At 32.9% G+C, this 120273-nt stretch overlaps 2 protein-coding genes across 2 annotated transcripts in view; one reads left to right on the top strand and one right to left on the bottom strand.

The window, feature by feature from the left end:
* Positions 1-33253: 33253 nt before the first annotated feature.
* On the bottom strand, positions 33254-99988 carry LOC129216430 (TATA element modulatory factor-like). Its single transcript, XM_054850645.1, has 23 exons — positions 99850-99988; positions 92561-94192; positions 89858-89919; positions 87155-87258; positions 80345-80462; positions 78823-78878; positions 78665-78735; positions 77297-77393; positions 76128-76213; positions 75142-75203; positions 74860-74924; positions 74725-74776; positions 70866-71063; positions 65826-65880; positions 65619-65720; positions 62921-63113; positions 55809-55878; positions 53424-53516; positions 52599-52694; positions 48969-49118; positions 45457-45582; positions 34741-34851; positions 33254-33422 (listed from the first exon to the last, which is right to left on the bottom strand). The coding sequence occupies exons 1-23, from the start codon at positions 99986-99988 to the stop codon at positions 33396-33398; spliced, it is 3765 nt and encodes a 1254-aa protein (XP_054706620.1). The 3' UTR covers positions 33254-33395.
* A 13818-nt stretch (positions 99989-113806) lies between these two features.
* Positions 113807-120273, top strand: part of LOC129216429 (nuclear pore membrane glycoprotein 210-like) — a 191021-nt gene continuing 184554 nt past the window's right edge. Inside the window, exons 1-2 of the mRNA XM_054850644.1 lie at positions 113807-113994; positions 117621-117763. Of these exons, the coding sequence (XP_054706619.1) occupies positions 113807-113994; positions 117621-117763 (331 nt within the window). The remainder of the gene's footprint in view (positions 113995-117620; positions 117764-120273) is intronic.

The following is a 120273-nucleotide window of genomic DNA, read 5'->3' as shown; positions in this document are numbered from 1 at the left end:
TTGCTTTAAAAAAATGCATAAGAACTACAGGCTGCATCAAGGTTTTGAAACAGCAAATGGCGTTTTCGAAAACTTGATTTTTCGACCGTAAGTCTATTTTTTGTCGTTAGCCAGCCTGATAAATTTTAAAATGAGCGGGGAATAATATATAAGGTAAGATATTGAAAAGAAATGTTTTTATTTTTGAAAATTTTTGCAATTTGTTACCGCAGGCTGCTTGAACCGTTATTACTTAGATGGCAGCACGTGTTCATCATTTAACAGCACGATTAAAATACAAAATAAATTGAACTATTCTCTTTTTTAAGAGTAGCTTTTCGAATGTAGTAAAAATGTGATAAGCTATTTTTTTTTTGCAAAAAAAAAAAGAAAAAATAGGTATTTTACCCATCAAATTGAGGTAGTAATTTTTTTATTTGTACAAAGAGTCAAAAACTCATTAGAAGAATATATATTTCAATATACGATTTATTATTTTTTTTCTGAACAAAAAACAACTCTATTGTAGTCTGAAATCTTAAACCTGTTACTTATATTTTTACTTACATTATGCTTTAATTTTCTTACCAGAGCCAAAGCTTAAAAAAAAAAAAATTACAATTCAGAAGTACTTTAACACAAAACCACATCAATTTTTCATAACAGCAAAGCGCGTCTCCTACTCATTTATTCTATTCCCTCATATTTGTTATTCATTTAATTAAGTATTCATGTAATGTACGATATTTCTCTAATTTTTTGATGCAGATTATCCAGACGTGGGCCCGAACACGCATTCTCCTGGCTACGAGGAGAACGCTCTGCCTATCAAGCTACTCAGCTCTGTCGGTCATAGTGCAAGTTAAAGTTATAAGTTGAACCGAAAATCTCATTCTGGTTCTTTAAAACAGGTTTTTCGGCTCAAAAAACAATTTTTAGACCGTGGGTCTATTTTTCGTCAGTAGCCAGCACCATTAGCTTTAAAATAAAGTGTAAATCAAAGAAATCGATCAAGAATTGAGGAAAATCTGGCGTAGAAACCAAAAACAGGCTACAGAAATAATATATAAGGATATATATATATATATATATATATATATATATATATATATATATATTAGGGTGGTCCTTATTTTTGAAGTTGCAGACATTTTACGCGACGCCCCCTCAATTTGTTCCATTATACAAATAAATGATCCCTGCAAAATTTTAAGTCAATCCATGAATATTAACACGTGCCCCTAGGGCCCTTTTTTTTGAGTTTCGAAGAAAAAATTGCGGATTTTCTCATTTATATGTAAAAATAATTCTAACGTTTTATATTTTAAGTACTTTTGGACCTCAATAGGTGCTGCTACTTCCAGACCGACCATTCTCTCACCTTCATTCTGTAAAATTTAACATGTTACAGCGGGTACATGTACACCAATGGCCTTGGGTCAAGCGTACCGTTCTTCTGCGCTTGTTCGAACCAAGCAGCAGGGGAACGTTTCTTCCCACTAAGATGGACACAAGGGATTCTATAAGCCATTAATGAATGATCTTTGACAGCCACAAATTGCCTCCTCCAGGCTTTGGGGGTGTTGATTTACAAAATTCCCTGTGTATGTAATAGGTGTGGCAAATAGAGTCGCAAGGTTTCAATGCTATAAATATAAGTAATTGCAATAATATTTTAATTCGCTGTTCTTTAGTTATAAACATACCTAAATGCTTATACAATTTTTAATTTTTAAAATATAAATTTCGAAAAATCCTCGATTACTCCTAACATAAAAATATACTGTATTTTCCATAGCTAAAATATAAATTTTAAAAAAATATCCAGATCAGAACAATGTAGAAATCTGTACTTTAAATTATTTTTCTTCTACTTCAGTACATAATCTTTTATTATCATAAAATTCTTGCGATTCACAAGATTTAGAAACCGAAATGGATATCTATCCTAAACTGTTGAACTTTTGTTTTCTGCAGCTGGTCTACCTCAATGCAAAAAAGCTTGACAACTATTGATATCTGCTCGCCTTTCATCACTGTTAGACAAATGCCATATTAGGGATAAAGATGTTGTTCATTTATTTACAGCCTATCTAGATGCAATAAATTTGAATCCAAATGACCTAGTGATCAATGGTACATTCCTTAAGAGAACAAGAGAAAATCTTCGAGAGGTAAAATTAAATTTCATGAATTTAAATTTAGATTTTGTAGTTATTCACTGGGATACAAAGTTACATCCAGATGTAACTGGAAAAAGAACGCCAACAGGATTACCGTGATAGCTTCAGGTCCTAATATTGAACAGCTACACCAGATATCATAAGCAAGATCACCAGATCATATAAGATATCATAAGCAACTGCGATTCAGTTGCTTATGATATCTTATATGATAGCTCTTCATTACTAACTGTTCTAGCTGTAGTGTTTGATACAACGACTTGCAATACCAATGAATTGTGCATGCAATTTTTGAGAGCAAAAACTGAACGGCGATATATTACATTAGGACTGTCATCATCATGCACTTGAAATCGTACTGTAGAGTGTGTCCCTAAAGAAGTTCTTGCCTTTCTTAGTTCTAGATCAGATATTCAATTAGTTAAGCGCTTCAAAATTTTGCGGAAAGATCTTCATCATTCAGAACTTATAACATTTCAATCAAGCACTTAAATTCTAAAAGACGAAGTTGATAAGATATTATTTATTGTTCGTAAAAAAGCGGAGTTGAGAAAGGTTACAGATAATTCTCATAACTTGTAATAATACTTCCTGGTGAATTTCCTCCTACAGGGATATGTTTTCGGCAACCTGGAGCTTATCATTGAGCCACATAGGTGGCAAAAGGAATTTTTGTTTGAAAATTTTTATATTTAGGAAACAATTTAAATTGACCTTACATGAAAAGAAAGCTCTTCAATGCTGTTTTACAATTAAATGCTGTATGAAGATATGGTTTTTTGCAGCAACCCAATCGAGGCTCCTTTGAATAATATAATATGTCTGAAAAACTAGCAGCGTACAAAATGACGTCAAACATACAGCAGAAGCAGTGATTGGAAAATTTATAAATCACTTATGGTATTTAGGGGATAAACTAGTAGCTTTGTACGTATTGGATGAAGGAATTAACTTTGAAGATAGGAAAACACTAGTCAAAAAAATGCTTGTGATAAGGAAGACGTGTCTGATGACAGTTTAACAAATTTCAGATAACTGTAGATGATTTGGAATACTTTCTATGAAGAGGAAGATTTTTACCAAGAATCAATTACTAGTCAATAAAACTATTTGAGAAGCTACAAATACTAAAAATTTTTTTTCTATTTGATCCTGATTCACGGCAAAATGAAGGAAACTCTTTAAAGGGAAGAAAGATCGTTAAAATACTGAAAATTGTGGATGATACAACTGAAAGAGGAGCATAAAATATTAATCGAAGAATTTCGCAACTAATTTACCGGATATGAGTCACAAAAACTATTTATTTTACAAACCGTCCAAGACTATCGGAAAAAAATACATACTATCAAGATACATTGAGAAAAGCGTACGATTAAGGAAAGTTTCTAAAACATTACTTCATTCTTATTCAACGTAAAATCTTTAGATGATATAAAGTAATTATAAAGATTAATTTAGTGCTACCTCACTGTAAAAATATTTTGCAAACCTAGGAGAAACGAAGGACACATTGGAAAAAATCTTGTCTGAAAATCTTTTTTATCTGACAGGAGAGGAAGGTTCGGATGTTCTCCCTCGGAAATTTTTTTAAAATTTGTGGTCTTAAAAACGCAATTTTAGACTTTCTTTGCTGATATTGGCGGGGGGGGGGGGGGAGTACAGCGATCTCAGCGGAAATTTCTAGAGATTGAAGCCCAAAAACGCGATTATAGACCATATTTATTGACGTTAGGGTAAGTGATGGAACTCAGGGACTGTCCCGATCGATTTCTTTTTAATAGATCAAAATCAATTCCTCCTCCCTCTGCAAGTTTTCGAAATTGAAGTTTAAAAAATTCAGATGTAGACAATCTTTGAAAAATTTACGGAAAGAAGGTTTTGATGCTCTGTCCTGGAAAAATGTTCAAAATTTTTGGTCCTAAAAACGTAAGCAATATTTTATATTCAGGAGCTATTCCACTTAATTTTTTTTGTAAGTATGGTTTAAAAAACCAAATTGTGTTTGATATTGGAAAAAAGCGGTATAGGTACAATATTTTTTGAAATTCAAGTCTTAAAATCGCGATGTAAGACCATATTTTGTAATATTAGTAGGGCCAGTAATATTCAAATATTAAGGCTCCAAAAACGCACTTTTAAGCAATTTTCGATGTCGCTGAGTATTTGGGGGCTTCACCTGGAACTTTTGCGAAATCGAAGATCTGGAAACGAAACTTCAGATGTTCCATTAGTCTCATGTTAGTGAGAAATTGATAATAAAATTACCTGGAATGGTTTTGTTTCTTTTCTTTGTGTTACGTATGATTTTCGACACGCTATTTAACTAGTAACTACAAATATATATACACCTTAATGGCAGGGGGGTCCGCCCTAAATATTGGTCTGTGAAAGGAGTCCGCTGGCTATAAAGTTTAGAAAGCCCTGGTATAGAGCAAATAAGAAAAAAAACTCCATGTTACTAATTTTCAAAGCGGTTTTGCTATTTCAAGTAAAAATATAATTAATGATAATATAGTAAACGAACAGTGATAAATTCGTCCATATGAAAATTAAGTAAAAAAGTAGCTTAATATGTGCAAAATTGCTACATTTACTTACAATATTAATGATTTTTAGGAAGTAAAGGGGGACAAAAGGGTCAGCACATTAAACAATAAGGAGAGATTTTGACAGTATTTTTTTCTTGCTAAGTTTTTTAAAATGTCATCAAAATTCAGGTTTTCTATTGAAATTCTAATTTTACCAAAGATCGCCTATAAGGCGGTTTTAAGACTACAAACTCAAAAAATTTCCGTAAGTGGCCAAATGGGCCACGAATTTTTCTCTCTCTTCTAACATTAATTACCAAAGATCTTCCAAAACTGCCTTTTTAGAGCTACAATTTCGAACATTTCCGGGAAGAGCCTTCAAACCCCCTCTCTAACATAATCAGACACCAACTACTTTTGTAAAGTTTCAATTTTGAAAAATGAAAGGGGGGGGGGGGGGGTACAGCCCAACTTTTTCTTCTCATAGCCATTACCAAAGTTCGTCTAAAATGCATTTTTATGGCTGCAAAATAGAAAATGGAGAACCCCCCGAACTTTTTATTTCAGAGTGAATACTTAGATTTAGTAATGACTAATCAATCCATCTTAAACCATAAGCTGAATCCTCCTCCTCTTATCTCTCTTTCTGTATATTATACACATACACATATATTTAAAAAAAAAACGAATTTAAACGATTTTAATTCTTCCCATAATGGGAATTGAGCTCGATCGCATGCATGAGACAAGTAGTTTAACACAAAAATAACCTTTGCAGAATAACTCATACTTCAACTGATTTTTTTAAAATTCTCTTTTAAAGACCCCTCTTTCCCTGCACATGAACATTATTCAACTCAGGAATATTTTTGAAAATTTTCTTTTCTGTTAGGGGAGCCATATATTAAAATTTAAAAAGTTTTAAAAAATAGATAGCATTAACTAGTTAGCATACTTTATTATTTAGTTTAATCACAAGACTCCTTATTTGATGCAGTTTTGCAATTTCGCTCCCTTTTTTTTTACCTAGAGTTATGAAATGAGTCAAGAATGTTCTTATAATTTGGAGGCATCCAATATCCAATACCCCGTAACATTGGAAATGAACACCAGCCAAAGAAAAGAAGTTAAATAAATAGCATGTTGCATGTTCCAGTGGCTTACCCAGAAATTAATTTAAGAGGCTGAAGCTCTGTCAATCTACCCCTGCGTACGCCGCTGCATGCCCTACTGTGTAATAATTATAAACCGCAATAAATATTTTTTGCGAAGCGTTTTAGTGAACGGACCGTTTTTACAATACCAACAATAAAAATCGATCGCTAACAAATCTAAACAAAGCATTCTGTTTACAAGATAGTACAAAATAAATCATTGTAATAAATAATTATAATCCTGCGGAAGGCCCCTAAGCAATAAATTCAATAAAACTTGGAAATCTTCCGACATAGACAGGACGGGGCTTCGAAGCACTTATGGAAACAAAAACGGATGTTCTATGTGAGCTGACAGTTGAGTACTGTACATTGTACTACATCATTATCAGCTAAATCGGGGCAAACTTCAGGGTTGCTCCTGCCTGATGAGCAAAAAACAGATGCGGCTCATTTGCTTGTAAAAGATCTACGTTGTAATGTGAGTTACGTGGTGTGGTGTTCATTGGCGTCGTCAGCTGAAATTTATTGGGGGGGACCATTCTGACTCTGTCATTTTCAAGTTGCAATAAGAAAGATTCGTTTATATATATATATATATATATATATATATATATATATATATATATATATATATATATATATATATATATATATATATATATATATATATATATATATATATATATATATATATATATATATGGGACAAAAACTTGACATCAAATAGAAATGGGTTTACATTTAATACAATACTTTTAAACGGGTACATCTTGATTTACATATTACACAATAAGAAAAAAAATAATTACCAACAAATACATTTTTTCTAGACTGCACATGGGATACGAATATCCGTGTGCGTGTGTGATTTTTGTGATCAATTTCGTCCAAGATGTTTTTGTGAACGTAACATAAAGCAACATGATTCAACCTCTTTTGTGTCATAGTCGACCTTAGATACAATTTCAGTTTTCTCAGCGCACTGAAGCTTCTTTCAGCTTTACACGACGAAGGGCGGCACACCAAGAGTTACCGAGCCAAATTTTCAACATTTTGAAATAGAGACGTACCGAGTAGCACTTTGGCCGAGTAGCCGAGTACCGAGTACTCGGCCTTTCTCTACTTGGCTGAGTTGCCAAGTGTGTACCAATTATGTTTTAAGAAGAACCATCGACACACATGTGATGAATTTTGAACTTATTAGAATAGTAGTATAGACCTCCTTGTCCACAAAATAGTGTTTAAAATTAAATTCCTGCTGAAATTTAATTATGCATTATATAAACAATTTTGTTTGTGCCTAAAATTTTACAAAAAAATTGTTTTTAAAATTAAAAATAAATAAAAGGTATGATTAATCAAGTTGGAATTAAAACAAATTACAGTAAAATCCCTCTAATGCGGACACTAACAGGACAATTTTTTTTTTGTCTGCAATAGAGAGGTGTCCGCAGGACAGGGGTTTAAGAATGTTATTTGCATTGGAACTGGGGAATTAAAAATTGTCCGCATAAGAGGGGTGTCTGCCTTTGAGGGGTGTACGTTAGGAGGGTTTTCACTGTATACCAATCATAGTTCTAGTCCGCCAAATATAAATAATTTTTAAAAGCAGATAAAACAAATGTGCAGGAACACTGCAGACACGTGTTTCCGCCCCCCCCCCCATTACAAGGAACGTCTTTTTCAGTGCATAACATGTGAGCTAAAGAATGTTAAGACATTCGACAAAAAAATCCGAGTTTGTCTTTAAATCCACGAGCTCCCATTTTATGCATTGAAAAAGAATTCCTTGTAACGCCAAAACATGTGTCTGCAGTATTCCTGCACTGTACTTTTAACGTTGTTTTATTTCCTTTTATTTTTTAAGCAAAGATATTTTTATATTTTTTATAACTAATTTTTGGTTGAAGCAAAAATCCATTTTTAATATAAAAATTCCATATTTTCTATACTTACCTTTTTTGCATAATTTTTAATAAATAAGTTTTATTAACTTTGGAGACATTAAAATAAAGATTTATTTCATTGAAGCATTACAAACTTCATTATTCTCAAAATTTAAATTTGACTTATAAATTTTAATTGTAAATGATTGCAGAATATAATGCTTGCTCTTTTTTTATAAATTTTAGTATCTGTCTTGGACAATATACAATTTTTTGCAACTACTCGGTATTGGCCGAGTACCTGATCAGAATTTGGCCGAGTACTGAGTACTCGGCAAATTGGCCGAGTAGGCCGAGTACCGAGTAGTTACCGAATACTCGGTACGTCTCTATTTTGAAACAGTGGACAATTGAATTAACCGTTCTTAATGAATGAAATGATCAAAAACGAAATCCAGCTTTATTGAATCAGCCGCTTTATGGAATCAAAGCTGTTTAGAACAAAATGTGACTCATATAAACCGCGACAACAGTATAATTAAATTTTTATATTACATAGTGATAAACCCTGCAGCTCTAAGTTCTTTGCACAAGTTGGGTTCGAAGGAGTTTAATTTGATGTTTTTTAATTAAAAAATTAAAGTATATAATTCACTGTTATGACATTCACGAACTTACGAAAAACACAACTACAAAAATAAAATAAGACACAAATAATTAAGCTCTCATGATATCATATTTTAATAATGCAAAGTATTTTCTTAATTTTTTCAGGTTTTTTGTAACAAATGCACCAAAATTTTGCTTTTTTGTTGAATCCTTCATACACTCAATGCATATGAAACCAAAAATCAGCAAAAACCATACCCATGTAAATACATTAAATTCTGATTTCTCAAAGTCAGCAGGGAAAGTGCCCCTCCTGATTCTCTTTAAGTGACAGGCCTGCCTTGAGAGGCACACCCCACAGATTGAAAAGTACTGGCCTACACAGAGAACAAACAGCATTTGGTGTATAATTGAATTCTGATCAGCGGACGATGGGAAAGAGATAGAGAAATGAACTGCTTTTTTCTGACAAGTGACAATAAGTTTTAAAATGGGTATTTCAATAAAATGTGTTCAGTAAAGCTGGATTATTAATGGATAATTTTCTGTTAAGCATTAATAACTAAAAGAAGTATTATTTATTCCATTAAAATTTATAAAAGATGAAACATTTCAACAAAAAAAAAAAAGAGAAAGTTGAACGCATTAGCTTCCATAGGACTCATAATGTCAAAATATTGACTGTAAAGCATACCTGATTAGCAGACATTCAGGGGCTACTCGATAGGAGGTCACAGTGAACTTTCATAAACTTTCCTTTCCCAGAAAATTTTGTCTCACGAGTCTTCAAATTTCGAGTAGTTTTTTGTGAAATATTCCATTCAAAAGATATTCTCATTAGATATAGTGATGTGGGTAATTAGGAATTTCATTCAGAAAATCGAGAAGCAACCCCATCTGAATAGTATAAAATCGGGGAGCCCCTGCATGTATTACACTAAACAGAATGGTACTTACCTATCACAGTCTTTTGACTTTTTGAAGACGGTTCCGTGGATGTTGATGATGATTCAGTAGTTAAAAATTGCTCTGGTTCATTTGATGTAGAAAGGTTTGCTACATTTTCCCGTTTCAAGCCACCTCTCCATCGCCGTAATCGAATGTGTAAAAAAAAAGTATTTTTACCAAAATAGGAGCGCTCTTCAGGTCACAAACTCTCAAGGAGACCAAAAGACCACATGTTTCCCAATAGGGAAGCTCCTTTTATTTCTGTCTTTTTTTTTTTTTTTTTTTCTGATCATCTTGCGCTTCTTTTTTCGTTGGTCTATCGGAAGTGACATCACAGTATCCATCGTTATGCTGTTTTACGATTTGCTTTTGAAATTGCACGTTAATTTTTAGACTCCTCCTCTTTTTTTCCTGTAACGTAACACTTTTTTGGTCGAATTTCAGATGCCGCAAACACATTTGAGAAACCGCGCTTCGGTAAGGTACTTTGAAGCCACGCTGGTCTCTCATTTTGTTTGGGTAACATCGGTGTCGCTATAAATTGAATCCAATCGGAGAAACAGACACTGCAAAACTCGAAACAAGCGCCGAGAAATGAGATAAGAAAGAAAGGGGCAGAAACTCAGATCCCCGTCTGACTTCTGTTGACTTATTAGCACGTGAGTCGTAAAAAAGGGGGGGGGGGGGAGTTGTCCGTCTAGTGTCAGCATCTTAAAGTTGTCCCGTTGTTTCCCCCTAAATAGCAACAAATACGCTGGAATGACTTTCAAGCTGGGGAGGCCGGCGACACGGCTATGGGTGGTTCATATTGCACTCGGGAGAAGGTGTCCACTTTTCTAGCATTCTCCACTGAAGCTAGTGAGCGCAGAGAGCAGAGCAATGGTTTGTCATTGGAGTTCACTTTCCGACTTACCGTTCACTATACACATCCCCTATTTTTTTTTTTTTAGTTCATTTTTTTTTCGATGTTCATTTCGTTTTATTTGATATGAATTAAACATGGTAAATTATGTATTGTGCAACTGTTTAAAGTCTTCAAAGCAAAAATAATTTTCCCAAAATAATGAATTTCATCTTGACAATTATCGAGGGGGTCCGATTTTCAAATATTGAGGGGGTCCGGTCCTCAAATATTGGGGGGGGGGGGGGTCCGGACCCCTTGGACCCCCCCGGCCGCGACGCCCATGGGGTGTTCAGGGGAGTGAGATCCTCTGCCCCAGGGCCATCTCTTCTCGTCCCGTCTTTTCCTACAATGGTCATTAGGATAAGAAGTGGCAACGATCCCTTATGGGGAGTTAAAAGGAAATGAATTACGGGAAGTCTAAAAATAGCTTTTTTTCCCTTTCCGATCTTTTCTATTGCAAGCCAAGCTAATCCTTCATTTCTCAACTGACAAAAATAAATACAGTAAAATTTTCCGTAAGAATAAAGACGACGGCCGACCGGCGCATTTTGGAGTGGCGCACCAGGCATTTGCCCAAATGCCCGCATAGCCAGTCCGACCCTGCTGGTAAAAAGCTCTCTTCGAGCGACATGGTAAGAAAGAGAAAAGAAATAACGTGGTCACCTTAAGAACCATCAAAAGCTTTAAATGTGAGGTCGTGCTTCTAAAAGTTGCAATTTTGCATGCATTACTTCAGGTATACTAAAGAGTCAAAATAAAAAACATCTGCTAACGAATTCACGTAAGTTGTACTTAGTTTAGAAAATTCTTAAGAGGATTTTTTGTTACAATTTTACTATAAAATCAACTTTTTGAACTTTTACCTTTATGGCAAACATTAAAAATATATATATCTTTGTGACGACACATTGCAAAGAGAGTAAAACAGACAGGGGGGAAAAAAGCCAGAAAAGACCATATGAAGTGAAGAGTCAACGGGGGAGTTTTGATCGCCAGCGCCACAGATAATCAACGAAAACGATTCTGTAACAAGACTGATACATGATTGCAACTTACTGAATAAGTACGTTTCTAATCACGCAACGAATTAGTAACCGATAAGAGACTCGCCCATGCTACCAGAACGCAAAGAAATGTTTATCGGCATACCTAGAGTCCGGGACTCTAGGCATACCCGGTGGAACTGAAAACAAGTTTAATAAATTTACCACTGGCCAAGATCAACAAGAACACTTAGGATGTGTGTACAAGGTTTTTTTTTTTTTTTTAACTAAATTGCAACAATTTTACTTACTTACTGTACTGACCACTCTAGATTTAAACTCCTTCAGAAAAACTCCGGTACGTTTCATAAGAAAAAAATAGTCCATTTGCAAAGCGTCTTCAAGAGGTCAGCCCTATAATGCAGGACGAATGTTCATTGAGCCACCGTTTGAATATAGAAGCCTTGGATGGAACTCTAAAAGAACTAAAAGGTTAAGACAACGTTATGAGAGGTGTCATCGTCGCATTAGCCGGTAACTTCAATCAAACTATTCCAGTGCTTCCCTAGATGAGCGCTTGCAGATACTATATTTCAAGCCTGTTTAAAGTCATCTCCTTTTAGGAACTCTGTATCTTAAGAACACTTTTAAAAGCCCATATTTGTTCCATTAAAATTAAAGGCGGTTTTCCAATAACTTCGTTGCAAAACTTTAATTTGTTCTATGTATGCAATGAAAATGGACCCCCAAGTAAAATCAATACTATATACTAATATGATTTAAAGTATTATTCTTACTGGACCAGCAGCAGGTCAGTCAGCTCATATTCCTCGAATTCCCATGGTCCTTGCACATTTCTATTTCCAATATAAGTAATTGCCATTTTCAATGAAAATTTCTTCATCCATCACCATCATCAAAACTGAAGGTCAAACGTGCAGATGTACATTACGAGGTTATATTTAGGAAGATTATATTTTTCCCGGAGAAGAAAAGGTTGGTCTCTCTTGATTAGGAAGTAAAGTGAATCAATTTCTTTTAAAACCTCAAACAAACGGAACAAAAAAGGTTGTATACCATGATATTAAAAAAAAAAAAAAAAATCGCCATAATATTTATTTAAGACAAGTATTTTTTTCAATCCGAACAAGTTCGGGAGGGGCATCTAGTATTTTATAATTATTTAACAAAAAAAAATACTAAATTAATTTTAACGAAAGATGTATTTCATATCTGCACTTTTTTATGATTTTCTCAAATATTCTTCTAAATTTTGGCAGACAATCATTTTTAAAGAATCAAGTTTGTAAAACATGCAATAAAAAAGTTCCAGTTTTAAACTTTAATTTTTGCCAAAGAAGCATTCTACATAGAAGCAAAATAAAACAAATAATTGATTGAAAAAAGAAAAAGGCAAGCTTTTTCTCTTAAGAATTATCTATTTTCATTTTCTATATTTAACTTTCGAACAAAGAATACTTACTTAAAGATGTCAATTTTATTGTACTTTTTCTGTGAAATTTATGGTATTAGTTTTACAGGATTCTTTTCCTTTTGGAATTTTTTCATGCGGTGCAATGAAGAAAAACATCCCCAGGAATTCAACCTCTCCCCCAGCAAATATTGATGTAACTGTGCACAAAACGGACATATGACTTATTCTTTCAGAAGCCAATGTCTGCTGAGGAAGTAGCACTTTTATATTCCCAGATATTATTCAACCCATCTTTTGTTAACTTTAATCTGCATTAACTTTCACATAACTATTCAATAATTAATTTTTATTTTGATCTTTAAAAAATAATTGTATGCTAATGGTGAATGATTATCATTGTTTTTAATTAAAGGTGATTTATCAATTAAAATCAAGTTAATATGTTATATTAATTTTTAAACTTTGTTTTCTACTCTACTATATGACCAAAAGTATTGAGACACTTTCAAAAATTCTCATTTTTCAGGATTTCTCGAGAAAATAAAGACCAATGATGTCGTTTCCAAAATTTTAAAAGTATTTTTTTTCTGAAAGAACATGCTTAAAAACATAGGATCTGGCCATTTTTTAAATAATTTGTTTAAATTTAATATTTTTAAGAAATTACTTAAATCGGTTCGCTTTCATTGTTTACGTCTCCGTCCGATGACATCACAAATGATGAAATGCCATTCAGTGTTGCCATTCACGGAGCAGTACATTTCATTCGCATCTTTACTCCATGTATTTGCAACGATATGGTTAATAGCTAGCGTAGAGAGCAATTTTGATTCGCTTCTTGATTATAATAACGTGGAAACGTGGTAGAAAGATGCGCCAAAGAGCTTCATTTGTGACGTCATCAAGACCACGCCTTGTTTAAAAAATCGGACATTTAAAAAAATTATTAAAATATAACTGTTGGGAAAATGAAATGAAAGTATTTTCTGGGTCCATGTTATTATTATTATTTTTTTTTTGCTTATTCTATCAATTTCAGTGACAAAAAGTACTACATTTGACTGAAGGAAATAACCCCATTATTGCTTTGTAACTTTTGCCGCATAAAAAGTATGTTTTCGCTGTCATTTTCCGTTAAAAGTAATATCACCCGTGCATTAAGCGGACCAGCAACAAATTTAGGAAAACAAAAATGTTTTTTGATCATCGTTCATCGTAAATAGCTGAGAAGAAGCTGTAAATTTCAGAAATTAGTTTATCTTACTATGTGCAATTATTTTACGTACTTTCGAGAAAATATCGTCGGTATTCATGAAGATATAAGCATTTCTTTCAGAAATATGAATTTTATTTGAAGGTTTTTGGGTCATAACGTGTAAAATTTTCCTTCAAAGCTTACCAAACTTTCAAAAAACTTGACAGAATACAAGAGAAATATAATATTAAAAATTTTAATTAATATGTTGAAAATTCGATAAAATATGGATATTTAAAGCATTGAATGTTTCTCTGCGCATGCAAAGCTAGCAATTTATAACATTCGTAATCTAAACCTCAACTAGATTAAGATAAATAAATATCTTTGTGCTGAACAGTAAAGTAAGAAAAAACAACGTCATAAAAAGCACAAATTTTCAATTACAGCAGACACGTGTTTCGGGATTGCAGGGAACGTAACAGGGAACGAACGTTGAAAAAGGCGTTCCCTGTAACGCCGAAACACGTGTCTGATGTAATTGAAAATTTGTGCTTTTTATGACGTTGTTTTTTCTTACTTTACTCAACTAGATTCTCCAACTCATTAAAACATTCCAGTTCCATGTCTTAGAAATTCCGAAAGTTATCAGCGATATAATGAGCCGAATTTGAATAGATCTTGGATAGGCGACGCACAGACGGGTATTTGAGCTAAAAAGCTGGCCAAAAATCGAAATTGTCGACTTTCCTGGTTATTGTCGGTCCTGAGTACCAAAACAGGTAAATAAACATGGCAGTATGTGAAAGCGGGGTTTTTTTTTCATTGAAACTAACCATAAAAATTTACCAGCAATCGAAACTTAACACTTTTATGATTCAGTTGTCCTTTTTTGTTTGGGACCCCCCATTCAAGTTTTTCAACAAACCTTCATTGTTTTATTTTTCACGTTAAAAGTGATATAAGACGAAACATTTCTTATGGAAGATCTCCAGCAAGGTTTTTCCTCTATGATTCACTTATATTTTTTTTATTTATTTTAATGCCTTTTTTCAAGCCTCACAAAAACACATCCCCCTATTTTTTTTTTCTTGTAAGAGAATGTTTTTAAATATTCTGCTCTCATTTGTACTACCTCCAACTTTTCCTATAATACTGTCTATTTTAACAATCTGCTGCTAAAGCTTGCACAAAAAAAATAATAAAGCTATAAATAGAGCAGATTGCTAATTTCATAAATTTTTCGTTTTTTCGGTTATTTTTCGGTTCACAAGTTTCAGTTAGGTGCAAAAACTGAAAACAACTACAGGATATTATAAACTGGACTATGAAAGACATTTTGATGCTACTGACTGACTTCAAAGTCAGACGCAGAAATAAAACAGGGTGATATTTTTCAATTTCGATATTTTCAAGAGAAATCCATAATTTCAGCTTGTTCCGTTTCTATTTGCTTGAATTTTGCATCAAATAACCTCTATGTACTGCATTTTATAATATTGTGTAGTTGCTTTTGAATCGTACTCATGACTGAAGCCATGCAATCGCAAAAGCTCAAAATTAAGAAATTAATAATGTGCTCTATTTATAGCTTTATAATTTTTTCGGGCAAACTTTTGCTGCAGATTATCAAAGTAGTAAGGTACAGAAACTTTTTCTGTACCTTAAGTAGTCTCTCTTCTCTATACTGAAGTAAAACTTTACAGAAAGAAAGCTTATTTTATTTTTATTTTTTTAAATTCTAATATGTAAGTCAAGGGCGTATATAAGGGAGGGGCTGAGGGTGCCGGGGCCCCTCCAAAATCTGGAAAAAAAATCCAAAAATAAAGGTAGTTATTTTTGGTTTTAGTTGCTCACAAATAATTTCCAAACTTTCAACTACAAAAATAATAAGAAGAGGAATGAATAAATAAATATGATAGTGATAATAATCATCATAATACGTTAGATCAGAGATTTCCAAACTGGGTGCCGCAGGAAGAGGTGAGGGATACCGCGAAGTGCCCATAGTAACAATAATAAGAGTATAAAACTAGATTAGGATGCCGTGAGAAAATTTTAATTGTTCAAAGGATGTTTCGAACCCTGCGTTAGATGACACTAGACAACTGGCAATGGTGTTGTCAGGGGATCCGTACCCCTTACTCAAGAAAAGAACATGTCTTGGGGAAGCGAAGTTATTTTAGGAAAAAATCAGTTTGAAAAGAAGGGTCTTCAAAATGTTTCTTTCGTTGACTCGTGTCCCCTGCAAGAAATTTAAAATAAGTTTTAGCTGTTCGGTTAGAGTAATAATGGAAACTGATGTCCTAAAAACGCATTTATGTAGGCCTTTTCCGGATATCAATTTCAAAACATTTCTGGCGGAGGGTCCCCGCCCGAACCAATACCCTTTCACTAAGATTATTACCAAAAATAGTCTGAAATTGTGCCTTTAAACTTTCAATTTTGAAAAGTTTCGGAGGAAGATTTCTGAAATCGTTCCTTACGTCTAAACGTCTCCAAAGATGACCTGAAATTGCGTTTTACCTTTCAGGGAAAGATTCTCGAGCTCCTCCTTTCCTAAAATTGCCTTATGTTAGGAAAAAAAATCTCAATTGATTTTGAGAATAACCTTAAAAAAAAATGTTACTGGCTATTGATCAGGTAATTACGTCCAACTACCCCTATTTCTTTTCCCCTCCCCCGCCCCATTTTTCTTTTCTTTTTCCTAATGGTCTAATAAGAAAGTCTTCAAAATGCTACACTTCTCATTCCCCCTCCACCCACTAAAACTATTAAAGAGCTTCTCAAACCTCGTTTTTAGGACTTCAATATCGAAAAATTTTCTGGGGATAATTACCAAACGCCTTGCCTTCTGAAAGCATCGAAAATAGTTTGACTCTTTTGTGGAGCTTCAATTTTGAAAAACTGCCGAACTTAACGTTACCAAATATGGTCCACAGTCGCGCTTTTAAGACTTCAGCTACGAAAAAAATTTCGGACGAGGGTCCGACTGCTTCCGTATGAAGTCTAAAAAAGCAAAAAACTACAATTTCGAAAAATTTGAGGTGGAGAGCGTTTAAATCTCTCCACCCAATACAACTGAATATCTCTTTAAAAATTCGTTTTTTTTGGGCTTTAATTTTAAAATAGTTTTTGGGGAGAGCCCCAGAATCGCCCTGCCCTTAACATCATCGAAGTTAGTCTAAAACTGCTTTTTTAGAACTTCAATTTCGAAAAACTGGGCAGAGAGGCGATGGATTTCGCTCTTTTAAAAAAAAAAAAAAGCCATCGGGGAAACTTTTAGTCCCATTCCTTTTATTACACTAACTTCGACAAATATAGCCTATAATGGCGTTTTTAAGATTTATATTTCTAAAAAATTTCCGCAGAAGGTCTGCCGAATTTTCCCTCCCCGTAGCATCACCAGAGACCATCTAAAACCGCGTTCTTAGGACTACAATTCCAAAAGATTTCCGGGGCAGAACTCCCGAATCCCCTCACCCATCAGAAGCGAGAATATTTTCAGAGTGCCCTCCTAAATCTATTTTTTGGTTGCGCCAGACAGCATGAAGTCCTTGTCCCACCTCGAAAAATACGAGAAGATCAGGGTACTGTTGCTCTCCACTTCTCAAAAACTGACATTATATACAAAAAAAAGTAGGGGGAGGCAGGGGAGCTAATCTTGGTTGTATGAACCCCCTCCAAAATAAAAACATATATACGCCACTGATGTAAGTCACGCAATTCGATGTATGGAATAGGTGGTAAAAATTTTGTATTATTTAAAAGGTATTGAAATGGAGTTTCAAAAAATATAAAAATCAAAAAATTGAAATTTTAAAAGTATTAAGTGTACTGACTCCCCTTAATGTTGGGAAATGTCAGGTGCTACACTTAGGTCATGGAAATAAGCGTACGAGTTATCGTTTACAGGGCTCAGTCATTAGTCAGGCAGAAAATGTTATGGAACTTGGTATGTTAATAAATCAGGGCTTCAAGTTTAGTGAACAGTGCAGCATTGCAAGTAACAAAAGCCAACAAAATGCTTATGTTTATCAATAGATCTATTTCAAACAAATCTAAGAAGGTTCTTCTGCCTTTATATAGGAGTTTAGTAAGACCTCATTTGGAGTATGCTGTTCAGTTTTGGTCGCCTTATCTGAAGAAAGATACTTCTGTATTGGAAAAGGTTCAAAGAAGGGTAACTAGATTAGTAAGGGGACTTTCAGATTTAGATTATGCAGACTTAATATGTATAGCCTGGAATAAAAGAGAGTCAGTGGGGATATGATTCAGTTATTTAAATTTATCAAAATGAAAGAAGTTAATGGGTTAAATTTTTGCACGGAAAGCAGGACGAGGGGTCATTGTTTTTAATCTCAGGCTAAGTTGGAAATCAGGAAAAACTACTACTTTAGTAGGGTCGTGGGAACTTGGAACAGCTTACTGGAAGAGGCGGTAATGAGCAAGGGGGTGGATAGCTTTAAGAGAACTATTGATCTTCATTGAGGACTAACTAATTGACTAGAACCAGCCTAGCTGGGCCCAGAGCCTGTTGCTGGTCGTCACATTTATATTTGTATTGTATATTACTGTCGAAGGAAGTTTACGGTTAAAAAAAATGCTTTTTATAAAGGAAAAAAATAGTTTGCTTCTAATACGTCTGAAACTTAAAAATTTAGTTCTTTCTCTTGAAATGTGTTGATTTTATACGCGCAGCGAAACGTTCTGAAATTGCGAAAAAAAGTTTTGACTCACGTAACATTCCCTGGTTTTATTATTTTTTTTCCTTCAATGAAATAACTTCAGAGGTTAATTTTAAAAACCGCAAGTTACTAAACCAAATGAGTATTTATTACAGTATTGTGGTACGTTATAAAACTCAATACTGACGACCCACAGTTTGGCAAACGCAGATGTACAAAGAATAAGTCACCAAATTTTCACAACGGCAGGTTTTCGATGCATGTTTTAATCGTTAGTAATACATGCTAACTTTTTCCAAAGTTAATTAAAAAGAAAAAAAGGGGGTGGAGGTGGGGGAGGAAAAATAATGAATAGGGAAATAACATGCGAGTTTTGATTTTAACAAAGTTTTCGGTAAAAAAAAAGTGTGGGCATCTCGAAAGTTTCTTCTGTCTACATCAATATGTTATGAATTCTTGGATCCAACGCGCAGCGTTTCTTAAATTGTAGTCGGCGGAGCCTCAGGGCTCAACCGAGCTTTCTCCGGGGTTCCATGAAACTTTGTTTTCTTTTCACAATTTTCAAATTTATCACTTGAAAAATCGATAAAAGAAATGCCTTATCAAAATAAAAGTAAATTAACTTTTACTTTTGTATACTAATCTGAGCATTTAAGCAAGGACATGTCGAGGCTCTCACTCTTGGGGGGGGGGGGGGGGGGGATTTTCATACTTTCGGAAAAATTACCTAGTGATTTTTACTTTACATATGACATCTGCAAAGCAAAATAGTGCACATTTTCGGTGGAAGTGATCTTTACTAATAATAAAGCTGAAAGTCTGTCTGGATCTCTCTCTGTCAGGATCTCTGTGTCTGTGACACGCATAGCGCTTAGACTGTTCGGCCAATTTTCATGAAATTAAGCTCAGAATTAGCTTATAGCATGATTGTGAGCACCTCAAAGCAACTTTTCGAAAATTCAATTTTGTTCTTTTTCTATTCCAATTTTAAGAAAATTTTACCGAGCAAATTATAACAACGTGGACGAATAAATTACGAAATTACCATAACGTGGAACCGTAACATGGGCAAGCAAATAAATATAGCAAATTGGCGAGAAATTCAGGATCCATTATTTGTAAATATACAGGCGAACCGAATGACCTTTTAATTTTCTACTACGGGCAAAGCCGTGCGGGTACTACTAGTGTTAAATATTTCTCGCACGCCACCCGCGCGCGACAGCGCTTAGAAAAATAACGATCAAATCTGGTAAACGATGTGCGATTCTTCCTCCCTTTGATTAAAATAAAATAATAATAAAAAAAGTTTGCAACAATAATATTGTAACGGATCCGGTGCGACTTCCAACTTTCTTGAAAGGACGACACAGTTCTTGATAAAGAATACAGGAAATTTATTTACACTATGTGCAGGGAAGATCGTCAACAACTGCTAAATTAATCATCAGCAATTAAGCAAATATCACACAACACCGTAAACTCAACGGTTACACACGTATTTACTTCCAAATACGAAAAACAACACAGCGAAATGCCTCGCAATAAACAGAGCTAATACACTCTCAGTACAAATTCTCAATCGAAACTGAACTCTTTATCACGCGGGACGCTTTTATAAACATCGAAAAGATTCCACAACATTCGAATAATGCTTCTCGAAATGCGTAGAACGTTATCTTATTAAATTCACAAATTTTATCAATGAAAAAAAAGAAATAGGGGGATCGTATACTTCAGCCGAATGTATAGGGGCTGTATATTCATTACAGGAAACTATTTACAGGTTACGTTACTACAATAATTACTATTTACAGAATTTGTAACAATATTTTTACTTTCTTCTATATCTAATATATAGAAGAAAGTATTGGATTCGTGCAAATTTTCGAATTTCGAAGGATTCGAACGTTTTGAGGTGTACTGAGTCCATTTCGACTATTTTTGGAAATGTCTCTGTGTGTGTGTGTGTGTGTGTGTGTGTGTATGTGTGTCTTGTCTGTGTGTGACCAGTTTTTTGTGGCCGCTCTACAGCAAAAACTACCGCATGAAATCGAACGAAATTTGGTACACATATGTGCCGCTATGTGAATTTGTGCCCATTGGTTTTTGGTGCGAATTCCTCCAAGGGGGGTGGAGCAATGGGACGTTTTTGAGTTGCGCGTGCTTGCTATTCCTCAAGAAGTAACTGGCGGAATCAAACAAAATTTTGTCCATATGTTGCCATTAGCAGGAACAGGCGCTGATTCAATTTTGGTGTCAATAACTCAAACGGGGCTTGAGCTATAGAACGTTTTTTGTCGTCAATTGTGACTGCTGTATCTCAAGAAATAATGAACGGAATGAAAGAAAAATTTATCGGCGAGTAGCCCTTAGTGGGTATAAGAGCTGATTTTATTTTGGTGTCAACAGCTAAAAAGGGGGTAGCGCAATCGCCCGTTCTTTTTTTCCATTGTGAGTGCCCTATCTCAAGAAGTAATGCTACGTTCTGGTTGAAATTTGGAATATATGTGAATCCATATGTAAACAGGCTTTGGTTCAATTTTGACGCCAGTCGCTCCAAAAGGTTTTGATTTTTTTTTTGAATAAAAATAGCTTTATTAATGCAACAATAAGAAAGATAAATCGTAATAGATTGTCGTCTGCGTATTTCTCGTGATTTTAATTGTATGGAAATGATCGGAAATATTATCTCAATGATTTAAAATGTTTAACTGTTGCCATCTTATGTTTGCTAACAAATAATATATTTGTAATTAATTCAAGCTAAGCTTTTAGAAATAACTTTCAATTTTCGCTCTTTGCTTTGCTTTTGCAATAATTCAGACATTGGGATGGTCGTCAAGTTTTTGCATGTGTAATTTTGTTTTTGTTGGGAATATTGCTTCCTCATCAAGCATGGAGAGGGATCAGAAATATATATATATATATATATATATATATATATATATATAGAAGAAAGTTTCGTGATGTCCACAACATACTAGTTTAAACTAGAATCGAGGGAAACCTAACCTGGAAATGCTGCCAGGTTAGGTTTAGCCCAAACTATAGGTAATAAGGATACATTTAATAGTACAATTGACATGATTCCCAAATTTTTAAGAAAGGCTAAAAATATAGAAGAAATGAATAAATTTGAGAAACTTGCATTGCCTTCATGTTCATTACCAGAGCATTTAGAATTCCCTGATTTTTGCCTTTTATTGCCACCATAAATATATCCAATCAATATTATTTCCTTAAATCTAAAGAAAGCCAAGATAAATATTGATTAAAAAAAACATTAATTTTCATTGGCAATCGGCTTCAACTAATACGGATTCAACTGGATTGACATTTGTAACGGATTCGGTGCGACTTCCAATTTTCTTGAAAGGACGACACAGTTCTTGATTAAACACGCAGGAAATTTATTTACACTATATACAGGAAAGATCGTCAACAACTGCTAAATTAATCATCAGCAATTAAGCAAATATCACACAACACCGTAAACTCAACGGTTACACACGTATTTACTTCCAAATACGAAAAACAACACAGCGAAATGATTCGCAATAAAGAGTGCTAATACACTCTCAGTACAAATTTTCAATCGAAACTGACTTTTATCATGCGGGACGCTTTTTATAAACACCGAAAAGAGAGCTCTCAAATATTCCACAAGATTCCAAATGCTTCTCGAAAATAGTAGACCGTTATTTTATTTCTTCTTTTTATTCATTCTCGAATCTTATCAATGAAAAATAGTGGGACCATATACTTCAACCGAATGTAAAAGGGCTGTATATTCATTACGGGAAACTATTTACAGGTTACGTTACTACAATAATTACTATTTACAGAATTTGTAACATTGCCCCCTTCCTAAGGACTGCACCAAACTTCTATCACAAGTTCACAAATACACACATTAAATAATGACCAATAATGCATAGGAAACACAATAATAACAAGAAATATTACTAAACGTTAAAAGCAAAAAAAATTATCTACAACTTTTATGTTATCAACCATGGTTGTTTACGTAATACTCATGAACTATGGTCATCGTATGGGGCTAACCGATCATAATGTACAACCCTAGGTTTTGCATTAGGTGATTTTTGGATCCTCACTACGCCGTCATTCAGTCGGTTAAGGACTTTATAGGGTCCATCCCAATGCGACTGCAATTTGGGTGAAAGACCTTTCCGTCGGATGGGGTTCCATAACCAAACCTTGTCCCCTTCGTTGAATTCATGTCCAGTAGACCTTGTGTCATATCGGGTCTTCATCTTCTCCGCCGCGATGTTGATTCGCTCTCGCGCGAAGTTATGAACGTCTTCCAACCGGGCCTGGAGATCCTGGATGTACTCCTCAAGCGATGAAGGCGCATCCGGAGGACGACCAAAGACGATATCACAAGGTAGCCGAAGCTCTCATCCGAAGAGCATCTGAGATGGGGCATATCCGGTAGTATCGTGGACAGCACTGCGGTAGGCCAGCAGGAACAAAGGTAGCTTCTTGTCCCAATCCTGTTGATTTCTGGAGACCATAAGCGAGAGATTATTTAGGATTGTGCGGTTAAATCTTTCCACCATGCCATCCGATTGTGGGTGTAGTGGTGTTGTCCTAGTTTTCTCAATTCCGAGCATTTGACATAGGCCCTTAAACACAGCAGAGATGAAATTCCTCCCTTGATCGGAATGAATCTGCAAAGGTGTTCCATATCTCGAGATCCAATGTTGGACTAGAGTCTCTGCTACGGTGGTAGCTTCTTGATCTGGAATGGGATACGCTTCGGGCCATTTGGTGGAATAGTCGATGGAAACAAGAATGTATTTGTTCCCATCAGCAGTTCTTGGTAGAGGACCCAGGATGTCGATCCCAATTCGTTCGAAAGGAGCTCCAATGTTGTACAGATGTAGCTTCCCTCTGCTTCTTTTCTTCGGTCCTTTACGAGCAGCACAGGCGTCACAAGAATAGCACCACTTCTCCACGTCATCTTTCGCCTTGCTCCAGAAGAAGCGCTCCCGAACTTTATTGAAGGTTTTCAAGACACCAAAAATGTCCTCCAGTCGCACTACTATGTATTTCTTTCAGAACATCTGAAATCCTTGATGGGGGAAGTAGTAACTGCCACCTAGATGTTTTGCCGTCATCAGATTCCCATTTTCGGTACAGTACGCTGTTCCGTAAATGGAGTGAGTTCCATAAAGCCCAGTATCTTTTTGTTGCAGGACTAAAGATGGAAACGTCCTGCCAGCTAGGTCGCCGACTGTCACTTTCCATGAACTCTAAAATTGGTTTTATGTCGAGGTCTTCAAGTTGATCTTTTCGAACCTGATCGTCACTCCATGGATCAGGTTCTGATGATGTTGAAGTCACTGTCACCTGATAGGCAGTAGGGCTAGTGTTCCATACTGTTTCTCGATTCGGGAACAATAGTGGCAGTTCTCAGGACAGGGTCTCCTTGATAAAGCGTCTGCATTAACGTGAGACAACCCTTTTCGGTGCTTGATCTCCATGTCATATTCCTGGAGTCGCTGTATCCACCTGGCTCTCTGGCCTTCCGGATTCTTGAAGTTCAAAAGCCAAGTTAACAAGGCATGATCTGTCCGAAGCAGAAACTTCCGGCCGTAGAGGTAATGATGGAAGTGTTCTACAGCTTTCACTATGGCCAGTAACTCCTTTCTGGTGACGCAGTAATTTCGTTCCGACTTTGATAAGCATTTGCTCCAGTAAGCGATGACATGTTCATAGCCGTCAATTTCTTGGGATAAAACAGCTCCGATGCCCTCGTGGCTCGCATCAGTGTCGAGGATGAAGGATTTTCCAGACTGAGGATATGAGAGAATAGGCGTTGATGTTAAAGCCTCCTTCAGTCGTAGAAATGCATCTTCGCATTCTTTGGACCATTCAAACTTTTGCTTGCTCTCCGTCAGCTTATGCAAAGGTCGTGCAATGTTGGAAAAACCCTTTACAAACTTCCTGTAGTACGTGCAGAGCCCCAGGAAACTTCACAGCTGATGGATGTTTTCGGGACGACTCCAACTCTAGACCGCAGATACCTTTTCTGGATCGGTTTGTACACCCTCAGAAGAGATGATGTGACCAAGGTAGTTCACTTCCCGGCGGAACAAATTACATTTGGACGGACTTAACTTCAGATTGGCTTCCTTAAGCTTTTGCAGCACTTTCCTAAGATTAGCCAGATGTTCATCGAAGCTGCGTCCCACGATGATGATATCGTCTAAGTAGACCAGACAGGATTCGTAGGAAAGTCCTCTTAACACTGTCTCCATAAGACGCTCGAACGTAGCTGGTGCATTGCAGAGGCCGAAGGGCATCACTTTAAACTGCCACAAGCCTTGTCCAGTTGTAAACGCTGTCTTCTCTCGGTCATCAGGGTGTATCTCAACCTGCCAGTAGCCGCTCTTCAAGTCCAGGGTCGAAAACAACTTGTGTCCGGAAAGAGTGTCCAAGGTGTCGTCTATCCGTGGAAGAGGGTAACTGCCTTTCTTGGTGATTTCATTCAGCCGTCGGTAATCGACACAAAATCTGGTGGAGCCATCTTTTTTTCGGATCAAGACGATGGGAGAGGTTCAAGGACTGGATGAAGGTTCGATTACATCATTCTCCTTCATCTCTTTCAGGAGGATTTCAACCTCTTCCTTCTTGGCGAACGGTAGTCGTCTTGGATGCTGTTTAATAGGGGGTGTTCTCCAGTGTAGATCCTATGCTGCGTTAAGTTCGTCCGGCCCACATCCTCCGATGTAGATGAAAACAGATGCTTGAAGTCATCCACCAATTGTTCCGCAGCAGTTCTTTGATCTTTCGATAAGGGTGCACTCCCAATTAACTTCGATGTCAAGGACTCAGAAGACACAGTCTCGGGGGAATTGATTCTTCTAATGATGCAGTTTACTGGAGTACAAGTTGCCAACACTTCACCTTTCCGGATATTCCTTGGCCTTTCACTCACGTTGGCGACTCTCACAGAAATTACATCCTTAGAAAGATCCACAAGCGTAGATGCTACCAGTACTCCTTTTAGGTTATTGCTTAGGTTAGGGTTTTCAATGAGTCCAAATCGAAAACTATTGCTTTCTTCAATGGAGTCAGGTATTAATGATTCTGACCTTGAGGGAATCGATAAATCTGTTTCGGCTATTATTTGATGAGCGGATTTTACATCATTTTCTGCGTTGAAGATGGGTATGTCTTCTCTCATCGATTGCAGTTCATTAGTCTTGAAATCCAGGGTGAAGTCACATTTCTTTAAAAAGTCCAATCCGAGAATGAAGGGGTCCGTGATATCAGCAACGAATGCCGTATGATGGTAGGTGGCATTCCCAAACACTATTCCCAAGTCCACTTTGCCTTCAATCTCGATTTTGTCACCTGTCACAGTCTGGAGACTTACGCGTGGCGATGTCCACAACAGTTTCAATCCAAATTCACGAGCCACATCTGACCTAATGATTGTCACATTGGCTCCAGTGTCGACAATCAGTTTGCAGGGATTCCCATTTACATGTGCGTAAATGAAAAGTTCATTACTCTGCCACTAATAGAAGAGGAAATCTGCAGAGCTCTGGTGGTGGTGATTTCTTTCCTTCGCGTAGCTTGGCGTGCCGGACAACTCCTTCGCAGGTGCCCTTCACTACCGCATTTCCAGCACTTTTGCTCTTGTTTCTTTTGGGCTGTTATGCTGCTCAGATGTCTTGCCAAGTCACCCAGTTGTCTCTCTAGTTCAGCGAGGTGAGACGACCTGGGATCAGACTCATCAGCTTCCTGAGTCCGGATTAGATGGCTATCCACACGGGTTGCTTCTTGGGCGGCCTCGTACCTCATTGCATACACCAAAGCGGATTTCAGGTCGTTTACATTCGCCATTCGGAGGGTCTTCTGGATTTCAGGATTCCGAACTCCGTCGATGAAGTAGTTGAGTGCTAGGTTGTCTCGAACATCCGCAGGACAGTCGCAAAAAGCAAGATGAGACAGTCTCTCGACGTCCGCCGCTAGCTCTTGCAGGGTTTCCCCGGTTTTCTGGAAACGGGACTTCAACTGGAGTCGGCTGAAATCTTTCTGGCTCTGGCACTTCTCACCGAAGCGAAGCTCCAACGCAGATGTGAGGGCGGCGAAATCCAGGCGCTGGCTGTCCGGAAGGGTCTGAAGAATGTCCGCTGCGTCACCTCTCATGGATGCTACAAGATGGCAGGCTTTGGTAGCAGAGTCCCATCCGTTCGCTTCCGCCACTATCATGAATTGAGTTTTGTAAACCTGCCACGAAGTTTTTCCATCAAATGTGGCAAGTTTCGTGGGGCCAATTGTAACGGATCCGGTGCGACTTCCAACTTTCTTGAAAGGACGACACAGTTCTTGATTAAGAATACAGGAAATTTATTTACACTATGTACCGGGAAGATCGTCAACAACTGCTAAATTAATCATCAGCAATTAAGCAAATATCACACAACACCGTAAACTCAACGATTACATACGTATTTACTTCCAAATACGAAAAACAACACAGCGAAATGCCTCGCAATAAACACAGCTAACACACTCTCAGCACAAATTCTCAATCGAAACTGAACTCTTTATCACGCGGGACGCTTTTATAAACATCGAAAAGATTCCACAACATTCAAAATGCTTCTCGAAATGCGTAGAACTTTATCTTATTCCATTCAAAAATTTTATCAATGAAAAAAAAGAAATAGGGAGATCGTATACTTCAGCCGAATGTATAGGGGCTGTATATTCATTACGGGAAACTATTTACAGGTTACGTTACTACAATAATTACTATTTACAGAATTTGTAACAATATTTTTACTTTCATCTATATCTAATATATAGAAGAAAGTATTGGATTCGTGCAAATTTTCGAATTTCGAATTTTGACGGATTCGAACATTTGAGGTGTACTGAGTCCATTTCGACTATTTTTGGAAATGTCTGTGTGTATGTGTGTGTGTCACGTCTGTGTGTGACCAGTTTTTTGTGGCCGCTCTACAGCAAAAACTACCGCATGAAATCGAACGAAATTTGGTACACATATGTGCCGCTATGTGAACTTGTTCCCATTGGTTTTGGCGCGAATTCCTCCAAGGGGGGTGGAGCAATGGGACGTTTTTTGAGTTGCGCGTGCTTGCTATTCCTCAGGAAGTAACTGGCGGAATCAAACAAAATTTGGTCCATATGTTGCCATTAACAGGAACAGGTGCTGATTTAATTTTGGTGTCTGTAACTCAAACGGGGGTTGAGCTATAGAACGTTTTTTATCGTCAATTGTGACTGCTGTATCTCAAGAAATAATGAACGGAATGAAAGAAAAATTTATCGGCAAGTAGCCCTTAGTGGGTATAAGAGCTGATTTTATTTTGGTGTCAACAGCTAAAAAGGGGGTAGCGCAATCGCCCGTTCTTTTTTTCCATTGTGAGTGCCCTATCTCAAGAAGTAATGCTACGTTCTGGTTGAAATTTGGAATATATGTGAATCCATATGTAAACAGGCTTTGGTTCAATTTTGACGCCAATCGCTCCAAAAGGTGTTGATTTTTTTTTTGAATAAAAATAGCTTTATTAATGCAACAATAAGAAAGATAAATATATATATTCGCAACTCCAACGAACTATAGGGGCACTGCAGTCACTGTCTAATGGCCGACTTAAAAACTAAAACAAACTCATGTGGTAACGAAGAAAATGCTAAAAGTGTTGTGATTTTTGTTCGTATGTATGATATTTTTCGCTTTATTCTTTTTAAATTAATTTTCAAAGTCTTGTGGATATTCTAGCCCACGTAGAAAGAAATGAGAATTCAAGAAGCATTACTAAACGTCAAAGATTAATGCAAACTACGTAGTTCGTAGTTCTAAGCAGCTATTTCCACGATGTTGAATTCGATATTTATCAATTCTTGATAAAACTAAATAATAATTGTGGCCTGACAAGAACAACAATTAATGCTAGAAAATTCAATGTGACATTACAAATTATTATTGAAAGAAGATGATACTTCTTTTTCCTTGCTTGGCTAGCGCTTATTGTTTTGCATTTGTTGCTGAGTTATTTCTCTCGAATTCCCGAATCGGTTAATTTAAAATTTTTCTGTTTCGATTTTTCTAATTTCTGAGTTACGATTTCATTATGTCAATTTATGCAAATCATCTACAGAATTCTTACGGATATATGGTGGTAGTTTTCTTTTCAGTTGATTGACCATTATTTCTTTTTACTTATCGAATTCTGTAATCTTACTACCATTTTATTCCACTCATGATAAAAATTAAAATTGGTTTAACTAAAAACGCGAAATCTCGCCAAGGCTACTTTGCTCGCACAATACTAAAACTTATAACCCTAAACAAATTTGGCGAAACCTTTCAACTGAGAATAAAAGGAATAAAGTAAATTCTTTCTCGGTGAAACATTTTTCATTTTGTTCTACGATAATATATTCAAGAAAATATTTTGCATACCGTCCATTCCAACTAAATGCTGCTGTAAAAGATGGTTAGTTAAATTAATTTAAGATTAAAAAAAACTCATATTCTTACAAATTCATACAAAACAATAAAATTTTTTACCTTGTATGTAATAATATATGCATTTTAAATCAACTCATATTTTAGAAGGAAATAAGGAAAACTAACATTATTTTGAGAAGCTCGAGAATACTACTAAGGGACGAATTAATTTCTGTAGCTGAAAGCAAACTAAGACTCATCGATTGCGTCAATAAATACTCAGAACAAACTGCCTGTGTTTACGTCAACAGACACACGTGGAACGCAACGTGGCAATGTTTTAGTTTCATCGGCAGTTTTGTAAATTATCGCAAGGTAGCGTATTCGAGCGCTGGAGTTCCGAATAGAAGAAGGTTTCGTGATGGCCACAACATACTAGTTTAAACTAGAATCGAGGGAAACCTAACCTGGCAATGCTTCCAGGTTAGGTTTAGTCCCAACTATAGGTAATAAGGATACATTTAATAATACAATTGACATGATTCCCAAATTTTTAAGAAAGGCTAAAAATATAGAAGAAATGAATAAATTTGAGAAACTTGCATTGCCTTCATGTTCATTACCAGAGCATTTAGAATTCCCTGATTTTTGCCTTTTATTGCCACCATACCTTTTTTACTACAGTATCCTACTGAATTAGACATTATGCAAATAAATTTTCTTGAAAATATTTATCGCAGAACAGATTGAAAAATCCAGAAAGAACGTTAAGAATTTGAACAATAAAAAGTAAAAGTTCGCCAAAAATCTGTTTATAGGGTTATGGTTTTAAAATTGTGTGAAAGAATAATGTATCTTGACAAGATTTCGCATATCATGTAAATCATTTCCATGACGAATGAATAAAATGCATGATTTCTTTTGATATCCAATCAATATAGTCATAGAAATAAATTATCTATTGTTAAACGTTACTCTTGACAGTCTGCCACGTATGTGCACTACGTGACAAAAATGTCAACAAATGCCGGAAATGTCACGAAACTGAACTTAATATGTACTAATGTATAAAAAAAACGGTACAAAATGAAAATGCCGTTCGAAGCAAACCAAAAATTTATGAATTCCGAATTCAACATCGTGAAAATGGCTGCTTCAGAACAACTTACTGTGTGTTCTGCATAATTTTTTACTTCCGTAATACTTTTTGATTTCTAATCTCTTTCTACATGGGTCAGAATAACCAAAAGACTTTGAAAAATCTTTTCAAATGAATAAAGAACAAAAAAATCATACATGCGAACAAAAATATCTATCATTTCCTAAGTTTAGAAGCAATTTATATGTTACAGCGTGCGTTTGTTTTAGTTTTTTCATCGGCCATTAGACAGTGGCTGCAGCGCCCCCTATAGTTTGTTGGAGTTGCGAATAGGCCTGGGTCCACCTTTTGTATTGCAAACTTCTTTGCGTAGGCTGCTCGTACGGGGCAAGGGGAGCAACTTGCCCCCTCACTTCCAAAAGTAAAGGCGCTTTGACTCCTCACTTTTCAAAGTTAAAAATTGACGATTGATTGAAAAATGATTTTTATATGGTGGATTGATTTATTTCACGAAAATAAAAACATTCCAAACAAAAGAACTTTTCTCATCTTATTTCATAAGAATGGAACTTTAAAAGGGAAGGGAAAAGTCAGCGGTGGTCATTCATCCTGATTATGCCATCTTCCTCATTTCTAGAAGTTATTAAATCAGCAATATTAAAAACCAGTAAGGTAGCCCGTTTTTACAAAAAAAAAAAAAAAAGAAATCAGCTTCGGCTGCCCCACCCCCTAACCCCCCACTCGTTTGGTGCACCAGCCATCTATTCTTTGGTAAGTAAGTTAGTATGATCTTCAGCCAATGCATTAAAAGCAAAATAAAGCTGCATATTTGTATGTAAAGTAAGTACTTGCGGAAAGACATACCGTGTTGGTGAAAAAGAGCATTCTAGAATGAACATTGAAGTTTTCATAATAAAATGCTTAACAGTTTGTTTTTGTATTTGTTTTAAAAGTAGGTCAATTACATGATTTTTAGATTCATATAGAAAGCAACAAATTAAAAAAAAAAAAAAAAAGAGTCTTGGCAATTTATAGAATTTTTTTCTCAAAAACTAGAAAAAAAAAGTCTTTTTTTTCCCCCTAAAAATGAGTGGACTCTAATGTAACAATTACAATTTCATTTGTATAAAGTACCTCAAAATTATTAACTAGTGGCAAGAATAATAAAACATTAATTTAAAAAAAAGAGTTTTTCTAGAAGTTTTATAGTTGTAAATTAGTGCATTCAGGCTGAATGCACTAATTTACAACTATACAGCTGAATGATTCATCTGTAAAAACATTTTTCAGCTTTGCTTTAAAGCAAACAGGGTATCCGCTACATTTCGAGTTCGGAAATCCATGACTTGTACACATAAAATAATTAGAGTTTTAACATACTGATATGATACACAATAATTTTTCAATCACTAACAATACTGAAGAAAAAAAATTATTGCAAAATGCTTTTTGAAAATTAAAGAAACTTCAAAAGTGCAGCAATAACGTTTGAAACTACTGGTGAACAGCAGAACATTCAAGCTTGATTTTTTTTTCTTTTGAACTTTTTAAAATAAGTATTTTATTTTATAAACAAATAATGAATCTAAAACTTATTATTGTTATTTTTTAAGCTAATGGTTAAAAAAAAAAAAAACTGTGACAAGCAATTTATTTTGAAATTACTAAAATTAAGCTTACAATAAATAAAATAAATAAACAATCTGAAAAAATAAATAAATATTAAATTAAAGTACTTGATAATTTATTTACCTAACATTACTAGATATATTACCCCCGCAGTTTTTCGGATTTTTTCAAAAATTTAACCCTTGAAAACTCCCTGATTTCTATGTTTCATCAATGTCCTGAACATCCTCAATTAATTCTTGAGACCAATTTTATTTTCAAAAATCTTCATTAACTTAATACACTGCTGAAAATTAATGATAATTTTTATGAATGTTTTAGTTCTTTAAAGTAAATCCACACATTCTGTAGTAAATTCACCTCTCTAAACCAGATATTTATACATTAAAAAAAAAAACATTCAGTAGTGAATAAATCTTCTGATTTAAATGCACTTGTTTACTTATTTGCACATTTTCAAATGCATATGAAATAATAGGCTAAGAAAGTCCAGGACAGTGTTTAATTCCTTAGATTGAGTTTTGTGGGCCATATGTTAGGCACTACTGTATTAGAATACCCCTATTTCTGCATGCCATCGCCTGACTAAAACTCTTTATTTTCTAAAACCTTCAACAAATTACGATAAACTCTGATAAATTTATAATAAAGTTTTTACGAGTGATGGAAACTTACTCGGATGCAATTGAATTGAGTTTTTTGAGTGGGCATGGCAAAATCAAGAATGTGCAAGTTTGCTACTATAGAATATAAAATATAAGAAGTATTGAAACTAATGGTAAATTCAAAATGAGTGATGTGCAAGCAATAAAATCACATTGCAAAAAAAGACGAGCAGCTGCAACAAAAGTGGATGCAACGAGATTTCAAAATTCAGATTTGATTTTGGGATTGTTCAATTTTCCAGTTTCAATAGATTTTATGTGCAATACCGTTAAATCACTCAAGATTTTTAATGCGCTTTTAGCTACAATTACTTTCTCTTTGCCCAGGGCATTTTTCCATGAGTTTAATTAATTTTCCATGACTTTGAAAGATTATTTCAATTTTCCATGACTTTTCCAGGTCTGAAAAATTTGCTTATTTTTTTTCCATGACTTTCCAGGATTTCCATGATCCGTACGGACCCTGTCTAGCAAAAGTCAAGTACATCAATTTATTGTAACTACAAATTATCTTTGCCCTGAAGAGGCATCCATTTTCTCATAGCTTGTACAGTATAACCCCGCTTTTAACGATTGTCAAGGGACTGGAAAAAGTTATCGTTAAATCGAGGAGCATAGACATTCAATGCATTTAAATTCGGACCAGTGAAATTCATCATTAAATTGAAGAAATCGTTAAATCAAAGTTATGCTGCATTTTTCTTTTATGACCGCAAAAACCTCCATGAACCTTTTAGTTACCAAAAAAAAAAAAAAAGAGTTCAACTAGGTTTACTTCGCTAGAGCTTTCAAGCCCATACAGTACAGTAACTGAAATATATTTAAAAGGTTTCTTCCAACTGTGTAAATGAGTAAATAGTATTAATAGAAAATACAAAACTAACATTTGGCAAAATTTTTAATATATATATATAAATATGTACATAAACATAATAAATTATACAATTTTAGGAATATTTGATTGTAAATGCACTTGTTAGAATGCAATTTCATTTTCATTCAAGTAAATAATATTGTCCTTATTCACCCAGTCCCAGCTTTATTTACTCCGTAACAATTCTTCAATCTGAAAGGAAACACAGTGATCAATCATGAGCAAGAGCCACACTTAAAAAATATACAAAATTAATTTTTTTGAGTTAATTGTTTTACATACTTCAAAATATTTAGAATTTCTATTAGTACAACCAAAAGAACCATTTAATGAAAATGTAAAAACTTTTTACATAATTAATTTTAATTTACTAATATTATACAGTACTAATAGAAAAGCTTTAAATCCACTGATAATATTTTCCAGATAACAATGTGACTGCTTCTCCATAACAAAGTTTACAAGAGGTTGTTTCTCTTTTAGAAGTTTCTGAAGAAAGCTTCATATATTGACAAGAACTCGTTTAAATTTGCTCATGTTTGGACTAACCACAAAGGAGACATTGAAAAAGAAAAACATGCTTTGGAAGGGGCATGCAGTACTTACTAGTATATGCTCAACTGTTAACTTCTTCATGTCTTACAGACAAAAATTTTTGTAAAGCACAGGAAAATATAGATCAGGAAGTGACAATGAATAAACTATAAAAAATGAATTTTAAACCTAAAGATTATTTCTATAAACTTGGTTTTTGTACTAAAATGTTGTTGATGTTGTCTTGTGCCAGTTAGGTTGGCAATTTGGGGTGCGCTGCTTCACTTTTCCAACTGTATCATAATTTGGTGTGAAGTACGATTTCCACAGTACACACATGCCATATGGACCCAATAATGGGGGTAGGCAACCATTCACAGCATAACAACACATTCACACAAAGAAAGGACAAGGACAGGAGAGATAACAGTACATCCATGCCTGAGCCGAGATTCGAACTCAGGACGTCTCCATCGCAGTAAAATTTGAGAAGTTATAAAGACACAAGTTGGCACAAGGAATACAAAACCACAATTGTTGCTACTTGTGGAGAGCTATTGAGCTGCTTGATATACATCATTGCATGCTTGATGCTGCTCCCTAGCAGAAACTGAAAAATTAATTTAAAAACTGCTTCCTGAAGGTCCAGAAGTATTGTATTTTTTTTCTGTTAGGGGCCAAAGACCCCAAGGCCAAAGTAGTCCATATCTATATGTTTCTGCTCAAAATCTAACGTATTGAAATTTTATTGACATAACATAACACTAATACAAGCTTAGAAAAGAAGGGAAAACATATCTCCTATAGATGTTTTGAAATAAAATGCTACAATTTCATGATTATACAAAATGCAAATATAAGTTACCTTTGCTCATAAAAGGTTTGACAAGGTATGTATTGATTTAAATATTGTAAGTGGAAAAATAATTTACAACAGCAATTGTTAAATAATAATAATAAAAAAAATTCTAATTACTTGAGCCTTGTACATAGATTTAACATCAGCTAAATCCAATTGCAATTCCTCCGTTTCTTCAACCTTTTCGCCATACATTTGTAATAAAGTATTATATTTTTGATCAAGGTCCTAGAAAAGAAATAAAGCTCTATAAATAAAAAGCACACCTACTTCATTCTTGGGTTTCAGTTTGCTGTATCAAGTAATTGGAAATCAAGATGCAGGCGGATGGCACAGTGATATGAGTATAAATAAACTGCGCAGAGAGGGAAAAAGTTAAAAAAAATTAAAATTTAATCTCATAAAAATTTTGATTCTTTTTTTGGAGCAGTATCTAATATTCATAACATTTGTATACTTATACAGATTTTAAGAAATAGGTGTTCTCTATACTGTAAAAGTACTTATTTTTGCGACGCTTTAATTTTCGCTATCTCGTCATAATGGTTAAAATTGAGACTTTCTCAAATATTTCTGCTAAATTTATATAATCAACTTTTGATACTGTGCAAATAAAATTCGCAAAATTTTCTATGCTGGAAATTATAGTAGCTTTACCTTTACTAGGGATGCGTCGTTCGTGAACGAACAGGTCATCAAGGACAAATTCTTAAAATGAACGGATCCATCCGTTCACTTAAAAAACAAACGACCATTCTTTTGAACGGTAAGCAGTTTGGAACATATAGTATTGATGCACTTGTGATAAAACCATATATTTTTTTTAAAAAATTACATCCATCTTCAAATTTTTAACTATATACCAATCTCAAATTCCTTTTTTTACCAATGCAGTACACATTTATTCAAACTTTTTTACATTCTGCTTTATTCATAATTTTACTTTAATTGTTGCAGTTCATTTGCAATTTTCTAACATATCCATTGGTAAAGTTTGTGTAACTTAGTTGTGCTACTAATAAAATGTTTGGACATTCCACTGCCTGTCCCATGCCCATGCTGAAATCTTTCTAACGCTTTCTGTTGCCAAAATTATTTCTAAAAATACAATCTTTTTTGATCTCATCGGTACTGTGGGATAATTTTAGCGCTCTCTAATATTTGTTGGTTTATCCTTTTGTTTTTAAATTAAATTATCTGGTACTCCGGCTGACCTACCGATACAATTGTTGTTACTTTTTCTTTATGCATGGTCTATTGGTAATATTGTATATACAGTGCTGTAGCTGGAAAATTTAATGACTTAATTTTTTGACATGCTGAACTAAAAGCTGCGATTTTTTGGAATGTAAAATGTATCTTACCATTCGGCAACTGAGAAATATCTCATAAAATGAACTCTAATTGTTCTTCTATACATATAAACCTGAATAAAGTTTTTTTTTTTTGATTAATTTTTCAAAGGCATATTTTCTTATTTATAGATCACTTTATTTATTTTTCTTTCAAAGAATATTACTAATCTAATGTGTGGTGATGCGTCCCACACTCTCCAGAGTATCTGCGCTCCTGTAATCGCGCTGCGAGCGCATAGTAAAACAACTACTTCTTCTTCCCGGAGAATGGAATGATGTGGTGTTTACAGTTCCGACTGACGAGCGTCACAGAAGGGCTTGTTTCACTTTCACTGTATTGTTATTGAAATAGTAAATTTATTTTTATCACTGGCGATGTTTACTCAAGTCTCTGCACACATGCAGCTCACTACAAATGAAACATTTTGAATGTACGTGAGTATGTTGTGCAGAGAGATCACCTGCAACTTTTTTTAAATGATCGAAGTCCTTCAAATGAATGAGTTGAATGAACAGATCAAAAGAATGAACTATCATCTGATCAATGGATCATTAAAAAGAACGACTTTCTCCACCCCTAATTTTTATGAAAACTAAGGCTCGAGAAAATAAGTGCTTTTACAGTAGAAATAAAATCCCTTATGTGCTTTTTTATACATAACTTTTTAAGATAATATACCCTTCTAAAATCATAGACTCATTTCAGGCTCTTTTTACAAGAAAAATTCAAATAGGCATTAAAGAAATGTTACATGAGTTAATTGAAAGTTTAATTTATTATGACTTCCAATAACATTTGACTATAAAGATAGATAATTATTGTAAGTGTTATACCAAATTAAAGACACATTTGATAAAATTATACAAAGAATCATAAATTGAATATAAGAAATATCCTATGTGCTGTCCGTTCTCAAAAGCAAAGACTACCACTTTGGATAGATTCAATTTTAAAAAGGGGCAATAGGTTGAGGATGGGCATTTTCTGCTCACACTTGTTATCTCTCTTTTATATTGCTACTTTTGAAGAACTGCTAAATGTATTGTTTTTTGCACCTTTTACTTCCGGGTTTCTCTCCCCTTTTTTTTTTGATACTAGGGGGCTCTGCCCCCTGCTCGCTAAGGTTCATCAACCCCAGAAGATTGCTTCGCAATCTTATTTGATTAGCAAAGATTTAAATCGTTAGTTACAAAGAACAGGGTTGCCACAGAAGTTCAAGAATGAAATTCCCCGACATTTCCAGGTTTTCCACGTAGTTTTGAGAAAAATTCCAGGTTATCGATCTCCACCTTCATTTTGCAACATTAATATATACATCTCAAATTTTGATAAAACTTACCTCATTTTCAAAGTTTACAAATAATGGTTACCAAATTTAATTTACTCAAGCTGAAATAATCAAAAATATGTACTAAGGGTGGTTCAATTTTTTTTTTTTTTTCTCTCAGCTCGAGTCCAAGACACCCCTTATTTTTTTACTAATAGTATTGTGCTGTAAAAGTTTTAGCTTCTTACTCAAATTTTAAGAGGGTGCTCAATGACCCCTTAATTTAACATTAGCTCTAGCATAGAAAAAGTCACAAATTTAGAAGCATTTAATCAGGCCCGCGCCAAGCCTGACCGGCGCCCGGCAAAACTATTGTATAAACACCTGGAATGAGGGTTTGTAGACACATATGACGTAGAAAATAATGCGTTTGGCATTTAATTTATTAAAAAACAATGTGTTAAAATGTGTATTTAATTGTGGATTACAGTGTAAGTTTTTACTTCATAACTCGAAGTTATTTCGATTTCAGTAGCTCCTCTGCTAGCTAAAGCGTTTTGGAAAAAGAAAATATTTTAAATGTCAAAGTTAACACTTCGCCGCTCTAAATATCTCTGAAATCACTAATTGATGAATAATTAATCTAGTTTCAGGAGTGTTAAAACATAACAACAGGGTACTCATTATTCTTCTAAGTTGAAGTATAGAGGATATCCCGCCTTAAAATCTAAAACTGAAGTCCTTCCGGTAAAAACCAACAAATTAAAAATATTTAAGGCATTGAGTATGATATCTAAAACAAATACATCGTCCAAAGCTCTTTTTTGACACACAAATAATTAAAGAAATAGGAGGAGGCTTGAGTAATTATGGTTAAATCGTTACTTTTTGGAACAAAAAAAGTAACCAAAATTGTTGTCTACAATATGCAAACATTACGCACAAGTAAAATATATGCAAATGGGCTTTCAGTAGTTTTTAAGTAAGATAATATGAAATAGTTGAATTACCACGAACGATTACAAATCCCAAAAAGACATGTGCAGTGAAACCTGTGTAATTTGACCACTTGCGGTGCACAACTTTAGTGGTCAACTTAAGCGTGGTCGACTTATAGAGGTTGAATTATATGATAAGATCTAATTCTGTGCCTGAAAATAGCGGTCACCTTAGACAGGTGGTCAACTAACAAGGGTGGTCCACTTTACAGGTTTTATTGCATTACACTAATTACAATACAACATATTCACCTCAAGATCCAAAATGGGGAATAGAAAATTTCTTGCGCCTCATATATTCAGACTTGTGTACTATTGACATACCGAGAAAGCAACCATGGCTCCAGATCAGGAAAAAAAATGCTAATGTATGCATTAATTAGCATCACGTGTTTTCAGTGTAAAAGATTACACTTTTGAATAGCATATTTAGACACAAAAAGGCAATTATTTTCCCTTCAGATAGGCAACGAGTATATTGCTTGTTTCAATGAGCAGTGTAATTTCATCGCCACCATTGGATATAATCAGGGCCTGATGAACGCACGTTCCGACAAATCCATGGAATGGACACCACAATTTTAAGGGCACTAAAATTGGGGTAAATGTCTTTATTTCTTCCCGTTTTGGAAAACCCACATGAAAAATGTGCAGATTTTCTTGTGAGAGGGTCACCAAATTTTGCCAGGGCATGGGTCATCACTTTGGATTGACCGGGCTCTGAATATATTGAAAAGTTCAATTTTATTTATTTTTTTTGGTTGCAGAGAATCCCCCCATTTGGAGCAGCTTTGATTGGCAGAGCTCGGCGCCTGTTTTTACCCCGGCGACATCGTGCGTCGCACGACCTCGCACATAGGGACGGCGCGGCCCTGCATTTAATTTAAACCAGCTGTTTTTTTTTAATGTAAGTAATTATTTTATTGCAATGAATATGCATATAACTCGTGTAGATTATAGAATGTAACATTGTTTTTTTCAGTTCAATGTATTTTTTTAACCCCCTCCTCATACTTATGAAGTTTGAGGGAGGGGGTCGAGCACCCTCTTTCAGTTGGAATAGGAAGTTAAAATTCTTCCAGTATTTTACTATCCACAAGTCTAAAAAACATTGAATGGTGTCGTGTTTTCTAAGAGAAACCTTTTTTTTTTAAAGTGTATTTTTGAACTACCCTAATGTACTAACACAAGCGAAGCAAATCGCTGTAATAAACAATTAATGTAAATGTAGCATATCTAATTTTCAATAGCGAGGAGCCACTGCCTTACATCAAGTGAAAGAACTGCAAAATTAACAATTGTGACATCTGTATCACAAAAATAAAGTTAATTGCTAAAATAATCTGAACTAAAAACTTATGAAACCTAAACTTTTTCAATTATTGCCTTCTACTCCTCCAATCCATTGAACTCAAAGCACTTTTAGACTTTGGCCTGTAAAAAAATCATGCATCTTTTAGCTTCACATATTTCCCCTGTTTGTTGCTCATAAAACAGGGGTGCTCCCCCCCCCCAAGTTCAATGGCACACCCCCCCTATATTTCTGAACACTTTGCACTTTTTTTATTTTTAACCATCTTTTTTTATATTTTTTTTACCTATTCATTTATTTTTAATTACTATTGTTTTGAAAGAAAAGTGTGCTCACTCCCCAATAAAATACACACACACAGATGAAAATAATAAAGTAAAATAATATGAGTAAATAGTTTGAATAAAAATAAAGTAAAATAAATAATTAAAAAATCCCGCCCCCCCCCCCCAAAAAAAAAATTTGATGGCACGACTTGCGCCATAACCACTCCTGTGGGCACCCTGTCATAAAGTTAAATTTTGAGCATTGATCAGAAACTTCTCTGATGTGCAGATTTTTTTTTATCGGATTACTTTTATTTTGAAAGAAAGAAGCGCATTGGAAGTCTTTAAAGATCACTACCAAAATACTAAAAGATTAGCGATACTTCTGTAAAAAAGAAACTTTCTAAGTTTAAAATTGTCTAATGAACTAAATTTACAGAACAAAATAGTTTAGAATAATACGATTTCATTAATTAATTTAAAGAAATAATATAAAATATGAAAACATTATTGCAACTCATTAAAAACTTCAGTCGCAAGCACTCGCAGACAAAACAATGTGCTGTGCATCATAACAACTTCAGAACTGCTGATGTAAACAAGCAGCGTTTAAACAGAGCCCTGCTCAAAGGAGGAAGAAAAGGAAGAAAAGAAGTACCTTCTGTGCATGTCTGCCGCCGACTGCTATGGTGCACACACGCCAATGGCAAAGAGTTGATAAAAAGAACTGCAGGGGGAAGAAGAAAGAGGGGAATGACAAAACCACGAATGGGAAGGGAATGGCGGAGAAAAAAACAAGGCTGAAAGGTTTTTTTTTGACGTCATAGACCACGGGCCGGGCTGCGCTAAGAACGATCGAAATATGCAATTTTTCATTTTCCCTGACATTTCCCTGATTTTCGGCCATTTTCATTTTCCCTGACAATTCCAGGTTTTCCCGGTTTTCCCAGTGCGTGGCAACCCTGAAAGAAACAGATTAAAAAATGCAATATGAGCTCCCTTTGGATCAAAAAGCACCCCTTTCCGGGGTTTCAAAATAACTTGCACCAACTTGCAGAGCCGTAAGGGCTAAGGTGCTCCTGAGCATTGCAAAACTGTCGTTTTGTATATTCATGGTCTTAGTACTATATTATGCACTTTAGCTCGGGGGTTGAATTGAGTTGAGCCTAAGATTTTCAGGAAAAATTGAAACCCTTAAAGTTTGTGAATAAGGGAAAGAAGAAACATGCAAATCGAAAAGACGAAACTATGGCAACACCAAATAAAACATCAATAATTTTAATGGAGATGAGGATTATTCGAACTTTATTTTTAATGGCTTGTAACTTTTTTTCCTTTGGAGATAGAAACTCAGTTTTTCGATCATAGGTTGAGTTAGATCTGGAGTAAAAAAGCCGCTCTTTTCAGTAGTGTCAAAAAGAAAACTGTGGGACAATTCCTCCGCTTTTTGCTGATAGATTAATGAAGAAAGTAGTGCCTAAATTTTAGCTAAGCCTAAAAAAGTTTGACCTAAAAACAAAAATAACTTCCGCTGTATTTAAGTTACAGCATCGAAACAAATTGCGTAGAACGCGGGAAAATTCTACCCTTTCATACGATATGTAATATTAATACGTGCAAGTAATTTTTAACCCCTTTAATAGGCAACAATGGGAAATTTATGCAAAATTTGAGCTCAAAAAATTAATTACAAAAAACTAATTCAAATTAAAAAAAATAACACCCCAGATGCACACCCCCAAGGCTCAAAGTAATTTTGTACAAAATTTCAAGGCTGTAGGTGCTATGGGGTCTCCTGGATGCACGTCCCCGCCACAGACTTCCTTCAAGAATTTTTTTGAAACCTTACTTTTATTTACTATAAAGAGAAAATAAGAGCAGATGTGACGCATGAGCAAATTGGCGCTAGGTATCAGATAAGGGAAACAGACAGTATTATATTTTTATTTTCCAACAATAAAAATGTTTTAGTGTGGCAGAGGTAAAAACGGTTGATGCCTGGGTAAATTTTTCCTTGGACCGGAGAATTCATCTAGGGAACCAACGGTTTCAAGTCCTTGCTATATAAGGTTTCAATTTAAACCACTAAATTCAGTTTACTACTTTTTTTTTTGTGAAAATGCATTTTTAAGCGAATTATATTGTTATTTTTTAGATCAAAACTTACTTACTTAAAAAAAAAATGAAAACTGATGAATGATTCCTACAACTTTAAAATGCATAACTTCAATCAATAAAGAATTGGCTTCAAAGAAACCATGCTGAAGGGAAATGAACATGCACTGAATGGTGCATCTTTGCCTCTCTTTTTCAGTTTTTTTTTAATGTAATATATTTTTATCTTGCAGTGATTCAACATTTATAGAATCAGGGTCGATCCTAGGGTGCTGGTCGCCTGTGTGCAAAGATCTAATGTGCCGCCTCTCAAGAGTAATTTGCATATTTTGACTAATCTTTAACATCAATATAAATCTTTCTTTAAATTTCTATGCCAAGTTTGAATTAAAAAAAAAGGGGGGGGGGGGGGGGGGGAATTGGAAGAATTATCTTATAAAAAGGAAGAAATTTTTTATAGTAAGAAACTCCTTAGGTACAATTTATATCTTTGAAGAAAGAAGTAGACACCAAAATTTACTAGTCGTAAAAACACGTTTTATAGTCTCTCTTCGGTGACATCAGAGAAGGGACGAAGGAAGGGGAAGCGTGGGGGGAGGTGTCAGGGGTTCAGGGGAGGAGGATTGCTCTAATAAAATTATCAAAATTGGCGTATGAAAAATAATTTTTAGTTAATCTTTAGTTGTGCTTGGTTGCAAGGACAAAAGAGTCAAGTATATTCAAGGTGCATGGAGAAATTTTCGAAATTGACGTCAAACATCGCAATTTTAGGAACTTTTTCGAGACTTTAGGTGAAAGTAATGTTTGCAGTTCTTTCCTAAAATTCTTTCAAAATTGAAATCAATTTGAAGCTTTTTTTTAAGGCTGTAGTTTAGGAAGGATCGGCGTTCTTCCCGAAAAATCTCCGAAACTGAAATTTTAAACCCGCAATTTTGGGTTACCTTTGTTGACGTTGCAAGAGGGAGGGAGATTCAATCGTCAACCATCGAAAGATTTCGAAATATAAGTTTAAAACGCAAAAATGGACCGTCTTTAATGACGGTAGGGGATCTGGCAGCTACCCTCCGGTAATTTCTCGGCACTATTTTTTCAAAAAAGCGTTTTTGGCTAGATTTGAAAATAGGGGAAACGTGAAAATATTCCGAACCAAAATATTTTTTGGAACTGAAATCCATTATAGGCTATTTTTGGGAAGGAAGAATTTTGGGGCTCTTAAGCGGATATTTCTAAAATTGCAATTTTATATTATCTTTGGTGACGTTAAAAAAACTGGGAAGCTTCTACGGATCTTTCGGAAATTTTTCAACATTAATATCTGAAAAATATAACTATAGACTTTTGTCCATCTCACCTGGACGATTGATGGATATGCCCCTGGCACCGTAAAAAGTTACATAAGCCTGGCAGTTCTCCTCCGGAATTCTTTAGAAATATAAGTCCCAAAATCGTATTTTAAGCATTGTTTGATAACGATGGGATTAAGAGCAGGCGGGGGTTCAGTGTGCCCTCACGAACTGTGTTTTTGAAACTGAAGTCAATTTCAGGCTAGTTTAGGCCAGAATGCTATGGCTCCACGGAACCGTCTAAAAACGAAATTTTCAGGTACATAGTGATTGCGTTGGAGAAAAGGGGGATCCGGGGTCTTTCCCCAAAAGTTCTTGAAATTGATGTTTGAAAAATGCAATTTTAGTTTGTTTTTTAATACGTTAAGTGAAAGGGGGTGGAATTAGGGGCTTCTCTAAAGACGCTAATTGAGAGGTAGTAATGTTTGCGAATGGATTTCGGGGTCCTCCACTGTAAAAATTTCGAAAAATGCCAAAGCAATTTTATATGACGTTTGATGATAGGAAGGGCTGTCGTCTGAAAACACGTTTTGGATTTTGGAGCCAACATTTTTAGGCTATGTTTGATTAAATTAAGGCGGAAGAGGTGAATCAGAGACTTAATTGGGTCCTTTAGATCGATGGTTCAACCAGAGAAATTTTCCGAAAGTGAAGTCCTAGAAACGCAATTTTAAGCCTTTTTTAGTTTCGTCAAGGAGGTCAAGGCATCCTTTTGGATCTTCGTTTTGGAGCCACATTTAAATTTGCTTCCCGGGGCAAGGGCCCTGTCTTCCTTCCTCATCTGAAACCGGGCAGTTCGTTCAAGATTTTAATCAGAAAAATTGTAGTAAAGGGGGGAAAATACAACATTTTAGTTCGTCATTCATATATGTTTACTCTCAAGGGAGTGGTAATTTTCCACTTTTTCTCCACGCATCCACGATTATTAAACAGAGTTTGTTACATAGTTTGTTGTTTGAAATGCTTGCGAGAGGACCAAATCAGTATAGCTTTTATTTAATTAATAAAATATGTCTTCATTGTTTAGGTCTATAAAAGCTTGGGGGGAAACATTCGTGGACGCCCTCGGTGCTCCTTTTAGACGGCACCATTTCATGCATCAGAAGGGGGCATTTCCTCTCCCCTGTATCCATGCCTGATTACCAGTTCTGTCACCAAACTTTGCAACCAAATGAAGCATGTGTGTTAAGAGTAGATATTAATGGGCAATAAACCAACAAAATGTTCCCTAACATTCTATTTTTCATGAACTATGCTATGCTGTCGGGAAATCGACACTTACTTTGATAATTGAACATTTAAAATTCAACATATTTATTCGACTTATTATAAGTTATCTTGTGAGAAATTCTTGAAGAATTTTACTAGATTATAAGAATTATATGATGCGGCCTGGGGCCGCCCCTTGCTTTGGCCGCCCTTGTGCGGCCCACACTCTGCACACCTGCTAGGATCGGCCCTGTATAGAATATTGATTATTGTTTCTTTATGGTGGTGGTTAGTCTAAGAGCAATTATTAATTTTGGATCAAAAGCTTTTTTTAAGTAACAGCTGAAATACTTAATTAGCATACTAAAAAAAAAAATATTATAAACTATTAAATTGCCCCATGAAGTAATACATAAATATTTTGAAGTCTTTATTGTTTTATTTCTTAAATTTTAAAAATACACTTAAAATTAGTTTGTTTATGGCTTGAAATCCCCAAAATCCTAAAATCCGTATGACCACTTCTCCCAAGTTGTGCAGATTTTTGATCCCAACTACATATAAACTTGTCTCTGAAATTCTATTTGTCCAAGACCCCCTGATATTTAAACATTGCTAACAGTGAACACAGAACATGCACAAGACTGGGGACTTCTGGGTGCCATGCCATGCATACGAACTTTGGATGTGTCAGAAGGTCAACAGATCTGTTTAAGTCTTCATGTATATTTATAATTCTTTCCCTTTGTTGTATTTTTATTTAAGGTTCATTTCCTAAGACTACTTTTGAATAACTGTTAGGCCCGTTTAAGCCTTGAAACTTCAGTATGACATTAACAAACCCTACGAACTGAGAGTAAGTACATAAAAACTGGGAAAAATATAATTGCATATCGAAAAGAAATCCCTACATGAACTAACTTTTAAAACTATTTGAATATTTGCAAAAAAAATAAAAGCTACTTACTTTAAATTCCTTTTCCACAGATTCTAACTTGCTTAATCTTTTGTCCAGATCTTCATTTTGTTCTGATAATTGCACTAGTTCACGGGTCATTGATTCCTTTAGTTGTTCTAGTTTATTAATTTCAAACTGAAATTTATTAAACAAAGCATTTAATAATCAGTAATAGAATGCTAAAATAAGGCTTTACAAACAGTCAAATCTCATTATGACATAACCCTCTGGACCAGGGCTGCGGAGTCGGAAGAACCGACTCCGATTTCTGGATTTTGAAATGTCCAATTCCAACTCTGTCTTTTTTATTTATTATATTTTTTTTTCAAACCGCCCTTCATTGGAAGGGGGAGGGGGGAACCACTAAACAGAGATTGAAATACTAATTCCTTTTTATGAAATTTCTGCTTTGTATTTTATTGTAAACCTAAGATGCATACAACGCTAGAAGTTGAATTTGAAAATCAAATTATCCAATGGTTGCAATTTCTAAAGTGAGATTACTTAAAAATCCCATTTTTGAAAAATTGAAAAGGATTAATTTGCTTCCCTTTTATGTTTAACAAGGAGATGTTGATAAAATCCTGTGTTTTTAATTTTTCGAACTGTAACTTGAGAAAAAAAAAACTTTTTTGCTAAGTCAATAAACTTTTCTTGAGAGGGTTCCCGGTGACGCCCATCTGGTGGGTGAGGCCTCAACTTAATTTCAGAGTATATAAAAATTGAAATACTTTTATTCTGAAAAATTTCCTTAATAATAAATCTTAGATTTCATCTTTAAAATTTCAACTCAAACATTGCACTATATTGTGGGGAGAGGTTGGGTACATGTATGTCTGGAGCAAATTTTACACAAAATGTGGCGGTATACAGCTTTGTACGAATTGCTTTTACTATACCTACATTTCTTGGCTCAATTTTAATTTTAGTTTTATTGGCAGCTTTAGAATCAACCTTAATAAGAAGATTTTAGGATTAACTACAATTATTGAGTGTTGTAATAAATCATGTACTAATTTTATTTTGTACTTTTTAGTGATAACCAAAATTTTCTTAGAAAAAAGTCTTCAGACTTAAACATTTATATTTTATTGGATCTTTTGGATTCGCACCATCTTTTGTACCAACATTTATTTGAATTTACCAAGCACCGTCAGAAGTTTCCTGATTTGCTCAAACGATACGTTTATTTTATTTTACTATTTTATGACTGAGAGCAAGGAAAAAAAAATTATTACTTTTTATATGAAAGTGATTATTTAGAAAAAGGTAGGCAAAAAAAAAAGACTGTTTGCTGACAGTTGATATCAGTTAAATAAAGTTAGAAACTGAGCAAACTAGGAGACTGCGGCGTAGGTAGCTGTTACAGCAAGTTTGATGAGCAATCACGGCAGCTGGTTAGCACAATGACATTTTCTTATTAGTAGGCCTTTATACATGTAATCAAATAAATTGGCATTCAGTTTTTTTAAAAATTGCAAGGAGAGTCAGCATGGGCACCCATATGCAAAATTGTAAGGGGGGGAGCTCAGATATTTTAACCATAGTTTAGCATGATAATTTCCCCATGAAAACCAATTTCAGGACAGATTAGAGTCATTAAAATTTGATATTTTTAATAACTTTTTACATTTTTGCAAAGAAAAAAGTACTAAAAGCAAGGAAGTTCTAATTTCTAAGGGGGGGGGGGGGCTCGAGCCTCCCCCTTGTCCCCTACATGGGCACCCTTGAGAGTCAGTCAAAGTTAAAGAAAAAAAAGAAACCAGGAGTTGGAGTCGGCATGTTTTCGAACAACTCCGACTCTGACTCCTTGACCCCAAAATCAATCCGACTCCGACTCCACAGCCCTGCTTTGGACTTTCTAAGAAAAGTGATGTATTAACGGGAATTCGCTTGGAAATACCCTTTTTACCCCCCCCCCCCCCGTTTCACGGACACCAAACTTTTCTTTCCCCTCTCACTGAGAAATTCCCCCCAAAAAGGGGAAAACTGACGAGTAATACTCCAGGTTTGCTAACACTATTTTCCGAAAATGGGAAATGATATGAATAGTTAAATATATTTATTATTAGAAAGATATTTATATCCATATTCGACAATTTTACAGTCGTATATAATGTAAATACGAAAACAAATGGTTAATAATTTCCCAGAGTATTGATTTGTTCTGTCTCACTCCATTTTCAACTTTTTTTTTTAAAGACAGAAACCATACTATTACACTGCAATTGAATAACCGTGTTTTCTTCTCTCCTGCTACTTTTCCTCCTAACTTGTGCCTATAAATGTTTTAGATATCTACCAATTCAGTAGGGTTTCACATGCTTGTAAGTAACTTAGCAAACAATTAATCCAGGAGAGGGGGGAGCGGGGAGGGGATAGTTAGGAAGGAAAAAAGATGAAGATAACTTATGTTACTACACAATTTCTCATCTGATGTAAGGGAGTGTGGGGCAAAGTAAAAAAGCGGGGCAAAGTGAAACTGAAACATTTACTCTGCTTTTAGTGCCATCTATCTGGTGATATTTCAAATATGTAGTAGCACATGTAGTCTGTTTCTGTCAGGAAAATATATGCCGCTGAAGATGTACATATCGTTGCCTCAGAGCAACACTAAGTCATCTAATGCTAGGAATAACACTAAGATATCTTACTATTGCTCTGAGGCGACGATATGATAACACAGGAAATTTTCAAAAATTGATACTTATAGTGTAATATCTTGTTGCTAGTCAAAAGTTATAATTTGTTACTATAAAATAATAAAATTCTTGTTATTAATGTTTTAAACATTGATTGAGACTTTCGGTGCAGTATTTATTTAGTTAATATGCAGCTTATTTGTATTTTAAACATTTTGTACAATTAGTCAAGTACATATGGGGTAAAGTAAAATAGTTTATTTTGTTTACTCACTCACTCATTTTACTAAATCACTTACATATTCATTTATTAATCACTTCATTTACATCTCTTTAAGAAGTAATTCCTTATTTATTCCTTCATTCACTCTTTTTTACTTACTTATTTTTCTTCAGATATTAATTTACTCATTTAATTATTCGTTTATTGTTTATTAACTTTTCATTTTTTCATTGAAACTTTTATTAACCGATTCATTTAATTTAAAATATTTTTTATAATTGAACAGAAAAAATTTTAATTTTTATTTTGTCCCATGAAAAAAAAAGGGAAAAATGTCCACCTTCTTTTTTTGAAAGCACAAATTTACAGCCAAAAATTAAAAAAAAAAAAAAAAAAAAAAAAAAAAACTGCCGCAATGTAAGTTTTATTATGAAATACAATGTTTTTTCTTTATGTACTGTAATTCTCAAAACAAATTTCCAATTTGTTTCTTTTGAAAAAGTTCAGTCATCTTAATGATCTCACTTTGACCCACATTCCCCTATGTAACATTTTTGAATCAAGGGAGGATGTTATTTATTGTCTAGCAATTTTTTTACCAAAAAATTGCGAAACAAGGCCATACAATTCAAATAAATAACATATACAAATTTTACCTGTAATTGCATTATCTCGCCTTCCCGCTGCTTGAGTTGAGATTGTAAGTTTTCCAACAAAGATGAACCACTGCCTAATCGTAAAGAATCGTAAACAGACATTCTATAACTATTAACAGGTGTGTTTAAACCTTGATCATGGGCTTCATCCTGAAATATAAGCATTCTCATGGTATGACACCCAAAAAAAAAAAATACTTTATTAATTTTATAAAACTAGCCAAAGTCTTACATGTTTACTATTTTGCATAGTCAACACAAAATTTCGTTATTCTTATTATTGATAAAATATGAATTCATGGACATGGTGTATTAGATGTACTGGAATGTTCAGTCCAATGACATCATCCCAAGTTTCAATACACATGCACACGTTCGTTTCAGACCTATATTGCAAGCATTGATGTTCCCATCAATTTTCCTGAGGGTATACTCCCAGTAATCCACTACGCACAATTTGTGTATATGATCATATACATAGTATGGCATAATATGAAAATTTATGTAGCTTGAGGGTATACGCTGCATGATAGTTATACGCTATATATAGTTTATTGAGAGTATATGCGCATAAGGAATATACTCTATGGGAACACCACTGATTGCAAGGTCTCTTTATCATTGCATTCATACACATGTGTTGTTTTCAATGAATTTTAACGAATGTGTGTCATATATTATTTTAAGTAAAATGTGATCATGTAAATATTATTGAAAAAATGTTTACATGATCTTGAGTTATTGTATTTTGCAAAAATTCTGCAACACATAAGAAATGTTACAGAAGCAGTAACAATTTAGTGAATGTTTTTGGTACACATGCCAGTTGGAGTAGAACCTACAAAAGATCGTTAGAAAGTTTTAAAGTTGATAGTTTGGACCTAAATGATTAACCCCTCTGGGCAGTCATCCTTTGTAAATATTTTTACATTTTAGCACATAGGTGTTTATTTCTTACATAAACTTATTTTTATACATTTTTTCATTTAGCATATGGAGAGTAGACTTACTTAACTTTTGTGTATTTTGTGTAAATAATGTGAAAAAATCTTTATAATGTAAGAAATTTTTATTTCCTATAGCATTTCAATGGCACTTATTCATTCTAATTATTTTGTATAATCCATTGGCAAATACAATTAGAAGTCCAAGAGTAGGTGGCATTTTAAAAGTTACACCTATTTTTTGATCCATATATGTTTGAAAGATTTTCATTATGTGGGAAATATATTTTAATTATTTATTCAATGGATAATCATTAAAAAAAACAATATGTTTAGCTTAAAAAATAACTTAATTGCATTAAAAAAATCTTATTTTGTCATTTGCTTTGTTCTTACAGATCAAGAAGAGGCTTAGAATTTGTTTGCTAAAAACAAATTCATGAATGAGTATGGTCCTATATAAACTAGAGCCATACTTTTCATTTTAATATTTTTTAGGAGCATAATGATCATTAATTTTAGATTGAACAGCCAGATAAAAAAATAGAAATATAACAGGAGTTCAAATTAATACCCAAACTTTGACTAAATTTCTTCTTAGTAGTGTTAAGATGATTCTTTTAAATCATAAAAATTTAAATAGTTAATGCATTTTTTATCTATTTCAGTTGATTTGAAATTTTAGCATACATTCAGAGTAAAAAGGAAGAGATTAATTTTAACAGGAAAATCTTTTTTAAGTGCACTTCACTATGTTTTGAACTAGGGATTGCAATACCAGACGAAAAATTCAATACTGATGTTTGAAATTTCTCAAAACATACTTGAAACATATTGTTTTATTGCCACATTTCATAATTTTGTACAAAAATTGTATTATTTAGGAAAATATATTGCGAACAAATATAAAATGAAGGATCAAATATCATAATAAAAAATCAATAATAGTAAAAAAAATTAAACATCTATTTAAGCATATAGTTGTCTCTAAGTATGGAACTCATTTTAGTGCTCAACTTTTCTACAGTTAAAAAATTCCATCTGAATTCAAGCAGGTGGTTGGTACTGTTAACAAAAGCGCGATACACTTCCTATAATTAAATGAAGTTCTTCGTCTTCAAATAATTTGGTCTCTTGGGTGTTATTTTTAGACAAACCATTTGTGAGCGTATTTCTTCTGTATTGTGTGCAATTTTTAAAAAAAAAAATTATGCCAAGTTGTAATTTTTTTCCGACAGATGACACTTTTCCAATATTAACATCACTTTCTCTTGAGCAGGAGAATTTTGTGTTTACTTTTTATTAGCTCTTTGGTTTGAAATTTATGATAAATATGAGTAAATTTGATCATGTTAGTTTTTCTTATTTGTTTTCATTTTTTTTCTAAATTCTTTACAATTATAATTATGTAAATATCTGAAAATATGTTTTAATTGATTATGGTTTACCTCTATGCAAATTTTCAAGGCGCTACATAATTTCTAAATATTATCTTTCCAAGTATAAATCCAAACAGCGAGACAGGACAACAAACCAATACTGGTGACAACAAATTAGCCTTTGTTGTGTTAACAAGAAACGTACAGTTGAGACAAATAATTAAAAATGAAATCATAAAGTATTACTGCTATTGATGGTTGGAATAAATTGTTCATAGGACAAATGCATTTAAAATTACACTCAAAATTAACTTTCACAAAAGGAAAAGTGAGTGATCAGGGAAATGGAAAAAATAAAAACATAGTGCACAAAAGCATACGAAAATGCAATTCATCTCATCATCCAGTAATAACACTATCATTTTGCAACCTTTCCACTACTTTTATTAAATTATATTCTATTAGTTCGTGCTTTTGAAGCCAAATTTTTACACCAATTGATTAATTTTGGTTCTGTATCATGGAAAAAGAAATGTACATTTAAAATATAAGTGGATATTTCATAAGCCAAATTGAAAAGGCTTTAATTGAAACTATTCATTATTTTCAGCTAATACTGAAAATACCGGTATTTTGCCTCAGCAAATAGCGGTATTACGAAATTGAAGAATTACTCAAAATACCGGTATTTGGTATTGCAATCACTATTTTGAACTAATATTGTACCAAACTACATGAAAATCAGTCACGAATGAGTGTGGTCCTATATAAACTAGAGCTATAATTTTCATTTTAATATTTTTTAGGAGCATAATGATTCTTAATTTTAAATTAAACTGCCAGGTAAAAAAATAGCCAGAATACAGATAAGTTATACAATTTAGTTATGTCAACCCAGTGGCAAGGCAGAAAATTTTCTGGAGGGTTGGTTTTATTTCTAAACAGTGATGTTCCTATCAATTTTTCAGAGGGTATACTACCAGTAATATACTATCCACAATATGTGTATGAGATCATATACATAATATGTCTTAAAATATTTTGAGAGTATATAGCATATGTGGAGTATACCCTATGGAAAAACCCATGCTTTTAAATCCCGTCTCCCCTGCTACGCCACATTGTCAACCTTATAAGTTCTCTGGGGTTCAGATAATGCAACATGAGTTACATCATAGCTATAATTCATTGCTTTTGAAATTTAATTTACTTTTAAAATTCAAGTTGAATTTTTAAAGCATTCATGAAAATGTAAATTTAAATTGAATGAGATGGGGAAGTGGATCGGAAAAAGAAGATTAACTTACCTGAGACCAATTATGAATGCTGCTTAAAGAACTTCGCACAGAACCAGTTGGAGATGGACACGGAGAAACATTAGACATAATTAATGCTCTTGCTTCCTAAAAAATTAAAAAAATATTGAAGAACTTTGGATTATAGTTTACATTAGAGTATTAGAACAAACATTTCAAACCTTGGACAAAATACAATAAAAATGAACAACTACTTTTGTTTTTCATATAGATTTAATGTTTTCTTTTAGCAAATAGGAAAGATATGGTTAATAATGTTCAACTTTCAACATGTTATTGAATTAAAAAGCGTTTAATACAGGTATGCTCTGTGGCTGTTTTCCAAGAAATTTAAAGAAAAATTGATAAATTTTCAACATACAGCATGTGAAAAAATAGCATTCACTAAACAAATTTATAGCACAGCAATAGTAACAGTCAGTTTCCATGTTTCATACACTCTACTAGACATTTATTTAAAAGAGCCTGGCATTGCAAAAGTCCTTAAATGAGGTATGTAATAAGTTGATAAAACTAAGGTACGCAACATGTTTATTATTTTTTTTATTATCATTGTTTTCTTTTCATGTTATTTCAAAGAGAAATATTGTTTGAAAAAGAAAAGAGGAACAAATGTTATTTCTGTTGTTGAAATTGAAAACTCATAAAATTCACTTCTATTATATTTTATTACATGGTGTTGAATGTAGATGAGTTATTATTATTATTGAATTTGAATTAAAATAATAAAATAAATATACATATAACTACAGCCCAAAACAAATCAAATAGAGATCTTCAATGAAAATAAACAAAAGACAAAAATATAATACGTACTTTAAATTTCAAATCTTCCTCTAACTTCATAACTTTTTTCTTTTCTAAATCTAGTTGTTCTAAGCAGGTGGCCATGGTGCTTTCTAAGTTATTCTATAAGAAATATCTGTATTATTAAGTTGTTGCTTGAATCTGATTCATAATCAGTGGCGTAGATGCACTTTCTGCCGCCCGGGGCGGTTCCTCAATTTGCCGCCCTTTTGATGTAAAATAGCTAATACATTAAAGAGTCAAAAGTATTTAAAGTAAAACTAAGAACTCAATTAAGAAGGGCAACTTATTATTATTTTTTAAATATTTTTCTTGCAAAAGAAAAAAAGAGTTCAGGGCCCCAATGAAAGATTCCAAATGTTTCGTAAAAATTCGCAATTTTAGTAACACTAATAGAAAAGAGGGTTAGAGCTCTCCCTCTATATTACTTAAAAAAAAAAAAACAATTTTAGGCTTCCTTTGGTGCCCTTAGGGGAGGGGGGGGGGGGATTTTTCAAGGAAATTTTCCAAAGTTGAAGTGTTAAAAAAGCAATTTAGGATATCTTTGGATGCGTGAAGAGATTGGGGAAGGTTCGAGGGCGTTGTCCGGAAAGTTTTTTGACTCGACTATGAAAAACACAAATACAATTATCAACTTCGAATGAAAATTAATTGCCCTGATGAACTGCATGATTGTGACAGCTAATGATTGTTTCATAACTTTTTCACAACTTTTTTTATACAACAAAAAGGTAAAAATTATAAATGCATTTTATTTTAACTTTCATACATTCCATTTATTAAAAACATAAAAAAAATGGGGTGAAGAATGCAGGGCCCACCTGGAATGCCCACCTGGGGGGGGGGAGGGGTCGTGGCGTAGCCTGAGCTATTGAAATTTTAAGGAGGTTGTTTTGAAGGGTATTTTTCTCATATTTTGGGGGTGGGGGTGCCCTTGCCCTTGGGGGAAGGAGGCACCCCTGAAGAATATATTCTAAGCTTTCTCTTGATGGCTCTAAAATTAAGAACCAAAAATATTCAGAATTTAACAAATAGAAAATAAAAAATACAATATCCCTTGTTGATAAAATTAAAAGAAATTTATCAGTCTTATTGCATTCTGTAACTAATTTCAACATAGTGACTTTTAAAAAACTTGACAGCATGAAAGCATTTTATAGTCAAATGAAAACTAAACTTGCCATGCACCAAAAATTGCTCATATGACACAGAATTAATATTTCTCTACTTATTTAAAGGTTCAGATTAATTCATTTCCAAACAATAGGTCCAATTAACAGGGTGGAAAAGTGCTGCATATGCAGCATAACTTGAAGCAGAAATATTTAAAATTTTGAATTATTACAAGATAATGTTAAATGGCTGTGGCTTAACAACATTAAGTGCTATGGCATTTGACTATCATGTTGTGGAAATCAGTTTGTTTTGTGCTGCTGGATTGGATAGATCAACAGATGTAGACAATGAGCTGTTTAAAAGTGCATTTAAAATTGAAGGGATGTAGCAGTCTTGTTTATTGCTTTGCTTATTTAGTAAGGACGATTTAGGTTTAGTGCAAGTGATGAGGGTGAAATATATCTGAATATGTTTTGTAGAAGTTTTGAAGTACGTGGTCAGGTTGGTCATACTCAATTTTATCATGTTAACAATAAATGCAAAATAGGCTTTAATTCAAAAACCTTTCTCTGATTTTTTAAAAACTTGGACAGCTTTGAGTTTTAACTGTCTTACTTGTAACTAGACATTTAAAAAATTAAAAGTTTTAATATTTTGGAATTTTTCCTTTATTCTGAGACAATGAAAAATTGGTTACTAGTGTGCACTAAAGAAATCATGCTCGCAGTTTACTTCAAGCTTTATTTCATTCTGTTTTGTTTTTTAAAACTTGGATGCGGTTACAATTCATTCTTTCGCCAAGTTAATATGCATTTTCAATGAAAAATATTCTTTATGAAGTTTCCAATTTCAAGAAAAATTGTAGTGTTAAAGATGTTGTTAAATCTTTTTCTAAGCAATCAGTTCAAAAAACTAAGTTTACCTATGAACAGAAATCATAAAAAATCACAAAAGACATTAAACAAGCAAACAGCAATGGAATTAGTAACCTCTTTTATATTAATTAAAAAGTACATGCAATTTATATCAATGTTTGTGTATTTATCATTCTTTTTTTTGAAGTTATCATTGTTCACTTTCATGTTTAACAACAAATTTTACTCATTTAATAACATGCCCTGCTTCATAAACAAAATGATTTTCATATGAATAGTTTATATAAAAATTTTTCAATTTATTTAAGTATTTAAATAAAGTTAATGGAGAGACTTTCCCAAGTCTACAGCAATATTTCTTTTCTTTTTGAAGAAATCATGCAGCAATGCAAAGAGAAATTACCTTTTCTTTTGTTAATTTTGCAATTTCAACATTGTAGTTTTCTTTCAGCTTACTGACAGTATATGTTTCCCTAAAAATAGAAAATAAGAAACAGAATTACAAAAATGTTGTAAAAACAAAATACAGTGGTAAGTGGAACCTAGTGATATGCGGAAATCTGTTGCACATGAGATGTTATCATGTCTCGGTTATTCAAAAAAGTATATTTAAATATCCTGTTTCCTTTTATTGAAGAAGTATACAGCATGGCACATCAAAACTTTTTTTTAAAAGTAATTTCTACCTCTGTATTTCAAGCTCTTTATAAAGCACTTAATCATTTCCCTCATGTATAATATTTATACTCCACTCCGGGTTTCTATTGTATACAAGTTAAAATCACTGTTCTTCTTTGAGCATTTTTTAAAAACTGTCGTTTATTAAAAGATCTATCTCCAGTAAAATATGTTGTAATTTCACATAAACAGTAACAATGTTTATAGTCCAGTCAATGAACATTTTGTAGGGTGCATGGAAAATGCGATAATTTTTGACTTCAGAATATTGTTAGGGGTAGTTAGTAAGTAAACATACTAAAAGTCCCCGAACCTGGGGGTGAGCTAAAGGTGGGAGGAAGGGGGGAAGAAAATTTTGGGTTTTTAGAGAAAATGTCGTAAAAGGTGGAAAAAAAAGAGTTTAAAATAAAAATTCAAGTTAAATAAACTTTCTCTGAAAGTGTTTCTACACATATTTGTCAAATTTCCAATAATTTTGCGGTGATATGTTATGAAAAATTGATGATTTTCGGAAAAATTCTCCCTTTTTGTCAAACAATTGCTCCTAGTGCTTCCCAGGATCAGTATTCATGAAAATTGTCAATGACAATGTTGTAGAGCTTTAAATTTCCTTCAATTTGATATGCTACGTTGCTATATTTTATTCAACCAATCAAAAGTTACAGAATTTCAAACATACTTTCATGGCAAAAAATAGAACACTTGCCATTGACAAATTTCAAACCGACTCGAAAGGATCGCGAACTTCCTCTTTTTCATTGAGTTCGACAATCCTGATGGACAGTAAAGAAGTATTTGTGGATTACTACAACTCAAATGATGTTTAAGGTATGTGTGGGTGGGGGGTCGTGAAATTGCGACTTTGTGACAAGGGGGAAGGAAAGAGTAAGAAGTGCAATCAAAAGCATTTTTGAATACAAATATGTTTATGAAAAATAGCTTGTAAAACGAACTTTGTGACAAAGGGAGGGGGAGGGGGTAGAGGTTAAAAACGTTTGGGGGGGGGGGTAAAAAAGAGAGGGTTAAAAATGTTGGAAAAAAAAGTGTGACATTATTTATAGACATCCTTTACCAAGGAATCGGACGAAGATTTGCAAAATTACGTATATTCAGAATGAATTGGTGGACTGAGGATGTACAGAAAGTCAGCACTAAACATACTGTTTAAGGAAATTGATAACGAAATTAATTTAATTAAACTTTAATTTGTTGTTATTGAGGATAGTCTACAAAACTGTTAGGTAAAAAAAAAACGAATGTATAAACCATATGGACATCAATGTCAATTAGAAAGTTGAAACGACGGACAAGAAGGTTTTTGTTCTGTCCAACTTCCATAAGAACAGCCAGCTGACAAATCCGGTAATGATGAAGCTTTGAAAAACAAGACAAATACGCTACGAGCTTTAGATGATGTTGACGTTGATATTGCGAAGATGGCTAACATCAGATGGCAAAATTCTTCGGTAGTTATCATTTGAGAGGAAGTCTTCCTGGTTGCCCTCTTGATAGCCAAATCCTCAACTGATCACAACATTCTGCCAGAAAGCTAAAATCATACAACATGTATCTAAGGTATATATCAACAGTTCTTCTTCCCATGAATCCATTGAGGCTGCTGGGGTCATATCTATCTCTCATGGTATGGTGCTCTAGCCACAGAAAAGTCCCTCAATGAGTTCCGTTACAGATCATTTATCAAAGTAGCTGTAAACATCAAGACTGATCTCTAACTCTGCCATACCACCAAGTTAACCTGTAGCAAGGAACTTAATGATGAAGTACAGGATCGGGGGTTTGGGAAAGGAGGAATGACTAACTCATGCTGGAAAACTCTCGGAATCGGATGTTGCTTGTGACGGAATCTAGAAGATGATTTTGACTGATTGTTTTTCTACAAGTGACCAGGAGGTCACTTGTAGAAAATCATCGTTAGACTACTGTCGCAAGCTTGCAATTGCAAGGGCAGTTCCAACAACGGAATCAAAATATTTATCCAGCACGAAGGGGACGACGATGACATCAATACATTACCAATTTCTAAGAACAACTTTTCCACTGCTGGTGACATAACCCTTCTGCCTCAGAATAGAACCAAGATGTCACCTTACAGATGATATTTTCATTTTCTAATTACTGTCAGTCCATATTCCATATAAAACACGTTCAAAATATGATTAATATTAATGTAATAAAAACTATAATTACAAAAAGGTGCTGCCGGTCAGCTGCATTTACCTTATTTCTGTTATTAAAATTTTCATTATCCTGCTATAGCAGTGGTTCCCAACCTTTTAAGTTGTGCGTCCCACCAGTTTTATAGAAAACACCATTGAGGCCCACTAACTACTATATATTACTTGCACAGTCAAAATTTACCTTCTGTGGGGGGGGGGGGGAAGCATCTGCTCATAACTGTTCTTAAGTGTAAATAATAAACGGTATTAGGATTGAAAGTGAGTTAAAAAGAAGAATTCTGGAGACGTTAATCCCCCTGGCCCGAATCTTTAAATTCTGGACCCTCTGCAATAAATTCTGTAGCGCCCCACCCCAGGGGTCAGTAGAGTACATGTGCAACGTTAATATGTTTTAGTGCCAGGTTTTTCAATTTTTGTTTCAATTTGTTGGACCATTGGGACCCTTAAGGACGTAGGCCCTCCCGCACTGCGGGGTCTGCGGATTAGCAGAGCCGGGCTTGTATTCTCTCCTCATGCTGCTCCACTGATATAGATATAATGTACAAAAAAAATTTAAAATCATTTTTAAGAAAGAAAATAACTTAATTGCATTTATGTAGCTGGCATAGCTGTAAGAAAACTCAAAAACAAGTCACCAAAGTTGAAGTTCCAAGGGATTTTTGACGCTGTTTTTCCTCTACGAGGGAGTTGATATCTGGATTGAAACTGGATAGTTTTAGTCTCAAATAATTTCCAACATTCAATGCATTTTTATATTATTTTTAAAAAAAATCTGCAATGAAAAGTCTAATTAAAATAGGTAGGTTGTCGAAAAGCCCCTTAAATGTCTTAATTCAATGGTTAGTCATGCCAGTTCAACAGAGGAGAAGCATTTTTAACTTGAAGCTTGACGCTAATATTTTTTTTTTTGGAAGGGGGGGGGGGATTTTCTTTGAAGGCATTTCTGATTCATTAGATGTCTTATTTTCATTAGAATTATAGGGAAAATTCCTAAAAAACATGAAAAATCTTAATTTTAAAGTTCCTTATAAGCTGTGAGCCAGGGAGAGCTTTTGAGTGACAGCACATCTAAAAAGTGAATTTTCGCAAAGGACTGAAATTGAGACCCCAAGATTTATTTTGGTTCAGTTCCTCGACCAGTGTCCACGGCCCAATAACATACTATTCGCGGCCCATGGGTTGGGAACCGCTGTGCTATAGCGTCACATATTCATTTCAATAAGAGTAACGAAAATGAGTACATGCTAGAATTTCATAGTTTTTGATTGCTTGTCAGCTGGGTGTCGCTGTGATTGGACATAGGCTTCGTATTTCTTTGGTATCTGGTTTAAATCTGCAGCTCAAGTGTTCAACTGGTGGATTTTCAAGACACAGAAAACCGTCAGGGTCCTTGTCACATGATTGCTGCACAAGATCCTTTGAGCGCCTGCTTGGCACAGACACTCTGAGACAAAAAAAATGAGATATTTTTTTCCGAAAGGTATTGGTTTTCAAGAACGCCTACCTAAAATAACACTGAAAATGTGACATATACGAGGTAGGGTCAAAAAGTTCCCGGAATTGGTTAATACAATTTAATTGAAAATATATATTACATTCTTACATTATTTTCCTTCAAAATACTCCCTCCTGCATCCACACACTTGTTCCAGCGTTCGTACAATTGTTGGAAACACTCCTGAAAGCCGGTTTTTGAAAGTTCTTTCAGCTGCTTCGTCGCATTTTCAATCACTTCCGATGAATTAGCAAAACGACGTCCCTTCAATGCTAATTTCAGCCGTGGAAACAGGTAAAAATCTGGTGGTGCAAGATCGGGAGAATATGGTGGGTGTTCCAGAGTGGTAACATTGTTCTTAGCTAAGTACTGTTTCACCAATAGAGAGCGATGTGAAGGGGCATTGTCATGCAACAAAAACCAATCATTTTCTGCCCATTTTTCTGGTCTTTTTCGTTGAATTGAATCTCGTAACCGTTTTAAGACCGTCTCTCTGTACATTTCTTTATTTACTGTTCTCCTTTCAGGAATAAATTCATAATGAATCAAGCCACGGTAATCAAAAAATACCTCCAACATTACTTTACCCCAGCTTCTGTCCAAGCGAAATTTTTGTTTTCTGGGTAAACTTTTTGACTTCCATTCAGCAGACTGCCGTTTCGTCTGAAGGTCGTAAAGAAAGCACCAAGTCTCATTACCTGTTATAATTTTGCGCAGGAAGCTGTCGTCTGCATCAGCCATTTCAATCAAGTCCCTGGACATGGTCACTCTCATTTCCTTTTGCTCAGGGGATAACATTTTCGAAACCATGTGTAAGCAAACACGATGCATGTTCAAGTCATTATGAAGAATGCTGTGAACACTCCCATGTGAAATACCAAGTTCGGAGGCAATAGTATCGATGTTTGTTCGCCTGTCCGCACGCACAAGTTTTCGAACGCGCTCAACATTGTCATCTGTAGTGGAAGTGGAAGGCCGCCCAGTCCGAACATTATCTTCAATTGTTGTGCGACCGCCAAGGAAACGCTTGTGCCACTCGTAAACTGCCGATTTCTTCATGGCAGAGTTTCTGTATGCTTTTCTCAGCATCTCAAGAGTCTCTGAGGGTGATTTCTCCAGCAACACACAGAATTTAATATTGCCACGTTGCTCTAATGACGACATTACACAATTCGACGAAAGAGAAATCAGAGACTACAATATTAATACACCGCACGCACGAGACTAACAACATCTGCCTGTTGAACCTCATATGACCTTCACTAGCAGTGATGCCAACCTCCCAAACACAAACTTCTCTTCCAGCGAACAAATACTTGACTGTAAGCGACTATTCCGGGAACTTTTTGACCCTACTACGTATGTAAGAAAACAATTTCACAATACATTTAGTTAACTTTTACTTTTATTCGGAACACATTTTTCCTGCCGTTTCCGAGATATAATCGAAATCACAAAATTTGGCTCCCCCTTCCCACCTTTAACTTCTCACCCCCCTCCCAGCGTCGGGGACTTTCAGTATATATTTACTTATTAATTACTGCTAACAAATTTCGTACTGAGGAAATGCTGGCTTTCTGCACTTCTTCAGTTCACTTTCGTTAAATAATGCAATGGATATGGAGCTAGTTCATACTGCATAAACGTAATTCTGCAAATCTTCGTCCGATTTCTTGGTAAGGGGCTGTCTATAAATGATGTTACACATTTTCTCAACATTTTGACCCCCTCCCCAATTGTCAAAGTACTTTTCATAAACTAATTTTTATAAACATATTCATATTAAAAAGTGCTTGATGTCACACTTCTTACTCTTTCCCCCCTTTGTCCGACCCCCCCCTCCCGATCCCAACACTTAAACATCATTTGTGTTGTAGTAATCCACAAAAACTTCTTTATTGTCCATCAGGATTGTCGAATTCATTGAATAAAGAGGAAGTGCGCGATCCTTTCGAGTCTGTTTGAAATTTGTGAATGGCAAATGTTCCATTTTTTGCCATGAAAGTTCGTGTTTGAAATTCTGTAACTTTTGATTGGTTGAATAAAATATAACAAAGTAGCATATCAAATTGAAGGAAATTTAAAGCTCTACAACTTTGTCCTTGACAATTTTAATGAATACTGATCCTGGGAAGCCCTAGGAGCAAATGTTTGACAAAAAAGAGAGAATTTTTCCGAAAATCATCGATTTTTCATAACGTATACCCGGAAAATTATTAGAAATTTGACACATATGTATAAATACTGTTTCATAGTAAATTTATTTAGCTTGAATTTTTATTTTAAATGCATTTTTCCCACCGTTTCCGACATTTTCTCGAAAAACCCAAAATTTTCTTCCCCCCTCCCTCCCACCTTTAGCTCACCCCCCAGGGTCGGGGACTTTTAGTATGTTTACTTACTAACTACCCCTAACAATATTCTGAAGTCAAAAACTATCGCATATTCCATGCACGCTACACCCCTGTTTTGAGCACTCATTGACTGGACTATTAAGGCAAGATTGATTGTATTACCATCATTACAGAGCAATATTGCATTATTTTCAAATAAAAACATAAATACAGACAAGTACTTTCAACAATGCAGAAAAATCGCTGCTCTTCGTAATATTTTTAATGCATTTGTATAATTTTCAATTTTGAAAATATAGTTCAGTTAGCAAACTGAGTCATACAATAGAAATGATGAAGTGATATAGATTGTAAAGGATTTTAGAGCTTATTCACCACTTAATTAACTTCTTTTTAAACAAATTCCCTTAAAATAAAAATAAAATTTACTAGAGGTTAGAACCATTATTTTGTTTCTTTGCAATTTAAAAAGTTTTTCTTTAATAAAATTTTGCAAACTATTCAATTGAGATTATATTTAAAAGAAAAAAGAGTTATGAATAGATACTGAGAATTTTACGATAATATTAATAAATAAGAAAAATAATAATAAAAGAAACACACAAGCTTTTTCTTTTTGAGTTACAATCAAAATCACTACTCATTTTTTTAATTTAAAATTCATCATTTTCCTTTTTTGCAAGATGTTGCAATATTTAAATATTGTTTAACCACAGAAAAAAAAAAGCTAAATGAAAAAAAAAATATTTTGTAACAAAATTTAATATTTTTATGGTATATGCATAAATACCTGTCTTTGTTCTCTTCTAACATTATGATTTTAGCTTTCAATGACTCAAGTTCAGTTGACAATTGCAATTTTTCTTGTCTGAGCGAGTTGTTCTGAGTCTCCAGGACAGAAATTTTTGACTGATATTCCATGTATTTCTCCATTGCAGAACGTTCTTTCTCTGACATTAATGCTAACTGATTCTGTGCTTCACCTACATTTAAAACAGTAAACTAACATTTCAATACAACTTTAATACTAAGAATTAAAAAAAAAAAATCAATTTCTTGTAATATTTTTCATTTAGCCAATTTTATGTATTTTTTAAAATATAATTTGATTCCAGTGGCGGCGCTAGGCGTCGGCGACGTCGGCAACTGCCGACGGCCTCGCGCAGATAGGGCCTCGCAAAATTCTCAGAAGTAAATTCTCAGAAGTTTTAAGATATTTCCATGTTTTCGATTGAAGCTCTCATTAAATATAACAGACGCAAAAGTAATCAAAATAGTGCGTGCAGGAGAGACTGCACAGAGTCAGCCTTAGCAAATGTTTGGCCCAATTCTGTCGGGGCCTGAATTAAAAATATTCATTGGCAACAGCTAATTGATCAGCTAACTCTATCCCCCCCCCCCCTTTCTTTTTTCTCTTCTTTTCAGTTCTTTTCTTTTTTCTTTTGTTTCCTAAGTTCATCTAAAAATAAGAAAATATCCAAAATGCTGCTCCTCCGAACTCTTCCCCCTCCACACACACACACACCGAAAGCATTATGGAGCAACTGAAATTTTGTTTCCAGATCTTAAACTTCGCGATATTTCCAGCTTAAAGCTCCCAAATGCTCAACAACGTCGAAAATCGCTTAAAATTGCGTTTTTTTAGCTTGAATTTCAAAAATTACCGAGCGTAATATTACAAAATATGGCAATACAATCGCATTTTTAAGGATTGAATTTCAGAAAATATTCGGGCAAGGGTCCCCATATCGCCTTTCTTTTATATCATAAGCAATTAGGCTTTTTAAACTTCATTAACAGAAAGTTCAAGTGGAATGGCTCCTGAATATAAAATATTCCTAAGTTTTTTGGACCATAATTTTCAAAAATTTTCGAGGGATCTCCCTTCCTTCCGGTAAAATCTTCAAAGTTTGTCTAAAATTCCGTTTTTGAAACTTCAATTTCAAGAATTTGCAGGAAATTGATTTTGACTTTTTTTTTTTTTTTTTAAAGAATCGATCTGGGACAGTCTCTGACCCTAAAGTCAATAAATATGGCCTATAATCGCATTTTTAAGGCTTCAATTTCTAGAAATTTCCACTGAGACCCCCTGCACCTTTTTTACCTTAACATCAGCAAAGAAAGCCCAAAATGGCGTTTTTAAACTACAAATTTCGAAATCTTTCCGGGGGAGAACCCCCAGACCCCCCTTTCTATCAGGTAATTTTTTCCAGAGTCAAAGTGCCGGCTCCTCCCCCACCACGAAAAAAACTTCTTTTTGACTGTGCTACTAATCACGAAATGTTTTTGTCCCAGCAATTAAGTGAATTGGGAACCCTAAGTGCCAATAGTTAGTACAAAAACTAATTCTATGAATTCAATTATTTGTCTCACAATATTTTATGATTAAAAGGGCCTCGCAAAACTGCATCGCCGACGTTTACTTTTGCTCTCGCGCCGCCACTGTTTGATCCTAATATAACTTTTCAAATGCTAACCCATTCTGTGCTTCACCTATATTTTAAAAAGCAAAACTAACATTTCAACACAACTTTAATACTATGAATTTAAAAAAAAAAAAAAAAAATCATTTACTTGTAATGTAATATTTTTCATTTAGCTAATTTTATGTATTTTTTCAAACACAATTTGATACTAATTTAACTTTTCAAATGCTAACCGATTCTGTGCTTCACCTATATTTTCAACAGTAGACTAACATTTCAACATTACTTTAATACTAAGAAAAAAAAAATCAATTACTTGTAATGTAATATTTTTCATTTAGCTAATTTTATGTATTTTTTCAAATATAATTTCATACTAATACAGTGAAACCTGTGTAAGTTGACCACCTGCGGTGAACTACTTTAGTGGTCAACTTAGAGAGGTTGATTTATATGATAAGGGCTAATTCGGTGCCTGAAAAAGTGATCAACTTATTCAGGTGGTCGACTTACAACAGTTGTCAAATTCACAGGTTTTACTGTATAACTTTTCAAAGATAGGTAGGAGGTCACTTGCAGATACGAGAATGAGTTAATGAAATCAAAAAGTGGAGGGATAACTTGTTATTTTTTTAAGTGGGGGGGGGGATGTTAATGAAACAAACAAAAGGTAGAGGGAGGCCACTCCACTGTATACCTCCCCAACTACTGACTAGTTATAAACAAAAAACCAAAGGAAAAAAAAAAACGTTAAAGAAAGAAATGCTCATACGTTTGAAGCTATGTGAAATTTTGAGAAAATTTACAGAATAATTCTACATAGAAAATGAACTGTTTTAAAACTGTAGCAATGTAGGAACACTTAAAAATTTTCTTCTTCAATTTGTTGTGGGTCCACTAAATGCACATGTAATTGATTTTTCATTTGAAAGGGTAAAGGAACAAAAAAGGTTAATACACATTCAATATTATTGCTATCATCAAATTAAGGTAGACATCTGACCATATCACCTAACAAAAATGACTTTAGAAACACTTGAGAAGCAATGGTAAAAAGCTTACTTAATCTGTCAGTCAGACTTTTTTCAATCTTCTCCCACGATAAAATTTGAGTGTTAAAACTTGACTGTAAATTTTCAATTTGTCTAACCAAGGGTCGTGTTGCTGTAAACAGATATAAATTTTACAATTGATAGCCATACTTTTTATAATAAATAACATGTTTCATGACAGATAGTAGAATAGATAATAAAACATAAATTAAATTACCAGATGACATATTTTTAGTTAAATCTTCATTTCTTTCTTCACCTTCTTGCAATCGCTGAAATTAAAAATTTAACAATAAGTAGAATAAAGATGTTTTACATAAACATTGATTGAAAACATACATAAAAGTCCACACCCTGTTTCAGTAGTCTGAAGTACATTTTTAAAATAATTTTGTGATTTAAAAAATTGATTAACCAAATCAGATAATGATCCCAAGAACTTGCTTAAACTGAAAGTAAAATATTAAAGTTCAATAGCACTGGCCAGTGACTGGTTTAAACAGAGACTGAGATTATTATTTTTTTTCAAAATCAAATGCATACAACATCTATAGAATTTATAACTTTACACTGTGTCATTCCATGTGAGATGAGCAAATCAGCTGTGGCTGACATGTCATAAATTTCAATGAAAATTTTTATTTAGGTAAACCATGCATATCTATGAGGGAATGCAAAGTATGGAAGTTTAAAAACTGTTTGTTGCTTTGTTATTGAAATTAGAAGTTGATGCTTACGCTAAGCCTAAATTTTCAGAGTTCAGGGCAGCCAGTTTGTGATTCAATAACTCCGTAAGTTATTAATGTACACTTAAAAAATAAATATTTCCACATTCTATAAACAAATCTCTATTAGGCAAGAGGAAAGTAAAATTTATTCGGAGCTTATTTTGTATCTGAGACATTAACAAAGATAATGAAGTCAACTTGCGAATTGACTTCAGCTTTCAAATCACTCTTATAGCTCTTTTAATTAAAAAATACAGTAAAAATGATTCAGATTAAAAAACTATCTATAACTAGCTATCTGCTCTAATTTTGTCATTGTTTTTGAGTTCCTTGATGCCCTAGTCTTACTTTAAAAAATCAAAAATTTCCAAAATTTTCATTTTTTCCTCTATTTTAGATGTTTGTTTGAACATGAGGGAATGCTCTTAATTAACTCAATTTTTTTTTACGTAACATACTGAAGTGTCTTTTAAATAATACTAAAATTTAATCATTGGAATCAGCATATTTTTGTTTCTAGAATAACCTAAACTAAGGTAAAAATTCATTAGTTATGGCTATATATTCTAAGTTTAGCAAGACGTAACCACTTCTTTCGACTTTCATTTTCTCAAAAGTATGTTTATGAAGTACTTGCTGAAATGGTTCCTTAATTATTGTGTTGAATTTTCCTCTCCATACGTGATATAGGAAAAAAGTATTCTTAAGTTTCTAGAAAACCTATCATGTCAGAGAGCATGACTTAAAGAACCTATCAAGTTTAAAGATTAAGGCAGAGGTCCATCTTGTTTAATTCTCAATAGCATTTGAGATTGGGCTATGAGTTTGAGGAAATTTGTTTTATCCATGAATAAGTATATTTAACTATAAATGCACCCATTTATTTCAACCACCCCGCCGTGACGTTCTTTGAAACAAAAGGTTTCCTTTGGTAGCGAAACTCATCTATTTTGGTTATAGTTTATCTTTTCAGATAAGTGATTTTCTTATTAAGTTACTGCATCCACGTGGACCATCACCGTAGCACACATGTCCTATTAAAGATGATGTTTGTAAAAAACTACTTGAAATATATTAATGAAAGTACCAATAATGGCTTCAAGTGAATTTTCCAACAAAAATAAGCTACAAATTTTTAAGCAGATTGAAAGATTTTTTGTGGAGAGCAAAAAAAGAAAAAAAAAAGCAACATTTCTTTTGATGCATTTGTTGAAGTTTTTATTATTACTTGTGATAGATATATTTTATCCACAATTTCTTAATATATAAAAATCTTCTGTGCGGACGTTTGTCACCATAAGGCTTTTAAACGGTTGGACCAATTTTGATCAAATTGTGTGTGTGTAATTAAGTTATGGCAAGCATGGTTTCGAAGCGCAATGACTCGAATCTGAAACGTTTCTATTAATTAATTAATTGAAATATTGGATGTTATATCTCCCAAATGATTAATATTTATTTTAACCTATTTTTGAGCGAGAACTGAAATAAATATTTAATATATATAACCCGTTGCCAAAGGACAATAAGAAAGCCAGCTCTGATTTTTGTAATGAAATTTCCTAATGTGATATTGAGAATAGATAAAACGTAGAAAGAGAGAGTGAATACGTCATTTCTCTTGAAAACAACGATTTTAGGTCAAGTGACACATTTTAAAGTAAAGTACTGGAAGAAATCGGGTTTCTTTCACTAGGTTCACGCAAATTGTGTATTTTTCGTCGTAGTTAAACCATGGGAACAACATTTGTTTCTTGGTTCAAATCCATCTGAGTTTTGGCACCAATGATGGCAAGAATACTTTAAGGAGCATCAAACTAATCAGCACATTATTAAAGGAAAATGCGGTGGAATTTGTAGACAAAACAAATTTTATTTTCGTCCAGACAAATTACAACAGGATAGTTCTGTACACACAAGATCAGTGCAGTGGAAGATTTTTATCTTTGGTGGAAAGAACAAATTAGGCAAATATGCAAATATATGAAGTTTTCGTTCAAAAGATGGGATCGCTAATCGGTTGGAGTTTGCTTCGCTCGCTGATCGGCTAGATTACAGGAATGTGGTGGCTTGGCGACATTGGCCATAACAATATAGTTGCGTGATTATTTGTTTCTTGCTGTTAATGTAATTTATTGTATTTTTTTGTTCATTTGGTAAAATATTTTTAATTGCAAAGAATTGTTTTTGGTTTATAAAGAGTGTTCAGTCGTTTTAGTTGACTAACGTTTTTATTTTAAATTTGGAGGGGTGGGGGGGATTTTTGCTTATTCAGGGAACTGTTTTTATCTTTATCATTTTTTTAAACGGTATCCATTCAATTGTATTATTCTTTTTCATATGGGGGACGTTGCAGCTGGATTTCTTGTTTTTTTTTTCTTTAACATGGGTAGTTAGTTTTTTATACTTAATATCTGAGGATGATTTTTATCCTTTGAGTATGGCTGAAGGAACAAACCATACAATCTATGAAGATCTTTCAAGTATGCGAGAAAAAATAGTTGAAGTTTGATCAGAACAACGTCTGTCGGGTCCTCCAGTTTTTTTTTTATAAAAGTCACATTACACCACTACATTTTTTAAAAGATGAAGTAAATGTTGGATATACTTGCTTTGGCATCATTTAGTTTATCTAGTTTTTGAATTCTTGTAATTTCACATAAAATAAAGAAAATGCTATTTTTCTGAATTTTATTTTAAGTTTGGAAATAGAAAACCAAATTCGAGTTTCTTCAAGCAAATAGTAGAAATACAGCTCTATATTTTTGCAAAAATTTAAAGTTTTCTGAATTTTCCCTCATTTGAATTTTTGTGTCTACATGAAGGGGAAAATCATCATTTTACAAAATGCCAATAAGTTTAAAACTGATTTTGAAGGCAAAAGAGTTAAAATATAACTTCAAAATTAAGGTGTAATTATAGTATTATATAACTTTTATGATACTTGGCACATTATTATGTATTAATTTCAGCAAAGCTAATACATTCCTTAAAGATTGAGGTTAAAAAATAAAATGCTTAATTATGAGAAAACTAAATTATTTTCAGTTTTTTGAAACACGGTTAAAAGTTAACTATAATGACTTAAATTTTTTTACTGATATCAGATGAATTTATCTACTCCATAGATTACAACAATATTTAACATTTATATTTTCATTAAATAGTTAATAAAATACAAGCCTTCAAAAATGCAACATTTGGTATTTATGAGAATGCTGTTCAATTTGACCAATTTTCGATCGCATGTAACTATTAAAATAAAAAATATTAAGCCACAATATTTTAGATATTTTTATGTGGGCATAAAAGGAACTTGTATACCAAATTTCATAAAAATCTGTTACCATGCGGCCACTACTTTTTTGTGAATTTTTCTCCTTTTTTTGAAATGACCCCACTGCAAATATTTGACTAAATTACAAAAAAATTCATACTTGCTAACTTTCAGAAATGAACATCAGTAAAATTTTTTCTTGGACAATACTATGTAATCCAATTAAAATTTAATCAAGAAATTTGAGTGCTAAGATTCGATACACTAACATATTTAATATTTAAATAAACTGATATACGCTTTAAGAAAGTTTTAGAATAATGAACAGAATTTAAGTAACTCACAACATTTCTCAACTTTTGCGTAACTTTGTCATCTGAATTTCCTAATTTTTATATTCCATTGCCATCGGAAATGTCTTTAATCAATTTTTAGAAAAAAATGAATAATCTAGCTTGACTCAACTCGTACGCAACTGGATTGAAATCTGCAAGAGAACGTGGCAAAATGGCCAATGGACAAGTCCTTTGCTATGGGATATTAGAAGTAAGAAAAGTTAAAAATACTGGTAAGCACAATTTTAGTGATATTCATGCTGTGGAATCACACAGTACACCAAAATGCATGAACTGTACAGAGGCGGATGCAATCAGATTTCGGCAAATAGAAAAAAATAGAGGCTAACAAGTAATACTGTAAAGGCAAAAAAGGACTAAAATGTGCAAGTTTTGCGCCTAATCCATAAAAGTTGGCAAGCATGCAAATTAACTAAGCAATGCAAAAGGAAATTAAACTAACTGATCACGTTTTGAAAAAATCACATTTCAAACTGCACCAGAATTTTGATAACGGCAGTAATTTAAATTTATATTGCAAGGATGACTTAGATGTCATTTCCTTAAAAGTCTTGTATTCTTGTACTGTTAGCGTCGAATGCTATACACTACCAATAAATGGGTTTTAATCAGCAAGTCATTTTGATATTTTCTCTGTTGTTCACACAGAAAATACTCATTAAACATTTCACTCTTTATTTTTATAGATTTTTTCAGAGACTAAATTGATTGCTGCTTTACAACAGCTTTAAATAAATACAACTATTTAAAATTTTAATTAGCAAAAAATATAAATTAATATTTAAAATATTGCAAGAAAAAATAAAGTTTGTAAGTTGAAGGTATTTATTAATGATCCTGAATTTGAAAAGATGTGCAAAAGAAAGGTTTAAATGAGAACATTCTTTTTGTTATACCTTTTGTAAGCTAGCAATATCAGCCTTGAGCATCTTTTCCCTTAAATTTGCTTCTTCATCAGCCCGTGATAAAGCGCACCTAAGCTCCTGCATTTGAAGTAATAACATTTCTTTTTCTCTTGCTGCTTCTTTATTTGCATTATCTAGCATCTGTCGCAGATTTTCTTTTGCTTCAATTTCTAGACCAGATTTAAGATCCTGGGAAAAATAATGCATGAAAACAATTTTTAAAAGAAAGATTAAATTTTATGTCTTAGTTTACAAATGTAGGTAATAAGCAAACTTTATTCAGATATTTTGGAAAGGAAATATACAGCTTTCATGAGGAAAAAAAAAGTTTTCATTAGGGTTCTAAACTTATATTTAGAGGGAAAATTTTCTCTTTTCTATACGAAAATACTGACGATTTGTTTCAAATACTATGCCGCTTTCTTTGAAGTGTGTAAAATAATTAGGACACATGGAATCACAAAAGGTTCTGCTCAAATTGTCTCACACTATCAAGAATCTGTGCAATAATATCAATAGGATAAAAAGTAACTAATATGCTGTTTTTCCTGTCAATGCGTAATTTTTTAATCTTAAATTCCCAAGAAATGCTAACTGACAAGCTAGTACTACTTAAGATTAACAATCAGTCTGTTTCTTTCAAGATGCAATTACTTTAGAATTTTCTCAGAAAATACACACTAGATAGATTTGATTACAAAGGTCACTTCTTTACCCCTTTCCTGCTCATCCAACAGTTTTTGAGAACAATGTTAAATAAAAAAAGGTTAGTTCATAACCTCAAGCAGTGTTCTCAAAGCACTTAACTTTGTTAGGTGTTTGATTGCATCAGGCTTTCAATAGCATCAGGTGAAGGTTTTCAAACTTAATAACACTGGTCAACAAAGTTTCTGTTCCTCATTAAGCAAGTGGTGACATTTATATTCTAGGGGGTGCTGTAAAAGAATATGACAATAAAATATTCCATCACCCACAGATTTTTGAAAAATCCAAAATCTTTAGAATCTCAATTTATTTGATTTATTCAATACATGTACAATATTTTTGTCATTTAAAATTTTAGTACCTGATCGACCGAGCCTCGCTCGTCTTGAAAAGTTTTTTTTTTGTCAACTCGTGTTTTTCTAAGGTTCGATACTCTTTCAAATATACTTGAAACGCATCATGTTAACAAAATATTATGATTCTCGCCAGTCGTTGGTTATGCTTCCGAAAAACGAGAGATATACATGTAATCACTTGATTAGCATTATAATCATTTCAGCTATAATAAGTCTACTACTGAATATAGGCCTCCTCTCCCCCACAGTCATCCACATAAGGAAGCTCTGAGCTGGTTTCATATACATACTTAACGCACAGTATTGCCAAAAAAGTAGTTTCTAAGAGCAAACATTGCGAAAATAAATATGAAAACATTGCTAGGATTGAAAATGGGCCGCGATCATCTTATAACACTAAAGTACCAAACAAAGATTCTGAATGCAATTAAATCAACATTTTGCTTTAAACTATCTGTTACATTTTTGTTTCCACTATAGAATTTTCCTGTCATTAATTAAAATATTTTGAACTTGGAGCCAATTTTACTATGGTGAAATCAGTTTTAACCCAATACTTCCTTCCATACTATGTTGCGATTCACGATTTTATCCCAATCGAGATTTCACTTTTAGTGTAGTAGGTCACTTTATGCCAGAAAATGCTACACAGCATGCTATCCATAAAAACCGATGATCCACAAACCACTCCAACAAATTATGATAACAAAATATAAACAATCTCAAAACATATGTTTTTTCAAATAAAATTTAGATGCTTGATTTGATAAAAAAACATAAAACTATTTGAAGTGTAAAAAAGAAAATAAGTAAATAAAATAAGACGGTCAAGTTATAGTTTTGCTGAAAAAAAAAAAAGCCTTACATCGACTTACATAATGCTTTTGAATTTGTTTTTAGCCAAGTGTGATTGAAATTAGCCAAAGTGGCTAATATCAGCCAAGCCTGGCAACCCTAAGCAAGTTTAAAATTTTAAAGCGAGAAGAGACAGATTTTCATTGTTATGGTTGCAAATCGTCTGCCTTATGTGTCAATTCACAATTTTTTTCAGGGTTGAACTCAATTAGACTTTATATTAAAAAACTCTTTTTTGTAAAAAAAATCGCATTTTTACAGAAAAAACACTGATGTAGATGAACTTAGAATGCTAAACTACAATTAAATCCAAAATTTCATCCAAATCGTTAGAGCCGTTTCCGAGATACAAAATATAAATATATATACATAACCACAAGAATTGCTCGTTTAAAGATATAAGATAAATAATAACAAAGCTTAAAACTAGTATAAACACAATATATATATATATATATATATATATATATATATATATATATATATATATATATATATATATATATATACACATAAATATTGTTTAAAAAGTTGTAGAAGAATGGAAGAGATTTTTGATTAAAAATAATAATGATACTTGTAAAAAAAATTCCCTAAATTTCATACTTGATGTAGCTGTAAATTCTTTAACTGCAGATGCTTTATTATTGGCATTAACAAACTTAAATAAAATATAATATTCTAATAAGATTCCAACAGTAATCCAGAGCATTTAAGGAGTAAACTGTCCATGATATATTGCTTAAATCGCAGAAATATCCTGGTGGAAGCGCTTCCTATGCTCCTCGCTCACAGCTTTCAGGGAAAAAAATCAGGGACATTGAACATCCTAATTTTTTGTAACTTTTTAACATGTCTTAAATTAATTTTTCATAATTAGGATTTTTATTATTTCCTAAGAACTGTGTCAAGACATTTTTAAAATCAATCCATGCTGTTTTTCCAAAATCACTTAAACTAGTTTCAAAATTTTGGTCCTTCATAAGTTTTCTTATCTGTGGTTCAATGAAAATAGCCTCCTTAATTTTTGCATACATGAGTGATGGGAACTGTTCCTACAAATATTGAAATCCACACCATTTTTATCTTCTTTTTCAGTACCTTGAAATCTATAAGAAACACCCAAAGTAAGAACTGTGACATTCCTGCATAAGGGAGGACTTTAATGAAAAATATTCTTAGCTCTTCTATCAGTTCTTATTTGCAGCATTTAGTAAGAAAACCCGCTCAATCCGTGCTTTAAAATTTTCAGAAAAGATGTAAAGAATTCAAGGGGATTAGGTGTTTTTTTTCAAAGAAATTTGATTTTTACAGTAACTTTTGACCTGATTGAGCTAGATGTGCTCCAAATCACTTTACGAAGTATTGAATTATGAAAAAAAGAAAAACAAAATTTTTTTGAAAAATCATGGCTGGAACTGGTTTTGATACTAAATGCTTGATTTTACATATTAATTACTACAGTAAACATAATTTAATAAACAATGGATTTATTGTAAGATCGTGGTATTTTTGTTGAACAACTCTATTTTAGCTTGATTAAATATTACACTTAAAATAACACATTATGCATTATTTTAAGTTAAAAAAAATATTTATTTTAATCACTAAACATGTGACATACTTAGGAGTTAAAATAAATAGTTTTTTTTTTCTATTAAATGCATGGTCAATGCTTATAATAAGGTCAATTTTGCATAGTTTACAGAGGTAACTTTATAACAAGTTTTGACTCAGTATACCATCCAGTATATTTTTTTTTGTTGAAAAATAATTTACAATTTGAAATGGGTAGATTTTGGAATTGATAACTCAATTCTCAATTTCTTTGAATGAACAAAAATATTTGGCATCTGCATTAAAAGGGAAAGGAAAAGAGATAATGGGTTAAAGAATTAACAATCAATGCAAAAAGAAAAGCAGATTGTTGTTACCTCTAATTCTTGTTCTTTAGATGTATACATTTTCTTCAATTCAGTGTAATCTCTAAAATAGTTGTGCAATTTGTTAATATACATTAACAAAAGCATGTGGAAAGAATTTTTTAGGATTAAATGAAATTGGCCTACTTGTAAGTGCTTTCCAGCGACTTTTTCAAGCTTAGTTCTTTTTCTGTGTTATCTTCTAAAGTGCTCTACAAAGGGAAAAAAACACACAATAAACTAATTGTTTTGTATTTTCTAAACTTGCAGGAATTTATTTATTACAACCACATTCTAGATATTTTAAGGCATTTGATAGCATTAGTTTGAGAAGCATAAGAACTCATTTTTGAAACAAACTATTATTTTAAAGATAATGTGCAATACTAACAAAAATGTAACAAAAAAAATCATAATATTTATAATTACCTTTAAGGATGCTACTTCTTTTTCAATCTTTTTGGAAGAATTTGTAAGTTGTCGAATAGCATCTGTAAAAAAAAAAAAAAAAAAAAAAACACTTAATTCAGATTAAAACTTAATTTACAGTAACACACTGGAGTTGAAACTATAAAGTCCAGGATTTAAATCTCTTTATCACAGTTGGTGGGAATTAGCATTTGGTGCAGACAGCATTGTGCCAGTTTAATGTCCTTAAAGGGCCCAATGGCCCAAAAAATGGAAGAAAAAAAAAAAAAAAAAAAAAAAAAAACAGCACTAAGACTTATAATGTTGCAAATATACACTGCTGGCCTTTGTGGAACAGATTTTGTTGCAGGGGGGGGGGGATTTATAGATCCGGACCAGAGTATGAATGATGGACAGCTGAGAAAAACTACATTCCTCTGAACCCAGTGTCCTATTTACAGGACAGTGGTTACTTCCAGCTCAAATAATAGGATAATAATACTTCTTAGCTAGCTTAACTAGTCTGATGTATAATGTAAAATGATTTCCCTACATTTCATGATTGAAGTTAAATTAAGAATTAATGGCTTTAAGTAGGTGAGAGCATGTTGCCCCTCAAAAATACAAAATAAAAGTTCTCAAACGTGATAAAAGTTGATTTTACAAATAAAGACTAATTTGTGACTGATGAAAAGTCAGCACGTTTGAGAACACAAATTGTAGTTGAATAGAAATACTTCAAAGGCTATTGGAATTTGTCTGGAAGTGAACAGCAAAAAAGTTTATGAAAAAATTTACATTTTTGCAGTTCTTATAACTGGGATGATGATTGTATTTATTTTCCCATATTCTTATTAAATATTTGCTTTTTAAATTAGGATTTTGCAAGTTCTATTAATTGCTTAATCTTAGTCGCCAAACTGCTCAATTGGCTTGAAATCAAAATATAATAAATTCAAAAATTTTAAGAATTAAATTAAAAAAAAAGAAATCATTATGGTTAATACCTATATGCTTTTTTTCTTGTTCTTCCTTAGCTCCAATAGACTTCCGTAACCTTTCAACTTCTTTTGAATTTTCCTCTAGCTTCTCACTAAAAGAAAAATCCCATGTTATACATTGCTTTTAAATTTTGTTGATATTTTAATGTTAGAATTAATAATTAAACAAGAAAAATCTAAAACTGTCAGATTCAAACTGCGCTTTAAAATGTAACAAGAAATCTATTAGTATCTTGTATACCAGCTCAATCCATGAATTTTCAATAGTGTTTTTTTTCTTCATAATTTAATATTTTTTGGTGGACACTCACCCTACAAAGCAATCTGGAATGCATCCTTCTCAATCAGGTCAAAAACTGCCGCCAAAAAAAAGAGGGGGGGGGGGGGGGGGGTTGAAAAACAACTTTTTAAAATTTAAAAATATAGATTTAGCTGGTTTTGATACAAAAACCTGCTGAATCTATGCAAATAAAACAAAACAAAATAATAATAATAATAATTTTGTATATACTGACATATCAGTTGACTAGTTTTGGAAGGAAAATTGGGAAAAAATTGAAAACCTGCATATGTCAAGCCCTTATTTTCTGAAAAAGTAAGGAATGTTTTGTTGCAGTTTTTGAATATAAATATAATTAAAAAAAAGGAAAATAAAATGTTATGAACATTTTTATGTTAAAAAACGTTTGGTTTTTATACTTATGCACAAAAAGCAATTTTTTCTGAATTAATATCAATAAAATTCTGTGTTGCATACATATTACACAATTTAAAAGAAAACGGCTATCGGGAATCGATCATTCATCATCATTTGTGGCTATCGGAAAAAATTTGTGAATATGGCAATTCTTACTTTTTATGTAGTCAGTCACTTACTGTAATTATTTCTTCTTTTTCTCAGTCAGACCATGTAAAACTATAGCAGAATGTGTAAGTATTTATTTCTTTAGAATTTGTTTAAAAGGATTGGAATGAAATTGGAAAAACATTCTCCTTTTGAGTATGTTTTTTTTCAAGAAATGTTAGGGGAAAACTCTGCCCCGTGTATAAGTTGAACTTGAACTTTTAACTTCATTTCTGAACTAAATTACTTGACTAAGATGTGAGTATATTCGGTAATTTGTTTTCATTCTAATAAATAAACGGTTTATAAAAGTTGAAGCATTTGAACAAACCTTTGAGATTTAATTGTGCGATCCATTTCTTCTTCTTTGGCTCTTAACTTTTTAATAATTGTATTATGTTGAAGTTCCTTTTTTGAGAGCTTTTGGCCTGTAAAAATAAAAAGAGCATGCTTTAGAAGAAGTTTCTTTTGCTGAATCAACAATTATTATACTAAACATAAGGAAAATTCAATGAAGAAACAGTGAATAGAAGGGGCGTTGAACTATTGTTAAATCATTGGATGTGAGAGCAATAAAACACAAAACAACTGCAGTTGAACCTTGTTAAGCGTCCTCCCCCGCCAAACCTCCCCAGCCAACTGCCCTCTTATTTTGTCAAAAAAGACAGCAAAAAAAGAAAAAAAAAAAATCTGTATAGAAATGAAGTACAAATTCCCTCGTTAAACCTCTGCCTGGCAGTTTACCATGTGTCATTGATTTTTGATGGAAATTGTATCCTGGAGAAGATGATAGAATATTCAAACCAATATCTTGAAAGAACATGTCACACAATAAATAGTAGCAGGAAATATACACTTAAAAGAGGGAAAACCACTTGTTATGGAGGGAAATCATGAATAGAGCCATCTACATGCTCTTAGCTAATATTTTGCCAATGGGGAAAACAACTTGATGAGATAAGGATAAAAATAGAAAAAAGAATTGATAATAAATCTTAAATATTTTTTTTTTCAAATAGATTTTTTTTTTTAATCTATCAGCACAAGACTTTACAATCACCTTGTACAATATTAAAGTGCCTTAGATTGAGGAAATAAACAATTTAAATAGTTAAACCACTTAGTTTGTTATGAATCGAATTAGACAAGAGTTTTACAGGGATTGCTGATAGAAATATTGAAAATGTTTAAACAATGGGTACCATGGAAATTTCACCAAACACTACAGAATTGACACCGGATTTGGCATCTGTTTCTTGTCATCAACTTAGTAATAGATTGCAAATTTACCACCAATTCATGATATCCCTTTTCATTTCATTTCTATTTCAGTGAAATTTCACTTTCATAATGTCAAAAGAAATATATGTAATTTTGGAATGCTAAAAGACAAAAAAATAATCAGTTTTTTTTTTCTCTTTAGTCCTAAACATTCGATAACAGCTCTTGCAGTGAACTGAAAAGAGGAAGTAACCCATGGCTGTTCGAGAAAAGAAAGGTTATAGAAGCAAATTTTGAGCATTAACTATCAGTATTTTTGTCACTATGTTCCAAATTGCAGAAGCATTTATGTAAGTAATATTAAGGGATCCAACAGATTTAACATTTTTCTACTATAAAATGTTTACTATTTAATCACATAAATAAAATCTTAATGAAACACATCTACAATTTAACTTTGAGTTCTAAAAAATAATACCTTCTTCAATCAGTTCCTTAATTTGGATATCTTTTTCTTTAATAATTTCTTCTGTATCAGCAGCAGACATTCTGCAATATAATGACATTTATTAAACAACAATTACAAATACAAAAAGTGCTGACACAAAAATATGGACATAGAAGCTTTTCAATTACCGTTTTGAAACTTCAATTTTTGCTTCTTCCAACTGAATGCGCAAGCTGTCACGTTCCTAAAGAATATATTACAATCATACAGTTACTATTATTAATATTACTCTATGATTAACACATATAAAATTAGTTATGCTTCATGTGGGAATAAAATCTAAATCAAATTTCTTATCTATACTGAAATTATCTCTGAAATAAACTTTTATGGAAGCACAACAGACAGGCAACAAAACCACTTAGCACCGATGATGCTTCTTGGCCAGCTTTAAACAACTATTGTTATTTAACTGTCTTTTTGAACTTTCATTTCTGCTTGTGCTTTTTTGCACAAATGCATGGACACCTACATTGATTGTAAAGAAGTAGTGAAAGGGAAGAGGACAAACCTCCATGGTTTATGGGAATGTTTTTCACATACACTCATGTCCGAAATTAAGGTCACAAACATGTTGAGGAAGAGACTACCTGACGTATGGACTGGCCCTCGAGGTCTTCCGATCTCAATCCTATTGAACATGCTTGCTATGGTCTAGGAAGAGCCATTGCACAGCGTATCGCCCTTACTAATACCCTCCAAGAGTTAAATCTGTGCTTTTGGAAAAATGGGCTTTGTTGCCACAAGCTTTTATTAACACCCTCATAATCAAAAATAAAACAAAATATTAAGCAACTGGTTTTTTCTTGAGTTTGCACAATGCTTCAATTTACTTTGGTTTCAATGGTGCTTTTATAAGGTCATATTGAAGTGAGTTTTGAAGCTTACAAGTTTCCTAATAGGTAACTGGAATTCTTCACCAACAAGCAACACATTCCAATCAAAACTTATGTCTAACATCTATCGACAGTATCTCAGCTCAATAATCAGCTCAAAAAATATATTTTCTTTTCCATCTATTTCTTCGATGGTCATAAAATTGCAAAAACGAGGTAATAAAACAAATTAAACAAGACAAAATGACATAATTTTACATTATTTATTTAGTATGGATAATTGAGTTGAATTCTTTTTTTTCTCATCTCACTATTGCAAGAAAAAATAAATAAATGATATTTTTATTTCCATAAATAATTCAGGGTTTGTACTCAATTTTAGGAATAAAAATGAAGGAGTCTTAAAGGAACTTTAAAGGAGAAAAAATGAGATTTGGAATGATTACTTTTAGCCATTGAGAAGATATAAAATGGAGGGAGCAAAGAGTTTCATTCCAGAAACCAAGAACAAATCATTGGAAGAAGTCAGGTTTTTTTCGCTTGTTTCACACAAAACATGGCAACCATTTGTCCTTGTTGAGTCACATGGCTAGGGGTCTTTGGGTCAACTTTTGCTGAGCCAATTATTGGACTTGCTCCCTCCATTTTAATTCCTGCTCTAAGCTTTTAGCCCTTCAAAATTTAAGGTAAAGAATACAACATTAATAAAAATCTATGACAACTATAAATGAAAGCATTAAAACATTAAAAAAAAAACTTAGAAGTAAATTAAGAAGTATAATCTCTATTACGTATATAAAAACAGTTACAACACCTGTATAGCATCTCGCAATTGGTTTTCTACTTGAGCAAGTCTTTGAGTGAATTCTTTTGTGAGCGCTGCAATATCACGGCATTCTTTGGCTTGATCTGTTCTCATTTTCTGAACTAAACTAAAAAATGTTTTGATTCATAAAAATTATATTTCTTGTTTAAAAATACAACAACAAAACTTTTGATTAGCTGTCCCCTCACCCTTACAGGACTTTTAGCACTAAATACAAAAGAAGCAAGGGATTTTAAGGGGAAAAGCTAAAAATAAGACGTTCGGATAAATCTGCAAAGGTCTACCTCGGTCTACCTCTGTCGTCACAAGAATGGGTGGAGCTACGTAACCTTCTGACCTCACTCGTTTTCTTTGCTAGTTGATTTTCGTGTTTGATAATTTTTTCTTTTCGCTTTTCGATCATATTTTTTTATTTATTTATTTCTCTTTTTTATCTTTATTTCCATTTTATTATTGTTATAAAACAGAAAGGGAGTTTATTTTTTAAAGCAATAATGGCTTTACTTCATATTTAATTAAAATATTATTTGTTTTTAAGACATAAATTAGGCGTTATAAAAGATATGATTATTTTATTCGAAAAATGGGAGGGGTAAGAGATATCAAGAATAGTTTTTCAAGTTATTTACCAAAATATATTTTATTTTAGCTATTTAAGGGAAACATTTTGTGAGGAAAAATAGATTTTAAGATTCCCTGTAAAATAAAACGGTATACAAAAAAAAAAAAAAGGAAAAAAATCACGATTTTTTTTTGTTAAGAAATAATTTAATTCCTTTGAGCCGAGGAATAACAGGAATTATCTAACGTTTATTAGCACAAATAAATAGAGTGTTGAATACACGTGTTTCGGGATTTCCAGGAACCCCTTTTTCAATTCAAAGTTGTGAACTTTTGGATGTAAAGACATCCGGTAAAAATCTGTTTATTTGTACTAAAAAACATTGGTTATTTCTTGTTAATAATATTATTAAAGTTTAAAATAGGGGGTGACGATTGTCAAAATAAGTTTATCAAGTTACTCAACCATTATATTTTTATTTTAGCAATTAAATAAAATTTAATAGCTAAATGGGATAATTTAATTGCTAAGTTTATGGGGAACAATAGGTTTTAAGAGTCCGTGAAATAAAACAGCATACAAAAAAACAATGAAAATGGAAGAGCAGGATGGAGGGGAGGGGCAATATTGTTATACCAAATCCAAATTATTTCTAAGGAATAAGAGGAAACAGAGGCATGGATTAAAACGAAAAATTTACATTATTGAAGTTTAGCGCATTTGTGCTCAGGCATCCCAACTTCTTTAAATGACTGCTTTTGACAAAGTTTCGGTTTTTTTGTATTATTTTATGGAATAAACTAAGATGACTTGAATAAGAGTCCCCTGCTCGTTTCGCTACGCCGCAGATCCAGGTTTTATGCCAAGGTTCGGCACTGTCAACTCGGCCTTTCATTTCTTCAGTGGGTCGATAAAACGAGTACCAAGCGTGCTTGGTACCTAAACACTAGGGGCTCCGCGTTCGGCTGACCGGAACATCTGATTTTAGCACCCCAGTGCCAAATGTTAGTTCATAAGTTTTGTTGATTTTAATTTCAAGGATATAAAGCTAGCAATACGTTTTTTAAATGAATAAACTTGTAAATATAGGATTGAATTAAAAAAGTTTAAAATTTCGGGGGAAGGGGAATGAAATGAGATGGAAGTGTAATTTTTTTTCTAGCAAATACTTGGTAACAGAATAATAGCAGATTAAAGTAACAGAAATAGCAATACCTCCGTAGTCAACGTGTTAAATAACACTAGCCTACACTCCAGGCTCCCTCGTCTAGGGCGCCCATATAGGGGGGAAAGTGGGAGCTCAAGCCCCCCCCCTAGATATTGGAACCTCCTTGTTTTTAGTAAGTTTTCTTTGCAAAAATGTAAAAACATTTCTTCTCTAGCCACCAATGAATAATTTATTAAAAATGTCACACTTCAAAAAGTCTAATCTGCACTGAAATCGGTTTCTATGGGGAAAATATCCTGCTAAACCATGAAAAAATATCTGAGCGAACACCATTTTTAAAATTATGCATATGGGCGCCCATGATCCCGTACCTATCGCTTACACATGGTTTAATTGATCAGATGGGACCCTGAAAACAGTTAAGTATCTTGATCCAGACCAGAAGCCGGACAATCTCTGATCCAGCACCCTCGGAGATATCGATTTGGAATGGAAACTTGGAGGTCTTTGTGATCACGTCTGATTAAACGTGACGTGAACCTGTCACCATTAGCGTACATGGAGGATCTCCGACCAGCCGCATCGAACCCGCGATCCTGCAGTTGTGAATCCAACGCCCTACCGATCAGAAGAATACGGCCACATGTTAAGAACATGCAAAGTGTCGCTGTATACCTGGGGACCTTACTCAATGGGCTTCTTTTTCCCACTAATGGGTTTTACCGCAACGCTGTAATTGAATTCTTGACTTCAAAATTCAAATGATTGCCTGAGGCTTGATACTGGATGTTATGTTTTGGATGTTGCGTGCTGGATAATGTTTTCGCTTAAAAAGGATGTGTGAAATCGAAACGGTCGTTAATAAATAATTTGATTTCGAGGTGCATGGACGCTACCATCCAAGGAGAGGAACATGCTAGCGGAGGCTCGTGGACTAGAGGACATGCACACGCCACCACCTAAGGAGGAGGGACATGCTCGCGGAGGTCCGAGGACCAGAGGACGTGGGCGCCACCATTGAAGAAGATGGACACGCTCATGGAGGCCCGTGCACCAGAGAAGTTTGCATCATAAGCATAGAAAAATGAAATCAAAGGAAATCAATTATTGTCAAGTAAAAACAACAAACAACCGCAATTGCTCAAAAACATATTTATATAAACTTTTTTATTTTACATTTTTTTTCAAATTCAGCAATTGTGAATTGCTTATTGTTCTCACTTGACCGTTTTGGGCATCCGTCCGTCCTTTGATTTTATTTTTGCCATCACCGGTGGATTTTTGGAGGGACTTCACCTTGGCCACCCCCCAGTCCCCATACTGCTACTCCAGCGGACACCGTCTCCAGGTTGCATAGATATCCTAGACACACGCAGAGGCCTACACGCACACACATGCCTGCATACACACTCACACACCTGCACACAACAACATGCCTGCAGATAGACTTACACGCACACATGCCTGCATACACTCACACACTTACATATACATGCCTGCACACAACAACATGCCTGCAAATAGACTTACACGCACACGCCTACATACACAAACAAACTCGTGATTACGAAAGACATAGTAAAAATTAAAATTAATTTTTATTTATTTATTGATTTTCCAATTTTTAAAAAATTATGTGAATAATTATTTATTCATTTAATTTATCTTAAAGCGACTTCTAAGACGTATTTCTATTTAATTACTCAGTTCAAAAGTTACATTTTTCTGATCACAGTATTTCTGCAGTTTTGTATTTGCCCTTTGCTTAAAATGCAGTTATTTTTACTTTCTTTCTTATTCAGTAAAAGTAGTTACTTTCTTTCTTATTCAGTATCATTAAAAACATGCTTAAAAATATTTTAAAAGTATTAAAAAGTTTTTGTTTTTAAATTATTGCAACTTTATTTTTTAAAGTCAAAGGGGGGGGGGCTTCTTGCCAATTCAATTCAGGTAAACATAAGCGATGGAATAATTTTAATCGTGATGCATTTTGCAGTTCTTTAAGATATTTTGTAATTTTTCAATATGTTTAACTAATCCAATTTAGTTTTTATAAGTCACAAGGATGAAGAACGCCCCTAAAAATAATATAAAAACACCTAAATATAAAAGAAAACCTAGTGATATATGTTTAACTTTCTTATAAATAACTAGTAAAAAAGTTAATATAAAAAAAATGTTTTTTGAAAAATGTTTTTTGATTTTTTTTTGCAAAAGCCGTGAGGTATAAGAAATCCTCCTTGCCCCCCCCCCCCTTGCCAACACCCATGTGCACATCTCTTATTTCCTGTGGAAATAATAGGTGTCACATCATTGTCGTACCAGTAAAATTACAAAAGTATAAGAAAAAGGAAAAGAATGAGTTTAAAAAAAACAGCAAGATAAAACGTAAATCCGCTTATTTCAGACCGGCTGAAGAAAACGTAGCTCCAGCCATTCCGATGACATCATAAGGCAACGTAGCTGTGACGTCAGTGGTAGACAGTTGCAGATTTATCCGTACGTAAAATAAGGGACCAGCCATTTTAGCTTTAAATGTCAGTACAATCAAACTCATTTATAACAAGGGCTGTGGAGTTGGAGGGAAATGGCCGACTATAAAAATTTTAGAACCTTCAACTCTGACTCCTTTACCCCAAAACCAGTCCAACTTCAACTCTGCAAGCACTTGCAGAGCTGGGGACTTTGAGGGAAAATTACCGACTCCTACTGCTTTACACCAAAGTCAGTCCAACTATGCAGCCCTGCTTATAATGAGCCCTGATTGTAGGAAAACCTGGATTTTATGAGGAAATTAGGATTAATTTGCTGGTACTATGTTAAGTCTATGGGAGCATAACTTGCTTTGAGGAGCAAACCCCGCTTAATACAACTTGATGCCTGTAACAAGCATCAGGCAACTTTTAACTTCTAGCTCAGCTTATCCTTTCATGGATGGATTCCGATAACATTCTAGAGTCAACGGTAAGTTTGTGATGAGTTCAATCCTGAGAACAAGTGATGGAAGAGTAGAAATATTTGAAAAATACTTGTTGAAGTCAACGTTAGCCAGGGGTGCAAATGGCGATGTTTTTCGGACCACAAGTATTCCTTGAAAATCAATAACAAAAGAAAGAGACAATGAGATAGCTAGCTCAAAGCAAATTAACCAACATTTTTGGTATTGTAGAGACATTAAAACTAACAAAGCAAGTGTGTTTGAATGTTTATGATTATTTTTACGAACCCCTTTTTTATCAACACTCAATTGTAATCAGCAAATACTGTTATTCTTTCGTGCTTGTTATAAGCCAATTCGACTAAATTAAGTAACTAATAAAATATTTTTAGACTTCCACATTATTGCTAGCTGGAGAAGAGAATAATGATATTCCATTGATTTTTACCAAATAACAATGCATGTTAGTTGATATTATCTAATTCAATTTTTCTCAAATAAAAGTTCGCAAACGTGCTTGGTAAGTTACAGTACAAAGAAGTTGGATGTGATCATTACTATTACTGTGTATTAGTGATGCTCCAGATATCCATATCCACAGATATCCGAGGGAAAATAAGGATCTGTATCCGTATCCGTTACTTTTTTGACAGATCATAAACAGATCTTTTCCATTCCAAAAATTCTTAAATGTTTGAATAAAAGACTCTTAAATTCATTTAAATTAGGTTTTGCTCCCTATTTAAATTATAAGGTATTATTTCCAAAGCCAATTTGTACTCCCCCGTCAAAAAAAGGAAGGGGTAATAAGTTTTAAAAGTGTATCTATGTGTCTATTTGTGGCATTGTAGCTTTTAAACAAGTGAACTGATTTTGATAGTTCTTTTTTTGTTCAAAAGGTGACTTGATCAAAGGTGTTCTTAGCTTTGCTTTGTGTTTGTAGAACTTTAATTACCGGAGATATTAATTAAAAACTGACTTAACCTTTTTCAGAATTATGGTAGTAAAAACTTACTTGTACGTTAAAAATATTGGCCCTAATTAAAAGAACGAAGTTTTCTGCGTTTGATATTTGTTTGGAAGATCCAAGTTATATACAGTAGGAGCTATAATCTTGTTAAGTAAATTTTAAATGCAATTCTTAGCAATTTCATAGTTGAAGATAAGGAGAAAAAGCTAAATGATTTAATATTTCTATCTGCAATCAGTTCATATTTGTTAACTATTTGTGTTCTGACTAGCAAAATTCTTATACATGCTTTTTTTTTTAATTTTAAATTTAATATTTGTTTTTGTTATTAATTTGTGATTTGTGTTATTCTTCATTTTGGTTTTTCTTGATACCCTTAAAAAATAGTGAGACTAAATTCTCTATTTACAGTTTGTAAAGGTGTTCCTGGCTCTGTTATTTCATTGTAGGGTAAGTTGGGTGAAATGGGTCAGTGCTGCATTTATGCTGAAATAAAATGCAAAAGATTATTTCTAGCCTGTCCAGAAGCAACTTTACACTCCTGCTTTTGTATCCTACATCTACCGAGCAGGCTATAAATAATTTTTCACATTCTAAGTATTAATGCAGCACTGATCCATTCCTTCCAACTCTCCCTCAATTTTAATGGAGATTTCTTTAAAGAGTAAATCATAGTCTTGATTATATTTTCGCCGTAAATGACATTTTTTGAAGAAACTGCTATTACCCTGATGGGGAAATACCTTCCTTAACAAATTTTACACTTGGGTAGTTGATTTGGGTAAAAAAAAATTGAGGTCCGTATTCGTATCTAGACACTAATGATCCATATCCGTATCCGCAGATCTACTTTTTTAACAACCCGGCACATCACTACTGTGTATATCAATTAGCCTGCAGCTATTGTGCAGTACAATAAGCACTTTTAGTTCCCTTAAAAATACATATACGCTATGTTTTCACATACTATTGGCTTAAATAGGCTTTATTTAAAAATACAATTCATGATACTGTTTCTTAGTGAAATTCAGAATAGATCCAATTGCAACGGATAATTTTAGGTACAGACTAATAATACACAATCGTCAAGATTCATTTGTTCGGCAAGAAATTTTTCTGAGTCTAAACTATTTTTCATAAAATTTGTCAAAATAGCTTACTTTTTCAATCTTTGTTCATTCTCTTGAAGTTCAATGTTTTCTTTACTTAATTCAAGGATTTTTTTCTCACGAGCATCTAAAACAGTTTGCAGTTCTTCCTGCTTCTGAGGGCGAAAAAGTCTGTTAGGATTTCAAGTTACTCAAACATTTACATCACATATTTCATTCAATATTGTTAAACCGCAATGAAGGAATGATTACACGCTATACTTACCTCTAACCAGGACTTTAGATTTCAACAATGAAATTTAGTGTATTTAATAAATGTCACCATCATTAACATTTATTGTCACATCCAATGTAACCAGTCTCTTTTTTGCTTCGTAATAAGAAATGTTTATAAAATAACAATACACTAATCCTTTTATAACGTAAAACCTGCTATAAGGTTGTACATCAACACTAATGTCTTTTTATGCTTATGACAAACTTTATGAAAAATAGGAAGCAAAGTCAAATTTAACATCACATAAGTCAAATTTCTGAGCAAAAATTTACTTGCAATGCAAAACTTAAATTTTTTAAAACATAAAACAGATTTGCAGCAAAAAGAAAAATCTGGGAAACACAGGTTTGCTAATCATATGAAAAATATGGAAAAAAAAAACCCACGCATTTTTGATTTACTTAATGAACACCATGAAATAGTGTCTCAACTGATGTATATATAATAAATAAATTTTGCTTTTAAGAAGAGTTGATGTATAATGTTAAAGATATTTTATTTTATAAGATCATACAGAAACATGCTGTATGTAGTTAAAATGTAAATATCTGTAAAACAAATACATTAAATTCTCTGAAAAGTTTAAAATATGATCAAATATTTAAGTGAAAATTCATAGTTATAAAATAATAAAATTGCTCCAAGTTCATCCTGCAGCTAATTCTCTTTTGTATTTGTGTATCAAAATTATTCATTACTCTTTTTTGTTCAAAAGTTTGATGCATACACTGTCACCTTCAAACTGCTGCTAAATATAAAAGCCAAATATTTTCAGCAACCAAATGACTCACATTTTTCCATAATTATGCAATAGCAATTCCTTCTTTTCACAAAGCTATAGTAATCTTGTTGCTGGTAAATTGATTCAATTTTTAAGCTGAAAATGCATTGTAAAAAAAAAAAGACTGACTAAATTGTTTGTTACCATCTGATACTGCCTTTAGCTATCATTATTTATAGTTACTTCTTTGAATTTTTGAAAGTTAATACCTACAGAATGAAACATTCTAACTAGATTTTATCTGTTTTTAGTTTTTCTTTTACTCCTTTTTTATTTTTGCTTTTTAATACATTAAGTAACAATAATATGTATCACTTTGCTGCCTTGTTCTTAATCTTTTAATTTAAATTTCCCTGATAGTCTGGAAAGTGCATTCATTATAGGCATAAGAATTATACAAATTATAAAATATGTAAATGAAAGTAACGTTAAAATAAATCTTAAGCTTTACAAAATAAATATATCAAATGTAGTTTGGAACAAACTTGCAATGAAAGTTTGCACACATATGTTTTAGAGACACACATTTTCTTTTCAGTGCAAGAGATTAGAGCTAGGAGAGAAAATAAAAAACATCTTGCTTATATTTACGGTCAAAATCTCTAGTGGATTCATTTTCTTGCACTGAAAAAGTGATTTCTTGAAATTCCGAAAATCTGCTCACAAAATCTATCACAAATGTGTGCACAAAAAACATTGAATTAGTATTTGTGTGCCATTGATCCACAAGCCATCTGTCTTAGTTGAGAATCATGTCAAAATTTCAACATATAAAGTTCCACAGTGTTAATAAACTATCTATTTTTTTGTACAGCTTTTTCTTCTTTTTTTCTCCCTTAGGCCCTAGGGGCCTCCCCCCCCCCCCACTTTAGGCCTTAAACAAGAATTGTTTTTTGAAATATATAAAGGCTTTTACATGGCGTAAAGGAAGGAAAATTACGCACCAAGAATTGGTGTTATCATTAGTTGATGCTTATCTTATTAATTGTATTTGTTTTATACAATCATTTTCTAAGTATTTGGCTCCAAATTTGTGACATTATGACAAATTGCCGTTTCGCATTTAATAAAGTGATGGGCCACACCCGGTGCATAGGTCATAGATTGAGCACCACTGGTTTAAAAAAAGGTTGATCTCAATAATAAAAAAAGCTAATAATTAATTAATTTCAAAAAAAAAAAAAAAAGAAAGAAAGCAAGGAAAAAAAGAATTAAAAACAATCATCCCTTTACATGAAATTTTCTTACTCATTTTAGAAGGTTGAAAGATCTGCACTTCAACCCAAACCAATGTCTGGCCATAAGTAGTCAGTGTCTGTGCAGAAAGTTAATCCTTCTATTCTGACAACTATCATTTAGTACTAGTTTATTAGACTTAATAAAAGTCTTACACTTAATTATTTAAATGCTCATGCATGATTTTGTCTATAAATGTTACACTTAGGTTGGGACAATTTCTGTGATGCAGGGACAACATTTTTTGACTGTTTACTCAACATCTGGTAAACGTGAAAATTTTTTATGTCCCCATCGAGTTCGGGTTAATGAGGGTTGACTGTTATTTTTTTGCACCAGGTTATTATATCATACATTAAGTCGTTAATAAGTTTAATCTTGAACAAAAAGATAATATACAATAAGTTCTTAGGTACTATATACACACACATGGCTATTGTATATAATAAAATAAAATTACTTGGAGGAGATGTTGAAAGTCATTGTCTCCCTGATAATCTTTTTCACATCCGGTTCTCCTTTCTACAAAATATATTCAACAATTTAAGTTCAAATTAAAAAATAATAATAAATTTAGGATTTGTTAATTCTAGAAAATTTCTCAATTAATGAGAAATCACTTTGTGTAGCAGCATTATTTTAATAGCAAGAGCATATTAATTTAATACATTTCAAACAATTTCTTTTTCATATGTAGCTATCAAAAGCATTTAATGTTCATAGAAAATTCATAAATTCAAAAAGAAAAAAGATTTTTTTTCAGCAGTATTTTTTCTTTCAGAGCTTCTGGAAGTAAAACCATACCAGCAACAGAGCAAAAGGTCCTGATTACAGAAGATAAAACACTGCATTAATAGGAAAAAGTAGATCACAATTTTGAATTTTTCCAGAAGCACAATTGACTTTCTTAACCCCTAAATGTCTGTAGCTCAGATGTGCTGTAGAAGCACAGGATGATCTGAAGAATAATAATTTTAAAGTATGTCAAACATACCAAAGAGTTGACATTTTGTTTGATTTGAGGTTATTTGGAATCGTGTTATCACTGATCAAGTGAGAAAACAAATCTCTAGAGAAGTCCACTTTTTTTGCCGAATAAGCACTGATTTTAAATTTTGTTCATGCCATATTAGTTGGATGTTTATTCATTAGAACTACACAAAAGAGAGAAAATTAATTTCATAATTATTTTATACTTTCTTTTATAAGACTTTTGAAATTGCCTGAAAATGTAATAAAGAATAAAGGTACAGATTTTAATTAAGTGTGGAACTAATGTCATATACCCCACCCTTGGCGACTTTTTCCTGTTGGCGCCAAGAAAGCGTCGCAAAGAAAATGATGTATGACAATATATGTCATACATCGTTCTTAGAGATGCCTTTTTTAGCGTCAACAGGAAAAATTCAGATTAAAAAACATGATTAAAGCACTTCAGAACACAATATATATATATAAAAACAACATAAAATCACAACAAAAAAACATCGCAAATATACGCTTCAAAAATACCAGAAACTAGAAAGTTTTTGTACAGAAAGAACAATTACTAGAAAATATTTAAAATGCTTAAATTAACAAATTACTATAACAGTTCACCAATGAAATATATACCAATAGAAATAAAAGCTATTTTCTAACATGCATTTCATGGATCAAAAACTTTTCTCATACTCTGCTAAAAAAGAGCAAAGCGATTCAAATTGCGAAGTTTAAAGCGGAAAACATCCCCAAAATCAATAACTATTTCAGCCAAAAAAAATGCTTAGTTACTTAAATTTTGATGTATGAAAAGTAGAAATGACTCAACAGAACATCCCAAACATAAACAATAAAAAAATAACATACATTAATTTGCTATCCAGACATGCTTTCAAAATACCTATAATATTTTACATTAAATAATACCTTCATATTTTTATAAAATGCTGGAGTCAACTTATTTTCAGAAATTCAGTACCTAAAGGAGGCACGTTTATAGAATATGTCTAAATAATTCGTGGCATCAATAAGAATTAACTTTTAGAATAAAATAACCATACCATTTTTGCCAAATTAATTTATATACAATAAAAATAAAGTTAAAAACTACAAGAAACCCTCAAGATTTTGTAAAAACAAAGAATTTCGGAAGTGAGTTTTTTTTTTAATTCCCTAAAAAAAAACTTATCTTTTTATGGTATAAACCTCATACTCAGTCTGAAACAAAATAACATATGACAATGGCACCTTACAGATACACACCAAGTTGGAGTTTACTTTTAATTAACGTTCAAGTTTGAAGAAAATGGCATTTTCTAATATTATTCATCAAAACATAACTACTGAATTTAAACTAACACAAAATAAGCTTACCTGTAAGGTCTATTGCACGAAAAAACAAGAATCTCTCCTGCGTGAAACCGATAGTAACAAGTAAAAAAGTTTGAACAGATCTAAGATTGCCTTCGGGTTGACAAACACAGGTTAGTTTTGCCAGGGATGCCATGCTTAACAAATTATCGCATCATTGGCGAGAAAAATATTTCAATTTTCTGCAAAAAATCTGATGTCGCCAAAGGGGGGGGGGGGGGGTTATATCACATCTGTGCTAAGATGCATTCTGCTGTTGTCTACAAAATACATTTTACAGTTTTCCAAAGTGAGAACAGGGTTTATTAGAACAGAGGGTTTGAACAAAATTTTAAATTAATCAAATTTCTATAGTCAGTCTTGAGGATGATTTAAATCAATTTAATTAAAACCGTATCCATCCTGCTTTCAATTAAAATGGTTGAATCAGGAAAAATCAATTATATCTAAAATAAAGTTTGGATTAAGAGAATAATTGATGTTTTAAAAAGATTACATTAATTGTATTGAATATTCAAAAATGCTAAAAATGATTATATAAAAAAAAAAAAATAAATAAATAAATTGTGAAATACTTTTGTTTTATATGTTTGAGTCATGCTAGCTGGTTCATGGACATGACTACATCAGGGAGAAAAACCTCCAAAAAATCATCTACTACAAGCTAATTTTTTAAAGATTAAAAACTTTTTACAAACAAATAATTCTCCTAAAGAAATTTAATTCTTTATTTACTTTTCATAGCTAAAAATATTTTATTAAATTTAAAGTTTATTACCTTTAGTTTGATAACTTGAGGAGCTGCACTCACCTTCGAAGCTGACCTCCTCCAACTCATTAACAACTGGCATTAGACTGTCTTTACTACTATCAGAAGTTGGACTTTCAGATCGTCTAAATCTAAGTGGACGTGGAAGCCATATGTGTTTCAAAGGTGATGAATTACGATCACCATTTTCCCCATTTGGTGGGGATAAAATTTCAATGTCAGAAGAAGTTGCAGTCTCGTTTTCATCTCCAGATGTATTCTGCTCCGATTCATGTTTAGTTACATCAGATTTTTCAGACGCAGTTGTTGATACAGGAGACTGTCCTCGGTGGGAATTATCATTTTCATCACCAGAACATTTGACAAATGAGCTAGATGACGTTGCATTTGACCCAGTACTACTAGAAGATTTGACATCATATTCTTTAACCTCTGCAGTATCTGTATCATCATCATCTTTGCTACTGTTACTGCTACCATCACTATGATGGGAATTTTGTTCTTCATTTGAAGAGTTTTGAGACTCATCAATGAAATGACTAGATTTTGGATTTTGCACCCAAGCACAACTCTTATCAAAAGAACTCGCACTCCTATTGTGAAATGCAGAGTCAGAAGGCATTATAGGTAATGAATGATCTATTTTTGACTTAGAATTATTTACCATATCAGGATTCATATTTTCATCAGTAATACGTACATCAGGTTTCACATTATCCATAGAGCCCCATTCCCAATTAATTACACTTTCTGACAGGTTAACAGGCATATCTTGAATTTTAGTAGTGGAATTATTGATGTCAAACATAGAAGATTCAGACTCTGAAGCCATGCCTTCAACGGAAGGAGAATTAGCAAAAGAATAAATGGAATCTTCAGTTATATTACATGAAACATCATTTTCACTCTCTATTACATCATATTCGACTTCATATTTTCTAGGTATCTCAGGAAGTATGTCTGGTAAATTTATATCAAGGTATTCACTATCTTCCAAACTTTTGGTTTCTTTAAAATTAAGTTCAGCTTTAGGAACAATAATTTCAACACAGATATTAGAATTTAAATTTGTCTCATTAGAAAGGAATGCATTATCACAGTTAGAGCTGTCCTCCACTAAATTTTTGTCAGCACTAATAGGTATCTTATCTGAAACACTGGACATCGAACTACGTGAAACAGTATTTGGAGACAATGTTAATGGCTCTATTTCATTAGATGGTTGTTCGGTAACAATAAGTGTTTCTGGGGCTAAATTTGATTCTTTTTCAAGAGTTTCTTCTTCACCTAAATTTTGAAGTTGAAGTTCTTTTTGCTCGCAAAGAATTTCATTTTCTTTCAGTTTGCAAACAGAAACATCTACATAGTCCTGGTTTGATTTTAGAAAATTTTCATCTGGAAAAACATTAGCTCTATGGGGTTGTGACAATACACAATCATCTTTTCGGTCATTGTCAAGAATATTAGTCTCTTTATTAGACATTGCATTTGGATCATGTTTTGATGAGCTTTCAGTTTTCATCTCAAAGAAAGACCCCCATGTGTCAGTCCAAAACCCAGATGCTTGTGCATCAGAAACAATTTGCTGTGTCTTAGGATCTGATGCCACATTTCTTGTAACAGGAGGCTGTAATAGTGGTTTTGATGCAGAAGCTGTATCACTTAAGCCGAAAGCTTCAAAAAAAATTTCTGCATCTGAAAATATAAAAATAAAATAAATAAATAAAAGCGTGCAATAACAACAGGATATCCAATAGGAACTTTTATAAAATACATACATAACATATATATAACTAAAAGCAACATGTTATACTTTATATATAAAAGGAAATTAAAAAAAATGTAAATAGATGCAAAAAAAAATTTCCTACTTTTTAAACAACATAATACAGTCAGATCCCGATTTAGGTGAAGGATGCATTCCAAGACTCCTCGTGTAATTTTAAATTTCGTGTTGTGGAAAAGGGTATGTATTCGAATTTTTGAATAAACATATCCAACTATTTTAGACACTTGTAATCACCCCTCAACTGTTTTAACCCATTTCTTAAATGTATATTACTGTTTTTTTTACATAAAGAACTGAATTGTTACTGTATTTCAGAAAAAAAACTTACTATTCAACATAAAATAATTTTACGATGCACAAAATCAGTGGGGGAGAGAGAGGCAAAAAGTGAAACAGTACGGCATGTGTAGTATGTAGTAATAATAAAATACAGCATTATAATAGTACTGTATACTGTGCAGTAGATACAGAAATTATATTTGACATGCTTTTTAGTTGTTCAAGCATATGGAAAATCTTTACCTTTTCTTTAATTGTCCGAAACTTTCTCTTTCTCTTTCCATTTTTACAAACTTTCGATAAATAGCGTGCTTAGGTGAAATTATATTTCATCAACTTCATATTTAGTATTAAAAAAATTAATGAAAGATGAGGAGTTGTTATTTGTTCACATTAAATATTGCTTTGTTAGTTAGACTAGTACGGTGTGAAGAACTTCGGCTTTCAGTGATGCTAAAGGGAAAGTCCACTCACGAAACCAATATTCAGCAGCCCATCACGAAGGCAATAACTAAGCCCTACGTTTCCTTTCCAAGCATTTTTGTACTGCAGGCGAGGAATTCGCGTTAACTTTGAAATTCGATACTTGTGAAAAACCCGCGTTATAGACATTTCATGTAAGTGGAATCCGGTTGTAGTGGGAGTCGACTGTACTTAAATATAAATACATAACATAACTTGCATTGGAAACCATTTATCTTTTATGTTAATGAGCCATGTAGGAATATTCAGAACAAAGATCTCAAAACTTAACTAGTCATAAAATGGAGCTTCTTTATCACAGTGTAGTTTTATAAATGTACATAGTCTTGGTGATTTTAAAACGACTCTGTTTCTAAGGGCGGATCCAACTTCTGGTTATGGTGGACATATCCCCTAGGAGGGGGGGGGGGGGGGGCGGAGTCATAAGTGTCACTTTTTAGACAGAAATAGAGAGTTTTGGGAAAATTTTTTGAACTACAATTCCCATATACACTTTTATTGGCTATCTTTAGTTGCACAACAGTTTTGCATGAAGATGCTTTGGATTTACGCCTGGTTTTTATCATAACCAACTGTATAAGCTTGTCTTCAGTTTTTTCCCGTAGCAGAAGAAATTTTATAATAATAAAGATTTAAGGGAAATTCTGAAGCAAAGATGCAGAACAATTATATCTTGTGAAGGAATAAAATTTCTCAATAAAGCAAAAATTTCCAATAGTAAAGATTAAAATCTAAATTAACAGCATACAAAGCCACTGAGAGCAAAGGCATAGTTAGTTTGGTTGCCGGTCCCTTTCCCCAATAAAACTACAAACCCAAATTTATACTACTCCAATTATGAACCAGGGCCCCTAGCTTCCAACTAGGCTGACATGGTATCTCATTGACCCTGGCAGCATAGACAGTCTATTAAATTACTTTATTAATTTATTAAAAAATTTTAAACAAAATTAATGAAAAAAAAAGTTATCATTATTCATTTGGATTGGCATTTTTTTTTATATCACCTAAATAATTTAATTCACTTTTAAAATTTATACAAGTACAAATGTGGCGACCAGTAACAGGTTCTTGGCCCAGATAGGCTAGTCCTAGTCAATTTATTAATCCCCAATGAAGATCAATGGCCCTCTTAAAGCTCACTACCACCTTTTCCGGTAAGCTGTTCCACATGCCCACAACCCTACTAAAGTAGTAGTTTTCCCTAATTTCCAGGTTAGCCTGAGATTTGAATAGCTTAAAACAATGACCCCTAGTCCTGTTTTTAGTGCAAAAATTTAATAAATTAATATCATTCATTTTGATAAATTTAAACAACTGAATCATGTCCCCTCTGACTCTCCTTTGCTCCAGGCTATACATATTAAGCCTATTAAGTCGGGTAAGCCTATTAAGTCGGGTATCATAACCTAAATCTGAAAGTCCCTTTACTAGTCTAGTTACACTTCTTTGAAACCTTTCCAATGCACAAATATCTTTCCTCAGATAAGGCGACCAAAACTACACAGCATACTCCAAATGGGGGAATTTAGAACAGTAACATCGGTTATGATTGAGTAGCGTTAAAAGCAGGGCTGTGGAGTCGGACTGATTTTGGGGTAAAGGAGTTGGAGTGGGAGTCATTAGAAAACATGCTGACTCCGACTCCGGGCTTCTTTTTTTCTTTCCTTTTCATTGACTCTCCATGCATTTTTTAAAAACTGACTACCAATTGGTTCGATTACATGTATAAAAAGATACTAATGAGAAAATAACTGCCATTATGGCAATCAGCTACCTTGAGTGCTTACCGAACTTTCTGTAGCCGTCCCCTAGTTTGCTTGCTTTTTAACTTAACTAATAGCAACTGTCAGCAAACGGTTTTGTTGCCTAACATTTTCAAGTAATCACTTTCAAATAAAAATAGAAATATAGTGTTTTATTCGGTCTCAGTTATATATATATATATAATAGTAAAAGAAACCTAACAAATTAGTAAATCGAAGTCCGTAGCTAAGGTTGAAACGTTTAAGGGCGATCGGCAAATTCAAAGAAGTTCTGGCGCGAAAGCACGAATCAAAAAGATTCGATGAAATAACCTAATGTTTTTTCTTTATTAAGACTATTTCTATAAGCTTGGTTCGCATTAAAAAGTATGGAACAAACAAGAAGTTCCGTCTAGAACTATACGAGCCTACTTTCCCGTATACCCATACTACTTTCTAGTACCTGATCAATATTCTCAAAAATAGCTAAAACCGCAAATTGTTTCAAACATATTTTTGCTAATTTCTAGGAATAAAGTATTCCTCAAACATCTAAAAAAATTAAAAAAAAAAAAAAAGCAGCACCTTTTAAACAAAGCAGCTAATACACTTTTTTCCCTTAAAAAAAATTCTTTTCAAAATCTTTCAAAACGAAAAAATAATAATTAAAATTAATAAGCTTATTAAAATAAATACATCATATCAACAAAAAAAAATCGTTTTTTTTCCCCCGTTTCCAAAAATAATTTTTTAAATGAATTAATGCACTTACCAAAATAAATAAAAACAATAAAATGTCAACTTAAAGACATACTTTTCATTGTCAAAAAAAAAATTCGTCTGCGCATATCGTTATGTAGAAACATAAATGACTTTGAGTTTATTCGCCGAAAACTGAATACCTAAATTAAAACTTTAGCGTGAAAATAAAAACAAATCATATCAACAATAATTATTTCACAGTGAAAACCATAGCTGCGGAGTCGGAGTCAACCTCATTTCGGGATAAAGGAGTCGGAGACGAATATCCAAGAATCGGAGCCAGCCATTTGTCCTTCGCGTATAAATTTTTGCCAAAGCTACGAAGTCCGAGTCGAAGTCGGGGAGTCGGAGTCTGATTAATTGTCAGGCACAGGAGTCGGAGTCGGAGTCAGGTGCCTCTAAATTCTTAGAGTCAGAGTCTGGAGTTTGGCGTCAATAGCTATTTCCAACAAAATTTGTTTGAAATAAATCCACCTTCAAGTACGGAATCTACATTGACTTTCAGTTTCCCCGTAGGCGCTAATGTTAAGTTTTTTTGAACTGTTCAAAATTGAACAAAAAATAGTTCAAATCAAAAAGTGAAATATGGGACTGAGGTGTCCTCGCCAAGATCTTTCAAACAAAAAAAAGTTAGTTTGAATCAGACTATTCATTCAAAAGTTATTAGGGGGGGACGGACGGACAGACAGACCGACCGACATTTTTTCCCATCTCAATACCCTACTTTCCAATTTTTAATTTTTCAGTATTTAACTATTTTATTTATTTTTGATTTTTTTTTTTTGTTTTTCGCGACATTTTTAAGATGCATTAAGCCTTTTTTCATGCTTTTTTCTTCTTTTTCTGACTTTTACTGGGAAAGTAAGCTAAAAAGGTGTAGATGATTTCTTGATTACAACACACAATAACTGCAGTTAATCATAAAATCTTCATATTAAGGTTAGTTCTAAAGCAGCCAATAAAATTTAAATTAAAAATTTAGCGAAGAAAAAATATAGGTATAGTAAAGCAATTCGTACAAATTTGTATGCCGCTGCATTTTGTGTAAAATTAGCTCCTGACGTATATGTGCTCTATTTTCGTTGAAATTTTATTGATGAAATATATTTTAAAATATATTTGCGAACATTTTCAGAATTAAAGTATTTATATTTTTTATCAACTCTGAAATTAACTTTGGATGTCATTTACCAGATGGGTGTCACTCGGGGCAAACCACCCCCTCTCAAGAACTTGGATTTAGAAAAAAAGCTTTTTTTCTCTCAAGTTACAGCTTTCAAAAATTGAAAGCACACGATTTGATCAACATCTATTTGTTAATCATTAAAGGGGGACAAGTTACAAATAATCCTTTTCAAATGTTTTAAAAGGGATTTTTAAGTCATCTCACTATTTAACTCGTAACTATTGGAAAATTTGATTTTTAAATTGAATTTCTAACGTTGTATGCGTCTTGGGTTTACAATAAAAAACAAAATGCAAAATTTTCATGAAAAGGAATTAATCTTTCAATCTCTGTTTAGAGGTTTTCCCCCTTCCCCTAAAGGGAGAGAGGGAGTTGAGAAAATACAATTAAAAAAAATAATAAAAAAAAAATACGGAGTCGGGCGTTTCAAAATCCAGGAGTCGGAGTCGGTGTCGGCCATTTTCCTTCCGACTCCGCAGCCCTGGTTAAAAGGAAATGTAAGCAAAATTAAACTAAATTTTTAGGGATGTGGAAATCAAAGAACTGTTGTTTTAAATTTAGTCAATCAAAAATAAAGCAAACTAATTTAATTTTTAATATTAATGAATTATTGATATGTAACATGCTGGTTTACAAACATTATTACTATTTAAAATTAGATGTTTCTTTTTTCCTTCATTTTTGCTTGTAACAATTGAAAGTACAATACTTTACTTACAGAATAACTTAAAACTAAGAGCCTTTGTAAAAATATTATAGGGTCATTTTACAGTACTTTTGACATTCATGTCGAGTACATAACATTACCTTTTTCTGCCATAACTTTTTAATTTACTGTTTGATGTGAAAATTAATTTAATTTGAGTTGGTGTGTTGGTAGGAAAAGCTCAAAATAAAATAATATGATAATCAAACAGTAAATTAAAAAGTTATGGCAAAAAAAGGTCACGTTACCGACTCTACATAAATGTGAAAAATACCGTGAAATGACCCTATAAGCATTGTTTTTTGTTTATTTTTCCAGCATATGTATTCAAAGATGAAATTTAAAAATGTAAAATTTCTGCAATATAGAAAAGATTTTTACCTTTAGGTTGTTTAACATCATGCTTTTTTGACTTGGTATTTTCATCTTGTATGTCCAATGCTTTATCAATAGTCTTTTGAGCAGTGGTTAGAGCAGACTTCGCAAAACTTGCTATTCCAGCAGTGTCAAACCAGCTCATTTCAAATCATATAAAATTGATAGGAACCTATATTAGAAATTTTTAGATTAAATTCAAACAACATACTTTCTTATGCACATTTGAAATCTATTATTAGAGAAACAGAGTTTTTGAATATCAGATAGTAGAGGTTCTATATAGTTTTAAATAACATGCAGGTTTGCAACAAATCTTCTTAGGTGGCTAAGAGGGGGGGGGGGGGCAATTTTTTTTCATTCGATCAATGCAACCTTTGAAAATATTTTAAGTTGGGACAGGTATACTGTTATGCACATTCGTCAGGGTAAATGAATATAAGGTCTAAGACAGAGATCACGAGCCTGTATGCACCTACAAATTCAAGCCCCCAATTCAAAATATTTGAGACTTCAACTTAAGAAAAAAAATTCAGAAATTCACAGTTTGGGAACAGAGAGTGAGCAGGTTTTAGGATTTAGAAGATTTTGGGGGTATGAGAAATAGCAATCATTTTCAGAGTTTATTAAAGCAGAGCAGTAATGCAAACAATATATATATAAAAAAATTGTTTAGTTCTTACTATAAATATACAATGCAAAAGTATTAAGTGTTTTTCAAAAAAGTGCTTGATATGTAGCTTCTAATGCTAAAATAAAGAGATGTATGTTTTTTTTGGCACTCTACTGACTACTGTAAGAAAGTTTATCTTAAAATAAATGTATATATGTGATGTAATCAAAGCAACCAATATATATTTATTTTAAGTAATTATACAACTTGATCGAATTAGATTTGCTATCAAAATAATCCAGATCTTCTGGAGCTCCTGTCCCAAAGGAATTGCCCCTCCCCCCCCAGACTTAGCCCCATATGATTATATTTACACTGCACATACATATACAGATTTGATGCATTGCATTACATAGATCAAAGGACGTAGCCAAGGGGGGGGGGGGGGTCCATGTGGTCCGGACCCCCCCTTCCCGAAAGACCCCTGCCCTTTTTCTCAGTTGTTGCATCTCGCATCAACAAAATTTTTCCGAAAGAGAATGTTTTGATAAAACCCAGCATTTTCCCCTTAAATATTCCCATTAATGGGTAATTTTCTCAGCGCTTGAGTCAATTCAGAACACGAGAACCTCGTGCAACAACTGCAAGTTCCCAACTTTCATCTGCCTTTTGCTGTGTCGCCTACTTTGTCCGAAACCAGGAAATGTCCGAACCGTCTTTCAAACCAGCTGGGTCATGTGACCTTGAAATTCAGCCCCTCTCCTTTGGTCCATCAGATTGCCATCAGCAAAGTAAAAACAAGAATTTATTGCCCCAGTCTCAATGTATCTCAGTCTCATTGGCGTGGTTTTCTTTATTTCTTTCTCCTTTCTTTTTGGATTTTCATGGATTTCGTAGACGCATGTTGCACGAAAAACAGCCAGAGTGAGGTGCGTTCCTGGTGAATCAGTAATTGAATTCCGATTCTTTTCTGTTTTAACACGCAATTTTTATCTACGTCATACTTATAGGAAACATATCTTGAACAAAATTATATGCAAAAGAAAATTAAGTTTACCCGAACTAGGTAAGTTGCAGTGCTCCCTTTTAAAGTTTTCTTTAAAATACTAGTAATTTTACGTTTTAAAGTGTTTTTCCATTTAAAAACTAATTTTAGATTCTAAGCCAGCAGCGAAAAAAGAAATTCTACACATTTCATGTGCTTGAGGATGAAAAAAAAATAATTATTGATTTTTTTTCTTTCATTTTAACTCTTTATATTTTTGGCATGATTCATTTCAGATTCATTTTATATTTTGATAAAAATTTTATTTGAACTTTTGATTATTTTTAAAATTTCTCTCCTTTCTGAGTAACAAATTACGTAGATTTTTTTACTGATGTTTTCCCCCCAATATTTAAGCATGATCATAGAACATATTAAATGCCCAAAAAGAATTAGTGTTTGAAGGTAAAATAAATAAAATAAATGAATTAATAAAACTTGAAGTTGATGTAATAAACTTTTTGCGGAATTAAAATTTTATAGAAAAACAAAATTGAAAATTACTTGAATATTTTACTGTGATTAGTACAGTAAAACCTGTAAAGTTGACCACCTTTGTAAGTTGACCACCTGTCTATGTTGACCGCTTTTGTCAGGAACGGAATTAGTCCTATCATATATAATGAAGGAAAACCTCTGTAACTTGACCACCTCTCTATCGTGACCACCTATCTATCTTGACCACAAATAAACACCAAATTTGGTTTCGAGTATTGTAAAAAACCCTTTGTAAGTTGACCACTTGGTTTATTTTTTAAAATTTTATTTAGCAAATTATTTTTTTTTAATTATTTTTTTATAGCTTCCCAAGAATATTTTTGGTACCAGACCAGCATTTTACCAACTAAATGAAACAGCAGCATAACTAAACCTCCTCTTGAGTTTGAGTAGATCATCATGGGGTTTTAAATTTATATGAGAAAAAAATAAAGCGAAATATTTGTAATTTTTGATTATCTATGAATTTTTAGGAACTATTAATATCAAATGAGTAACTTTTCATAAACAATAAGACTTTTTTTTGATCAGTTTACTGAAATTTTAAATTTGCATGACACATTATATGTCATTCTGGGAAAATAATCCCAAAAAATATTTGAATAACATTTTAAGTTATTGTTTAAATTATTGTATCAAATCAAAGCAATGCTAAACAATGAAAGTGAGTTGAACAGAAAGAATAAGTGTCAATTAGCCAAAAAATGAATACATGGTGCAAGAAATGACAAAAAAAAAAAAAAAAAAAAAAAAAAAATCATCATTACCCCCTTTATAAGTTGACCACCTGTCTAAGTTGACCACCAAAGTACTGCACCGCAAGTGGTCAACTTACACAGGTTTCACTGTATATGAAATTACAAGTTCGGCCATATTAACGCATGTAATAAGTAATTTATTAGGAATTATTACTTTTAAATCTTACTGAATTGTGATTCTATGATCCCAAAAGAAAAACAGTTAGTCAGTTTTCTAATTGACGAAAAATTATCTCTCTCTCAACTCTTATTCAATGTTGTTCCATAAAACATATTTGTATTTGCAGCATTGGAATACATTTTCTGATTGTTATTCACTGGCTTTGTACTGAGGAGTTATTTAATTAGCATATATGCATCCATCTTTAGTAAATTGTGAAGGTCGCATTAAACGTAACAAAAAACAGGCATGTGCATATAACTATGAATTACTAGGTGAAAATTACCGCTATTTACTGCGTAACAAGCAAAGAAACAAAAAAGGTGAATACGAGGTATATTTTTTTGAGTTTTTTGTTTCTATATTGCTTTTTTCTTTTTTTTAATCTTATTTTCTTCAACCTAAAGATATTTGCTATTTCTTGCAATAAAGTGTTTTGCTAACATCGTATTAAAGAAAAAAATCATTGCCTGCATCGTAAAATATGATATGTATTAGATAAAAATGGAACAACATTTAAAAGCACAAAAAGGATAAAAAGTTTTTAAAAATGCAGACATGTTTCAGAGGCAATAGCCTCCTTCCTCAGTGCGAAATGAACAAATGGATGAATCAAGGTCAAGGAGAGTTTAAATGCGTTTAAATACGTCAAGGGAGAGGTTAAATGCATTTAACTCTCCCTTGACCTTGATTCATCCATTTGCTCATTTCGCACTGAGGAAGGAGGCCTCCGAAACATGTCTGCGTTTTTAAAAACTTTTTATCCTTTTTGTGCTTTTAAACGTTGTTCCATTTTTTATCTAATTTACCTTGCACAAAGCTATTGCTTTTCAATGATATGTATTGTTGTTAAAATTTACAACATGTTCTTAAAATAAAATCACATATGCTTAATTTAATTCATTAGGTATACATTCCATTAATCTGCATGTAAAAGATCCCTCAGGTCGTTTGACTGGGAATGCTCTTGACAAAATTATATTCCTTTTGCAGTTTCGCATCGAAAAGAGCACAGGTGTCTCCATCTGGTGGAAACTAGGCATCAAATTTTCCTCTGACATTCACATCTGCGCCTTAAGGGTGGCATATGAACGACTGGATGCCATATGGTTGGTTCTCACTTGTTCCGCAAAAGGCTAAAGCCTCTAACACAGTCCCATTAGAAAAAAAATAATGATAAAAAACAGCAATACGCCTTTTCCAATATTTAAATTTTTTTCGAACAGCTTTCATCCTTTGAGGAATAGTGACTTCACTTGAGAACCCCATTTATTTCTTGCTTCTCTTTTTTTCAGGTAACTGAAATCACTTCGTCAGTTGGCTGAAGAAAATATATATATATATATATATAAATTGTTGCATCAAAGTAAGTCTCCGTCCCTCAAAGAGTTAATAGTTTGTTCAAGCTTTTAATTGATAAAAAGGAATGATAATTAGAAAACGGATAAGATTGGAAATATCATTCTATTTCGTATTATCAAAAGAATATTATAAATGTAAATCAATAAAAACTAATACAAGCTTTTTAAATGACACTTTGTTAATATTTTCGTTGAGAGAGAGTTGTGGGATTTTGCCGGAAATGTTGTTCAAATCGGACAGGGTTATGTTATATGACATTAATATAGTTATACATTTGACTCCATAGATATAGATTTATTTATCCTCATATAAATAATGCCAATGATCGAGTGACCCGCGTGTTTCAACAATGAATTCGCGCCACGGCATGATATGTAATTTGATAATATGTTTTGGTAATATTTAACATTCAGGGAAAGGCTTTATTGTGACAAGGCTGAACTTGATTCGGTAACTTAACAGTTTTACTGGTAAGACTGTGTCATCTCAGAGGAATGAAGAAACGAAAACAATGAACGCGCTATCTACTGGAGTTTAGGGTTAATCCACTGGTGTTAGAGTTAAAATTTCAACTATCAAAATATCACCAAACAGGCAATTGCTTCGCTCAAATGTAGAATAGTTGAAGCAATTTACACCTGTCATACCTTGACGGGCGACTTTCTAGTTTTCAAATAAAATGGCATAAGTACAAATGTACATATTTTGTTGAAATATATTACAAATCTTTAATATTTTATTAAATTATCGCATGCATTTTCCAAGTAATTTCTAGAACAGTTTTCGTTTTCTGTTTTTCTTTTAATGTGCCCTTTTTATTAATAGAAAATATATCACTCATTTTCAGAAGGACAGAGGTTCACCCATATTTGGAAACTTTGTGTGTGATAACTTTCAGTTTAATGTTAATTTACGAATTTTCAATAATTAATTTACCACTTAATATAAAATTTTTGTTAACTAATTTAACTAATGGCTCTATTAGTTTCAATTATTTAATTAATTTTAGTTAATTATCATATTTTAATAACCAGTTTTAATCGGATTTATCTTATCTTGTGTAACTATCAGCTACTAATTCTGCTTTAGCATGCCTCCTCTTTTGAAGTTCGTGCAACCTTGGCCCTTCCCCCCCTTAACAAAGTTCTAGCTACGTGCCTGATAGATCTTTGTAAATTAGTTGTTTCTAATTTTTCTCAGTATACTGTATGTGTAACATCTATTATGCATATTATTTAATGCAACATAAATTTTTACTTTAGAGCATGAGACTAAATGTCATTACAGCTATATAGTAAAAGTATAAATTTGTTTATGGCACTTTGGTCATTATAAACACATGAGGCAGAGTACGAGCTTTCATGTTATGACAGTTCTGTCAGCAAATGAAATCAAGACCAATATTAATAGCAATTTTGAACCAGCAGAAAAATTATCATAGCAGCAAAGTTAAGAAATACATGTATAACATGCATAAATACATAAACGCATCAGAGGATATACAGAAAAAGAAATCAAAGAAATGTATCAGACTGGAAAAAATAGCAGTCTCAAGGACAGCGTAATTACGGAGTAAAACAGAAACGTTTCACTAAGAAGTTGCCGGAAATAGTCCATAAAATCTTCAAGACAAGTGCTAGACTACATAATTTTGAGCTAGCTGAGATTATGACGGAAATAAAACTATGCGTAATAATTTATAGATACATTGACAGAATACGTTCGGTTAGGGACCGAAAGATTCTGAAAGCGTCAGGGTGAAATAGTGCAATATCTTCGCTTTTCTACTTGATTTTCTTATCGTTCATGCTGCCATCTAGCGAACACATGTATGAGTATCAATCAATATTAATTATAAAATAAGGTTGAAAGCCCTTAATTTTGTCTTCTTTTTTGTTCCGTATTCATTTATTCTTTATAATTAGCCAAAATATAAATATTTGAAGAATTAAAAAGGTTGCATTTAGCGTTTATGATGGAAAAAAATGAAAAATAGACTTTTTCATTTACATACATAATTATTTACTTTAGTGCAATCTTATAAAGAAAAGAGAAGAAGAATGTATTATTTTTGGTTACACTTGGTGTAAATGGATGAATAAATAAATTTTCAAATTTAGTAACATATAAACATGATAAAATTCAAATTGCTTATAATTGTTAGTAATAATAAAATTATTCAAAGAGACAGGAATAAAGTAGCATTATTAAACGTTTTTTCATTTGGGTTATTCTGAATAAATATACATTGTGCATTTGCATGAAATAGACTTAGGATATGTAATAGCTACGATTCATAAAAAGAGTAATTTAAAATTGGACGACAAACATTGGACGTTCTTGGGAATTGGTATTTGTTACATTTGGAGGATGTAAAATTAATCCTCTGAACAAAAAATTAAATTAACCTCAACTAATGAAAGTACTCAATAAACTTCGGTAAAAAATATTTTAGAAATGAATAAAAAAAGTATTAATGGAATTATTTCCTTCCTATTCATTTACTTTTTACACTTAGTATTCATTATTAATTAATGCCAGGTGAAAAATAACTATGTACAATAGAATAAAAGTTATTAAACTAGTTTGTTGATAATCATGTCTTTAAAAAGTGAAAAAGGTGAAAAATGTCAGTTAATTAAAAGTGAGCAACAAAAATTTTTAATTGGAAAAAAAATCAAATTCGTTTACAACAAATTTAGTGATGAACGTATCAGTTTAAAATATGAGTTTCAGTTTTACATCAAATACAAAAAAAAAAAAAAAAAGCAATAAAACCTTTTAGTCTGCAAGACGCTCATATGTTAAACATTTTCTATGCTAAAATTCTACATGAAAATATTTTTATTGTAATAATGATAAAGGTTATTAGAAATGACTACTTAACATCAGAGTTTGTGATTTTTTAATTTTCTATTTGAATCAAAAAACTCGGATTTTTTTTTTTTATTCAGTTTTTTTTTTTTTTTTAAATCTTGAAACATTTGTAGATTAGGGTTGGTTGGGGTACTGGGTCACTGCTGTAAGTGAGTCACCCCTCTAAAACTGAAATATGGATAAACAACTCTTCAAACTCTCTTTGATTTAGCACATATTTGGGATTCGTGAAATTTTTCTAAGTCATAGCACTTAGTCAAAAAAAAAAAAAAAATCTTTTTTTTTTTTTTTTTTTTGCGAGTCCAAGCAACATTTTTCAAAGAAGTGTTTCAAGATTAGTTTTTATTATTTTTATGATAGTTAATTTTTCACTTATAGTATAACTTAAAGTTCATACAGCAACAAGAATTTTTGAATAAAATATTATTAATAAGTGTTTAAGAGGAGGGGTCCCACTTACCCCGTACATTTTTGCTATGCGTGGTAATTGGTATTATACCCATCTACTAAGTAAGTGGGTATTATATCTACCTCCTCACTATCGGGTAATTGGGGCCCCTATAAAAAATGGGGGTCTCAAAATAAAGAGCAACTATGATTAAATATTTGACAAAGTAAGTTAAGTATTTGAAATAAAAGACAACTATGACGACTTAGTATAGGAATTGATAGTTGAGCTAAAAATTGCCAAAACTGATGATTATGTATTTGTGAAACGTTCGATTTAAGTAGGTCTAATGTTGGAAGTTGATGATACAAATTAAAAATAGTGTTGAATTTTCAAGAACGAATAGAAATAGTGACACTTTTTCTTGGCATTGTGCAGATGATGTTGGGATAATTACTGAGGATGAAACGATAATGGTTCTTTTTTACAAAGACGCAGTCATTTAGTGTTTCCAATTATTTTTTTTATTTTATAATTTTGGCAAATTTACTCAAATTGATCTTAATCAACTGTATAACGTCCATTAAACACACCTTTATATGTAAAAGTAAAATATATATCCCTATAGACTTTCAATAAATTTCACAAACAAACTTGCTTTGTTTTTCGTTTTAAAATTTTCCGTGATACAGATTTAAAAGACAGTAAATATCTTATAAGTGGATGATGCATTTACAAAAATATAATTCACACTAAAAATGTACCGCACCGCATTTTTAGATTTGCTTCATTTAAATTTAAATAGGGAAGTTGCAACCTATTAAATGTTCATATTTTGGCTATTGGATATTGTTAATTGATCTCTCAAAACTAAAAAATTCACCATCGCCGAATTTTAAAACACCGTGGTTGATTTTTAATGAATTTTTAAAAATCCACGCGCAAAAGTGCGCGCTTCTGAAACGTCACTAGCCTACGTCACAGGGCGCGAATGGGCAGCCTTCCGCCGAAGATCCCTTGTTTTCGCTAGGAACATTTTGAGCGCGCTGATATTTTTATTTTTTAAAAATTCAATAATCCTTTTGAACACACAATGGAGACCGGATTAGTTAAAGCACAATCTAAATAATCTTCCTCATGTAACATCAATGAGGATATTCGAATATTTCCGAGAGGATGAGAGGTTTAATGTTCCAGAAACGCGAGGAGTTAAATGCGATTAGATAAGCCTTTTACGTTTCGTCTTTGAAGTCGAATGCGTGACTTTCGGCTTCTCCCCTACCGGAAGGCGCATGCCATCACTTCCTATGCCATCTGACGTCACAGGTGCTTGAACTTTAAAAATTAATTTAAAAAAAAAAACTACTTATCGTATCGCAAAAATTTTTTCACCTATGATGTTCATACACGTTACTCTATCATATAAAAATAAAATTAAAAAATCGAAAACTTCCCTATTAAAGGGGGTGACCCATTTACCCCTTACTCACGCCCGGCTCCTGGGGTAGGCGGCCGCCTTGGGTGGCAGATTTTAGGGGCGCCAAATATCGAAGTATGAAAATCTGTTTCAGCGTCATAAGATTTACTGCTTCAAGGCTAAAAGTACAAATAATTTAGAGTGTGTATCAGTGCTTGGACATGCAAAGAATATATATATATATATATATATATATATATATATATATATATATATATATATATATATATATATATATATATATATATATATATATATATATATATATATATATAGTTCGGAATATAACTGAAAATTCAATTTAATTTTAGAGGCGGCAAATTGCGTGGTTTAAAAGTCTTTTGAAAATATTAACATCCGTTTCAGTGATATAAGATGCACTACTTTATTAATGAAAAAGACAACTTAAAGTGTGTACCACAGCTTGGATATGCAAAACCCATATTATTATTTTATATTATGATAATTATTACTCAATGGGGGTGATTGGGGTGCGGCACTAGTCAATATCGCCTAGGGCGGCAGAACTACTAGAGCCCCTGCCCTTACTATGGGGTAAGTGAGAGCCCCGTCCGATTTTTTAAAAAATATAATCGTTAAGAATATTTAAAGCATTTTAGAAAATAATGAAGAACGTTTGTTTATTAATAATATATAAGATAAAAAAAGACAATAAGTTTAAAATTTTTTGCTTCAAAACTTATGCATAAGTTTTCAAAAACGAACTATTCTCAAAAGGGGTCCCACTTACCCCAACCAACTCTACTTTACATTTAAAAACATAATATACTTCCTACACAATAGGTGAAACAGCAACTTTTTAGCTATTTGCATTGTATGGCAGTAGCTATGTTTGAATGATAGGTATAAGTAGACCAGTTTCAACACAAATAATGTATGATTCAAAATAAATTTAACTTTAAAATTTAAAAAAAGGTTAATAAGAATTTTTATTTTGAACTTTTGGTGCAAGTCTAGAGGCATAGTCCATAATAAATTTTTGTCATAAAATGTCTGTACATGTACATTGTGCATAGTAATCTACAATTTTTCCCCCAGTCTCTTCTCCCCCTTTTTTCAAGCAGTTTTCAAGTATAAATTTCTCTTTTCTTAAACTGAAAACTGCCACACATGATGATAGAAGTCTTACAATGACAATTAGAAATCCTTCAGAACAAATTTTGACTATCAACCGCTAGGTTTCAAATCTAGCTGCTCTGCCCCCCCCCCCCCTTCCCCCAGCTACTACCACCAATCCTTCAACTATATACTTCTAGGAAACAGTGGTACCCCTATTTCCTATTATTATATGTTTCATATTTTTTAGAAGAAAAAATCTTAAAATTTGGCAGTTTTCTATGTTTATCAGCTTTTAGAGTCTACAAAAGTTCTGAAATAGACTTAATTGGGGTGAATAAGGCAATTGTTAAAACTTGATCATAAACCAGCCTGAACTGATGAACCTTTTAGCTTACTCTTAAAATTAGCATTAGTATAATATATCAATAAATTCTTAAGATTCATAAATAGGTTATAACGTTTAGATAAGATGCGATTTTGTTTGACGCTTTGCTTAATCTGGGGTGCCCCTCCTTCTAAAGGAAAAGTGCACCCCCCTCCCTAAATGTCACGAAGTGTTCCCCCCCCCCTTAACAAGAGCTCCACAAAATTGAGAAAAATACTCCTAAAAACAACCCCCATACAAATTTCAATGGATCAGTCTGCGGCATGACCCTCCCCCCCCTTTGGTGGGCACCCCTGGCTTAATAATAAGGTTTCCATCATCATGTACATTTTTAGTGTAAAATAATGTGTTAAAGCAATTACTTTACTTAATAGGTTTACTTAATTACTTTACTTAAAGTAATTGTGTATAAGAAAAAATACAATTTTTTTATATATACTTTTTACCGAAGTGCAATTTTGGAATAAAAGCAATATTGCAAGAATAATCTATGTAGTTTAGCCAGTTGAAGTTAAGATTGTATAATGCAGTGCAGTTAAATTTAGAGCAATACATTCTAAAAATACAAATTTAATTAATAAAAATAAAATAAACTGATTTTAATCAATGATTTTTGTTAAAACAATTTCTTGATTTAAATCAACGGGTTTTTTTTTCTAAATTACTTAATTTAAATCATGATTTTTATCATAACTTAAATCAAGCTGATTAAAATCAACGAACACTGCTTAACATTAAGTAAGATTGTCAAGCAGTTAACAATAAGTATTAACAAAATCGAAAGCGTTGTACGGTTCCAAATTATGAACACATTGAGAATTAAAAAATCTTAACAATTAGAATTATAAAAAATGGTGCTCATATTTTAATATTTTGTTGTCAGTCAAGAACTTTTTTTGTAAACGTTTTCTTAAATTAGTCAAGTGCATGCTGGGTAAAGTGACATAGTTCAATTCGTTTACTTATTCAATCATTTTAAGTATTAATTCATTAAATAACTAACAATTGCCTTATTCACCCCAATTGGATTTATTTCAGAACTTTAGTCGACTCTGAGCTGATAAGAAAATTGTCAAATTTTAAGAATTTATCTTGAAAAAAGTATAAAAGTTATGATTCTAGGAAATATAGTAGCACCAATGTTTCCTAGAAGTATAAATGAATGATTGGTGGTAGTAGCTGTTGAAGGGGGGGGGGGGGGAGCAGACCAGCTAGAGTTGAAACCTAGTAGTAACGAAATTTGTACGAAAGGATTTCTAATTGTCATTGTAAAACTTCTATTATCATGTGTGACAGTTTTCTTTTTATAAAAAGAGAAAATTTTGTTTGAAAACTGCGTGAAAAAGGGGAGTGAAGGGACTTAGAAAACATTCTAGATTGCTATGCACAATGTACAAACATTTTATGATAAAAATTTACTATGAACTATGCGTCTGGACTTGCACTAAAAGATCAATAATGATAATTGATATCTACAAATGTTTCAAGACTGAAAAAAAATCTAAATAAAAAAATCCGAATTTTTTGATTTAAAAAAAAGTTAAAAAATCACAATCCCTGATGTTAAGTAGTCATTTCTAACCTTTATCATTATCACAAACTATTTGCATATAGAACTTCAACATAGAAAATGGGTTTCACATATGAGAGTCTTGCACAGTAAAATATTTGAGTGCTTTTGTCTGTAGTTGATGTAAAACTTAAACTCATATTTTTAACTGATATATTCATCACTAAATTTGCTGTAAACGAATTTGAATTTTTTTTTTTTCATTCAAAAATTTTCGTTGTTCACTTTTAATTAACAGACATTTTTCAGCACCATTTTCATTTTTTAAAAATATGATTATCAACAAACTAATTTAATAACTTTTTTTCTATTGTAAGAAGTTATTTTTCACCTGTCATTAATTCATATGAATGCTAATTGTAAAAAGTAAATGAATAGAAAGAAAATAATTCTATTAATGCTTTTTTTTTTCATTTCTAAAATACTTTTTAGTGAAATTGACTGAATACTTTCATCAGTTGAGGTTACATGAACTTTTTTGTTCAGAAGATTAATTTTACATCCTCCAAAATATATCAAATACCAATTCCCAAGAACGTTCAATGTCTGCAATTTTTTCGTCCAATTTTAAATTACTGTTTTCATGAATCGTAGCTATTACATACATTAAGTCTATTTCATGTGAATGCGCAATATACTTACTTATTCAGAATAACGCAAATGAAAAAAAAAAAAAACTTTAATAATGCTCTACCTTATTCTTGTCTATTTGAATAATTTTACTATTACTAACAATTGCAGACGATTTGAATTTTATCATGTTAAAATATTACTGAATTTGAAAATTTATTTATTCACCCATTTATACCAAGAGTAGCCAAAAATAATGCATTCTTCTCTTTCCTTTATAAGATTGCACCATCTAATGTAAAATCATGCATGTAAATGAAAAAGTATTTTTTCATTTTTTTTCACCGTAAACAAAATTATTAGCCTTTTTAATTATTCGAATATTTATATTTTTGCTAATTATAAAGAATAAATGAGTACTAAAAAAAAGAAAGAAGGATGGCCTCCATTAATAGGGCTTTGCAACCTTATTTTTATAATAATTATTGATCGATATTCATACATTTATCTACTAGATGGCAGCATGAACGATAAGAAAATCAAGTAGAAAAGCGAAAATATTGCACTATTTCACCCTGACGCTTTCAAAATCTTTCGGTCTCTAACCAAACGTGACAGAATTTTAGATCTCATGCCACCTGAGCATGTAGATGTAAACAATGAGCTATTGCCAGTATTTACAAAATTAAAAAAAAAAAGTACAAACAAACCAAACCGAAACTAGGTTTTTAGCTTAAATAAATGAAAGTCAATTTATCCGAAAGAGATGACTAACTTTTATAAAAAAGACGTCAAAACTAACTCAACATGGAGCAAATAAAAACATAATCTTTCTCTTTGTGGGGGAAAATCAAAAAGACTGACTCAAAAATTGCTCAAATAGCAGTGGAAGTTTCAGCCGTGTTTCGTCGATGCAAGGAGTCCTTTCTTCAATGTAGATTAGATGATTAGAACAAAAGCAATCCCCAAGCATGCATTTCATTTCATTAAAAACTGTTTTTCTTCTTAACATTTATGTATTTTAGTCCAACCAACCAATTTTTTTCCGCTCTTTCTTTATCTTCAGTTTATTAATAATGGGAAAAAAAATATGAAAAGAACAAAACAAAACAAATAAAAATCTCAGCAAGGGTGTTTGTTTGTAACCGTATAACAGCAAAACAGCGTGCTTTTGAGAATGATGGCGGCAAATTTTGAGGTCCGTGTCTTGCTGAGGAAAACATTCATTTCATTTGCTTTAACATTTTTCTTATTAGTGCACTTCATCAACTCAGCAAAGCTAACTGTACCTAGAATTCTTTTACCTTACAATACGGGTGTTTCCACGAATTATACTTTAGAAGTGAAAGAAGGAGGTTGTTATAAGTGGTAAATGTTTTTATTAAATGTCTTGTTATTTTACTGAGTGTAAATACTTCTCAGCGAAATTATCGTATTTTATTTACGTTTTCTACTATTATTCATTGACTATTGCTCAACGTGTCGTAATCAAGTTTAAAAAAGGAAATTCTGAAAATTTTGATTTTCCTTTATAATTGTCATAGTAAAGTTACTCTTTGAAATATTGGGTGTTTAAACTTCCATTTACCCACCTTTTAAATATAATTACGAAAAAAACCCCTAAGAAATTTGTTTGGCTAGTTGCAACTCTTTGGATTATATTTTCCTTGGGTTTGGAAATTAGTTCCACAAAAACTACAGCAGGAGAACCTTTTTGTCAAAAACCAATTGAATGTTGCAAATAGAGAAACTTTGGCACATTTTGGAAAAATGATTCTACCATCGGATGAATAAGTTGTGGAAGTGACCAACTCTTGTGATTCGTTGGAGATACTCCTAAATTTTGACACTTTTTCCCGAACTCAATAATAAAATTAATGTCTCCCAAATTTTTATCCAAACAACGAATTTTCAAATAAGGGATTTTTCCAGAGGTTATAATTTTGGGAAAAATATCTAGAGCAAACAGTCGAGGCTGTGGTCCAAGTGTGGACTGTGGAAGATGAAAAAGTAAACCGCCCTAACATGTTTTGAAAGCATAAGTTGCATTTTTATGTTGGCCAATGGGATTTTTTTTAACAGAAAAATAAAGGAATAGAATAAATATTGGTCCTAAGTGTTCAAATATTTTTAAAGCTAGTAAAGTGACGAGTAATTTTACTAGCTTTAAAAAAAATTTTCCCCTTTTTTATCACTTTCTTTTAGTATTTTAGAAGTAGTTGCGTGACATATTTAAATTTAATCGCGTTCTAAAGGTGGGCGCAGAGCTTGAATGGTTAAGAAGCGCATACATGTAGAGAGCGGAGTTGGTTACAAGCATGTGTAACAAGGCTACAAAAAAAGAAGTAAAAAGCAAATTTTAAGCAATATTTCTTCAATCGTAATCAATATTACTTCAGAAAAAAAAAGCAATAAAAAATCGTAATTGTTAACACAAATTTGGCGCACAATAACTTTACATTTGTTCAACAAAATTATATGGCTTTAAATTAGGTTTGCAATGGCAGGACATGTTTTAAAACTCAAGATTTGGTCACAATTGCAAAATTTGGGCAATTTTTGTAATTCATTCCAGCAAGATCTTTACGGCCAATACTAAATATTTGTTTAGCATCCTGAATACAGTGAAATTCTGTTACAACGAACCAGGGTTGGCTTTCTGCCGGCAGAAATGCATCTTTAAGAATTTTAACTTTATTTAACTTTTAACGTAATTACTGAATAATATTCGTTTAAATAAACTGATATATCAAACTTCATTTCATCATTGTAAAAAAATAAAATCCTATGCTAATTTCCTCGATTTAGTTTAGAAAGAAAACTTTTCAACTGCAGATGCTTTGTAATATTTGCATTAATCTAACAAAGGACAAAAATCATATGGGTTCTTAGGCAAGAGGAGTGACATACAGAATTAAACAGGCATTACTGATAGTAATTTGCTTGCTTTATATGCTTCACCTAAATTGCTTGTGATTGAAATTATCATGGTGCTTCAAGAAGAAAGTGTCGGAATTTTACTTGCCAATATTAACCTCGATTTTGTATGTACCTAATGTCACAGCTTTGCAAAACAAATTGGCCCCATTTCTCGAAACTTATTTTCCAGTCAAGTTTTTACCCTTTCTCAGTTACTAGAAGGTGGACCAGTTTGAAAAAATATACAATAGATGAAAATTTCACAAACATTGTTTGTTCCTTGATGCATTGCCCTGCTAGCTCTACTGTTGCAAGAATATTCTTAAGTTCCTCATTTGTGTACATTAAATTGAGAAAACTGTTTGGATTTTTGAAAGCACCTTTTCTAAGAGGCAACTGCAGGGTCCAAACAAAAACATTTGTTCTACCAGTGGTTTTAACCGTCTTGGCAGAAACTTGCCAACCCTGCAACTAACACTAATATTACCCGAATTTTCATTTCAACAAAATGAATTTTTAGTCCCAATTTAATTACTGTTACATTGCTTGGCTTTCCATTACAATGAAATTCCCGTTACCATGATCAAAACGTTTGGTGTCATTCCGTTGCATTTCGACTAACATGGGTTGGGAGACCATTTTTAATTTTATAAAAATATTTAATCAAAAATATTATTAAAAAAAAGTTTTAAAAGGAATTGAAATTTACTTTCAGAAAAGATCCAACTTAATTTTTCTCAAATTATACTTAGTCGAAAACTGCAAGTTAGCATGTTTCGGAAAAATTCTATGGTTTACAAAATGCGATACAGATTTTCAAAGATTTCGAAAAGTACTAAAATCTGGGGAAATTTTTCTAGTTTTTGTGATATAAATTAGTAATTTTGTCGGTATTAAATAAAGCAAGGTGAAATAGTAAGCAAAATTAAGTCTTTGAAATTATCTCATGAAGGGAAAGAATTTCTGCAGTAAGTGGTGGATAAATTGCAACTTTTGCGAAAATTTACATTTTAATTAATTTCTAGAGAAAAGAAAATTGTTATGTTACTTTTTGTCACACAAAAAATAAGCTTCAACAGCTGTCATTTTCAATAAAAATTAATGTGTAGATTTTTCCTTAAGCAGGCATGGGGGGGGGGGGGGGACTCGAAATATTTGCAGTCTGGAACACATCACCAAACTTGCAACCACATCTAGTGTTGGGGAAATAAAAACTGTCTGCACAATAGGAGTGTCCATTGGAGGAGGTTTTACTATGTATTGGAATATCATATATGAAAAATGTTACATTAGAATTTCTTCTACTTCATGAGATAATTATTTTCAAACACTCTTATTTTGCTTACTATTTCACCTTGATTTAAAAAGCACTCGGATTTTTTTTATACTTCTAAAACTAAATTAACATGACTTGACCAAAAAACTTTTACAGATGTCAGTACATATCAAATTATTTGCATGTTTAAGAATAATGGCATATTGTCGCCTCAGAGCAATAGTAAGATATCTTAGTGTTATTTCCGAGATTAGATGTCCGACTGTTGCTCTGAGGCGGCAATATAGTGAACCTTTGAATTTTCTAAAAACATCATTTGTGACCCCTTAAAATGAAGGAAAAAGAAAGTAACTCTTTTAGGTTTTGAAAACCTCTCCCAGAAAGATTTTCTGACTGGGCCACTGGCTTCACACAAGTATGCTTACAAATTTCTCTGGAAAACTTGTTGCATTCTAAATGTACAATTGTGAGGAGCTTTTGATAGTTATTGTGCACAACCCCTCCCCCCCCCATTTTTGCTGTTAACAAAACATTTAACTATTTCATTTCAAAATACACATTTTCTTTCGGTTTCCAAAGAGAGTAAGTTAAGAAAAAAAACTAATTTTTTTTGCTGTGTTTATATCTTAAGAGTGGGAAGAATAAAAAATTTCCTTAAGTTTCTCTCTAAAAAATATGTTGAACTTGAGGCAAAGTCTATCTTATCAAAAACTTCCTTGCTCAAGATGTTTACATTGTGATTTATTCATTTTTATTTGTAACTATTTGAAATTACTGCATATTTTATTTATTTTTTAAGGAGCTCTAGCCGCTATGACCTTGTATCAGTTATTCCTCTTCCATCAGAAAGAGAGCGAGCCACATGTACAACAAAGGCATTAGTGTCTGCTGTGTCAAGATATCCTGAGCATAACAATGCCATCATATTGGCTGAAGATGAAAGTAATTGAATTTTGCTAATTAAAATATATGTCTTTGTCAGGGTTACCAGATTTAAGAACAGTAAATACGCGACAGGCTTCTTAGGAGTGAAAATGGGGAGGGGGGGGTATTTTTGAGATGTCGCTGAAAATTCAATCTCAACAAAGCATCAAACCTCACAAAAAGTCGCCTATCAAAGTATAGAAAATAGTTTTCATTGCGAATGACAACGCATGCTCAGAGATGTATTTCCAATATTAGTCAATGGGCGAGGAAAAAGCAACCATTCGGCTCCTCATGGTCAGCCGCAAAAACAAAAACATACAAATCAAAACAAAAAACAATTTTTTTATTTGCTGCCACATGATTTTCTTACTGCTCATTATTTCATTTTTTGTTTTACTTTATTTTTTCCCTTAAAATATTGTCTCGTTCTGTAAAATATTGTTATCAACTAGAATATGGGACTTTAGCCGTCCCGTATGGAAGTTTCCGAGGATGCGGTACAATGTTTCAAAATACCGGACTGTCCCTTGAAATCCTGGACGTCTGGCAACCCTGGTCTTTGTACAACTGAAATGTTAACCTTGTATGCAAAGTTAAAGAGAGTAAAACATTTAAAATTTACTAATACCAAAAAATAGCTAAATCTTGTTTTGATTTTCAAGAAACCCCCTTTTTCAGTGCAAAGAAATAAAATTATGGATGAAGATATCCAACATTTTTGTCTTTGCATTTGCAAGCTCGACTATTGAAAATGGGGAAATTTTCAGATGGGCAATTTCCAACCCCAAAGCAAGCTTCAGCAATTATATTGCTATTTGAGGTTTTAATTTCAGCATTTATTCTAGTTCAAAAAGTATGTTGAACAAGAACATTTTAAAAGACCATTTATGTCTTGGAAAGGCCCTTTATAATACAGTCAAACCTCATCAATACGGACACACATAAAACAAATTAATGCCAAGTGTAATTAAGGTTCCTTTAAGTTTGTTTTAACGAGGAACGACTGTATTCACAATTCCAAGAACATTGATGTTCTATTTCGCTGATCCTCCTCGAGTTGATCCTATTAGTCACCACAGCCTTCCTGTTGACACCCATTAGTTTGAGGTCCTTTTCGACATCGTTCTTTCAATATTCGAAAAGTAACTCTTATGATGGAGAAAGTCTATTGCCAAAAGTAACTATATTATGAACGTTAAAAATTTACAAAAAATAAATCTTAGAAAAAGAACAGCCTAAGCTTGCATGCAAAATGCTAAGAGCCTGGCTATAACATCCAGATACTGCAGTTTTGTGCTTGTTATTTACTCGTCAGTCTGAAATAGTTGATAACCGAGCTGGAGGCATATGTTCTGTTATTTAAGCTGAGATTACCAACAAACTCGTTGCTAAAATTAATTTAGGGAGAGATGGCAAGCAATGGTGTTGTAAAACTCGAAAATGAAGGTAAAGTTTAGGTAATAAGTGGTAAGTCCCTTAAGTTTGGGCTAAAGCAGAACAACATGAAAAGTACTGATATAGTGACTATTCTAGACTGAACAAGGGAAACATTGCTGTCTCTGGATGTAATGTAGGCTGTCTGTATTTTGTAGTTTTATTTTAGCCCTGGCTTGAGATCAGTACATAGTACTTATTAACTATGCCTTCAGTTTCAAGATATTCCATATCATGGCTTACAGTCTCTTGCTCGTGTGCTAAATCACTTTTAACTATTTGTTGGTAATCTCAACTACAGCAAGGTAGAGGTGCAGATTAGCGGTAGCCACTCGCCAATTGGCGACCAAAAATTTTCAATGGCTACCAAAGATTTCAGCGCCGATCGCCACCGGGTGACCAAAGGGGAAAAAAAATCTCCCCAAGTTGAAGTTATCGATTGCACTGTGCTTTTGGATCCAGTTTTTCATGCTGTGGTGACTCGTCTAGACGCGAGGTCACTTACTGACCTTCAAGAAAAGTTGAAATGTTGCCCCTCTCCTCGCTGATTCGTTGACCACTTCCCGTTTGCTACACCTACACTGCGTTCGGGGCTTAGAGAATTGTTTGGGGAGGGGGGGGGGTGGAAACTGAAACCCCTCCACGGTCCAGCAGACATGATCCCCGAACCCAATCAAGGTCAACACCGCAGCATCTGCAGTGCCTGAGGAGGGGAAATGTAAATACGGCGGCGTAACTAATTCTGATGACTTTTTAAAAGGTTGAAAATGACGAGTAGAGGTAGCTCAAAGAGAATAAAATTGGATACATCTTCCAAGACTTTATTTCAGTTCTTCAAAACGAAGACAACCAGCATCAAGTCAGTTCATTTTTCATTATTATTGAAAAAAAAATTTTTTTTTTTTGGAAAGATTACTGTAACGTGTGTGTCAAACTAAACATGGCACCAAATACATTATTTTTCTGCTGTATAATACGCTATCGATTTAAAAATCAATTTTTAGAAGTACCAAATTACTTTAAAGTGCCCGACTTACACCGGTGTCATGAAACTTTTCACGACTTGCTTCGCGAAAATCTCCTTCCCTTGT

Source organism: Uloborus diversus, chromosome 2 (assembly GCF_026930045.1).
Source record: "Uloborus diversus isolate 005 chromosome 2, Udiv.v.3.1, whole genome shotgun sequence".
NCBI lineage: Eukaryota > Metazoa > Arthropoda > Arachnida > Araneae > Uloboridae > Uloborus > Uloborus diversus.
This window is presented reverse-complemented; position numbering and strand designations above follow the sequence as displayed.

Coding starts and splice junctions, on each gene's coding strand:
- LOC129216430 (XM_054850645.1), bottom strand. CDS start 99,988: ATGAGCTGGTTTGACACTGCTGGAATAGCAAGTTTTGCGAAGTCTGCT. Junction 74,925..75,141: donor AAGAAGTAGCATCCTTAAAG/GTAATTATAAAT, acceptor TTCCCTTTGTAG/AGCACTTTAGAAGATAACAC. Junction 33,423..34,740: donor AATCTATGTACAAGGCTCAA/GTAATTAGAATT, acceptor GTTTCCTTTCAG/ATTGAAGAATTGTTACGGAG.